The sequence below is a fragment of the Carassius gibelio genome, chromosome A16 (genome assembly GCF_023724105.1).
Source record: "Carassius gibelio isolate Cgi1373 ecotype wild population from Czech Republic chromosome A16, carGib1.2-hapl.c, whole genome shotgun sequence".
Taxonomy (NCBI): Eukaryota; Metazoa; Chordata; class Actinopteri; order Cypriniformes; family Cyprinidae; genus Carassius; species Carassius gibelio.
The window spans coordinates 8,976,357-9,120,535 of record NC_068386.1 but is presented as its reverse complement, the minus strand read 5'-3'; the positions used below and the strand labels follow the sequence as shown (position 1 = coordinate 9,120,535).

The 144,179-nt window shown below is 37.1% G+C and overlaps 6 protein-coding genes across 36 annotated transcripts in view; 2 read left to right on the top strand and 4 right to left on the bottom strand.

Moving 5' to 3' along the window:
- Positions 1-8,759, top strand: part of LOC128030984 (transcription elongation factor A protein 3) — a 10,130-nt gene extending 1,371 nt beyond the window's left edge. Inside the window, exons 3-23 of one of the 23 annotated variants that reach the window (XM_052619102.1) lie at positions 1-42; positions 387-495; positions 691-855; positions 941-1,036; positions 1,859-1,948; positions 2,503-2,586; positions 2,704-2,811; positions 2,899-3,003; positions 3,249-3,338; positions 3,484-3,603; positions 3,714-3,767; positions 4,249-4,308; positions 4,452-4,517; positions 4,603-4,674; positions 4,800-4,859; positions 6,066-6,217; positions 6,315-6,376; positions 6,488-6,637; positions 7,533-7,679; positions 8,010-8,081; positions 8,182-8,759. The exon at positions 1-42 is cut by the window's left edge and continues 64 nt beyond it. In XM_052619102.1, coding sequence (XP_052475062.1) covers positions 1-42; positions 387-495; positions 691-855; positions 941-1,036; positions 1,859-1,948; positions 2,503-2,586; positions 2,704-2,811; positions 2,899-3,003; positions 3,249-3,338; positions 3,484-3,603; positions 3,714-3,767; positions 4,249-4,308; positions 4,452-4,517; positions 4,603-4,674; positions 4,800-4,859; positions 6,066-6,217; positions 6,315-6,376; positions 6,488-6,637; positions 7,533-7,679; positions 8,010-8,081; positions 8,182-8,190 — 1,913 coding nt within the window. In that variant the 3' untranslated portion in view covers positions 8,191-8,759. Of the gene's footprint in view, positions 43-386; positions 496-690; positions 856-940; positions 1,037-1,858; positions 1,949-2,502; positions 2,587-2,703; positions 2,812-2,898; positions 3,004-3,248; positions 3,339-3,483; positions 3,604-3,713; positions 3,768-4,248; positions 4,309-4,451; positions 4,518-4,602; positions 4,675-4,799; positions 4,860-6,065; positions 6,227-6,314; positions 6,377-6,487; positions 6,638-7,532; positions 7,680-8,009; positions 8,082-8,181 lie in introns of all 23 variants that reach the window. The other 22 variants (XM_052619101.1, XM_052619105.1, XM_052619103.1 and 19 more) reach the window with 22 other exon arrangements.
- A 5,715-nt stretch (positions 8,760-14,474) lies between these two features.
- Positions 14,475-20,476, top strand: LOC128030172 (delta-type opioid receptor-like). The gene is made up of 4 exons (XM_052617655.1): positions 14,475-14,743; positions 14,847-15,076; positions 16,855-17,210; positions 17,580-20,476. The coding sequence occupies exons 2-4, from the start codon at positions 14,877-14,879 to the stop codon at positions 18,107-18,109; spliced, it is 1,086 nt and encodes a 361-aa protein (XP_052473615.1). The 5' UTR covers positions 14,475-14,743; positions 14,847-14,876; the 3' UTR covers positions 18,110-20,476.
- A 2,358-nt stretch (positions 20,477-22,834) lies between these two features.
- LOC128031154 (regulator of chromosome condensation) lies at positions 22,835-29,105 on the bottom strand. Of its 2 annotated transcripts, none has more exons than XM_052619391.1 (10): positions 28,940-29,105; positions 28,231-28,336; positions 27,408-27,595; positions 27,107-27,286; positions 26,931-27,027; positions 26,725-26,847; positions 25,973-26,119; positions 25,763-25,882; positions 25,501-25,653; positions 22,835-23,574 (listed from the first exon to the last, which is right to left on the bottom strand). In XM_052619391.1, the coding sequence occupies exons 2-10, from the start codon at positions 28,304-28,306 to the stop codon at positions 23,399-23,401; spliced, it is 1,260 nt and encodes a 419-aa protein (XP_052475351.1). In that variant the 5' UTR covers positions 28,307-28,336; positions 28,940-29,105; the 3' UTR covers positions 22,835-23,398. The 2 variants fall into 2 exon arrangements, with proteins under 2 accessions (XP_052475351.1, XP_052475352.1); XM_052619392.1 differs by having other exon boundaries at positions 28,231-28,330; positions 28,940-29,098.
- A 657-nt stretch (positions 29,106-29,762) lies between these two features.
- On the bottom strand, positions 29,763-67,709 carry LOC128031005 (phosphatase and actin regulator 4B). 5 transcript variants are annotated; one of them, XM_052619175.1, is made up of 16 exons: positions 67,553-67,709; positions 58,568-58,682; positions 58,112-58,156; positions 45,027-45,197; positions 44,517-44,597; positions 41,010-41,459; positions 39,903-40,298; positions 36,517-36,648; positions 34,503-35,013; positions 33,447-33,739; positions 32,972-33,152; positions 32,602-32,657; positions 32,201-32,262; positions 31,504-31,641; positions 31,236-31,312; positions 29,763-31,135 (listed from the first exon to the last, which is right to left on the bottom strand). In XM_052619175.1, the coding sequence occupies exons 3-16, from the start codon at positions 58,122-58,124 to the stop codon at positions 31,120-31,122; spliced, it is 2,577 nt and encodes an 858-aa protein (XP_052475135.1). In that variant the 5' UTR covers positions 58,125-58,156; positions 58,568-58,682; positions 67,553-67,709; the 3' UTR covers positions 29,763-31,119. The 5 variants fall into 5 exon arrangements, with proteins under 5 accessions (XP_052475135.1, XP_052475138.1, XP_052475133.1 ...); XM_052619178.1 differs by lacking the exons at positions 36,517-36,648; positions 67,553-67,709 and adding an exon at positions 66,606-67,290; XM_052619173.1 differs by lacking the exons at positions 58,112-58,156; positions 58,568-58,682; positions 67,553-67,709 and adding an exon at positions 52,450-52,696.
- Positions 67,710-76,287: 8,578 nt separating this feature from the next.
- On the bottom strand, positions 76,288-81,738 carry LOC128031016 (endothelin-2-like). The gene is made up of 5 exons (XM_052619189.1): positions 80,296-81,738; positions 79,396-79,546; positions 78,934-79,047; positions 77,691-77,870; positions 76,288-77,590 (listed from the first exon to the last, which is right to left on the bottom strand). Exons 1-5 carry the CDS (start codon positions 80,351-80,353, stop codon positions 77,521-77,523), a joined length of 573 nt encoding a protein of 190 aa, XP_052475149.1. The 5' UTR covers positions 80,354-81,738; the 3' UTR covers positions 76,288-77,520.
- Positions 81,739-82,185: 447 nt separating this feature from the next.
- Positions 82,186-143,574, bottom strand: LOC128030522 (transcription factor HIVEP3). Of its 4 annotated transcripts, XR_008187924.1 has the most exons (9): positions 143,307-143,546; positions 91,774-96,345; positions 91,494-91,636; positions 88,879-89,054; positions 88,638-88,739; positions 86,553-87,157; positions 84,726-85,463; positions 83,827-83,944; positions 82,186-83,722 (listed from the first exon to the last, which is right to left on the bottom strand). XR_008187924.1 is itself a non-coding variant. In XM_052618224.1 (7 exons), the coding sequence occupies exons 2-7, from the start codon at positions 95,920-95,922 to the stop codon at positions 84,801-84,803; spliced, it is 5,838 nt and encodes a 1,945-aa protein (XP_052474184.1). In that variant the 5' UTR covers positions 95,923-96,345; positions 143,307-143,574; the 3' UTR covers positions 83,807-84,800. The 4 variants fall into 4 exon arrangements, 2 of the variants coding, with proteins under 2 accessions (XP_052474184.1, XP_052474183.1); XR_008187923.1 differs by having other exon boundaries at positions 83,827-85,463; XM_052618224.1 differs by lacking the exon at positions 82,186-83,722 and having other exon boundaries at positions 83,807-85,463; positions 143,307-143,574.
- Between the last annotated feature and the right edge of the window lie 605 nt (positions 143,575-144,179).

The following is a 144,179-nucleotide window of genomic DNA, read 5'->3' as shown; positions in this document are numbered from 1 at the left end:
ACTTGGCAAAGATGCTAATCAAAAACTGGAAGAAGCTTTTGGGTAGGGCTTATGTTGTAAAGAAGTTATATATATATATATATATATATATATATATATATATATATATATATATATATATAGGCTTCTTTTTTCTTTTTTTTTTCTTTTACACAATAAAACAATCTGAACTTGATTAAAACGATTGCCAGTAACAGATCTGACCTAATGTAACACTTAACAATGACAAAAGTCAGTGATATCATATTCTAGGCTTCTTAAAAATTTTTACAGTTTAAAAAGGTTCATAATGCCCTCATTTTTATCATGCCATTCACATATAGTATAATATTGGCTGTCTTAAAAGGTTTTGTTTTTATGCATTTATGCTTTTTTGTCTTTGTCAGAATCAGCTCAAAACCAGAAGTCTGAGAGGTTGAATGAAGTGAAGAATGGCAAACATCCAAGCAAGACATCAGGGTCACCCAGCAGGACCTCACCTGAGAGAGAGTCCAGGTATGTTTGCTGATAACAGGGTAAAATATGGAAGTATTCCAGACACGGCTTATTATACAGTATAATTGAATCCCTTCCTTTAAACATACCAGGGGGTGATCTGTTTTTTTTATACTTAGATTGATTTTTGCAAAAGAGGATGTGAGTAAAGACTTGTTGTTTGCGTAAAGAAGTATAACCTGTTTGTCTCGTCAGTCCACGAAGATCAACAGTGGAAACAAAACCAGACATAAACTCTAACAAGAAACTTGATGAAAAACACAGAAGACAAAAACCTGATGCAGAGTTCAGGATTGAGAAAAGAGAAAGTGAGCAGAAAAAAGAGAAACAAACTATTGACAATAAAAAGGAGCGAGAGAGGTGAGAAGCCCGGTGCTTTATAAAGCCCTCTATCCCTGCAAAACTCTGCCTTTAGATTGAGAAGTTTTATGTGTATTCTGTTTAGGAAAGATGAAATGAACAGTGATCAACTTCCTTCCCCAATGACGCATTCATCTCCACCCCCCAAGTGTTCACCGGCTGGGGAAGTGAAGAGGGAGAGGTTAGGGCTTGTGCATGTGACTGTGGTTAGAGGAAGCACTCATACCACACAACAAAACACGCAGTCATGCCCTTTTTCTGCAACTGTGTGGTTCTTCTGTTGGGGGAATTTAAGAATTGGCTTTTCCATTCATGTCGAGCAGGATGTTGAATTAAATTTCAAATAAACAAGTAGTGGAATTTACAAAAAAAAAATCAACATATAGTCACCCAACAGAGAAATTTAATTGGTAATGCAACAAAACAAAAATAATTGCATCATAATTTTTTTTACCAATCGTTTTTTTTTTGTTTGTTTGTTAGTTTTTTTGAAAATACACGTTTAAGCTGACTGATTAGACATTCACTACAGTTCAGAAATTTGGGCAGCGTAAGATTTTTTTATGTTTTTGAATAAAGTCTGTAATGCTTAGGATTTGATAAATAAAATGTTCAAAAGAACAGTGTTTATTTGAAATATATTTTTGGTAACATTATAAATGTATTTATTGTCACCTGATTAATTAAATTCATGCTTTCTTATAAAAAAAAAAAATAATAATAATTCTTACTGACCCCAAAGTTTGCAAGGTAGTGTATTTTAGTTAATTCTATAGCTAAATACTTGAAACATTACCCTACACATAAATTTCTCCCTTAGATTCAAATTTGAATTGCAGTTCTGCATCATGTTTGCTACATCAATTCAATTTCAGGAATTAACTTAAAAAAAAAGTTGTTTTCAGATCTGAATGGTGCATGATTTCTTTTGCTGCTCTAGTTGTCTGGTGTACAAGTGGAAACAGTAATGTAATTTTTCTTCTTCTTTTTTTTTTTTTTTTAGGAAAGATGCTCCTGTTGATTTTTTCCCTCCTGTTTCAGTCAATTCCCACCCTCCTCTAAGACGCCCATCGATAGATGCAAAGAAAGAGAGGTCAGAGCGTGTTGCATATTAATATATATTTCAGTAACAAACATGTAATTCTATTGGTTTTATTGCATATTACCTACAGTGATAGTTGATTTAGAACAGAAACAGTTCAAAAGTGTGGTTCAGTAATTAAAAATGAATAATTAATGCTTTTATTCAGTAAGGACACATTAAATTGATAAAGAAATTGGAAAAAAAATGACAGTACAAATATTATATTTTATAATCCCGAATAAAAATGATCTCGGATTTTAACATATTAAGCAGCAAATATGTTTTCAACATTTATAGTAATGAAAAACATCTCATGAGCACCAAATCAGCATATTAGACTGATTTCTAAAGGATCATGTGACACTGAAGACCTGAAGAGAGTAATGATGCTGAAAATTCACTTTTGTGATCACAAGATTAAATGTCATTTTTAAATAATAAATAATAAAAAAACGAAATGCAGCCTCAATGAGCATAAGAGAATTCTTTCAAAAAAATCACAGCAAACTTTAGTGTATATCAAGTTAAAATGCTAAATTAGGATGTTTGTATCTCTTGTACAGAAAAGACACTCAGGGTTCTTTAAAGTCTCCTCCTCTTCAGGCTCATCCTCATAAACGTCTCTTCATAGATGGAAAGAAAGAAAGGTTAGACATTGTGCTAGACGTGCATGCACTGTGTGATGTGAAAACTTCAGCTTTTATAGAAGCAAACTTCTTCATGTTGAATCAACCTTTCAATGAGACTTGCTCATTTTCATGCAGGAGAGATGCACCTTATCCTCTTTTTCCTCTTCATCATCACCCTCATCCTCCACTTCCTCCTCCTCCTATTCCTATCCCTAAGTTTACATCAGACATGAAGAAAGAAAGGTCAGAGATTGCCCTAAAGAACGTGTTAAGGATCTGTATTTTTTATAAAAGTCTTTAGCTAACATACAGAGTCATCTATCTTCACAGGAAAGTTCCTTCTGAAACTTTACCACCTCCTCCTCCTCCTCCTCCTCCTCCTCTTCCTTCTTCTCCTCCTCCCAAACGTCTATCAAAAGAAGAGCCCAAAGAAAGGTCTGAGCACCTTTGAGTTCTAGATCGTTGATCTCTTTTGTGATAAAACACAGTATAATAATTTATTATTGCTGTAGTTTCGTTTCGTTTGGCAAAATAGCAGTCATTGCTCTAAATTATTCAGCGCTCAATTGATAGAAAATGATAAATGGACATTTTTAGTTCACTAGATGATCTAGTATCAGAACATGTGCTTCAAGTTTCTCTTTCTAATGCCACATTTAAATTGTATATATGTTGCCTAGGGCAAAAAAAGCACCTGATCCGAACGCCCCTCTTCCTCCTATACCTTTTCATCTACATCCTCCTCAGAAACGTGAAATGAAGAAAGACAGGTCAGGGCTTGGTGTGTTCTCTTTTTGAGTAAAGAAAATACTGCCAATCTTTCAGTCCCTTCGGCATCATTTTAGCGTAACACTGTGTTCTAACCGTGCACAATGTTCCTTATCACATAAATAATCAGTGACTTTCTATGCTTAGAAAAGAAACAGCTGAACCCGGTGCTCCTCTCCATCTCCCTCCTGCTCCTCTCCATCTCCAGCCTCCTACACCTACAAAACGTCCCTCATTAGACACAAAGAAAGACAAAGAGAGAGAAAGGTTAGGGTCAGGCAGACTGAAAAGCATGTTGATATTAAAGTCTGTGCATCTGTGTTTTTTCTTGATTAGTAGCCTCAAAATGAAAAATAACTAAAGCTGTTTCACTTTAGGAAAGACACATCAGACCCAAAGCGACAGGCCTCTGAACACAATGAGAAAGATAGGTCAGAAGCATGAGTACTAACCCTTGGAAAACGCTATTGTTGAGTGAAATTAGACTTGAAGTTGCAGGGCTACATCTAAAATAACTTGTTGATGTTATGAATTTAAAGAGATAGTCCACTCAAAAATAGGGATATTGACATAATTTATTCACCTTCGCGTCATTCTGAACCTGTATGATTGACTTTCTTCTGTGGAAGACAAAAAAAAATTCTTAAACAATGCATTTGTTGCTATTTCTATACAATTGAATGGAGACTGGAGCTTTCATGCTTTAAAAAGCATCTTTAAAGTATAAAAGTATTTCATGCTAGTTGTGCGCTATATTTAAAGAAACTCATACAGGTTTGGAAGTTGGAACTACTGGAGTAAGAGTAAATGTTGACAGAATAATATTTTTTTACTATTTAATTTGAGCTACGTTTTTTTAGTGATAATAATTGGTCACCATTCCATAGCACTGAGACAATTCTTCTTTTTCAGAAAAGACACAAGAGACAGTAAACCCCTCAAAAGGGCATCAATGAAGATCAAGATTGAGAGGTTAAAAAAAAATGTTTTGCAGCAGAAGTGCATGCATTATTCCCATTTAGACTTGGGAGTTTGAGGATGGTGGCGATTTTCTTTGTGTTCATTAAAACAATACACATTGTCACCTTTATTCCCAATTCTACTTTTATTTCTAGAAAAGACTCCACAGAGTCCAAAAAGCTCGATTCTAGAAAGCTCAGCCTGGATGGACGGAGAGACAGGTCTGCTCATGCATCACTCATCATTACAAATGCTGAAAAGATGTGTGACATTTTCAGGCATTTGTGTTTTACTCTTTCACTGCAGTAAGGACTCTACTGATTCCAAGTCAAGCCATCACATTTTGAAACGACAATCAAGTGAACTTAAATTGGAGAGGTAATCTTGGTTGTAATGCTGCTAGTTTTGTAATGCAACAGTAAAGTTTTTTTTTTAACTTTAACTTAAATCTTCATTCATGTTCACTTATGTTTATTGTAAACTCTCATGTTTTATTTCTCCAGGAGAGACTCTACTAGCTCAAGGTCTGGCAGCTCACCTCAGGGCAAGAAATCTAGTGAAAGGCAAGAACTAATATTACAGAAGCATCATTTAGATGTGACCAGCAGCATTCCATATTGCTTTATTATTTTTCAGGGAGTTCTCTGCCAATAGTGGCATTATGTTCTCACTCTTATGCTTTTGGATGCGCTCACGTATACTTCAAATTCTGCCGACTCAATGTCCCAGTTGTAATACACAACAAAATCCATTCAAATGATAAATCAACAAATCAGAAAAATAATGCTGTTCCACAGATAGCAGTAATACATAATACTGTTGTGATGTACGATTTCAGTCTGTTGTTTTAGTCTGTGACTTTCACACTAAATGTTTAAATTTGATTACAGATTTAACCCTCATGTTTTTTACTGCTCATTTGAACCCAGAGAGGATTTTCTTTTTCCCGAAAATACTAGTTAATGTTATCACATTGGACTAAAACTTACTGACTTTGCATACACTGGGAATAACTTCCTCCCCAAAACTGATATTTTGTGTACTTTTTTGGGAGATTTTTTTTTTCCCTAATCTTGTTACACTTGTGTTCCTTGTAAAAAATGACCGTTCTACAAAAAATTACACATTTCATATTATGTTATATTAATACTAAATAAATTATATATATATATATATATATATATATATATATATATATATATATATATATATATATATATTTATTTTAAGAAATCAAGTTGAAAAAGTTTAGATCAAGATCATTTTTGGCCAGGAACACATTTTATTTTCAGCAAATTGCATGTTTTAAAACTGTTATACAATACACAACTTTTAAAATCTGAGCAGATTTGATGACACTAGGCATCATTTAGTTGCAGACAAAAACTTGACATCATACACTAAATGACTGACGATCACATACATTACCAGGTGTTCCAAAGACTTCAAACTTATGCATGAAAATGGGACTTATTGCTAGGAGATGCATGACAAATGAAAAAAGAAAAGTATACTAAAATCGTCTGTGTCCATGATGTGACATGATTTCTGTGATCTGTCAACCCCGACTGATCAAATTTCGCAGTCTTTTGGCATCTAGAGTTCACTGAACCAGACTGATAATCGGGGCATAAATCTACACAAATGTGTAATCTAGCTTTAAGTTTAAAGGAAATAGAATTCTCCTTTCATGCCTTGGTTTAACTGAAGGCCAATTGTCACATGAATATTTAGAGAACTAAAGACTTCTTCCTGTATTCCCCATACAGCAAGAGTAAGCCAGAAACCCCGAGGACGCCCACAACACCCACAAGCCCCCTTTCCCCGTCGTTGAGCTCTGGTCTGGGTCCTTTATCTCCTCACCTGCAAACTGGAGAATCCATCAGGGACAAATGCATTGAAATGCTGGCCGCTGCTCTACGTACAGACGGTACACAAAACAATGACAAACATTTCACAACCACACAGACATGCTGACATGTATTGTTTTAATACTCATAATATGCTTTTCCTCTTAGATGACTACAAAGACTATGGGACAAACTGTGAGGCCATGGCAGCAGAAATTGAGGATCATATCCTTAGGAAACATATGTGTTGACTAAGTCAAACTAAGTGCAGAATCCTCTTGAATATATTGTGTAATGTTTGCAAGGTGATGTCCTTAACTGTCTTCCTCTGGCTACATATCTACCAGGAGATAAAAGCCTTAGACATGAAATACAAGAACAGAGTTCGCAGCCGCATAAGTAATCTCAAAGATCCCAAAAATCCCAATCTGCGTAAAAATGTCTTAGCTGGGGCCATCGAGTTGAGACGCATTGCCACCATGACTGCTGAGGTGAACTGCACATTTTGGACCTCTTAAATAATTTAAATGACCATATTTTCTGGACTATAAGTTGCACTTTTTTTCATAGTTTCGCTGGTCCTGCGACTTATAGTCAGGTGCGACTTATTTATCAAAATTAATTTGACATGAACCAAGAGAAATGAACCAAGAGAAAACATTACCGTCTCCAGCCGCGAGAGGGCGCTCTATGCTCCTCTATGCTTCTGTAGCCTACACTGAGAAGCATATAGCGCCCTCTGGCGGCTGTAGACGGTAATGTTTTCTCTTGGTTCTTGGTTCTAAATAAATGCGACTTATAGTCCAGTGCGACTTATATATGTTTTTTTCCTCATCATGACGTATTTTTGGACTGATGCGACTTATACTCAGGTGCGACTTATAGTCCAAAAAATACGGGTAATTTTAAAAAAATTATGCATTAGTCAGTTAAAAAGAATCAGGAAAATCTAAGTTTGTCTTTGAAGGCATTATTACACAGCAGTTTTTTTTTTTATTGATGTTTGTCTTGTTTTCCAGTAAAAATATCCAGACTTCCTTAAGAAATTGATCAAATATAATAATAATAATTCTAAAATGTACATATATTTTGTAAGAATTGTTTTCAGAGAATATCAATACGTTTTTTTGATGAATTTAATGGATTCTTGAAAGTATTAATTTTACCTACCTACCCTTAAAATTAAGTTCGGTATTTGCCCAAAATGTTATTATACTTAGGCTTAAAACGATAAAAACAGTGTTTTTAGATACTGTGCGATGTCACAGGAGTTAGCCTTTGAAATTGTGTTGTCAAACAGATATTTTCCATTAAGAAAGATGATATATCTGAAGTCAGTGCATACATCTACTGTTTATAAATAATAGTGTGCTCTTGCTGTTGTAGGAGATGGCTAGTGATGAGCTGAAACAGTTGAGGAACGTGTTGACCCAGGAGGCCATCCGAGAACATCAAATGGCAAAGACTGGAGGAACCACCACTGACCTGCTGCAGTGTGGCAAGTGCAGGAAGAAAAACTGCACCTACAACCAGGTACATCAATCAAACTTGTTAGCTTTAGATATTTATAATGCATAAGAACCTAGAAGAATGACTAATCATAGTCTGAGTCGTGCACTCTTTAAAAAGTTGTCACTTTGGAGAACCTTTGAAATTGAGAGTCCTCTTGAGCCTGCTTGAACCAATTAAATGAGCTTGTGGTCATTTAAAGAAAATTCTTATTAAAAATGTCCTTTGTAAAAAGAAAGGAATTTAAATGTGCTTATGAACTAACACCTGCTTCCATTTTTGATTTTGCCTTTCATTGTTACTTTCATTTGTTGTGAAAATAAATATATTGATAAATGTTTTGTACATTCACAGGTGCAAACCCGCAGTGCCGATGAACCAATGACCACCTTTGTGTTGTGCAATGAATGTGGTAATCGCTGGAAGGTCAGAAAATTATGTTTTAGCTTATGTATTTGCTATGTACTGTATTTAGAAACAAATCATTGTACAGTAGTAAGTAACACAAGTGTCTCTTTTTTTCTAGTTCTGCTAACCTGAAGCAAGGACTCCAAGAACAATGACCATGTAGGATTCTTCCTCTTTTTTATTTTTTATTTGGAAGATAAAGTAATATAATATTCTATTCCACCAGCAAATGGCCCTAAATTCATAATATGTAAATTAAATCTTCTTAAAACTTTCACAGAGGATCACAGCATTGCAAAGAATGTGTTCTGTTTATTCATAATTGAAGTGAAAATTCATTACCTAGGAAATGTAAATCTGTTTAAATTGTACGCTTTTATACTGTTTTTGAAATGGCAGAATTCATTTTTTATGTGATTAATCCGTTTATTATACAGAATCTTATCGAAACTAGATATTCAACCGCAAAGACTCAAATTTGAATTTGAAAATTGAACATGTCATTCATAAAGAGAATCCTGATCTATCTCATATGTAGCAGCTATAAATTACAACACAAATATTTCTATATTTTTTAATAATGTTGATAAAGTAAATTAAGATAAAATAAAATATTGTAGCAAAAAAAAAACTTGTTTTACTTCAAATAATAAATGTAATATTGCTTTGAATAAATTGTTATTGATTTCTTTTGAAGTAGTAGTAGTATTTTTGTATGCTTGGTGCGCTTGTCAACCTGCTGGCCCTATGGAAGCAGAAAATCCCACACATGTAGACGGCACACATTCTCTCTCTCTCGCTGTCTCTCTCTCTCACACACACACATACACACACACCTGCACACAAATAATTAAATTGAGATGCAGAACTGCAGTGTTGATTGATTCAACAGCTCCACATTATGCTGTCAAATTCTCAAAAATACAGAGCGAGTAACTAGTAGATTAAATTATCCAACTTTATTATGCTGTAGACGGTTATACTGCCTACATATGTTAAACAACATACATTTATGATGGAATCCATTGTCACAATTGCTCACGTTACTACTAAAACAAGCTATATTTTGAAACCTAAATGATCTAGTGTTTTACAATAGAAATAAATTGCAGTTGTACCCTGTGACTTGCATAAAAGAAGACTAATAGAGTTTGAGTGAGAGCCATTTTTCCTCGTCTATACTAGTGGGAAGTTTATTTCATTATAATGTCAAAGTCTGCCCTGTGTGTCGTTATTCATGGGCATTTCCCACTGAGGCACTTTTAGCTGCGCTAATGATGCCCCGTCACTATATTTTTGGTTTAATAAGTACCCTGGTCTCTGCTATCCTCAATGCACTGTTTGAGATGAGATGAGTAAGTCTGTGTGAAATTATCCCTTTTAGCACTGAATATTCACTCAAGTTTCATTACTCAGTTTACCAGGGTGCCCACTCATTACAAGCAAATAGAATTAAAGGCTGTTAATGGATGTTCCACTTTTGACAGCATTTCCTGTGGTAAAAAAGGAAATGCCACTGAGAGGATTGCATGAAACAGTGGATAACTATGCCAGCGCTGTGCAGTGTTCAGCTTCCCAGAAAGCACAAGTTATTTCTCTCAGGCTTGAGGAGATAATTGGATGCCCTGCAGGTAAGAAAGCTCCTCAGTCATTTTGATGCTAAGATTGAGTAGTTATATGAAGGCTTTGGCAAATGAATACAAAAACAGATCAAGGTGAGACTAAAATATGCTTACTGACACCTCAAGAGTGCACAGAAAAATTGGTGTAGGATCTACTTTAATACAATTTTCTCTTATTGGATTTCACAAATGCTTACAGAGACACAGCTAGTAACATGCTGACTTAAAATTTTGAAGTAGATAAGATTTTGAATTAGAAATAGTTTTCTGAAAACCATCTTTTTGCTTTCGAGAAATAATTTTTGTGACGCAAGACAATTCCTCCTTTTCCCTATACACTTTTATTTTTTCCGTCCAAAGTTCACAACTAAGACTCAGTGATGTCGTGATTATAGCATAATAATAATTTAAAAAAGCATTGTAAATAATACTGTTGTTACTAATATTGTTCTTCACCTTGTTAGGCAGATTGTTTGAATGATAATGAGCTTTAATATAATAGATTAACAGGTAAAAAAAAAAAAAAAAAAAAAAGATTAAAATCAATTTATAATATGCACACACACACATACACAAAAGCTGTGTAAAAAGCAGGACCAACCGTCATTATCCTGTTATTAATTAATCCTGTTGTTTTTACAGAATAAAACTGGGAGCCAGAATAATTTAGAAATTATTAATATGTGATAACTTAACGGAACAACCCATAAAAGTTTCTTTTTTTTTCTTTTCTTTTTTTTTTACCTTTTAGAACTTAAAAAAATGTCAACCAGTAAATCCAACAGCCATTTTCTGGTGAATTGGCAAAGTCATGACACTCTTGATGGTAAAGATACTGACAGCCATCATAAAAACAGGTTGAAAAGAGAAAGACACACCATGAATCAAAGTTCATCACAAGTGGAGTAGCTCCACTAGCTGAGGTAAAAGCTAATATATAGAAAGTACACATCATTATATACACAAATGCAGTAAACATGAAATCTATCAATTTAAGTGTAATAGCTTAAATTCAGAAATGTATGCGGTTGAATGTTGTGGACTTGGAATATTTGTTACAAAGTTGATCATTTTTTGCACCTTTTGCTGCAATGCAATAAACAAACGATAAAACACACACAAGAGCCCAAAACAAAAATCCCCATAGCGCGCGCACACACACACACACACACACACACACAAACACAAACACAAACACAACCAATCCTAGCTGTAGTGCTCTAGTCCCTTTGCTGATGATGAAGTGAGTCCACTGTTTCCATGACAACTACATTTCACTGAGAGAATCCATTAGGACCTCTTGGATTATTTTTGCAGATGAAAATAAAAAACTGAGGCTCATTCTATCAAACATCCAGTGTGTTCCATTAGACTTTAACCATCATGACTTTAGAAGGTGGATGATTGCTGTTAGTGCCCACTCATCTTTACAAAATATTAAAATCTGATTTGCCGAATCCTCCCAATAAAGTTGGTTCCCTAGATGCATCTGAGATCAAAAATAAGTACATCTATTCTACTCAAAATCAGTTAAGGAATTTAATTATTATAAATCATTGGTACAAACTGTGAATGCACAAACTATGACTAGTATGGCAGGAGAGAGATGACGAGATCTCAAGTGTGATGATGAAAGGCAATTAAATACAAACCAGATGTTCTGAATTAATAGTCCTATTTAAGGATCAAAATAATTAAATTGTAAGTTACACCTAGAAGACATTATGATGCTTATAGCCACCACATCTGATGAATGACAAACAAGAACATAACTGACCCACTCTCAGGCCTCTTTTCATCCCTAAAATTTCATGACATGAAAAGCATTACAACAATATCAACATGGCTTTATGGAGGCACTTTAATGAGCTATAGAAGGACACCTGCGATTGTATAACTATAAGACGCTTGTGATAGTATGACTAAACGATGAGTCACGATTGTTTTGCAGACATGTGCAATAGAGACAAACAAAGAGAAGCCCTACACCCCCTCCCCCATTTCTCCCTAAATAGAGTAATACGTCAGCGCTAAGAATGCTTTCTGAAATGCATATTGCTAGATCCATCTAAGATATATAACAGCAGAAAAAATATACTGTTGCTGTTACGCTTAAAGATAATGAAGAATGAATGAAGTTTTGATGCTGTTTTTATCAAGAAGCTATTTTCTCCTTCACCAAATGCTATATTCCTTCCTGACTGTAGTGTTTTAATTTCAAACCATTGCTTCTGGACAAAGTACCGGTAGGAGTCTATCATCTATAATAACACTTTCTCTGCCTGAAAAAGTCTGTCTTCTCATGTAAAAGTCAATCAATGTATATGTTTTCACTTGTAAATGGTGCTTGATCTGTGCAAATTTCTCTCTTGATTCTGATGAGCCTGAATCAATGGTTTGATGTAAAAAATGTCTTGATGATACAAATACACAGCTTCTCACTTTACAACATTTATTCATTACACCTTATGGTGTGAAAGGGTCTTTACATTTGCTATAAATAGAACTTCTTATATAAAAAACAATCAAGCCCTGCTCATATTTAAAAAGATACGCAATAGTAACACAAATGTAACGTAACGCATTATTTTCCATAAAAAGTAACTAAGTAATGTAATGCATTACTTTTAAAAGTAACTTTCCCCAACACTGCGTGTTTTTTGACGTGTTAAACCATAAGAGACAGTGTTATATCGAAAATAAGACTTACATTTTAATTGTTTCTTTTCACAATCATGGTAGCACACAATGGCAGGTTGTGTGACATTTTTTATTGGCAAGGCTTCAGTTTTTATGGCTTAACATCAAAAGCATGTGAACCGTCAGAAATTCAAGAAATATTTGTTATTCTCTCGTCAACAATTTTAAATATTTCTAAACTTTTAAAAGGCTCAAGATTTTATTTTGCCAATATTAAGACTTTTTTTTTATTTTTTTTGAATGGCATATGGTCAGTTCTTTCACAACTAAAGGACGTGCTTTGGCTTATGGTCAGATGGTTTAATGGGTGCATCTGGCTCTTAGACTTGTCAGACTAAAGCAGACTTCAGTCTGTTAGTGGCCAAGCTTAGCATCTGGTCTTTGTCAAACGTGCCATAATCACACATGCAGGTATAATTAGTTAGTTAAATAAAAAAATAAAAAAATGCTTTATATTGTCTTGAAAAACTTGTACTGATAACTTCCAGGAATATATTTTAGAAAAATTGAATGTCTATGTGAGTAAATGATTCAATCTCTCTCATCAAGGCATATTATAACGCCATCTGTAATAACAGATGCTCTCTCAGTTTAGATTTCTACTGGCCAGCTAAAATGGTGACATGAGGCATTAAGCAAAACAGCCAGAGTCCAGATCACAGCTTGTGGTTGCTCTAAAATTCACTGTCTAACAACCATAATACAGTGTCATTCGTTTATAAATGTCACATAAATGTAATTTCAGTCTCATTGAAAGTTGCCAGCTCATATGCCACTCAGAAACAGAATAATTCACTCCAAATGAATCTTTTAGCACATTTTTGTCATCTTAAATCATGGTAGATTTCTGTTAAATTGTTGCAGATTGTTTAATCATAAAACATATTTTAACAGGCTCCAAAAATCATCTTGTTTCCTGAGTGATACAAAGCTTAAACGAAAGGTAACTTTAATATTTATCCTATGAATTTTGGATAAAAAGTACAATGTTACAACAGCAGAGAGCCATTAGAGTCATCAGAGAGGATAGTGTCTGAATTTGATTCTCCTCTGTTATATAATTTCATTTCCGCACAACACCTGTGATTAGAAGCAATGGAATAGTGAAGATTCTTCTTGATTTAACTGATTATGTAATCACCTGCACACGATTTCATTATCAAAATGTGGAATTATTGCAAATTGACCCCTGAGAGTCAGTGTTCTTTTTCTATGTGAGCTCAGTGGGGAAATAACTTATAGATATTGTACAAGCACCTGATAATCATTGGTGTTGTTTACTATATCAGTTGAAGTTTGTACTTATGAGGAATGTGACTTGGTACATTGATGTAGACAGAAAGTATTGAACACAGACCTACTGTAGATAAAGAATGCAAATCTACTACAAGTCGCTTTGGATAAAAGCGTCTGCTAAATGAATAAATGTAAATGTAAATGTACTACAAGTTGAATGAACTCAATAATATGTCTTAAGCAGTACAAAAAACAAAAAACAAAAAAAAATATGCAGCAACAGTTTGCTACTATGACTTAGGTACAAAGCCTCCAGAAGGTTTCCTGTTTTACAGGAAATTAAGCCAAGAGCAAAGCCTGACAAAACCACACTCTTGACAAATCTGTCCGTTCAAAGCAGAGAGGTCAAGAACTTATAACCCTTTTAATGCAAAAGCAGCAAAGATTAGGGTCATTTACATTAATATCATCACTGATTTATGTGTTTTGGTAAGTTCCTCTTTCAGGCTGAAAAGACCTACCGCAGTGTGGTTCTGGAGAAACGAACAAACAGACAGACAGAACGACAAACACATAACACTCAGAGGCTTCATGTAGATTTCCAAACAACTTAATTTTTTTTCCAGTTAAACATATATATATATATATATATATATAATATGTTTGCTTACAAAATTAACCACAAATAAAATGAATAAAACAACCATGGTAACCACAAATTAACTATGGTTTTGCTACACTAACCTTAGTTTAACCATGGTATTTGTTGTAAAACTGTGGTTGTACAAATGTAATCAAGAAGCCAAAAAAATAAATACACTTTTTTTTCTTTTTTCTGTTTTTACGCAATTTGTACACTTTTACTGTAATAAAACCATGGTTAAATTTTCATGGTTAAAGTGTTTACCTGAACTAGGTTATCTAGACATTTAATAGAAAATATAACAAACGCATTAGGTATGGCTTTACACGTGCACAGTGGGCTTTGTGGAGTGACACTTTTGTGCGCGGGCGCAGCAGCTGCCATTCGAAGTACGAGCGCGTGCACAACACGCGCGGTTGGAAGTCGACTGCTCTCCCGAGAAGAGGAGAGGAGAGGAGAAAAGAGGAGAGCTACGTAAAGTGAGCAGTGTTGTTGCCCTTAGAAGCTGCTGTTCTCTATATTTCTCTATATTACGTTTAAGATATAGGCTACGTTTATAATCTTTCCGTTTCACTTATTTAGAAGGCTTTTGGAATTATACAGGGGAAGCGCATGGAGCCTCTAATTCTGCAAAACTTGAGCTTTATGGAGGAACCTGGAGGACCTCTGACCAACTGGAGCGGAGGCAGCGAGCCGAAGGCGGTGAGAGGCAGCGCTGCGGTCGCTATCGCTGTGTGCATCACCGCGCTGTACTCCGTCATCTGCGTGGTGGGACTGTTTGGAAATATTCTGGTTATGTACGGTGTGGTCAGGTAAGAGAAATTGTTTATTCAGTGAATATGTACTTTAAAAGTATCTGAAAGTGGGATGATCATTATACATTTACCACACGTTGACATTAATAAGCACAGAAAACCCACTTTGCCCTAACTTTTCTGGTTTACTTTAATTAGTGCACAAAGTCTAAAGAGAAAAATACGAGAATGCAAATATGCATATTAGGTATAATTAAAAACCTCTGGAATATAACCTGTATTTACAGAGAATGTGGTGGACATGGAGTTTTGTTAGGAATCTGAGCAAGTGCCGGAAGATGAAAGACCGGGTTGAGGACTGAAATTATATCACTCACAGATATACCAGTTTACCTCAGGGGTAGTTTTGGAGGAAGAACCATTTTCACAGCATGTACAATTCAAAGCTCAGTTGTGAAAACTGCTGTTATCATCTGATTTCATGTCCTTTTACTGCACCTTACAGTGTCTAACAGAAATCTGGATTATCTAATCACATAAAAAAACACTTGTAATAAGTTTATATTAGGCTACTTTTTAAAATACTCAAATCAGACCACAGCTACTTTTTTTATTGATTATAGGATTAAATAATATTTTTAAATGTTTTGAATAACAGCATGGATATACAACAAAACATGTTATGCACTCGGTTCAAAAGACTTCATGGAACTTATAATAATGGATTTATTAATCTAACCACATGTATAGCCATTTACAAAGAGAGGAATAAACTGTAGTCACTAATGGATGTGCTGTCTTCTCTCTTCTTCTCTGTGAGACTTCAAATGTCAAGTCCTCAAAAGAGCTCGCAGTGTGTGGGCACCAGACAAATCTCAGAGAGGATAATCAGCAGATTACAATTTGTGCCTTTAGCATTGGGCTTTACTTTAGTAGCTGTGGTTGCATCCTTTCAAAGGATACCCCATATTTTATGCAATCAGAGAGACTCTTGAGACACCTTCATTTAATGAAAGCTTGTTGTTAGCATCTGCTGTTAGATGTTGTAACTACACTTTATCAATATTTCTGCATTGACATCCATTATAGTCAAATCATGTATTATAACCTTAATAATAATATTTCTGTGCATGTAAAATAATTACTGTTAAAAAAGTGGCTCAAAAATCTTTAATAGTAGCCTAAAATAAACACTAAGATTTTTACTAAAAATGAAAATACTATATTGTGAAAATATTGTATTTTCTAAATGTTTTGTGTTTAATGGAAAACTCTGCAAACAGGATAACAAACCAAGTTCTTATAGTTTTATAATGTTTTATCACATCACCAGAAAATAAAAAAGATAATGAATGTACCAATGCATTACATAATTTCCATAGGTTAAAATTTTGGTTCTTGAAATAAAAGTTGTTTACAGTGTGGAAGGGTGTTAAAATAAGAATCCGAATCAGAAAGAGCTTTATTGCCAGGTGATCACACATGAGGAATTAGTTTTGGTTCCAAAAGCTTCCACAGCACAAACAGAATGACAGTGAGAAAACAAAGATAATAAATAGGAAATAACAATATACAAAAAAAATATTTAAAAGAGCAAATATGGTTCTTTTTCCCCCCAATGTTTTGAGCTGATCATCATGTTAATCATATCTGATATGTATAATGAAAAGGGCAAAGCAGAGAAGAACTTTAAATCATGCATAATCAGTGCATCCCATTCATCTGCATCTGTATTATCACTGCGAACCCAGGTGCAGCAGATCGACATTCGAAAATTATGAATTGCTTATTTCGCTGAATCTCTTAGACAGACTTTTACTGTTTGTTTTCTTCAGGTACACAAAAATGAAGACAGCTACCAACATTTACATCTTTAACCTTGCTTTGGCCGATGCATTAGCCACCAGTACTCTACCCTTCCAGTGTGCCAAATACCTCATGAGCACCTGGCCATTCGGGGAGCTCTTGTGTAAATTAGTCATTGCCATTGACTACTACAACATGTTTACCAGTATTTTCACTCTGACAATGATGAGTGTGGACCGTTACATTGCCGTGTGCCATCCAGTGAGAGCCCTAGACTTCCGCACTCCCATCAAAGCAAAGATCATCAACATATGCATATGGATTCTCTCCTCAGCTGTTGGCTTCCCAGTCATGGTTATGGCAGTTACTAGAGTGACAGACACAGGTGAGGACAAAATGAGAGGAAAAAGCACAAGTTTTTGCTATCCAGCTTATATTGTTTCCATTCTGTAAGTATCCGATTCTATTCAGTGAATTTATCGATTTGATTGCACCTAATCATAGCCACAAATTCATGTAATATATTTTTTTTTAGCTCTGTTAACCAGATGCTAATATTGAGTAATATTTAAGATAATAGTTAAAAACAAAACCAGAGAAACACACAGTGTTTATTTCCTGGATGAATCTTTCTTTTTGAACAAATTGGTTAAATGAATAATTTAATGACTCGCTCAAATTAGAACTGATTAGTACAGTAAATTCAATTAAGAAATGAGTCTATACTCACCTTCTTATCTTCTTATCTCCACAGGTAAAACAGTCTGCATGTTGAAGTTCCCAGACCCCGACTGGTACTGGGACACTGTGACCAAGATCTGTGTTTTCATTTTTGCCTTTGTGGTTCCTGTTTTCATCATCACTATCTGTTACGGCCTGATGATCCTTCGCCTCAAGAGTGTGCGCTTGCTGTCCGGCTCCAAAGAGAAAGACAGGAACCTTCGGCGCATCACCCGCATGGTGTTGGTGGTGGTGGCAGCCTTCATCATCTGCTGGACCCCCATCCATATCTTCATCATCATCAAAACCATGGTGGAGATCGACCAGAAGAATCTGCTTGTGGTCGCTTGCTGGCATCTGTGTATTGCTCTGGGCTACATGAACAGCAGCCTCAACCCAGTCCTGTATGCATTTCTGGATGAAAACTTCAAGAGGTGCTTCAGAGAATTCTGCTTGCCCTTTCGCTCCCGCATGGAGCAGATCAGCTTTTCCAGAGCTCGTAATGTCACGAGAGAGCCCATCTCGGTGTGCGCCAGGTCTGAGTCGATGAAACCACCCACATGACTAGACCTGGAACAGATGCCTTCTGATACACAAGCAAGGACACAGAGAGTCACCGTGATCTCCACCACTGAGTTTTAAGCTCCTTTGAGGTAAATACAACTTGACAACAAGCCAATATACTGAAAGTAAAATGCATGTTGTGGGGTTCATTAGTCATATTTTTCTACCTTTCTTAATTTCACTGTGTGGGAAAGCGAAGGATGGCTCTAAAATGATTTGATGAAATGTTTCCTAAGTGTGGAAACGAGATCATTCGGACCATCAAGATCGTAATCATGTTTTGGGAAAGACATCAAATATGTGGTCTTGAATGGTCAACGGGAAATGTACATTCATTAGTGGTATATGAGCCATCAAAGTAGATTCCCATAATCAGATTTTTAAATGAAAGTGAATGCATTTTTCCTGGGAATTTGTAACTGAAATGCAAGTGTCCAAACAATGTACTAAATACACAAATTCATTTTCACAAGATTCAAGACTCTTAGATTCACTCAATCTTGTTTCACTGAACAATAAAACTGTACAGAGGTCTTTTTCCACTCTATAAAACAGGATTTCTTTAAACCTGGGGATAAAGCTATATGGAGAAAGACAGAGATGGACCAAAATTTCATCTGAAGGTTTGCAGGATAGATTTGCGCAGATGACAAGGTTACTTTCCTCAGGAAGGCTGTTAAAACACACTGTTACGTAAACTCTCAACACATTATTCATTTCATGGTGCTTGTTAAGGTGTAATTTTGTAATGTGTGCTGCTAGTGAAGGTGTTTGATGACCTTTGCTTTGACTATACGTATACAGTGTTCATACAATATGTGTAGATGTCCTCTGAGATTATCAAAGATGGGCTTTTCGATATTTGAATCTTAGTACTGAAGTATTTAGTGCAACCAATCTTGTATTTCACTGCCATTTGCTCAGAATGGCTGTTTTTTGATCTTCTTCAAATTCCAAAGTCGAAGTGACATTTAATGAATCATTTTGTGATATTAGTGTTTGATTCTAAATGTCAGCTGTGTTGTAAAAGGAGAGAGAGTTTAGTTTCTTGAGCTGTTTTAGACAAACTTTTTCCAGTCAAGGATCATGTATTAGCAGTGAGTTTTGCTTTGCTGTAGAACCTGTATGTACTTTTGTGCAACTGTTGCATATTTCCTCATGTTTATATTTTTAAGGGATGCATGGCAATTAGACATCACAAAGTACACAACGTGTTTATATTGTGGAAGAATTTTTTTTTTTTAATTGTTCTGTAGATTGCATGTATGTTGGCAAAAAACAACAACTTTATTTTAAAAATGTTCATTACCCATATGATAAAAAAGCTAAACATTCATCATCTCTTGAAGATATACATTCTTCATCTTATATATTGAATGATAAATACGTCTGTCACCTTTAAATGGGTTTAAAGATTTCATTTTTGTTTGGTATAAATATACCACAAAAGCCTTAAAATATAGAAATGAAAAACTACTATGCAAATTTTCTGCAGGTACTTGTAAAGGTTGGAGACTCAAGCGCTGTTACATAATCTATTCAGAAGACAACCTATTATGAAATACACTGGATAAGTGCTTTTTAATCAGGATAAAATAAAAAGGCTGTTGTATATCGACTGTGGTATAAAGACAAAACCTCCTGATACATAGTCTTTTGTGTTTTTGCTAACTTTTGTTTTTCTAATTACATGAAACATGAAAGTCCAGTGTGCTTATCAGAGTAAGTTTTTGTTGAAATTACAAAAATTAGAGACATTCAGTTTAAAAGTTATCATAAAAGTCGGCATTCTACCATTTTATGGAAAAACAATATGGTAAAAAAAAATATTCATCATACCCAGATTCAAACTTAAAGCAACTTTTTTTATGAATATTTTGAATTATCAGCTTCAAAATCACTTTGATAAGACACTAACTTTTAAAAAGATGAATGGCTTCAGTTTTTTCCCCAATGGTTATGAAACTCTGCAAAATATTTCTGCTTTACAAAAGCAACAGATGTACGTACATCTATCCACTGTAATCAAAACCATGTAATCATGCCATATTTATGACAATTTTTTTTATTAATTTGGTCAAATGAAATAATTAGCCTATACTTTTATTTGCATTTTTCACAAACTGGGTATAAAAAAAGGTCCTCAAACTCTAACCACAAGAAGTCGAACTAAGAGTGGAACTATGCTGTTAATAAGTCCAAGCTGGTTTGTTTTCAAAGCGTAATTGAAAAACGGCATCCTGTGTAATTTGCCTCTACATGTGGGAGGAACAGAAGCCATCCACCTGTTATATTTGAAAGCAATGGTGTATGGAGTATACCTTGTGCCATAGTTGGGATAATGGAGTCTGGAAATGGCTATGGAAAGATACAGTCTCAATCAGCCAGCAGAGACAAATACAGAATCTTATATAAGCAAATGGCATTAATAAAGAACATCATCATGTTCAGCAAATGTTGTTGATGTGCTTCTCTGGTTCCTTGTGATTTGCAGCGTCAGTTACATAATGGCATAAACAGTGGATCAGAGAGCCGCTCTGTTTATATCTGGTGGAGGGAAGCATCACGAGGCACAATAATGACAAGAGACACAGCATGTTGGCTGGATTGATCGGGAGCATTACACAAAATTACGCTCAACCCCATTCAGAGTCCTCATGAAACATGTAAACAAGCTCAGAGAGTCAGTGTGGATTTTACACTCAAATCAAATTCTTATTCACCAGGGTTCCTCAAATCTTGTCCTGGAGGTCCAATGCACTGCGGAGTTTAGCTCCAACCTTGATCAAACTCACCTTCCTGTGATTTTCTAATGATCCTGAAGACACTGATTAGCTCAGGTGTGTTTGATTAGGGTTAGAGCTAAACTCTAAACTCGAAAGTGGATCTCGTGGACCAAATTTGAGGATCCCTGTTGTACACAATACATTTGGCAAGTAATGTTAAACATGTCCACAGGGTAAAATGCTAAAATCAAAAACGGGAAAATGTTTAAGAGCCTCCAGTTTGAACATACTTTTTATTATATTCATTTTTATTTGTTAATGGTCGCACACAGGCCAAAACAAAAAACATGTGCATAATTATTAAACATTATATATTTGGTCAGTCATGCTCTAAGCTTAGCAGTTCCCATATAATTTATCTCAGGGGAATATGATGAAAATCATACCCATTTCCAGTAAGACCAGTCTAAGCAAACCTTGCATATCTAGTGTTTGCTCCGTTTAGTTCCATGGTGATGGGGTTGTTCACCCATCAAGATGAGATGCTTATTAATAACGACTGGTCTAACGGTTAAAGGCATGCTGATATTATAAACAATGCAAATTGCATGCCTAAAAGAACAGAAAACATATCTAACTCCAACAACTACAGACGTGCCAGTTTTCAGTAATGAAAACTGAGGTGCCTTCTCATCTCAACAGTTTTATCAGTTATGATGCAATCTGAATCTTTAAATAAAAAATATATATGATGATGAACCGTCATCTTGGTACCAACGTGACATTCAGTTACCCAGTGTTTCAAACAAAAAATAATTGGGCCACCAATTATGCAAATTTTACCAACACTAATGAAGCACCACACACACACCTAAAAATGTAGGGATAAGAAAAGGTCCATGTATTGTCAGTGTGGGACAGCTCTCAACCAGAAGGCAATTAAAGAGTTCTCCCACAAAAGATAATGTTGTCACTACTTTCCTTCAAGCTGTTCCATATCTGTAAGAGTTTCATTCTCCTGTTGAACACAAAAGCTATTATCAAGAAGGCTGTTAACCAAACAGTTGCTGGTGTTCAGCAGCAAGTCGATCAGTATGTCAAATCCAGGTGATCAACTTGAACCAGGTGCAAAATCTGAGGAAATGTTAAATTTCCAGTCTTATAGCTTTCTATTGAAATGACATTGCACCAGAGAAAATTAACTGATCATTTGATCAATTCATTTTGTGAATACAATATGCTCAAGCTGGTAATGTGGTGTCCATAATTGTAAACATGTTTTAAGTGTTTACATCACGTAAATCTTTGTAATGAGGAAAAGGAAATACAAAAATAAAATACTGAGTGCACCTTTAATAAGCTCTAGAAAATCCTTTAACAATTCATGAACTGTCTGGCATGAAACTTTTAATTTTCGTGATGTTTCGATGTGAAACGGAATGATGGAAACAATGAGACAATTATACTGAGAATAAGGACATCCCTCTCAAACAGATTTAATGTAGCTTGCTGCCATTAAAAACAATAACATTTAAAGCCAGTGCCCTGTCCACTTCTCAGTGCAGCTACCTCGCACCAGGCATGAAAAAAAAAATATGATGGCACTAAATGATGTTACATGTTAATGTCACAATTAAATGCTTGCAGGAGAGGCTGTTAGCATTTCAAAGATTTGGCTAGTCAGGCTAATGAAAATAAATAAATATATACCTCCATGCTCCTAAAGCCAAACATTTTGTAAGGTATATACTAAAATATTAGCAATTAAACTGAAGAACTTTACTTTAATCTTGGGAGCACATCGTCGCCATCTAGTGGACAAACTACACAAATACAAAGAAACATTCAGCACTTCTATAAATGAAATATGAAACATTAATTTTTACTTTAAAGTGCAACAACAAAATTCTTGCAGAAACACACACACACACAAAATTAAATGAAATAAGATCTTGCCTAAACTTTTTTTATTTTATTTAAATGAGTAACCATGCATCAGTTTCTGTAAAGACTCGCTTTTATTAATTGTCCACAAGGCCAGCAATGCATGGATACAGGTTTAAATTATGAAATTAGGAAAACAGTTTAACACTGCAACGTACAGCAATACCAAATCTGTTTTTTGAGAGTAATATAGACCTGCTATCGTAACCTTTTATTGCTCAGACCAAAATGTGGAATATAAAAAAATGCTTTCCGGGACTTTAAAAGACATTAAATCACTTTTCGGCTCATACATGCATACAATCACTCATGACAAGTGGTCTCCAGGAAGCATACTAAAGATATCCGTTAAAAAGAATTAAGAATTTAAAGCAAAGGAAACAGTCAATAAAAGAAAAAAGGTATCTTTGATCATCTTCCGGACCATATCCAGTGAATGTTTGGGCTCCCCATAAAGCAGGATAAAAGGTTTAATTAGATGGCACTCATCCTATGCTGACTTCTCAGCACAGGAAGCATTCCCAACCCCCAGACTCTCCCGATCATGATCAAGCTATGGGTTACAGATACCACTGATACAGTAGTTTGGCTCAGCTGTCTTTAGTCAAGGGGTTAAAGATCAGCTCTCCTGCTTTTCTTTGACCAGCAGGACAGTGTGCTGCCCTCCACTGGACACTGATAGCACTACACGGTTCTCCAGCTGCTTGCCTGCCATCTCCACTGGGCTCCATTCATCCTCCTCCTCTCCTGTACCCAGCTGCAGGTTTGTGCCCATGCCCCAGGAAAACACAGAGCCTGGCCAACAGACAGCAATGTTAGAAAACTGAAACGCAGCTTTGATGATCAAAACATGCCAACTGTAAATTCGGTTTTATTTGGTGGTGTCAAAATAAACTGCCCTGCTTTGTGCAATTAATGTAATTGATGGTTGAAGTTAAACCTGTGAACAATGCACATATTGTGTCTTTTGTAGCACTTGCCATTTAAAACTGGGCTATGAACCAGTTCAAGGAACGAAAACCACGAACGAAATTAGGACAGAAACAGAAACGAAATAAAATTTTATAGTTCTGAACAGAATCAAAAATTTGAAGTGGCCATTAACCGGTTAATAACATTATTTTATCGTTCCATCTAATATTTGAAATTTGCTGTCAACCAATCACAAATTCCAGCAGTACAGCATATGACGAAGCACCGCCCTTAGAGTTTCTGAGGACAGTGTGAGATTAATTCAACAGACCACACGCACCTGCAGCGCTTCTATGAATGGAGAAAACAGAAAAACTACAGTTGTACAACGTTGCGTTCAGCGCCTCACTGTGCTGATAAAGCCGATGTGATGGATGATGTTTTGTGTCAAAGTACAACACTACATAATAAATTATATTTTAACATTCTGATACATCGGTAACATGGAAACATTTGGATTTGTGCCGAATGAGAAGTAGGCATCAGCTTAATTTGTTTTTGGATTGACCTTTTTATTATAGCCTAAACTTTAGAGGATTTGTTTCGGAGAGAAACTAATAACTGTTTTTATAATGTTTGTAAACATTTTGCTTTCGACAACAGGCATTTTAGCCTTCATTATTCCCGAAAGTAATAGGGCTAATAAAATACGACTTGAGCCACGACTTTTTTTTTTTTTTTACACTGAAAACGCAATCTTATACAAGTGTTTTTTTTAACAATGCAGCTAATTTTTTTTTTAATATCTTTAAAAATACTTAAACTGTTGCGTGTTTTCAGTTTCAAAACAATGTCTGCATTAACGTTAACCAATAACAGCGGGTTATTGGTTAACGTTAGATCTCAATTTTTTCCTTTTCTTTTTGAGTAAAGAAAATGCTGTACTTTATATTATTATTAGGCAAATTATAGGGAAATAATATTGTTTTTTAAAAAAATAACGTTATTAACCGGTATTTCTTCCACCTGAACCGGTTTCGGAACGGTAATAATATCAGAGGAACGCAGAACAGAAACATAATTTCGATTCTGCTTGGAGTGAACGGATTTAATTTTTTTCGTTTTGAAGCCCTGGGGACAAGCAATGCTAGAACCCAAACCATGATATCAGAAACTTTAAATGCATTGATAAATTTTGCCAGGGCCAGTATAATCTAAATTAGAAAAAATAAAACACTAAAACCAAATAGTTTGCATTTAACTGAATTTCTAAATTTTGAAAAATGTAAAATAAATATTGTAAAAAATATATGTAAATTACCTTTAAGCAAAAAACCCCCCCCCCAAAAAAACAACTACCATTTAAAAGTTCAGGTAAGGTTAAAAAGATAAAACACTCATTTAGTAAGTATGCATTAAATTGATCAAATGACAGTAAAGATTTACAATGTTACAAAAGTCCTCTATATCAAATAAATGATTTTCTATTGCACTTTCTACTAATCAAAAAAATCCTTAAAAGCAAAATATTAACTAGCGCAACTCAATGTTTCTTATGCACCAAATAAATATTTTTAAAACTAACAAAATCTTTTAAAAGGTAGTGTTATTATGGGCACTTTCAGATACTGCTTGATGACTAGTTGCATTTCTACAGAATTTGTGTGCGGTCTGAATCGGCTTACATTTCAAGTTTTGCACAATAACTTGTAGTGGCTAAAACCTTGAGGATTAGACTTAATGAACCCAAAGCCAGAAATGTATTTTTGAGGTTAATTGAAAGTGGTCCGGGACAGGGTGCAGACTCACCTTGTTTGGTGACAGCGTAGCTCACAGAGGCACCACAGGCAACCATCTGAACGTCACTGATCCCAGAAACAAGTGTGGGCTCACTCTTCTCCCCTGGATCCTTCCCCAGGCCCAGACGACCATACTCTGCCCGACCAAGACTGCATACTTGTCCTGTGGATGAAGACATCAGTTGAACATCTTTTAATCCTTTGGTGAAACACATGATTAAAAACACTCATTTTAATGTATGAGTAACACTAATGTGTTGTGGATGAATTACCTTCTGAATTCAGGCACAGTGTGTGATGCTGCCCCCCAGAGAAACCCACCCAGGATGTGGTGGAGTTCTTGAAAGAACTGAGTTTCACAGGAGCAAAGCAGGTATTTGTGCTTTGGGTACCTGTAAAAAGGAGCAAGAAAAAAAATAATCTAAAGATTCTGCAACAGACATTCCCTCGAATCCTCAGGACTGAATGAGCTGGAATTGTACCAAGCTGGTGGTAATTAGAAAGGCCAAATCCATAGACGTGCCCCTCTTTAGACACAGCAAAGGTGAAGTACGCGCCACAGAAGACATCCGTGAAAACGACCTTCCCACGTGGTTTAATGATAACCATCTGCGGCTCCAGCAGCCTCACTGAAGAAAAAAATTATATTAAATTAAAAAAAAAAAGTTTGTGTTAAATTATAAACACTGCAAGATATATATATATATATATATATATATATATATATATACACACAAATTACTTTTCAAAAGTTTTGGGTCAGTGAGACTTTTTTCGTGGAAAGAAAATACTTCTATTCAGTAGATGTATTAAATGTTCAAAAGGTGAAATAACAGTCATTTTTGATGCTATAGAAGAATTCAAATTTAAACCAATTGTTCTATTGAACTTAATTCACAAAATTCTCATGAAAGTATTCGTTTCAACAAAAATATTAAGCAGCACAATGATGTTCAGCTTGATAAATGAATCATGTGACACTGAATAGTGTAGCAATGGCTGAAAATTCAGCTTTGTAAATCACAGGTATGATTTTATATTATGAAACATTAAAATAGAAAATAATTGTAATATTTCTAAATATTCCCGTTTTACTATAATTGATCAAATAAATGTGGTCTACATTAGCAACAGACTTACAGTATTGGAACAATATGATTTTTAGAGAACATTTTCTAACTAACCACCATTTAAATTCCAGTAGTGACAGTTCAATAAAAATGGAGATACATACTCAATCCCTTTCTGCCTCCGCGGTTTGCAAAGTGCTCAGCCACACGGCCCAGCTGTCCTTGTTCTCCACATCCTGAGGTGTACAGCTCACCATTTACCGTCAACATCACCAAGTGGTCGTTACCTTTATATTGAATTCAAAATATTACCATGCAGATCAATAACAAACAATGATGTAAAGCTACAGCTTGACTGACTATAACACACCTGAGACTATTTTAACCACAGGCTTATCTAAAGGAACTTTGACGGGAAATGTGCATTTTTTCATGGGCTCCAGGAGTCCAATGACACCGTTATTGTCCTGCAACAAAAAGGATAGGTCAATCAAAAGAGGTACAGTGCTTCCGCTCTGCTGCAGCATACAAAAAGGCTACACTCACTCTAAAAGAGCCCCAGACATAGACGACCCCCTCCTCTGTGAGGGCAGCTGTGTGACTGTCCCCAGCAGAAACCTGCACCACTTTTTCACCAAGGTCCACCTTAGCTGGCACCATCTCTGAGCCCTCCTCTGATGCGTCACGGCCCAGGGCTCCCTCATCATTACAGCCAAATGTATAAATCTACACATGGATGACAGAAAACAGGCAGGATGTCAGAAAGCCATGATAAAACAACATTGAACGATCTTGTTAGTGGGGTTTTGAGGTCAGCACAACACATACATTTAAATCTTAAACTTACGTTTCCGGTGTCGCTGAGGCAGACTGTGTGCATGCCTCCAGCCACGGCCTGCACAATCCCCTCAGGAAGTGTCACCAGAGCTGGTTTCTTCCTCTCCAGCACATCCTCTCCCAGGCCAAGCTGCCCAACATCACCCTGCCCCAGAACAAGCACTAGGCCCTTCTCCTGCCCATGACTACTGTGCGAGGCTACAAACCACCACAAAAACAGAATGCGCGTGTTTTCAGTTTCAAAACAATGTCTGCATTTTTGTTCTTTTAGGTCAATAAGACTGACTGTGAATTTTAGAACCACATTAAAGCATGGTTATACAACTCAATATTACAGTAACAACGTTCACAATATGTTCAGATGATGTGAAAATGCATTCAGTTAGAAGCAGGTTAACGAGTGATCCATGGAAAGAATTTTCTTTAAAACTATTAGTAAAAGACATGATGAGAAGTGACAGATCGCTTCCCTCGACAGATATTCCTCGGCTGGGATTGTGTAGAGACCTTTGAAGCTGCATTAAAACTGTAATTTGGACCTTTTAAGGTGCTGGTAAATATTTAAGTCCATTAAAGTTATATAGAGAAAAATCCTGGAATATTTTCCTCAAAAACCTTAATTTCTTAGCAACTGCACAAAGAAAGACAAGAACATCTTGGATGACATGGGAGTGAGTAAATAAGGTATTTTTTATTCTGGATGTTAACCAATCCTTAAAGAGAACCTCTCTCCTAAATGGCAAATAAAAAAAAAATCTTTTTGGACAAAAACAGCTACAGTATGGATCAGTTTAACCAAAAAGTATGGCTATATCAAAAAAAGAGAGACTTGCCTTTTGTTTTTTTCACAACCGTTGAGTCCTCAGGTGCTGCAATTGTATGTCTCTTCACAGCTTTTTTTGCAGGCATAGCGACTCCAAATTCGTGACAAATCTACAACTAGAAATAATGTTAACAATAGAGCAACTTCCTATATACATTAAAAAAAAAACAGACTAAACAGAATTTGAGGCTTACACATGAAACAGGCCTTGACTGCTGTCAAGTTAAAAAGTGAAAATGTACGTTTTGCTTTAAATTCCTCAAACTCCTATGAAGCAAAAATACTTCCCAGGATCTGCACTGATGTACAGGATTCATTAAATTGGCTATAAATTGTTTCTGCCTTGGCGTGTTCTTACATCAACAGCTAAAATGTTGTCAAGTTATGTAACGGACTAGGTTTTGAGACTTCACTCTATGATTGACTGCGTTAAATGCTTGATGGCGGTTTATGGGACAAAAATGACAGGGGAAAGAACAGGCTTTTTATGTTTCATACACAATTTAAATGCAGGTTGGTTTAAACATGGCGCAATAAGACATGAGCTCGAGTTCAAGTTCAGGGTCGTAAAGAACAACCCGCTAAAAGTTTAACCAGACCAAGTCTTATGCAGTGACCCTTTGGAGTCAAAGGTTACATGTTTCAGCTCAGTTGCAGTTCAAATCTCTGTTTTTATTACATTTCCTGTGCTTCTGAGAGACTTATATGTATTATCTTACCGTCGGTAGGAAGCGGAGATGAAAACCTACACCTATGAGTGAAAACTGTCCAGGTTCAAAGCTTCTGCTTCTTCGAGGAGGTTTGAGAACACGAGTAACTCCTCGAAAGAACAACGCACGCGTGTCTTACACCGGCACTACTTCATGTATTTCAACGGATTCGCGCTAATAAACAAATGCGAAGGCGCCACCTGTTGGAAAGGCGGGTCGGAACATGTAATGGATGAAGAATTTGTTTGATTTGTAAACGTCATTTAATTGAAACGTTATATACTGTTATGGTATTCATTACTATTTTGAAGTTAATATATTTTCAATAAATTTTATTTTAGGTTTTTGTGACAGTTTTGTGCTCTGCCATTTTTATTGTTAAAAATTGTCTATTTAGCTTTAATTGCATTTCAGTTTTAGTAATTCGCTACTTATAAAAATAAAATTACAATTTAGTACTTTTTAGCTGGAAAAAACAAATAAAAAACACTTACAAGAAAATACTACTTCAGTCTTTCTACTTCAAGGTGCCATTCATTTCTTGGTAATTATTTGTGATATTTCTAGCAATTTCTAAGTGAAAATTGAGAAGTAAACTTTTTTTTTTATATATGTATTTGCCATAGCAAAATTTCTCAATTTCACTTAAGTTTTTCATATAATATTTATTTTATAATAACATATTTTCCAGCTTTATTTCAATTACCCAAAGGCATCAAAGATTATTAAATTGTAAAATGTGAACCATTAATGTTTAAGTTCTGTGCACAAAATGATATAGTCAATATGTCATAAAACATTTGCAAAAAAAAAAAGAGAGCCTCAACAAACCTTACTGGTAAGCATTTTAATTTAGATTTAGAAGTGTTTACATCAAAACAGCAAATTTACTGTCAGTTTCTAAGTTCACATATAATTAAAAAGCAAGAATATACAACGCTACATTACATTGTAGTGTTGAATAATACACTAATAATTTTGTGCTTAAAAAAATAGTAACCTATATGAGTTTCAATATATTTAAAATATTCTCCAAAATAAAAGGAAGACAAGATATACAGAAACAGTCAGCTTCATCTACAGAATGGATCTGTACAGCAGAGCAATTCATATTATCCTACTGGCCAAAAAAAAAAAAAAAGACAAAATAATTTGAAAAAATGAAGAATTCCTGCCGCAATAACCTCAGTGTCAACAACACTTATCAAAAACTTCATTTTTAAACCTGTATCAGTGCGTGTCTGGACTAAATTCATTCTTTTAAATGGGCAATAAATAATCAGGAAATCCTTTTTATTAAGAAATAAAAGATTTTGTAAACATGATTTGGACACTTCTTAAAACTGAAATAGCTGGACCTCATTTTTACGGACGGCGACATGATTAAAAACAAGATAGTAAAAGATAATAGATCACAGTTTTTTTCTGCAAACCAATAGTGAAACATGAAACGCTTACATTCTATCTAAAAAACGGATCCTATCTTCTATTCTTCTCTATGACCTCTCAAACAGTGAGGATCACAAAGTAAGGTGGAATCAGTAACCCTGTCTTGAATAAAGAGGGTCAAAGCCAAAGTTTTGAATAATAGAAAAAAAAAAAAAACTTGTGCCTTAAAGTTTCTAATATTTAGAATGTTCCAAAGAGTCAAACTAAGAGAAAAATTACAGCAGCCTATACAAACATACACAAATACACAATAACATTCAGGCTCAGGCCTTCTCGCAGTACTTCTGTCTGCCCCGCTACGCGCAGTAACTAACACTTACTGTAGTATTACTATATTTATTAGTCACATCATTATTATTACTATTATTTGTAACTTTCAGAGAGTAGAGAGAGGAATATCTGCCATTGGCACAAGTGACATCCTCTAATAAGTCCTTCATCGCCTCTCTGTCTTGGCACATGGGTCCCCTAAAGTCCAGGAGAAATACTGCATCTGTCCCCCAGAGGTCACCCGTCCCACATGATAGTGGATGGACAACTGAGAAACGGTCTGTTTTGTTTATTCTGATTTGTTTCTGAATGCTCCAGGCGTCCCTGTGCATCTGAAGAAGTACATTCAGAGTAAAAGCAGTCTGAAGGGAGCTCTGACACTCTGAGGCTCCCTCCCCCGAAAAAAACAGCCATTTCTTCCCAGTATCCACCAGCCTTCAAGTGCTTCATTTTCCAGTTAAAAGATGCAATTAAGGACGATGGAATCTAGAAATAACATAAAACCACATAAAAATGTAAATATGTAGTTAGATGGTTTGCACAAGAAGTATTTTGTAGTTCTGTGTTTAACAAATGATACACTTACCTCGTGTAAATTCTGCTTTCCTCATGCACTTCCATTTCGGAGCTTTTAAACTCGTTGAGCTCTTTCCGAATAGCAGCCTAAACAAACCGGTTAGAGATGGTTGATTATGTGTAGAGTAGATATAGATCAATCAGAAAGACATTTAAAAAAAATCTGTGTCTTTTGACATTATAATTTCAAGTAATTAAGTCAAATTTTATATAAAGATCTCTAAATATAGACACAAATGTGTGTGTGGCTGTGATTTTTTTTTTTTTTGGAGATGAACCTTGTCTGCGGGAGTGAGTTTGGTCCATGGCTTGTCAGCACGGCGGTCATAGTCCTGAGCGCATGTGACCTCCACGTACTCGTGGAAACGTAATATTTTTCGAGCCTGTAGTTCGGCAACAGTCGGTCGTTCACTCAACTAAAAAAAAGAAAATGGAAAAAAATGTACGTCACAAATACTGACAGACGATTGTTTGCTTGAAATTCCTTGAAGCAATATTAGATTAATTCTCTCTTCTTGCTAAAATCAACACTAAAGTATTAGTTCACTTCCAGCATAAAAGTTTCCTGACAATTTATTCCAAGATGTTCATGTCTTTATTTCTTCAGTCGAAAAGAAATTAAAGTTTTTGAGGAAAACATTCCAGGATTTTTCTCCATATAATGAACTTCAATGGGAAGTCAAAATGACTGATTTCTTCTGTAGATAAAACCCCTATTCCTCGGCTGGGATCATGTAGAGCCGTTTGAAGCTGCATTGAAACTGCAATTTGGATCTTCAACCCGTCAATTGAACCCACCATTGAAGTCCATTATATAGATTAAAATCCTGGACTGTTTTCTTCAAAGACCTTCATTTCTTTTCGACTGAAGAATGAACAACTTGGATGACATGGAGGTGAGTGAATTCTGGAAGTGAACTAATCCTTTCATATTGTATTCCAGGTGAAATGTAATGCAGGCAAACCAAACCGCACCTTTCTGGTGAGTCTGCGCTTGATCTCCCGGACCTCCGCTTGTCTGTCTGCTTCATTTTTGGCTGGAGAGAAATGAGAGATACCATCAACACCAATCAGGCTGATTCAAATCCAATTTTATAGGACAATTATGTGGAGTATAATAAACTATAAGCGCACTGAAGGAGAAAAATAAATGAGAACAGCAAAGTATTTTGGATCTAATTTCACTTCCTATAGACAAAAATATCACAAAATATAACCCATAGTGTGTCAGTGTCAATCCTTCAGTGAATACTAAGGGAATAAATGAACAGGAATAAATAAGTAACTAATGATACGAGGAAAAAGGGACAGAAGATAACGGAAGCACAAAGATAAATCACAATACAATAACTGGAGTCAGTATAGAGGCAATTTACGCTGGAGAATGTTTCTCTGTTTCAACTCCTCAGCAGAAGGTCTCTGGCTCAATCGCCTACAGACAAAAAACAAACCAAAAACACCCCTATTATTCATATATTCTTTAATTACATTTAAATAAATAATACTTAAATATATACATTTAAATAAAAAAATATGTAACTAATTATTTATATACAGCCAGAAAATATATGTACACACACAGCATACATACATATATATACATGTATAAAAAAATATGTATGTATCCAGATGTCTTGTTTCTAGTTGGTTCTTCTTGCACTGACTATAAACCGATGGCTGATTCATAGCGGTGTTCTTATTCAGTAAATCAGTTATGGGGGTGTGTGTAGCTGAGAGGGCTATTACCGTGTGAGTGCGGTACCAATCTGTGTGCGGATGGCCTCCCACTGCTCCTTGCTCTGCCACGACAGACCCATGTGCTCTACTTTGGCCTGCCTCTCAGGAGCCTGCCTGTCTGGGGCAGAGGGCCGACTGCTCAACTTCAACGCCAATGTGTCCTTCCTCTTCACCCTGCTGGCCAGAGCACCTGCAGCGAGCAAACACACATGCGCACATGCAGTCAGTCAGAAGTTTTGGCTCTCTTTTATATAGACAGATGTCTGAGTATACGATCTTGCTAAAAAATGAACTGTAAAAAATTAACAGACAGCAGAAGGCGCTTTCAGTTTGCCAACACTGGAATAAATGTAACAAATATATTCAAATACAACTTTTCACAGTATTAATGTTGCTACTGTTTTTCTGATCAAATAAATGCAGCCTTTGTGAACAAAAGAGACTTATATGCAATATAAAGTAAAAAAAAAAGCTGTTAACATACTTGGTGGGCTGTCGTCGTCATCATCCTCATCTGATTCGTCATCTTTGTATAGCACAGGCCCATCCGAGTCGCTCTCCTCCGGCCGTAGATCTTCCTCGTCTTCCTCCTCCTCGCTGCTGTTGTTTCCTTCAGGGATGACGCTGACGCTCAGATCCCCCACCAGGCATCTGCGGCTTCGAGGCTCGAGATCTGGCTGGGACTGAGGGGATGGGAGGTGAACAGGTAGAGGTTCTTCGTCATCGTCTTCGTCGTCCTCTTCCTCCTCATCGTCATCAGAATAGTCATCTTCATCCCTGCACAAATAAAAATCTATTTCACACAGGATATATATACATTTAAATGTACTGTTTTTAATGGAGGGTTCAAGCAGCAGTAAGATTATAAAAAGGAAGCGCAGAAAATTTAAGACAATATTTATAGAAGTTAATAAAAAATAAATAAAAGTTAATAAAACGGTTGTTATAAAACTGATGTGATGTGATGTTTTGTCAGAAAAATTTCTGGGGACCATATGGAAAAATATATATGTAGTATATTATTTTCTTTGAGAGGTTTCAAATAATGGAAAGTGTGTCCCAACATAGGTTTAGTAATATAAGCTGGCTTTGTAATTTTTAATTTTAATTTTTTATAAATAATTGTAACTGTTGCTTAGTAAAGATATTGTTCACATTTAATGTACAGGCTCAATTTATTTTGTCATATTTATATGTATATTCTGCTCCTTACACACACACACACACACACACACACACACAATAAAACTACACCTAACAGAGAATTTGGCTTCAGCAGTAAAGTTTGTTGGAATGTAACGTATATAAATTATATTTAATATACATAGATGATCCGTTCACAATAAGAACTATAATATGTATCAACAAACTACAGTGAATTTTCATCTCATACAAACTTTAACACCATTACTAAGTTTTTAAGTGTTTCTTTATTTTCTAAAAGAATGCTCAGCATCAAAACAATATTTGAAATCATTTATTTTAACTTTTGATTGGCAGCTCTATTAATAAGTATAGAAAGTGCCCAGATTTCACTCACAGTTTGAGAGGCTGGATGGTGACTGGCAGTGGGCGGCTGCCCTGGTACTCCGGTGGTGTCTCAAACAGCAGTGAGTGGGCACGCTGGGAGCCATCTGGGTGTGGGAGAGTGGGTCCCGGGCTACTGAGCGCCCTCTGGATCATAATGTGTAAGGGAATGGGGGCTTGACGGGCTGGCGGTTCCTCCGGCGGGCTGGGGGGGTCAAAGTGGACAGGGAGTGGCTGGGGCAGGGGGTAGGGGTAGGAGTGTTGGTGGAGGAGATGATGGGTGTGGGCCCGTGGAGGGGAAGGGGGAGTGTGTGTGGGGAGAGGTGGGGATGGTGGAAGAGAGGGCAACTGATAGCCCCCGGGGATGTTGGCCCTCATGTCCTCGGACAGAATGGAGGGAAGGGAGGAAATGGTCAGAGGGGAGTCCTCTGCATTGCGTTTGGTGACAGGCGTGGTTCTTTTTGGGGGCATGGGGGGCGAGGGCTTGGCCGGTACTAGGTTGGTGCCTCCTTGTGCGAGTTCAGCTGTGGTATATAAAAAAAAAACAATTAAAAAAATTGTAAATGTAAGGAACAGTTTCAAACACACTGCGTTGAAAATTTACTGTAAAATTACTCAACAGAATTAGAGGAACAGTTCACCTAAAAACTATAATTCTGCCATCATTTACTCATCCTCATTCCATTCCAAAACTGTATGCCTTTCTTCCATGAAAGTCGAAAGGAGGACAAATGAATCCAGTCAAACCAGTCAAAATAATTTGTTCTCAAGTTCAACTCCCTGACTCATTAATTCAGCTCCCTGGAGCAGTATTGTTATTTTTAGGTGAAACTAAACTATTAAAAATCATTTTCCTTACAAAGCTGAAATAAAACAAATATAAATATTAAATGAAAAGTTTAAACTTAAATGCAATTTTAAAATGTTGCCTTGGGAACTAACAGTATCAGTTATAAATTAAAGCTAAAAAATATAAAAAAATGACGACAAGCACATCATTACTATAGAATTTTAACTTAAATATAAAAATAAATGATCATTCAAAATAATAATAAACATTATAATATAAAATCATACTGAAAAAATACTGCACAAAAGAACATCAGTCAAAATGGCTTTCCATCTGTTCCATCTTAAAGTTAATGTTTGCTTTTAAAATTAAATTGGACTACATTTATTAAGTGTTCTTGTATCCTTTTTGAAGTCTGAAAACTCAACGTAACTGTATGGTTAAAATCATTCAGCACAGGTTTGGAATGAGACGAAGGAGTGAGTAAATGTCAGAAATTTCATTTTTGAGGAACACTGCGTTTAAAAGTTTTCATATTTCAGATAAGTGATATATTAGTCGAATCAAATGGCTCCCATCCGGACTTTCCAACAACGTCACCAAAGACCAACTTATTCTTATAGAACAATCTAAGCAAGCAAGTTCACTGACAAAAAGCCATGTGTCTGTTAAATCAATGCATTCAGAAGCCCATGTCTCATGACAAAAGACATGGTGCAAGTAATAATGAAGCACAGCAGCCAAACATTCTTTTTGTGAGAAAGCATAAACTAAACATGCTAACTGCACGTTTAAGCATGTTAGGGTTAGCCTAGATTCCTCTCTACAAATCAAATGCATGAATTTCAGCTCTAAATCGAAGCAACCCACAGGCTTTCAGCATGTGATGAGGTGGATGGATTCAGTCCTTGTTCTCGAATCTCACAGCTGCTTGTGGAGCAACTGTCGCCTGGAGTATCTTACATGAACAACATATGCTAGCATCTGCTCCAGCAGTGATGGCTAAGATCGCCGCAATTCCACAGGGGGCCTTCTAGCCATTTAAACACCTGTTAATAATGTGCCCACGTGCTTCTTGAAACTCTAATGCCCAAAACATGCAGTTTTGCAATTGAGAATGTGAGTGAGAGTGAAGGAGAAGAGAAGCAGCAGCAAAGGGGGCATGTTAGAGGCTATAGCACACACAGCAGCAGATGAAGGACGCAGCTTTGCCGACAGCCCCGGCATCGACGTTTACCTGTGTGCATGCCTCCTGCCCGCCGGCAGAGGTAGACAGGCAGGGACAGGTAGACGTCACGGTCACCCTCACGCTTCCAACAGGACCAGTAGAGAGGGAAATCACTGCCGTCACCTCCATGCAAGGTGGAGGCTGGCGGGGGACAAAAACACACAGTCCCCGGGTCTCAGACAACACATATCTTTACAAAGCAGGGACGACTTATTCCTCTAAATGACTGTAAACATCACACCAGTGTGCATGACGTTGACACTATACACACAAGGTTTTTAAGGTCAACGTGAAGTCAAAATTGACCCCATTTGTTTTCCTAATGACATTCCTGGTATTACTGTGAATCATTCATCAGTGCTGGTTACTTTACAGAAAAAATTGTTCCTAATATCTAATCAAAATATTAAATGGAACAACTTTCCTTTTCTGGTGATGTCACTTCGGCCACGTGTGTATCCACTTGTTAAGTCTTACTTCACGCTTCTCATAAAAGGCTGTTGAGATCATACTCTAGTAGAAAAAGAGGTTTGGACCCGGAAGCAGTATTCGTCATCATTACTTTAAAAGTGGATTGGATAACATTAACCAACAGCCAAACAGATAACTACTGGTTTTAGGTATTCACCAACCTTTTAGGCATTTCACACAATTTGTCAAGTTTTAAAATCGATTGTGTTATTTATAAATTTTTTCCTCATTTTAATTTTTAATTGGATATTTTAATTTTACTTGGAAATGTCTCACATTATGAAAGTTAAATAGGTGGCAAATGGAAATTCACGTTGACTTTAAATGCATATGTGAGATAAACAACCAGCTAAAGCGATAGATATGAATACCTAGATTATCCTAAAACCTCAACAGCATCTTTAACACGTTATGTTGAACTAGCTACCAACTCTCATTAAAGCAACAAAAATGCCACAGCACTATGCAACCAACCATGTTATACACTCACCTAAAGGATTATTAACACCTGTTCAATTCCTCATTAATGCAATTATCAAATCAACCAATCACATGGCAGTTGCTTCAATGCATTTAGGGGTGTGGTCCTGGTCAAGACAATCTCCTGAACTCCAAACTGAACGTCAGCATGGGAAAGAAAAGTGATTTAAGCAATTTTGAGCGTGGCATGGTTGTTGGTGCCAGACGGGCCAGTCCGAGTATTTCACAATCTGCTCAGTTACTGGGATTTTCACACACAACCATTTCTAGGGTTTTCTAGGTACAAGGAATGGCGTGAAAAGGAAAAAACATCCAGTTTGCGGCAGTCTTGTGGGTGAAAATGCCTTGTTGATGCTAGAGGTCAGAGGAGAATGGGCCGACTGATTCAAGCTGATAGAAGAGCAACTTTGACTGAATTAACCACTCGTTACAACCGAGGTATGCAGCAGAGCATTTGTGAAGCAACAACACGCACGACCTTGAGGCGGATGGGCTACAACAGCAGAAGACCCCACCAGGTACCACTCATCTCCACTGCAAATACGAAAAAGAGGCTACAATTTGCACAAGCTCACAAAAATTGGACAGTTGAAGACTGGAAAAATGTTGCCTGGTCTGATGAGTCTCGATTTCTGTTGAGACATTCTGATGGTAGAGTCAGAATTTGGGGTAAACAGAATGAGAACATGAATCCATCATGCCTTGTTACCACTGTGCAGGCTGCTGGTGGTGGTGTAATGGTGTGGGGGATGTTTTCTTGGCACACTTTAGGCCCATTAGTGCCAATTGGGCATCGTTTAAATGCCACGGCCTACCTGAGTATTGTTTCTGACCATGTCCATCTCTTTATGACCACCATGTACCCATCCTCTGATGGCTACTTCCAGCAGGGTAATGCACCATGTCACAAAGCTCGAATCATTTCAAATTGGTTTCTTGAACATGACAATGAGTACTGTACTAAAGAAACGGTACTAAAATGGCCTCCACAGTCACCAGATCTCAACCCAATAGAACATCTTTGGGATGTGGTGGAACGGGAGCTTCGTGCCCTGGATGTGCATCCCACAAATCTCCATCAACTGCAAGATGCTATCCTATCAATATGGGCCAACATTTCTAAAAGAATTCTTTCAGCACCTTGTTGAATCAATGCCATGTAGAATTAAGGAAGTTCTGAAGGCGAAAGGGGGTCAAACACAGTATTAGTATGGTGCTCATAATAATCCTTTAGGTGAGTGTATATACTAACACAAATGGTGTCAAGCAAGACCTATGTACAATATCTGCTCTTATAATGCAGCAGAGCTACAGTCTGGTGGCTGCATTTTAACATAAAGATCTGGATCGTTCCAGTGTACCGAGACTCAGCACATGGTTTCTAAGCAGTAAAACAACACACAAATGAGATGTACGGTTGTGAAGTGAACTTCTCATATGACTTAAACACGTTTAATGGACAAATTCTCCCAAATGAGAAAGAGTTCCCATGAAATTGGAACAAGCATGCCTTTTGTTTTTCCGCAATACCTTGGGACAAACGACAAATCCAAGATAATCCAAGCATAAAAGAAAACATTGTTTTTAGTAATAACTCAGTTTCTCGCAATCAAAGACTATTATCAAGTTGATCAGCTTAATGGTCAGGGCCCCAAAAGAAAAAAAACTGGCTCGGCAAGAAGAGAACAGCAGAAGTGCATTACATACATGGATAAGATCTTCAGATGTATGCCATGGCACACATGTACACGGTTTTAATGAAGCACTACATGTCACAATGTCTAAATGCTTAAAAACTATATTAAAAGTAATAATGGTCATAGAATTCTTGTTAAAAATGCTCTAACAAACATATAAGCAGCAGTGTGGTCTGTACGAGACGCTGTAGTGTGTGCCAGTAGGTTTGTTTTGAATATTAGCTAGAATATTAAAAAATCTTTCAAACTACGCTAATACACAGTTACAAACCCAGACAGAAATTTTTAATACTGCAATCTTTATTTAATAAAGGATAGGTTGTCACAGTATCTAACAACTGTGAAATTGAAAGTATCTGAAGAATACTGAAATTCCCATTTTAATTCTAAGCTGTTTTGACTTCCCTCACTGAGCATTTTATTAATTTCCTCATTTGCATCATTTGTTTGCCTAAAACACAAGTGCTTCCACTGCTGGTCAGTTGTTCCTGACTTTTTACAAAAAATATTTAATACTTAAAGATGAGTCATCAGTGGTGATTTGCAGCACAGTATTTTTGTACAGACGTGTCCTTACTATCCATTCCCAAATCTACACCCATGTCTGTGCGTTTAATAGGGAGAATTAATTATGAGAATGTGATCAGTGAGCTCGCATGAGGAAGCGAATGAATTGTGGCAAGTAATTTCACTGTCTTTTATAAGGGGTCATATTATTTATGTTATGACATATTTGAGACCACTCACCCAACATTGCGGGGTGGTTGCTGCGGTTGATTGGCTTGGGTGGAGGGATAGGGGGGTGTTTGGTGGGCTGGGCTGGGACGTTGCCCATAGAGGATGGTGCTGAAGAGGTGGTAAGGGGGGCGCTGCTGGAGGCCTGTGTGTTGGCGCCAGCCGAGGACACGTTTCGTAGCGGTTTTCCAGCTGTGCTGACAGCTGAGGAGGAGGAGTTGGAGGAGGAAGAGGAGAAAGCAGATGCAGGGTTGTTGGCAGGAGTGCGGGGCAAGCTGTCAGCACCAGGTTCTGCTGTGGAAGTCATCAGCCATTTTGGTGGCATGACGGACTGCTTGGGGGGCAGAGGTTCCCGCAGTGTGTCCCTCAAACCCTCGGAGTTCGGAATGTATTGACTGCTGTCAGACTCTGTAAGAGAATTCATAATATTCAGAAAAACTAATTAAAATGCTTATTCGGTGTTATGTGCCTCATAATAACTCAAGCTGATCAGAAATTAGTGCTGTTTAATACTTTTAAGATAAATTTCACATCAAAAACTCTGATTCAGCGATTCAAGTCTTGCTACTGTAAACTAAAACTAACTAATAACCATATAGTTGTAGTTTATTGAAATAAAGATAGAAAATCAATTATAAATATTAAAAACATTTAAAAAACTGGTCTCATAGCAAGCCGCTTAAATGGTTAAGTTTTTTCTTTTTTTTAAGTGACAATTTAATTTCAGTATGTCAAAAAGAATATTAAGCTAAATACATTTCTTATAAAAACTACATTGCTTTAAACATGAAGCAACATTTGATTAGTGACTGAATAATTTAAATGAAAAATGTATCATCAGTCCTAGTGGAGGGTCAAATCTGTCTCAGAATGTTCACTTTGATGAGGATTGAGGTGACTGTGGTTTATTAATTAGGAAAGAACAGGAGAATTTAGCTTAGCTGAGCTCAGTTCCTAAATAAGAACCTTAGCTGGAGCAGAACCCATGGGAACACAGACACTTGTCTCTCTCTAGTTGGCCCAACAGGAGGTGAGGAAGTGATGGTGGAAGTGTGGAGAACAAAGAACAGGAAGGTGGAAAGGGAACTAGAGAAAAAGATTAGAATTGATGCTACAAACCTCGTCTTGCCCTTGCCTCTTCGACAGACGAGTGGCGAGGAAGCGTTGGCTTCCAGTCCGATTCGGGGCGAGTCCTGCGTCCATCCTCAGAGGGGGCTTTCATTAGCCCAGGCCTCTTGTCCACTTCAGCATGCAGTCTTCCTCCATGTCGGATATCATCCCCTTGCCAGGCCAGATTAGATTTCCAGTCCTCTGTCCCAACAGACCAACCACTTCTCCTGCCATCATCCTGATTGGAGGCCCGGGGACCCAATGCTCCACGATGATCCCCGTCAGAAGGGGCACGACCTCTGCGGTCATCCGGCTGCGGCAGCCAGACAGGGTTGACTCTAAATTCAGACTCAGAGGGTGAGTGTATCTGCTCTAGCCCAAGACCTCCACCACCTCCCACAGGCAGAGTGTGACCGTTCTTCACATAAGGCGTCTTGTGGCCGTGGGCCTCACCTGATTCTGAAAACAAAGAGGGAACCAAGAAAAAAAAAATACAAAAAGCACCATTAAAGAAGCACATATGACTTTTGTGCTAAATTCTGTAATGTTTTCTGAAAACACAACAATATATTTGCGTCAGAAAAAAAAAAAAAAAAGGAAAAAGGAAAATACAATTTTTATTTTCTCCTCTGTTGTGTGTCTGAAATCTCATTCATATCATGGTGCATCAAGATGTATCACACCAGGTATGACATCAATAATGCTAAATAACATTGGACTGTATGTCTTAGGACCAATTTCATTGTGCCAAATGTCAAAATGTTAACATTCATGGGACTTAAGAGCCAAAGGTAAAGTTTCCAATGCAAAAGTAATTTATGACTTCACAACAATTGGAATATACTGCAAAATCCACATGAACCTCTGTTATGATGCTTTTTGGAGTTTCACAGCCACGGGTCACTATTCACTTTAATTGTAAAGAAAAAAAAAAAAGAGCTCCTTTTGTGTTATATGGTGGAATAATGTCTTAAAAGTTTTGAGTTTTCATTACCTTACTGAAAATATATATAATTAATATTTTTTATTATGTAGTAAAAGTTTTCCACAGGCATAAAAGGCATTTGAAATGCACTGTGAATATTAACAAAAGAACACAGGAAGTGCACGTACAGAAACGACACGCTTCACCTTTTAAATACTGTTTTCAGTGAACAAATATTTATGTTTCTCTGAAAGCAACAGCCTTGCCAAAATTCTAAAGGATTTGCATTTTTATTTCTAACAGAGATCGGGTTTGCAAAATCCTTTCAAATCGGGTTAGAGTCTAACGTAGTTTGCTTCTGAATCTCAATGAGCCTGTAGCTCCGATTAGCTCTGAAGTAAAGGTGGGGTCTCCTCACACATCTCTCAGAGGTTACTCAAATAAATGGGCCTCTAAAGCAGCCAGTTCACAGCGCATGACTTTTTTTAAAAGCTTTTAGCTGCAAGGCACAATTTGCTCCACTTTCTTGTCTTAAGAAAAACTGCATGTCATTTCCTTCCCAAAATATGAAGAGTCAAAAATAGGTATCAAATTGAAAACTGCCTCAAAAACTGCAGATTTCATCTCCGCTCCCCTGACTGCTATCGCATTAACATGGCTGAGAAGATATACAACCTCACTGAGCTGTCTGTCTGTCTCTACCATGAAGAGAGATGATGCACTAAAATTAATGTATAGCACATGTATCAAAAGAGCTGAACTGTGATTCAGCAGTAATGTATGCTGCACATCAGTAAGCAAGGGAGATATTCCTAATTTTTATATTTTCCTTTGAGGCCCCGAGTTTGCTTCTGTTGGTATGTCTAGTATCCACAAAGACCACAAATCACAAGAATGTAAGAAATACAGTGAGACCACTCAAACCCTGACACACTCATGTTCTATGGACTTTTAGAAAATGACTCTCTTAAAACACTGTTTACCGTATTTTTTGGACTATAAGTCGCACCTGAGTATAAGTCGCATCAGTCCAAAAATACGTCATGATGAGGAAAAAAACATATATAAGTCGCACTGGACTAGAAGTCGCATTTATTTAGAACCAAGAGAAAACATTACCGTCTACAGCCGCGAGAGGGCGCTCTATGCTGCTCAGTGTAGACTACAGGAGTACAGAGCATCATAGAGCGCCCTCTTGTGGCTGTAGACAGTAATGTTTTCTCTTGGTTCATTTCTCTCGGTTCATGTCAAATTAAATTTGATAATTAAGTCGCACCTGACTATAAGTCGCAGGACCAGCCAAACTATGAAAAAAAGTGTGACTTATAGTCCAGAAAATACGGTATTTACTATCACTAATTTACTGTAATATCTAACAGTGTCCAACTATTAGTCTTAGGGGTGCTCCGATCACGATCGGCCGATCGTTATGCGCATCTTGTCAGTAAAGCCGGTTTTCTAATCAGCGGTTAATTCCATCAGGTGCGTGATTTCACATAGAGCAGCTGTTACTAAACAGAGCCGTTGTTAATAGAGAATATGCGCAAATCCACTTCATTTTCAGCGTTTTTTGGCGCATCTTCTCAGTTAACAACGGCTCTGTGTAGTAACAGCTGCTCTATGTGAAATCACACACCTGATGGAATTAAACGCTGATTAGAAAACCGGCTTTACTGACGAGATGCGCATTAAGGATCGGCCGATCGTGATCGGAGCACCCCTAATTAGTCAGTTACATTTTAGTTTCAACAGGTACATTTCTCACAGGATAATATTTTCATTTTATAATTTTTCCTGAATCTACAAATTTATTTTCCATCTTTTACAAATTATGGATTCTATTTGTCAAGATATCATGATGTAACCATCATTTAAGGAACAAAATTGCAAACTCCGAAATTCTTACAGTAGCCAGCATTTTATGCATCCAAAGCCGACATAATTAATTACATAATAATACAAATATTTTATATAATATGTAATTGTATGGTTTGATAAAAAATTACAGTTTTAATGTAAATAAAAGACAAAAATATTATGGGCAACATTATTGTTTTTTTTTTTAAACAACATAACAACTGATGGACAGGCATGTGTAAAAATGTACATAATTCAATTAATATTCAATTGGTTTATTATTATTTCACTCTTTTTTTTTAGATAATAATAGGTTCTGGGTGTGGAGAAAAACAAACAAACAAACATCTACACATAAAAAGCAAATTTGTTAGTTCGTAAAGTTCATTAAAACTTATTAATAAAGTGTCCAAAGTTAAATCCATAGTTGTTGTTTAAATGTACGCACACACAAAAACAGTTTTTATTTAAAGCTAGTTATAAATTCTGTAACCCAACCCTAACCCTAATAGAAAACTTTCTGCATTTTGTATAATATAAAAAAAACAACAACACTATTTACTTTGTTGTCTAGAAATGGTATAAAAAACAAAGACATCACCAAACAGAGGTTGTGCCAGGTTTTGCTTCAGGGAACAAACTTCTTGGTACAAAATATGGTTAAGAAATCCTGAGGTGCACGCGCGCACACACACACACACACACACACACACACACACACTTCTCTCTCCTACCATTGTCAGGAAGCTCCTTGAGCACCCCCTGCTCGATCAGTTCCTGTCTTGGCCTCCTCATCGACATCTTTCTTTCCAAAACTGTAGGGAGAACAAAAAACACTATATAAAAGAGAAACTCACAGTGGCACATTTTTATCTACACCTTCATTGTTATTAAAGCCATAATGAAAACATTCAGTGTTCATGGAGTTAACAGACATTAAAAGACATCAATAATAAACCAATATAAGGACAACTGTGTTTATTTTTGTATGTTAAACATTTTAAGGACTGCGTTGAGTTGGTATTTGATTTCAGAGATCAAGTCTTCAAGTAAAACCAGTTATGACTACTGGGTAAAGTGATTTTTAAATCATCTCATTATTGTTTAAAACATCTGAGAAAACATTAATATCAGCAAAGGAAAAACAACATTAACAAACATTAGGGTGTGATTTTAAGGGGAAAAAAAAGTCAAGGAAAGGAAAGTTATTTGCCAAAACAAACATGGAGAAAAGAACAAAGGACCTTCTGAAGTTTCCTTAAACTTCTCGCTGCTTTTCTTCTTCCTCCACTTCCAGGGTCTGAAGATCTTACCCAGGGTAGAGAACTTGCCCTTGCGTTTGGGAGGAGGGGTGCTGTCCCCTGCCGTGCCCCCCTCGCTCCCTGTGCTGCTGTGCTGCTGGTCACCTTCATCATCTGGAGAAGAGACAGAAAAGTAGGCCTTGGGTCAGATGGTTTACGTAACTCAAACTTAGTGTTTACGTAAGCATGTTTTATATAGCGTGCCACATCAGGATGAATTATAATATTGTGTAAGATCAAACACGCATGACAAACATACTGTCCCCCTTATATGCTGCGGTGTCCTTAGCACTGTCTTGGATCCAAACACGCCCTCATGCACAAAATACTTGATACCACAACCCTTCTCCAACCTCAATATCAAAACATACTAAACTGCTGAGCCTCCTTACAGGCACTATTGTTTTAGACCCCAACGCAGAGTGTTTTCTGGCGACTCTCGTGAGAAGACGAGCGGATCCCCATTGCAGACCGCAATCACATCTCAGCATGGTGAGCTGCTTCCCCACACATACAGCACTGTTAACCCTCTGGAGTCTAAGGTTTTTTTTGGGGCCTAGAGAAGTTTTGTCATGTCCTGACATTTGTCCTTTTTTCAGTTTCTTATACACATCTAAATGGCTAAAGTCTAACCTCACTGTAATCAGCACATACTGGGCTATAATAATATGTGAGCAGCATGTGTGTACATTATTATTTTTGAGAAAAAAAAAAATTCTGCGTGGTTAGTGAAAAAATAAAAATGTTAAAACACTTTGAATAAGGCCATCAAACACAGACTTACTTTTTTTTTTTTGTTAATCCTACTTCAGCCGCTACGGGTGATCACACCAATAACTTGTGATTTTTACAAGAATATCAGAATCATGCAATGAGCAAGTCTGCGTTTATAGGACACTTAATAATATCACATCAGTTTGTGCTTTTAGAATCGCCGAATCTGCTAAGGTGGTTCCATCACATCTGCAGCGGAGACCTGAACCAGGAAGTTGGTCACCAGATAACACGGTAACCAGTTAAACCGTAACACCGGAGAGCACCAGACAGTAGGTTTTCCACGGAGGTGCTCGTGTATCACAGTTGTGCTGCCGTGGTACACCATAAACGTTTTTGCAAAAGGAACAAAGGACTATTTTATTTGGCCTTTGTTTAAAGTATTCCCATACTTTTGATAACCGCGGCCTCTGTTTTTGTGATAGAATGCAACTTTCTCCATTCCCAGGAGCAGAAGCCGCCATTACGCGAGATGTAAACAATGTGACGCATCGACACGTCGTTCAATTTTAATGTTCTTGAATGATATCCACCGTTTAGGCACCAGTACTCTTTTAAAAGTATCGATATGGCACCGGTATCGTAAAAAAAGCAAATTGATACCCAACCCTACTAATGCGGTGTTCCCCATTACTACATTTTAGTGTGTGAATGCATCAGCCTACCTGGACTCCAGCTGCCATGGCAACTTGTTTGAAAGCAGCAAGCCATACAAGTGTCTACTTCCTTTCCTGTTTGGCGTCTCCAAATCAAGAGGTGAAAATGCTGAAATAGGAGTATGAATGGAAAAGCGATAGTCCTGTAGCACAATAAGATCTAAAACATACCATATATCCAACAGTTCAGATGGAAGACCGAGTCAGGGAGTGTCACAACTCCAAAAGTTTCTTGAGTACACAAGTGTAAAAGCCAGAATGTCTCACAAAGGGAAACACCTGAAAAGAGTTGCTCCTGTAGACAGCTGCGAAACACCAGCAGTCTACCACAAATCCATGATCAGATCCTAAAAGCACAGTCGACGAGGGGTCCCAGCCTTTGGAAAGACAATCAGTGAATGACGCACATCCACTGAGTTTGGTGAGAAAACAGACAAATGTGTTACGCAGATACCATCCAGCTGCATTAAAATTGAGCGTGAGCAGCCTGAGTCTAAATATCAGCCCTTAATGGATCAGACATCACTAACAGCGGTGAGACTAGTAGGAAACAAATCTGGATGACAGGGCTCCAAATGATATGCCGTAGCGCTAAAGATGTCACTTAGAGTACCGAGAGTGAGGTGTTTAAAGAACGAAAGGCTGTGCATTTATGGCAGGGAGATATTCAGATTGCCTTGGAAAACAGAGGGGGGCGAGGCCTGGGAAACAGAGGGAGGAAATGGCACTCCACCCTGATCCTGACTCAAGGGGTGAGGGGGGTGGCGGCATGGGGTGGAAGAGAACTGAAAATGACCCCCTCCCATAGTCCACCGCAGCGTGAAATGGAAAGACCTACAATGGCAGATAAAACAAACTCAATAAACATCAATAAACATATGTCGAGTCCAGGCTAAACAGATGTGCTTTTATTTCTGATTTGATAACTTTATTTTATCAGACAATGGATACTAACAGACTGCCGAGATGATCATATTACGGTATTGCATTGGTACTTCATGGCACTGCAAAATTTAGGGGATGTTAATTCTAAAAAAATAATAAAAATTGACAATCTTACGCACACGAAGGCTGCATTTTTTTTATTTTGGGCAAAAATGCAGTAAAAACAGTTATATTGTGAAATTTTAGTGCAATTTCAAAATAACTGTTTTCCCTTTTAATACATTTTAAAATTTGTGCTGTTAAATGATTAATCGCATCACATAATTGTGTGTGTTACAGTATATATATATATATATATATATATATATATATATATATATATACACACACACACATACACACACACACACACCCACGCATGTATACTGTATATTTAAGAACAAATTTATATATACATTATTCATACTCTTTTATACACTCACCGGCCACTTTATTATGAACACCTGTTCAATTCCTTCAAATCACTGGGTCAATAAAGGGGAAGCTGAACTCGTTGTAGTGGAAAAAGCAGTCAATGCCACATCCTTTGAGAAACAGTTAAATATCTTTTGAAAGTACTGGCATCTTTCTGTGGGAAGAACTGGTTTTGTCCAGCTCTAGCTTTATTTGGAGTGTTATGGGCTGGGTATCGGCAGCTACCTCATGAAATGATACATATACCACACATTTCTCTCCATAAAGTTTATCTAAAGGTTTTTAGAAAATACTTTTTTTTTTTCAGAAATTAATAATTGTCTCTATTTTGTGTTGTCTTTTTTTCGGTGTTGGGCCTACTTTATGAAATGATTCCTGAAAAAAAAAAAAATTATTATTGTTTCCACAATATATTAAGCAGCACAACATTGATGCTCAAGAAATATTTCTTATCTAATCAGCATATTAAATGATTTCTAAAAGATCATGTGACACGGAAGATTAAAAACAAAGGCTTCTGAAAATTCAGCTTTGCCATCGCAGGAATAAATGATATTTTAAATAGTGCTGTCAAACGATAAATTGTTTGATTGATATAAGTTTTTGTTTACATCATATGAGTGTCTAGTGTACTGTGTATATTTAATATATTGTGGAAACAATAATAATTTTTTTTTTTTTCAGGAATCATTTCATAAAGTAGGCCCAACACCGAAAAAAAGACAACACAAAATAGAGACAATTATTAATTTCTGAAAAAAAAAAAGTATTTTCTAAAAACCTTTAGATAAACTTTATGGAGAGAAATGTGTGGTATATGTATCATTTCATGAGGTAGCTGCCGATACCCAGCCCATAACACTCCAAATAAAGCTAGAGCTGGACAAAACCAGTTCTTCCCACAGAAAGATGCCAGTACTTTCAAAAGATATTTAACTGTTTCTCAAAGGATGTGGCATTGACTGCTTTTTCCACTACAACGAGTTCAGCTTCCCCTTTATTGACCCAGTGATTTGAAGGACCTCTCAACTACATTACCTAACCAGACTGAAATAATCAAGCACTTAAGCAGAACAGCAAGAACTCAAAGCCATTTTATACAGCCTGATACATCACATACACTAAAACACAATCCAATTGTCTTCCAAAGAGTGTCTCGCACTGTTTTTGCAAAGTCCCCTGCATTCTGTTGCCCACCACGAAGCATTTTTTAACACATCTTATGTTAAACTGGTCATTATGACTGATTAGTTGACTTGTTGGTAAGGTAACCCTGCAAATAGTAAAACATTGTACATTTGTACATTCAACTCCAGAGCCAGAGGCTTGAGGTGTACATGCTTAGCAGATGAGAGGAGTGTGTAGGCAGTTGTGTTGTCGGAAATAAGGCCGGCATTCAGCCTGGAGCAGCTCGTTTCATTATGTAACAGTCTGTCTCCGCAGGGAGAAACCAAGAAGAGTCAATCACTGCCCTGCAACTACACACCACCCCCTTATGCATTGCTATATATGCACAAATAACTACAGTCTCTCATTCTAGATAGTCTTGTTGAACTATTTAACGTATAGCTCTTAAAACGGAGTTAAAAAAAAAAAAATACTTATGAAAAATTCATCAAATCAATTGGTCAATGAGCTGCCTGAACAACTTTGACTTATCAGCTATAAGAGAATCAGATGTTTCTCTTAAGGGGCTTTTACATAAGATGTATTCTTGCAGTCACATGCAGAGCAAACTAATTCAAAAACACAAACACAGCTCAACAAATTAACAGATTGAGAGAACTTGAAAAAGCATATATGAAAAAAACTTAAAACTTGGACGAAATGCTCAAAATACCACTTAAGACAATACAATGGCAAGAAGAAAACTAAATGTATATGACTGTGGTGTAGTGTATGGTAGTACATTATGGGCATAAATAGATATGCCCTGAATTTTTCAAGGTTTTACTGTGCAAACAGCTAATCTGTCGATTTTACTGTTCGACAGCTAATAAATAAAACATAAATAAATAAATAAATAATTGTAAATTTATTCATGTGTTATTTATATATTTATATATATATATATATATATATATATATATATGTGTGTGTGTGTGTGCGTGTGTGTGTGTGTACACATTTAAATATTATACTGTTAAAATAAAATATAAATTAATTGTAATTAAACACCTAAGATATACATTTTCAAAAAGTTTTTACTGTGCAAACTGTCAGTTATAAATATAAATTATAATATTTGTTATGTTATGAATATTTATTCATGTTTTTAGTTTTTATGTTTAGTTTTTATATTTATGTTGTTAGTTTTCCAGTGGCTCAAGTGGTAGAGCATTGCATTGGCAGTGCAAGGTTGTGGGATCGATTCCCCGGTAACACGGTAGGTAAAAAAATATTAGCCTGAATGCACTAAGTCGCTTTGGATAAAATGCATAAATGTAATATTTAATTTCAATTTAATTATATAATTGGAATATTGCAAATATTACTTAATCATTAGATAAACATTTAACATCGGATATAATAAATAATAATAATAATCATCATCAAAAATTGTAATTTAAATGTATTAATTAAAACTATATTGTATGGTTGTAGGGCATTATTGTTCCCCATTTGTTTCTGAGGTTAAGCTCTAATTGAGCATGTTGTAGGGATAAAAAGTTTCAGATGCTTCCAGCAAACTGACATTTTGCCACAGAGAGAAACCACTGGAAACAAGTACAATGTCGGCAGAGGCAACAGTGAGCGGAGTCCACTGAGAAAACAAAGATGCCTGTATTGTGACATGAAACCTAGCCGTGCTGTTTGGCTGAAGAACAGTAAAGACTTGATAGCTTCCTCTGTGCAGTAACTGAATGTCAGCTGCGCTTTGTCTCCTTGCTTGTCGTCACTATCGGTGGTGTCTCACACCCTGCACTGGGGGAAACATTACAAAGACCATCAGGATTCAGACTTCAGGCTGTTCTCCACGAACAGAGAAAGTGTCAACCTGAAGAACCAATGTAAATAAAGATACATGGCATTTTGAGACTAGCTCAACTTCTATATAAACTAGTGACCAGAAACAAAAACAGAGGAAAAGTTTGGGTTTCAACCATGTTTTCAAAGTCAGTGTTGATATTCTGTGTAATAAGGATGCTTTGCCTCATAAATTACATACAGTAAACACTTCAAAAGCAAATTTCATATAAAAAAAAAGAACAATATAGGATTTCTATCTTTTGACTTGTGTTTATCTACTACACAGAGAAGAACAAAGAATTACCACCAGATGACAGTCAGCTCAGTTAATAATCACAGCCGCCAAAAAGATACAGTTCCTGTGACTTCACACGCAATGTGAAGTCATGCGAGTTCAGGAAAGACAGAATGCTGAAGAATGTCTGCACAGATACACAAAGACCGCCGCCGCTCTCCCGCTCGTCGTTTCCTTCCACTCACAGCTGAGACCCACTGCTGAATCATAACCAGTTCCTGCTGTGCTGAAGTCAAGCTGAGGTAATGCTTGCTGAAATTAACACTTCTAAAACCTAGTGAGCCGCCTCACTGCTTACTGCCTACACTGGCATCTGCTTTCAGAGAGAGTTTCTTAACTGCCTTGGAACCTCAGAACTTCAAGTTTGCCATTAGCATGTTGTTAAGTTAATGAGCGTAAAAGACTTCAAAAATACAAAGGAGCACTGAGCCTAAACTTTGAACAGTACTATATATATATATATATATATATATATATATTATATAAATCAACAGTTTTGTAAACTGAATATAAATTCGTAAACAAATTAATAAATTGGATGTCACATTTTGTCATTTGGAAGCTTTACAGCCTTAATTCTCATTTCACTTTCATTACATTTAACAGAGTGGCTAGAATATTTAGGAATATTTATTGACTTTTCCATCAACAACATATTTTCACTGTCATGATTTTACCTTTTTAATCTTATATCTACTTCACAAACCTCAAAGAACACATTATACTGGTGTTTACCATTAGCATGTTGTTAAGATAAGTGTAAGATTTTAATGAGCATAAATATCCACCTTATTTTAACCAAGAGAGAGTACAGCACTTCTGGTGTCAGTCACATTCATTTAATTTAGTTTCACAAAAGCACTCTGTTATGCTGCCTCATATTACTACCACTTTACTGGCCATCATATTATTTTAAATATACTTTTGTGATCATTATCACATTAGTTTGTAGTGAAAATAGTTTAACCGTTTACTGCACTTTGTTATACTTCTAGATTTTTACCCATACAAGCTAATAAATTGGAATAAATTAGGGTAGTAGTACAAACAACACATAAATAATACCATTAATACCCTAAAATATAATAAATAAAATTATACAAATTTAAATACTAATTTTAAAAATAAAATAAATTTCTCAGTGCTTTGAAAGTCACCTTGGATTTTTTTTTTCATCTTGGAGTTCATTGCAGTGCATTTTGGGATTGCATTGTCCAAAAAGGACAGCCTATATGGAACATTGCAGCATGATTAGTCTTTTGGAACTACCTTAAAGTTAAAATACTATGTCCATAGGCTTTTTTTGACTCACCCAAGTGTGTGCAGGAGTTTTGAGGTGCAGTCTCTAAAGGGAACGTCTGTCCCATGCTCCGGCCCCAAAGGGCCTCTGTTTGCAGCTTCTGCTCAGGTGCACCCCAGTGGTGGCAATTCAGTTTCCCCAAAATCGTCTGCTTTTCCTTTCAGCTTCAAAGAATCTCTTTTCTGTCACCAAGCGTTGATCTCATGCTTCTTTCCTCCTTCCAAGCCAATGTTCCCAAACTCCTCTCTTCCTCTTCTTTGAGTGGTTCTCATACCAACTGCACTTCTTTTTTCCTCCACTCCTCCTTCTGCAACTGTCTCCACCCCCCTCTCCCTCTCTCACATGGGACCCTCCCTCCATACCACTTTCTCTCCCTCCACTTTATAAATGAGCCTGCAAAGCAGACCAACATAGACACCGACGGATGCCTATCATTCCTTAAAGCAGAGGTCAAAGTGGAAAGTGAGTGTGAGTGCGCGCATGCACATGACTTTTAATGAAAAGCAAAGAAAAAAGAAAATGGTTCAAGGGAAGCTCTGCCAACGAAGGGAGAGATGGTATCAGCCAGGCAGACATTTGACTTTGTGGTTATAAACCAAGAGGGACTGATCACCAAAAAAAATCCAAAAACAGGTCATAATGTTCTCTGACATTACGAAGAACATTGATAACCTTCGAATATAATGTGCTCTTTGAGGTTTGTGAAGATGACAGAAGATAAAACAGACAAATATAGCTGATGGTTTTTAACCTAAAAGAAGTTAACCTTCAAAATTAAATTCTATCATTTTTTCCTTACAGTCACAAAATCATGTCACCTTTATTTATATAGCGCTTTAAACAAAATACATTGCGTCAAAGCAACTGAACAACATTCATTTGGAAAACAAGTGGCTCAATAATGCAAAATGATAGTTAAAGGCAGTTCATCATCTCTTTCATCTCTTCGTTCAGTTTAAATAGTGTCTGTGCATTCATCTGCAATCAAGTCAATGATAACATGTCAACTTAAATCTTCTATGCAACACATATGGGGAATATCATGGCCACTCCTTTTAATATAATGAAAGTGAATCGAGATTTAAGGCAAAAAAAAGCAATGTCCAATTCGTGAACAAATTGTTCACTGGAGTTATTTTGATGAATTCACTGATCCAGTTGACAAAACTGTGGATTTGTACTGATCTGGTTTTAAAGTTCAGCTCAACTCAGTGGTCTGAAAACAACAATTAACAGCCCACTAGAAGAGAAGATTATTAGTCAAATATGATATACACTACAATTCAAAAGTTTGGGGTCAGTTAGAACTAATGATTTAAAAGTCTCTTTTCCTCACCAAGGCTGCATTTTTTGATCGTAATTATGGTATTGTGATATAAAATAAAATAACTGCTTTATATTTATATACATTTTAAAATGTAACATTTTAGCAGGCATTATTCCAGTTTTCAGTGTCCTGGGATCCTTCAGAAATCATTCCATGCTAATTTGGTGCTCAAGAAACATTTCTTATTATCATTAATGTTAAAAATAGTTGTGATGCTTAATATTTTTGTGGAAAGAGTGATAAAAACTTTTCTCTTCAAAATTATTTTAGGAACCAAGTTTTTCTAACACAGTAAAAGTCTTGTGGACTGTATTTTAAAATGAAAGCTCCAGCCCCAATTCATTGAAATTGAATAAGAAAGGAGCAAGTCTTTAAACTTTCTCTTTTAGTGCTTCCAGAGGAAAGGTTTGGAGTGATATGAGGGTGAGTAAACAATAACAGTTTATTTTGGGGTAAAATGTCCTTTTTAGGGTTAATACTGAATAAAGGTGTTTGCCCAAAACAAAACCTCTGTATTACTCAAACGTTCAATCTGTTAGTATACACTCAGTGATCAGCGGATCTGGACTCTTGCCCTCTCACTTTACAAAATCTTCATCCACAGGAATTCCAAGAACGCAATTAGCAGAGAACGGGAATGTGGAAGTGTGTAGCCATGTAACTTGACAACAGCAGATCGCACTCCTAATCCTGTTTCCTACAGCCAGATACAACTTCTCATTCAGCAGCGTATAACAAAGCTACATAATGTGTAGTTAAAGCTTCTTTTTAGATGGGAAACATCATTCCTGGGCCAGATGAGAACCCTGTGATCAACAATGATCCAGATCTTTGGTCACCATCCATGAACACGTGATCATACAGCCTAAGGAAGTGTTCACACAGGACGTGTTCTTGTGTTTAAGGTTGGGCCAAGAGACCATCATCCATCGTCGATGGCTGACATCACAATGATGAGCCGGCATCTTGCAAATTTAAATTGGCATGTTTCAAAATATTACCGATTTTTCCTGTATTTTTTTTTTTTAATCAAATGTAGCCTTGGTGAGCATTACAGACTTCTTCCAAAAAATCTTGCCTACCTCAGATGTTTGACTGGTAGTGTAAAAGAAGTGCAACTTCATGTGATCCGTGACTTAGCTGACAAACCCGATGCATTGTGAAGCAGCAGAAGCAGTTAATGCAAGCCCTAGTTTATAGATGGGAAAATTATGTAAAACAGGGCATTAGAACAAAATTGGCTTATGCTGTAATAATCTTAGGCTCCTTAGGCCGAACACATCTTTTAAATTATTTGAACAAAAAAATAAATGTTTGAGGCTTCAATGAAGTAACAGAGAGCCAAGAACAAACAATGCTTTTTTCTTTCTGTGGTGCATGAGCTATAAAATCTCTAAACCATGCAATAATAATAGTGAACTGGGGGAAAAAGATACAGAAGAAGCTAAAGGGAAATACTGCAATGATATAACAACGCGAACGAGAAACTAAAGCAATAAGGCAAGCAAAGGAAGAGGGACGAGCAAAAATAGCTTTGTGCTACAGGGTTTTGCCATATTACATACAATTTGTACATCTAAGCTGGATAGATCACAATCACAAAAGGAACTGACCTCGTAACTCAAGGCATTCCAAAATCTTTGATATCTTTGCAACTGTTTCAAGATCAGTACCACATTAAGAACACACATGCATCTACATCGAAACAATTGACTGAAGCCCTGCTTCTCTCTGTCCCAGTTACAGCACCTACAAAGTGAAAGTGACCAGACGTACAGCCAAGTATGGTGACCCATACTCAGAATTCGTGCTCTACATTTAACCCATCCAAAGTGCGCACACACACACACACAAACACCGTGAACACACACCCAGAGCATAGGGCAGCCATTTATGCTGCGGTGCCCGGGGAGCAGTTGGGGGTTCAGTGCCTTGCTTAAGGGCACCTAAGTCGTGGTATTGCTGGCCCAACACTTGAACCCACAACCTTAGAGTTAGGAGTCATACTCTCTAACCACTAGGTCCCCAGCTTGTTACACTGGCTACACTTGGCACCTTTCCAACGAGAGAGAACGAGAGAACAGAGAGATGGGAATCAGCTTGTTGGTTCTGCCTAGACCCAGAACCCAATATGACCTGGAAAACAAGCTCAATGGATTTGCTCAAGGAACTGCCTTTATGCTTTTCCTCAAGCGATGACACAGAGCTCTTTACCAGTTTTTTGTTGGTGAACAGGAAGCCTCAAACAATTACTTCTGCAAGAATCCCATTTTAATCTAATATAGTTCTTCCTCATTACACAGTGCCCACAGATGAACAGTGATGTAACTTTATTACAGTACTTAAGTATTTTTTGGGAGTATCTGTACTTTACTTTAGTTTTTATATTTCAGCCAACTTTTACTCCTCTACATTTCTTAATTAAAATGTAGACTTTTACTCCGATACATTTCCCCTAAGTATATTCGTTACTTACTATAAAATAGTCAGAAGAACACAGACTGCAGGAAAACAGGTTTGACGAATCAGTGGTCTGGCGTTTGCAAGTTAGACTCCTAAAAACAATTGGTAACACTTTACAATAAGGTTCCATTAGTTAATGTTAGTTAACTACGTTCGTTAACATGAACTAAGCAAGAACAATCCTTCTACAGCATTTATAAGTCTTAGTTCATGTTAATTTCAACATTTACTAATGCATTATTTAAATCAAAAGTTGTGCTTGTTAACATTAGTTAATGCACATGTGAATTACAATGAACTAACAATGAATAACTGTATTTTCATTAACTAACATGAACGAAGATGAATAAATACAGTAATAAATGTATTATTCATTGTTTGTTCATGTTAATTAATACATTAACTAACATTAACTAATGGAACCTTATTCTAAAGTGTTACCAAACAATTTTTGCTCATATGCAAACAAGTGCGCGGCATGAACAACCGCAGATGATTTCATTTTCCACTCAATTTGAGTCTGGGGTATACAGCATCGTCTGGGATAATATATTATGTTGTTGTTGTAAAGATGTGCAATCTGACGTTATCAAGAAGGCTATCTCACCAAATCACAGAGTGCACGCACATTGATTCATTAGTCTATTAAAGCTCAATATTCCAGGCATTCTAAAAATTATTCTGTTTGTTTTTAATATTTATATAATTTAATGTAGGCCTAGTTAACGTAATCTATATCACACAAAGAGTAACGTTTTTCTGCAGATGCATGAACAAATTTAATAATAATTTTATACAAGTTCAGTAAAGCAATAAGTGACTTACATTTTAGACATACTATTGCTTGTTTTAGCGCAATTTTGCCAATGAAAATAGTTCAAAACAAAGATCATAATGTTTGGCATCTCTGATCAATGGACGATGTTTACTTATTAAATGAATAAGGTTTTCGAATGAATCGGTTGAATAAATGATTAAGTAATTCACTCTTTAACACAGTCAAATCCTTTGTTCTGAATGAATCAGCCGTTTGAATGAATCATTGAATCTCAATGACTCACTTATTAACATTCACTTGCTATCACCTACTGGTGGTTTCAATATCACGTTTCGACAATGTTTTTTCATGTTTTAAATGATTTCAAATATCAGTATTCAAATTTTTATGTAAAAAAAAACATTAAGGCTATTTATGCATCTGTAACTGCAGGTTAAATGCGTCCATGTCCCCTCTGAGATATATTAAACGGTGTATGCGATTTCAGATGCAGATTCCAGAAATGTTTTCTTATGTTGGAATGAAAGACACTTAGTACCAGATGAAGTGCTTCCTATACTTACCCAAAAATACAAAATGGAAGAACTTGTTAAAACTGAAAACAATCTTGCTACTCAAGCTGTGTATGAAAATTTTTACATACATATTTATTTGCTTCTTTTACATGTTGCATTTACTTGTACTTTTACTTTCAATACTTAAGTACGTTTAAGATTTAAAAAATACTTTTTGTACTTAAGTACAATAAATATCACATGCTTTAAGACTTTTACTCAAGTAATATTCCAAAAGGTGACTTCAACTTCTACCAAAGTAATTTTCTAGTAAGATTTCTGCACTTTTATTCGAGTATGACTTTCAGGTATTTTATACACCACTGCAAAAGAATAACAAATGTTTTTCTACAATGGCTGCATCCCAGAGTCTAGACTGTGTAGTAATTGTGGTTTTGACAAAACAACTGTACCAAGACATGCCATGTTAAATTAAAAATCACACCTTGGTTTCTGGAGCTTAATCAATGTTAATCAAAATGGAACATTTCTTCTCAATTATTCAGCATCATTAGTATCAAGACCAGGCAAAGTACGGCAATAAATACTCACCTCTATTTTCCATTACAGAATCTGAGACACAACAATAAATGGATCCTGTAATTAAAGCAAAACAAAGATAATTAAATAGGCAGCCCATTCATTTACAGCAACACTCATTACTAATTATTACAGACAGACGACATGGCATTCAAATGATTTAATAAAGCAATAAGACACAAGAGGCTTTAAATGGTGTCCTTACGGGAAAATGTGATTCACACTCCCTTACCCCTTGGCAGAATTCAGTGTCAGAAATAAACATTTTATTTAAGTGAAGATGAATAAAACTTAATTGATCAAAATAATAAAAACAAAACATAAATAAATGAAATCAATTATAATAGTAATAATAATAAAAATAGGGATATTCAGCCTTCTTGGGTCGATAAAAAAACACGCATTTCTCATGAATCACCACTAGGAGCTTCAAAACAGAATCTACTCCGAATGAATGGGTAAACATACAATGGTGAAGGTCATTGGTGTTGTACGGGGGTGGTCGTCTGTGGTGCCTCTGTTCGTCTATATATAATGGTTCAAAGCAGCAGACGGGGTGCATTTGCTCATCTCCAGGGGATTCCTGTAATACAGAAAGAAAACGCAAAACTCACTTATATTATATTCACTAGTTGTGATCACAGGTTCTTGAGAGCGATCAGTATAGTGTGTTATCCTCAAGTACATCCTCAAAAGCTTCACTCCAAGACTCCTTCGTAAGCTTGAATGATGCTTGTTATTTCACTTTAAGTGTAATCTTTGCAAATCCTGAAGAACTTGGGAGATTCGGTGGGTCCTACACTGATTAGTCACATGTCTCACACCATTAAGGTGGCAAGAAATTCATCCGACAGATTTAAAAGTATGTGTCACACCTCCAGGTTGCACAACTGATGGGACAAAAACCATAGTGGTTTGATTAAAAATAGCACCAGAAATGAAAAGGGAAATGATGAGAAGAGAGTAAGAAACGACCGCAAATAGAAGGCAATTATCTAAAAGACGTTGATTGAAAGGATAGATAACACACGCAAATAAAATGAGAGCGTGTCTAGCAGAGGGACACACAAAACAGACAGGGCACATCAGACTGTAATGGACTGTCAGTTGAAGTGGAGGATGGATAAATGTAGGAGTGAGAGAACGAGAAAGAAAAATGCTGAAGAATATCTCCAGGGGCATTGATCGATTAAAAAGAACGTAGACAGACAGCAGTCTCACCGCACTTCGACTTCTGCTTCGTCGCAATGAGAGAGAGAAATAGCAGAGGTCTGCACAACATTCACCTGAGCTCAGCTAATGTCATTTCTGCGATAGATCTACAGTTACACAAAATACAGTTAATGCCACTGCCAATCAAATGCAAGCTAGAATTAAATTAAATCTTTATGTACAGAGACAGAGTAAGGAAAGGGTCCTTGGAGTGGCAGCTGCATTAATATGATCAAAAATAGTGTCTTCAGTGTCACATGATCCTTCTGAAATCTGGTGCACAAGATATATTTATTATTAAACATTTGTGTTGCTTAAAAAAAAAAAAAAAAATATTCAGGATACCTTGAGTATAAAAACAACAACATTTATAATGAAAATTTTGTAACAATGTAAAATTCGTTACGGTCACATTTGATCAATTTATTGCATCTTAGTGGAAGTATTAATAAAAGGTCTACAGAGTTTGCATATGTATGTTAAGCAGGCAGGGAAGCATAAGCATGCGACAGGCAGCGTAGGAGTTAAGCAACCGATTTCAGCTACGATCATTATCTCCAGCAGCCTCAAATTTTTGAGGTTTCAGACACCAAAATTATCCTAAACTGCGGTCATATGTCTTTGCAACTTCCTCGAGAACTATGATCAAACCTAAAGCACACACGACTAGACTCAAACTACAAAAGTACAGAAAGCAAGTGCAAATTAAAGGACATGCAAAAGAGATGCTTTTCTTCTGGGAATTTAGGTTTTATGAAGAAGTGGAAATGTATATGTACAATTGTGGTTCGTTTTAAAAGGCAAAACAAGCTCTTACATCTACCCCTGCTGGTAGTCTGACCATAACTCTAGCGTTCTCTTATCACGCTGTTCTTTTCTGATGGGAAAAACAACACAAATATTGACTTTCAAAAGAAAGGTGTATTGCTATTATTGTTGCAGACGTGGATACACTATAAAAAGCTTGTCTGCAGGGAGCCCACACTGGCTCTTATGCGAATCTCAGTGAGAACAACAGTGTACACCGCTGTGAAGAAGCAGTGACCAAGCAGCTGGAATACTAAATACGGTGTAACATGCTCTTAGACTTAATCAAATGTGAAAATCAAGCAGCGTTTTCACAATGTCGAAACTGATCTTTGTAAACCTAGTATTTTCATAGCTGTTGCTTTCATTTGTGCTTTTGAAGCATGTCACAATAAGGATTTGAAAGCAGAATTATTTAGGCTTTTACGGGAATTCTTGGTGGGGTTTTTTTGTTGGTTGGTCTCTGAAACCTTGCATTCTTGTTTTGGGCCAAGTGGTTTGCGTGCTGTGACTCTGGTATCGAAACCACAGAGTAATATTGACCAAAGCTATGCATAAATCAAATAATCAATCCTTCCATGTGGTCATAGTCTAGCTCTTCAACAAGCTAGTTCCGGTATTTTAGTTCTCCAAGCCTACTTATCTACATTAACTGTGTCTAGTCAACAGTTTGAATTATTATCTCAAAACCAAAAACAAGAACAGGACGTTCTGCTCAAGCCATGTTATACCACTTTTATACCACAAGAATACAGAAGAACCTGTGGTTAGTTTGGAACAGTATACTTCCTTATTATATTTTTCAGTATGTAGTGCAGTATATATACACTAGTATGCTATATTATTGTACAGAAGGAACATCAACTGTACCTAATCATTTTACCTTAATCATTTTCAAGCAAATTTAGGCATGACAAGATTCTAATATATACATTTAAGACAGCAGTGTTATTAAATTGTTTTATTTCTTAATGGGTTCATTATTTGATCAAACTGCCAGAACTGAAAACAGTATTACACGCGACGGAATAAAGAAAAATAATTACTAACCAATATTACAATGGCAGCAGATATGTTGATGATTGTTTTCATGTTATTGCTGATAAATAATAAACTGCCAAATAAATTTGCATATACTTTTGTTTAAATTAATAATAAATTAATAATAGAACACAAAAAAAAGTAGATTATTGTAAATGCCTCAAGCGCATTAGGCATTACGACATATTGCATTTATGGATTTTTGACAAGAGTTATTAAATAGTTTTTAAAGATTAACTTGACAAAGCTTATCCCAATGGAAAAATTTGCATGCACAATTAAATATTCAATATCAACTGAGATATATATATAATCTCCAATAATAATATATGCAAAAATAAAACCAAATAATCATTACTTTCTGAAATTGATGATAAATGTAAGCCATTCACAGCATTTAACATTTATTTTAATGAGGTGTGTTCCATAATACGGTTTAAAATATTTCTCATTGCAAACAGTGCACTATTCCACATACTACTCGCATCTGATTTGGAGAAATGAATGTTGCTGTTGCTTCATGCTGATGGGAATGGCTTAGGAATTTGTGCTGGATGGGCAAAAGAGCTGAGAGAATGAACTGGAGACCCTTCAGTGCCGTAGCAAATGTGTGTGTCTCAGATAAATCTGTTCCCACACCCCTGGACCAGAAGCATCAATGCAGTGAGTCACACTGTAAACTGGAAAAATGTGGAGGGTACTTCCATAAAAGGTGATAATGTATGCATGCATGCAGCATTCATGTGTGTAGTGTTTATGAGATGAATATGACTTGAATGTGTGCATCAATGGTACTATTAAAACGCAGGATAGAAAGTGAGCATGTAGTCATATTTCCAAATGCAAAGAGAGTGTCACCTCAAGAACCTGACACTCAGTGATACCTAACACATGCTAATCTCCAACACACACACACACACACACACACACACAGTCTTAAGACATGAAGTGTGAAGAAAAGGATGCAACTGGCCTATTTCTTCTTTGGGTGCTTAACTCCTCAGCCTCTGTCGTGCACCATTTAGGATGTGCACTCGGGGAAATAAAATCCTTCGTACTGTAAATTACACATGGCAAAATTAGTGTGGTACCAAACTGTTCAGGTGCTGACCCATAAATGATATAAAAGCTAAAACATTTATAAAAATATATTTAAAAAAAGAGATTTAGATGGAAACAGAATTAAAACGATCTTCTAAGACAAATGTCATTTGACCTTGCATTGTACTTCATTTCGCACGTCACTAAACAGTAAACATTTCTTACTGGAAAATTCTGGAAGAGAAATATAACCGATGTGCATTCTGTTATTGCATCTACTGTGTGTCTCTGACGTCTCGCTCTCCTTCAGAACCCCTACATGTGAACACCAAAGCTAGTTCACACTCTGAACAAAAATACTCTTGAGCCAGAAACAAAAACAAGCAAAAAAGCTCTTCATTTGTTCCAAAGTAGGACAGTACAAAGCTACAAAATCGACTAGTCAATGGTTTGCTTAATCAAGTAGACCTGAGCTTTCAAACTGGGGTCAGGCCACAAGACAAGTAAGGTGAGGTACAGTGAGTTACGTTAAGGTAAAGTAAACACTTGTCATATATCATGAGATTAATCACTAGTGGTTCAACAGATAACAAAAGTCATTATTCGGACCATATTACTATTTTTGAGTTTTCACTTTGCTTTCCATTTATTATTTAATGTGGAGTCCTTCTTACTGATAAAATAGCAAAAACTACTAACCTAGTGAAACAATTTTTTACATATTTTTTTTTACAAAAAATAAAGACAAATGAACAGCCAGTTTGGCCGATAATTAATGCGCATCTAGTCAGTAAAGCCGGTTATCAGCGTGGATTTGCGCAGCTTGTCAGTTAACAACGGCTCTGTGTAGTTACAGCTGCTCTATGTGAAATCACGCACCTGATGGAATTTACCGCTGGTTAGAGAACCGGCTTTAGTGACGAGAAACAAATGACAAAACACAAATTACAAGCATAGATAAATACAACAGAACAAAGTTACAAATAAAATAAGGCCCAATAGTAATATTCTGATACAGAAATGTATTAAGTGTAAAATAAAACTGCATAGAGTTCACAGCATAAATTAAATATAGTTTAATATTTGTCCAAGATGTTTTGTTGTTTAATGAGCATTAATGGAATGAGCAGGTATTTATAAGCTGCTGTCCCTTTAAGACTTGATGCACAGGTCCAATATAATGATACACATCCGATTTCTTTCTCAGCATTTGTCAAGGAGATGCGAAAGAGGATTCAGTTCGGTGTTCATGCTCTGTCTGAAACACACCTCTCTGCACATGCTTCATGTGTGTACAGCTGTGTAAATAGAAAACAGTGTGTGAGAAATGAATCAAGTTCTCTTTCGCTGCTTCTTGCGCTGGAATGATCTAAAATCACTTGTGTAACCATGTTCAAATGATACATTTTCACTCTATTATGGTTACATTATGCAATTAATCCATGGATCACATGCGCAATGAACCATGGGGCCTGGTTCATAAAGATCATGGATCAACTATGAACTGGTCAACCCCTGTTCATCATAAATTATATTATTCTGTAACATTGCAACAATGGAGAAGACACTCAATAAAATAATAAAAATAAATAAAAGAGCCTTAAACAACAACCATGGTAGGATGCTCCAAAAATAGGCATGAGATGTGATACAAAATACAGTCACCAAAGACTTTTATCTGAATGTGGATGACTGTAGAAGAGATGCTTTAAAGTCGGCTTTTCTGAAGAATTTTGCCATTAAAAACATCCAAAAATACACCTACATAAATATATTTTTTTAAAAAATGTAGATAAATTAAACATCAAAGAACGAATAGTCAGTTGTTGGACCAATCCAAAAAGCTCTGATGTCACTTAATGACTGAAATGATGAAACAATGACAGAAATTGTATCAGAGCAGATGGCATGCTCAAACGCATCCCCAAAGCTCGCTGTTAAAAGAGTGACTCTACGGCACAACCCTCAGATGTATAAAACTAGGCCTACTATTTGACTGCCTAAGAATAGCTTAACACATATAAAAATGGGTTTAGTGTCCTACATCAAGCTGCCTGAGTAACACACGGTTGATTCTCCAAACACACAAGGAAAAAAAAAGTGACAGAAAAGAAGAAAGGATGACAGAAAGTAGAGTCCTCTTCTGTGAACAGAACTTTCAAATCTACGGACTAGTTCTTTAACTGGATGCACTGATTCAATTACGTAGCACGGAAATGGGAGCAGCTGATACGCTTGTGTGATCTTTAAATAGCGTCCCAGCTCTGCGCGTCGAGGCTTGCAAATGTGCTTAGGTTTGGGCAGAGACAGCTGGCGATGGTTGAGAGAAAAATTGTTACATGCACTGGAGGTCAGCAGAGAGTTTCAATTTCACTAACTTTTGCCAGTTGCGAGGGAAGAAAGTATCTACGGTGAACTTCCAACCTACCGATGCAAATCAAATGCAATCTTACTGTAATTTCAAAAATCGCTCTAAAAGTTGGCCTACCTCTCAAGCTGAGACCTCAACCAGAACAGAAGATCTATAGTAAGGGAACTATGAAGCGAGACCTGTATTTCCTACCTCCAGACCGCATATCACACCCCCAGCTCCCTTCAGAATGACTGGACGGTGCTGTACGTATCCATTCCGCACTGCCTGTACGTCATTGCCATGCCTGCCCCAGAAAAGCTTCACTCACCCCAGGGACCTATGGCCCACTTTCCAAGGAGCCCAAAATGCTGGTCCAAACCAAACTTCAGACTTCCTCTCACTCTGTCTTTTACAACGCCTGGGAAACTAATGGAACACCCAAACCTTGTCCAAGTCATGCTCCTTGGAAAGAATGTCAAATCAATCCTTGTTTCCTAATGAAATTCTGTTTTATAGAGTTGGAGAAAAAGCACTGTCCATTTCCCGCCACTGAAGGAAGATTGTGACTGAATCCTGATAACAGGCAAACTGCATTTAATGAGATGATATCTCCTGACATAAACTAACTGGATCAGTATTGGATGATGTTTAGGTGGTAGAGCAGCTCAGTGCAACACAATCTCATGGTAATTCATAACTTATTAAGTTTTGGCAAATTGGTGGCTAATTTATATACATTTTGTATGATTGGATATGTACGTTTTGGCACAATCTTCATATGGCACACTGACTGTTAGATTTAGGGGTGGACTTGCAGGATTACAATTTTTTTTTTTTTCAAACAAATTGTACATTTCTGTTAGAATCACTTACAAATTCATACAGAATCACCATAAAATAGTTAAGATTTTGAAATAGTCAAGATCAGGCCCATATTAACCAAAATTTGGCATGCTACTATGGCTTTTGCTGGCTGAAGAGAGATTTTTGCGAGGTATGATATGCTTAAATAAGAAGAACATACAGTAAAATTCACTAATATTATTTATCAACACAACCTTTTAAAAAAATAGCTTAATAATATGAAATTAATTTCAACTACGGAATTAAACTACTCACACAGTTACTCACTTATTGATTACATGTGACTGAGGTCAGAAAATATAAGTTTTGGGTTCCATTCTATGAAGACTTGGATGTAAATGTGATCCACCTCCTCACATGAATTAGATTTCACAAAGATCAAGCTGGTCATAAATATCAAAGCCTACCCCAGATAACCATTTTAAATTGTATGGTCATTATTAAAAGAAACATTTAATGCAGTAACCCCGAAATCACTTTATTATCTGTATTAAACCAAAGTTTCTTTATGCAGCGGATTCACCATCAGTGTGAGAGTACAAAGCGAACCTGCAGTTATCACTATCAAGCACTACTTGTCCATGCAGCGTGAAACAGAATGTCCTAACAGAAGTAAAATAATAATAATAATTTTTCATGCACAGACAATACAAATAACATAATTTGGAATTTAAAGGAATATTAGACCAGTAAACAACCTTACCAACTAAAACCACCTCATGTCTTCAACATCTACACATCTCTCTGAAGTAACTATTTAGATTTACTATGGAAAGCACTTATTCGTTTTTAAACAGATAACTTGACACGATAATTGTATAGGCAAAGTAGTATAGCCAAAACACTATCTATAATGAAGACAAAATATAGTGATGTCAAACCAGGAGTCTCGTGTCATGGATACAGTTTTCACTAGGCTACATACATTTCCAACTGTCTAACTAAATATGTTAATTATTTTATGATGCAAGTTGATTTTCTTAAAAGTTATTATTAATAAAACACAATTACTTGAGGTTTCGGTGTCTATAAAAATTGAAAACCTGATATTTACACTAAAAAAACACGTTATTGTCAGCGTTAGTGTCCTCATTCAGATAGAATGCCAAAGCGAGTAAAATAACGGTCTGCTTTAACCACAGAGAGTAGTGAGGATATTTCTTAAAATTAAATAGTCTTCCACCCTACCTTGCAACCGCCAATCCATCTCAATCTTTCCCTCGGGCACACCAGAGAAATCAGAGCTTCACTGGAGCAATCAATGAGTGATGAATGATGGAGCTCCGAGCTGATCAAGTCCTCAAAACGGCGCGTGCACAAAGAGCAAATTAGATGCTCTCAGGATGAAATCTTCCTCTATGTTACGCAAGCTGACGAGATCAGTCTTTGCATGTGATAAGGATCAAACACCGGCTCTGGTAGAGGTTCCGTTAGATTTGAAGTAACAATGGAGGGGATGGAAATATCAGGCGGTAGATGCGAAATGCTCACTGCGAGTGGACGCGCGTGCTCCTCGTCGCTCGGATTTCAAATTAACTACCTGATGAAAATAAGCGGTGATAAATTCGGAAAGCATGGGGCATTTTCTGACAAATTAAAATGAGTTGCTTCGGTCATATATTTTTCCGTTGGGAAAATCCCGTATTAAAAAAAAAACGTAGAAGCGCAGCTCTCGTGCTTTGCTGAGAAATCAGCTGATCATCCTAACAGCAAACATTGACACATGTATTCTAGGTTCGCTTATCTTCTCAGTAGGCTACTTCATGCCAGACTAAAGTGTAAATGCACCGTTCATAGTGGTTATTACAAACACTGAATGCATGCAACTGGGGAAAAACGAATCGCAAGCGTGCAGAGATGATGATGATGAGGAGGAGCATCGCGATGAGCGCAGCGCCGTTAGAGCTTTGATCACGAGCAGGATATTGATGCAATGTTTATTTTCCTCAAAATAATACAATATACACGTTTGGCTGTGCTTGTCGAGAGAAAAAATTTGACTAAAATAAATTGTATGTGCACGAGCACCTTTGTGCATAACACTTAAAAAATCTGAGATTTACATTGCAACAACTTTCTTTCCAATGCGGTTTACCTGCGCGTGGATCATATGGTTAGTAAGTAACATCTCTTACCTTCCCCTATTACGTCTAAGGCACTGGCCCTCCTCTTCCTCCGTCTAGTACACTTCATGTACACGACAACACGGATACTTTTTCTTTAATCTCTTTTTCCGACCCCCATTGAAACTTTTCCCAAATATACCGGAAATCGTAGAACAGGAAGTATGGTCATTGAAGTTTTCAGTTTAAAGGACCTCTTCCCACTTCCATTGTCTGCCTCAGCATCATTGACTACATTACCCGTGAGGCGCTAGAGGGGAAACGAACCTCATTCTACCTTTATAGTTGTTAAATTGTATGCATGTGAATATTTACTCTGTTTATGTATTTATTATCTGAATTGTTAATTTTCTATACAACTTGATATATTTTAAAATAAAAAGCTTAGCAACAACAAGAAATTGGACTTTGCATACTCACAAAAATACTCACATTTAGCAATACACACAAAATTGTTTTTACAGAACCAAGTGAATTATCAATTTTTCATGTTGATGTGTGACATCATTTTGTCTTGCAATAAACCATTAAGTAAATATTAAACTTTGTGGAGTTTTCTATCACAGTGGGGAAAAATATATGTGAAAATGTATAGGCTAGTGTGCATAAAAGCACACAAATATATAGGCCTATTTAAAAATAAACAAATCAGGCATTTTTGGGCCAAAAAATATAGGGTTTGGTTAAAGAAAATATTCATTTCCATCTGCATGTGACTAAAATAGGTCATTATAATCATGCTCCTGGCTAAATTAGCAACAGTGACAGGATTTGTGAACTTTCTGACATGGGTGAGTCAGTGAATACTGTATAGTGAGATAACCTTGGCACGTAACGTGAGGCTGAAGCCCCATGACTGCATCAGTAGTTCATGCAATGTAATCATGTAGGCATAAGAATGTCACTTACATGTAAGCTACTGTATGTCCAGAAATGCCATTTTTGGGTGCTTGCATTTACTTTTGTAAATCGTTTAAATGACAGATGTAGTTTGCTAAGTGCCATTGTAGTTGTATAACAATAAAAACAATGTAGTTGAAAACATTCAATATCAGCACTGTAATGTCTGTGATTTTCAGATTTTAAAAGCAACAACCAATTAGGATTGAATATCTGCTGACATCCCAATGTTTTATTTAACACAGCATGGAGCTCACATTTAACTACACCAAAAAGAAAAAGAAAAAAAAGACAGATTTGTCATGTCTTTGTCAAGTGTTTAAAAGTAATTCCTGTTGGGAATGTATAGTAACACAATATTGCCACCCAGTGGAACTCTAGAGAAGTGCTAATGGAGGGGTTTTTGCATTTAATTTACATTTTCTCTTCTTTTTCTGCTTTTGAACACCTCTAAGTAAGAAGGATGTGTTTATGACAATAGATACAGTACAATAATTCTGAGAACAATTGTGAAATGTTAGAATCCGTTATAATATACAGGTGCATCTCAATAAATTAGAATACAGTGGAAAAGTTAATTATTTCAGTAATTCAACTCAAATTGTGAAACTTGTGTATTAAATAAATTTTCTGTAAAGTAGTACTGAAGTAGTTTAAATCTTTGGTTCTTTTAATTGTGATGATTTTGGCTCACATTTAACAAAAACCCAACCGAATTCACTATCATAATTTACCTTACCAAGGGGGCTGCACATAATGTGTTGTGAAAATTTGAACTGGTAGTTAAAAAAAAAGCTAAACAAATAAATAAAATATTGATAAATTAAACAATTTTGTGTTTTTGTTCATCCCAGATGTGAAATTTAGAAATATATTGTTTGCAACCATTTAAACGTATGATGTATCTGATTGCCAAACAGTGTCATGGACTACATATGGATACTTGCTGAGGATCAGTAATAAGAGCATAGGGAGCAAGCATTATGTTCTGTAATGTGTGTTTAGTGACTCCGTCTACCACACAGCATGTATGGTTACTGTAGAGTAAGAGCAACACATACATCCCTGATGCAGGACAATTACTTAATGTAAAGTAGCCTATGAATGTACGTCTCTAAATTTTTGAAAAGGTACTGCTCCATTAACAGCATACCTTTTTTTTACTTAGAATTTAATGTTCATTTTTAGACACAATTCTGTTATATAATAAATATTCCTGTTTTGCTCAAGCCATCGAAAATTGTTTTAAACAATGCCACAACAGAACTGAATCAACATGTTCGAACGAATCAAGTGAGTCAATGATTCAGTTACCCATTTTTCTCCTCAGAGATGTCCATTATATAGGTCTGTGAATAATGTGATCTCTAGGTCAATTTCAGGATTAAAACGATTATTAACCCAAAAATTCCTCACCATGAAATATCTCAAATCTATTCCAGATGCTGTATCCCCCTTGCACCTGCTTCTCCCTGTACTCCATGCCCCTGAGTCCGTTCTCGAAAGACCACAAAACACCACACAGATGACATTTTAATACATGGGAAGGGGAATTATTTACATTCTAACATTTTTTATTTAGAGATCTGAAGAAGTTGTGTTCTACAACGCTTCTGTCACTGCAATAAATGACTGACTGAATTGAACGTTATTTAAAATATTTCAAAAAGAGAAAATGAGATGTTAAACAAGCAATAGAAGCTAAACATATGTGTCATTTATATTATACTCTAGGGGGCGCTGGTTTATAATCTGCGTAATTTATTAAAGACATTACTGATCTGAACTGTCTAATAATGGGGCATCTGAACCATGTCTAATTTCCCTAGGGGCTATGTGTGTCTAAAAATGATTGAATAAGTACAATACTTAGTAGTGTAGTAGTACAATACTTTTAAACAATTGATTGGTTGATTTTGTGTGTGTGTGTGTGTCTGTGTGTGTGTGTGTGTGTGTGTGTGTGTGTGTATATATATATATATATATATATATATATATATATATATATATATATATATATATACACACACACACACACACACACACAATCATATTTTTTTACTGGACTGCACAAGCCTCAGTGCCTCAGTGAAAATATCTCTGTACCCCAATAAAATATTACTCATAAATTTCTATGGGCTTGTATACCAACATGAGAATAATTTTGTCTTATAATATTGAAGTAATCAAGTCATGTGCATTTTCAATCAGCTGTTTATCTAGCGATGCCAGATTCTTGACTGAATCGCTCATTTGAACTAATCGGTCAAACAGCTTGGCAACAAGGTCTGAAATTATTTGCAGTTCAGTTTGATTCATTTGACAGTTCACTCACACACTGAATCATCACATTGAAAGAGTAACGGGATATTTTAATTGAGCACTGGGTGATGTGATGGAAATGGTTACAAAAATCGAATAGCTAATATGAACTAATATGTAACCATAGGTAGTTATCGACATAGGTAGTTAAGGGAAGTCTTTGGCTAGGAAGAAAGGTTTGTTTATTTGTGTGGGTCGTGAAGGAAACAGCTACTTCCTTTTGTAGACACATTTACAAGTGAGCAAGAAAAGTGAAAGGGGTTGACTGAGGCCAGAGGCGTACATAAACACTGACTTTGACATATGTCTCAAATGCTTTGGAATGATAAATTGGTTCTTGCTTCCCAACAGGGACTGTCAAAGAAAAATCTGATTAAGTGTTGCTCACACAATGTACTGTAGTGACTGTAGGGAATAGTATAAAATTAACCTTTTTTTTCCTCATCTGCCACAATGACAACTTGAAAATGAGAATTTAATTTATTTTTACATTCAGAGTTCTGAATGGTCATAGAAATTCTGATACAATCTGAATGCTCGTGGCAATTTATTTTACAATCTATGCTTTTTATATCCGTATTTTAAAAGGTCTTTAACAATAATGATGTATTTTTGGTTAGAAATATATGACAAATTGTATACGCTCTAATAATTCATACTTATTTAGTAAGGAAGGACACATTCAATTTATTAAAAGTGAGAGTAAAGATATTTATAATTTCACAAAAGATTTCTCTTTGAAATAAATGCTGTTCTTTTTAAGGGGGGGGGGGGGGGGTGAAATGCTTGTTTTCACTCAATATCCTGATAATCTTGAGTACCTATAGAGTAGTACTGCATCCTTCATAACTCCAAAAAGTCTTTAGTTTTATTATATTCATAAGAGAAAGATAGTCTGTACCGATTTTTCCCAGAAAAACACGACAGGCTGCGTGACGTGTGGGCGGAGCTAAAGAATCACGAGCGCCAGTAGGCTTTTGCGTTGAGAGCATCTGGAAGCTGTGACACAGATCCAGAGGCTGAAATTTTACAAGAGCAGCATCAGCAAACGATGTATCTATGTGCTATGTACTAAAACTGTATATATTTGTATATCTGTATATACTTTTTTTTTTAAGCTGTACATGTGGAAAGTGCAGTTTGATGACAACATCGCATATTGTTTACTTGACGTGCTTATGCGCCGATAGCTAAGTTAACAACACAGAGATATTTGAAGCAGTTTTACTCACCGCCTGCGGTTCCAACACACGATCGTGACCCTTTTTCGTTGGGACTACATTATCCTTAAGAACTAAACGATGTGAAATCCGGCGTCAAACTGGGCCATGTTTGTAAAACAAGCATCTTCGAAATGCAGGGAACAAACACAAACACTTGCACAACTCCGTTGATGCTCTGTAAAAATAAACTCCATCCACTGGTCCCTTAATGCTGTTTTTTCTTTGGTAATCTGTGCAGGGTTGTCTTGCCCTGGCAACCAAAAACACACTTCTGTGACATTTCGCGACGCTCTCGCTCTGATCAGTGATTGTCTGTGCTCAGCCTCTCAGTGCTCTGTCTGCTATATGGGAGCGCGCGCTCTTCCGGCAGAAGTGCACTTAGGACCCATATAAGGAAATTCCGCTCCATCTAACGTCACACAGAGCCATACTCGAAAAAAACTTTCCGAAACTTGTGACAAACCGGAAGGAGTATTTTCGGAACAAAATTCATTAAATTCATTAAAAAATTCATTCTATTCATTAAATGCTAAATCACAGGATCCATAAAAATCCACATTAATTGTTTTCAATATTAATAAAATGGAGCCTTGGTAACCGTATGTGGCTGCTTTTGAACAGTATGTGCATTGACAGTATGTAAGACAGAACTGCTCGTGGTCTCAGCCAACCCAGCACTTCATCACAACTTCTCTATTGAAATATAAAAAAATATTATGTATATATATATATATATATATATATATATATATATATATATATATATATATATATATATATATATATATATATATATATATTACAGAAGTATTATTTTCTTTTTAATTTTGCAATATAACGTTACCTAACTATATGTTCACAGCATCAAAGATAATGCTATTTTCCTCTACTCTCGTTTTAGTTTATTCTTTCTGCTTATTTAACAATCTGGCACACATACAGCAGTCAGAGTATGTAACTAGCCATTGATCCCTCTTAAGGGTAATTATAATCACATATACTGTAGCCTATAAGAAATTGCTGGTATACTCTACTACGTTAACATCTCTCATGATTAGTTATCTCCCATTTGATGTCAGTTCTCTCAGAAGACATGGACATCCAAAGTTAACCCCAGATTACCCAGGCCATAACCAGAAGCTTCTCTGTGATGCAAAGAAGTATTTAAAACAGTCAATTAAGAACGCACCAGTTATATTTTCAAGAGGGGAAAACATGCTTTTTCCATTATCGACCGCTCTCTACTTCATATCGCTTCCTCTGATTTACTTGATGTGCCTTTCCTGACATTCTCCTCACTCTGAATGCGATGGCAATTGAGATGGATGGAATGTGTAAAGGCATCCTGTTTTTCGAGCGGGACAAAGATGGCTGTTGGCGGCGCAGCAGACATTGAGCTCAAGGGAGAGATGGACGCTGCCATTGTTTCAAACATGAACATAAACATCGTAAACACGTCACATTTAGTACTTGTGTGTTCAAAATGATTGTATCTTTGGTAAAATGAAGCTCTTAAAGTAATATTTCACACACAAAAAGAAAATTCTGTAATCATTCACTCACTCTAGCTGCAGTTAAGCGACATGAAATTATAATTAAAGTGGCCCATAGTTTGTGCTGTGCGAAAATACTTTTGATGGCATTTGACCATTTAGTCCTTTTGATCATGTGATTAACAGAACAAAATTAAACTTGTTATTCGCTGATCATTTGTCCATTCAGTAATAGGGCTTGGGCGCCGAGTTGCATTCTGGGGCATGGCGGCCCTGTTGCTAGCCTCGCGAATGTAAACATACAGCAAGTTGAACGAGAAGAGATGAGTAGAGAGAAAGAAAAAAAGTTGTTAAAATTGCGAAAATGTTGTGGGATTTATAGGGATACGCTATACGCTATGTGGACAAAATCGGCACTATTAACGGTTTGGATCCATATGAAATTCCCAACAAATAGTGGAGTACCGACGGAGACTTGCTGCAGCACTTTTGCATTACAGATATCTTCGGCTACCTTGTTTGTTTTGTGAGCGCCTACACTTCAGAATAGTTCCGAAGCTACAAGTCATTGAAGTCTCATGTACAGTTCACAAATGGATGGGTTTTTTCCTGTAAAATATCCCGTCAGCTCTTCAGTCGGACCTGTCAAGTCTCTGTGTTGTTGTCCTGTTGCTACTCCTTGCCCTTCCAGCGAAACAGCTGTTTTCAAAGCATCGTTTTGCTTACTTGAAAGAAACCTTAGCGTGGTGTTGGGCTTTTTATGATAGCGTGGTTGTTGTGAGAGCACGATTTCATGGCAATCTGTAACTAAAGTCACGTGAGACCTAGCTTCACAAATCGCTTAACGTTAGTTAATGCAGCAGTTTTGTAGTTCGAATTTTTTATGTCAGCAGAGGGATAGCAACAAAAAGATGAATGTTGAAATTTCCCGTATTTTGGATGAGTAACCCAAGAAATTTCCCTTATTTTCAATGTTGACTTAAGCTATATAAATTAATATACAGATGTTATGGTCTCCGTAGTCGCGCCTCCAAGCAGGAAAGCTGTGTAAAGTTAATCCATTCTCATTTTATTTTCCCCATGGCGATTATATGTTGCGCTATTACACCCCACAATACAGCAACGGTTTACCATGGTTGAAATAGATTTTTAATTAATCAAATTAAGACACACGGATGAGAGGAAGTATGTCTAAACACTGCGCAGTAGCCCGAGTAGCAGTAAAGGAGGCTACCAACGTGGCGGCCACGCCAAGTAATGACGTCACGACGCCCAAGCCCTATTCGAGAACTAAATCAGTCCGGTTTATGAATGAATCATTCAGGCTGGTTTTGGGAACGAATCAAAGGATTCATTGAAAATATTCGACTCAAACGAATCGTTTGCGAGTTGGATCAGCTTACAGTACAGTGAATAAGAACTTTTAGTCTGTTTGTCACATACAATACATTAAAGTGCACAAGACATAATATATATTGTAATTTGGTGATTGACTAGGTCAGTCAAAATTATTTTGAAAAGAGTAGCCAGGAGAAACATCATGAAGGTATGTAAATGATAAGAGATTTATTGTTATTATTATTTTTGGGTTCCTGTTGTTTTTTTTTTATTCATTTATTTATTTTATTGTATTTTATTAGTTTATGTATTTATATTTTTTGTTGCAAAATCCCAGAATCCATCAAATTCTTAGTTTTTACCTGTATTGTTCAATATTTGATAATTGGGTCCAGATTTACACTGAATAACAACTTTGGAATATAGTGTACAAGTCACAATATTTGGTGCTTGACTGTCCCATTCTTTATTATTGTGAAAAGACTGGCCAATGACTAAATGATGAAATGTTCCTTACTCTCAAAATCTCTCAAGTTCTTTTACCTGTGTTGCGCAGTATTTGATAATTAAAAGCAGTTTTATAAGGCTTTTCATTTCAGTACAGTGATGTAATGTTGACGTATATGTTTTTCCTCAGTACGGTGCTCATTGAAATTGCAGTTATCTCACCACCGGTTAATGCGGTTCATTCATGTGGCTGCATTTCTCACACTTACTAAACACGTTTAAATGAGCAGACATGGTGAGAAACCTTGAGGCAATAAAGGTTATGAATTTTCTTAAGGAATGTTGGGATTGGTATGAAACACATACAGTAAACATGCAATGTATGACATATTAAATAACAGAACAATGAAGTAATGCCCATGTTTTTAGTCTCAGTTTAAATGTGCAATAGTATTAGACTAAAAAGATGAACACGTCAAATAATTAGGATAAGGAAAAGGTCTTGGAGTTTGGAAACTAGCCTTATGTGCACTGTTGGCCTATATAATCAGTCATGACAGGAAGATGGAAACCATCAAGACTGTTGTTGTTCTGGCATTGTTTTTTTTTTCCCATGCGGCTGCAAGCTTCCTGCTCAATTCACCTGCTCTACAAGACTCTTATCTTTCACATCACAACAACATGTCAATGTGTTCAAACTAATTACTTTTCAACCATGTACACACCCTTCAAAAGTCTTCATGCCAAGGTGCTTTGTCAACCAAGGAATAGGCACTGATCCAGGGCAATTATACAAACCTATGTATGCAAGAGATTATGCCAAGGATGTTTTAACATGAAGTGTTATTGAGGGCTATTGCTTTATTTTGAACATAATCTGGCAATTTTCAGTTTCTGTCGGTGACAGACAAGACTACAGCAGGGTGACATTTAAATGTACTTGAGAAGGACACAAAATTAGGGTCAGCAATAATACATAATTTAAGATGAATTTATTAGGATTCTTTGTTAATAACAAATCAAATTCAGAGTATGTGAAAATAAATATGGAATACAAATTGAATCATAATAATATCAATTTTATAACAAAACCATATTGTTTATATACAATACAGGAATCTTTCTCTACAAAATTCCTAACGATTAAACAAATATATATGTATATATATTAGTATAACAGCCAAAAGTAATCTTAAAGTGCATACTTATTCTGTACACTACACTTTTAGCACTCCAAGATGTTCCAGTGCTAATAAATAGGAAAGTTCTTCAGCTACAGATTGCAACAACACAACTGTCTGCATCACTTGAATACTTAATGCTGTAAAGCTGGATTGATATGAAAAACAAGAGCAAAGTCCATACAAAGTGGTCATCCTTATCCTATATTCACTGAAACATTCCATAACTATTGTATTACTATCATTACTATCTAAGCCAACTTTAAAGGTCAGGTAATACTTGGTTTAAAGTACAGAGACTTGCTACTGCCAGTACATCCACAAAAATGCTGCTGTGAGCATATAAGAAATACTGCTGCTGCACATATAACACATATGAAATAACCCTCATATATAATATACATGAAATCACCCCCCCAGCAGATCTATACAGGTGGAGCTGGGGAAGGTGGAGGGTTTCTGATATGTGCTGCAATTGCTACAGCAAGCTCATTGGCTGCTAATATTAAAATAACCATAACATCAGCTGCACCATGAGGATAATGTTGTCATTATGTCAGATTGTGTTAGAACATATAGGACTGTTTTGTTAAACAGAAAAATAAAACTAAAAGATGAAGGTCTGCTTCAGTGGTGCCAATAAATAGAAGTATTGCAGTTTCTTCCTATTTGTGCTCTTCCAACCAACTTTTCATTAGCACTTGTCTATTTTACCTCAAACTGTTCAAACGTGGTGTTTTTGACTAGTTATGATGCTGTCAGGTATCTCTAGCATAGCCACTTAGCTAATGTCCTGTTTGCACTACAGGACTGTTGCTAACACCTAAACCTCATCTGTGCTTTCCCAATGTACAGGTCTGATTTGTCCATAACTCACAAGTATCTCCTTTACGTCGCACACAACTTCATCTCTGCCATTCTGTCTTAAACCTGCAACAGAGGCTCAGTTTCCACAGGACTGTCCTTGAGGAATACCACTTCCAGATCGCAGCCTATGCATGTTCTGCTGCCCCTGGTTTCACAAGGGTCAACTTTTGTTCAAGTGCTCACACTTCCATCTCTCCCATGTAAGGACTTCATCTGTAGCCAGGTTGACTGGCCTTGGATGCCTTTCCCATTGCTTTGGCTCTAGCCCTAACCAGCTTCCTGAAAAGTTAGATGGATTTGTAGTAAGTAATGGTACTGACGCATTTGAAGAATAAGGTGTGTAAACATGAATTTCATGGTTTGTGTAATTTGGCCTTACCTGAGGAAGGTTATGACATTTGACTGAGCTCCAAGGGAGGAAGACTTCCCTAAAACCAGAACTGCTGGACTGGCATTTTCGGAGTTAATTAGGGCAGTCACATGATCTGATTTGGGTTGTTCCTGTTTTTCAGGCACAGGTTCAGATGGGTGCACCAGCGTGATGGCATGGTTTTCAGAGCTTAGAGAAATATGTGCATTAGTTAAATTAGTCCCAATAACTCTGCATTGTCTTAGATGACTGCTATAATGGCTAATCAAATATTTAAAAAGTCAATAAGTGTAGGGGAAGCACCTTCAAAAAAAATGATATGTCACTCATATGTCACTTTAATTTCATAATGAAGGATTTGGTGATGCTCCACCACTACTCATTACAGGTACAGCTAAGCTACCCTTTAGGAAAGTAGTAGTTGCACTACACTACAAACAAATCATTGCTAACTATATCATGTTTGGTTGCGCTACAATGCTACTTTTTGGGAAAAAAAATAACTTTTTAAATGTAAAAAAAAAAAGGTTATTTTGAAAAGCTGAAAATGCTATTAAAAATACATTAGCATTAGCAGCATTGTACTTGAAGCTAGTTAATGCCCTTTCACACCAATGAACAATATAGATGGAATCAATTTCAGTGAGCCCTTTTCCAGCTGATGAATGATTAAAAACACTGACACTAAACCAGCTATCCAGGCTGAGAGACCAGCTGAGACCAGTTAAAAGCAGGTTTTAGCTGTTTTTCTCAGCAATTAATAGGAAAGCAGTTCAGTTTTTGTGGAAAAATCTAATATATCATCTATCTGGTTCTCATAACAACAAATTACAACAACACAACTGCATCGTTTATGCATACATAACAGTGATTAAAAGCTGATAATAGATAAGACTGCCTTAATGACTTAGCAGCCTGTCATAATGACAAATGTTCTTTTCTTTTTTCTTGTGGGATCAAATAGCGGTTATAGCCTGAAAGCTATTAGCTAAACTCTGACTCATTAGATGAAACTCTCTCCATCTTAGTGATTCAAATTCAAAAACACTCTCCTTTCATATCGTCTGGATTCTCCAACTGTGTTTGTCTGGTATCACCTCACGCCCTCATGCTATCTCTACACACCCCAATCGTGCACACCCTTACATTAAATGAGCCTTCTGAAGAAGAATACCAATGACTGCCACTTCCCACAAATTTGCATATAGCTGTCACTTGATAGGCATCATGTGAGATGAGAGATGAGGCTCACCTGTAGTGACAGAATACATTGCATGTCCGATCTGCAGGATTGGCACAGAAGCAGCGGCCTGTAGACCTGCGCCGGCGAGTTAGCGGACTGCCCAATCCATACACAGTAGTCTTACTGTGGAGGAGAGGAGACACCCAGACAGCATGCAGTCAATGATTAATTCATCAGAAAAGGCATCACAGGAATTAACCACAATGGGACTTTGTACTTCTTAACTTTAAGAATGAGAATTACAACCGGTGTCAAAAGTATTCTAGATAAACAGCAATAAAATGCACAATAACTCAAATCAATCTTTTGGAATTCTAAAAACACTATAAATGAAGTCACAAATGTGCAATGATTTACTTAAATGGAAACAGATTTACTGAATATGTCCTTAATGTTTCCTTTCACCCTCCATTGGCTGAACCTTCACTTTGTGGTTAACGCAGGTTAGCCCATGCATGGGTGAACACTCACCCTGGTGTGTTCACCCAGATGATGTCCAGATGGCAGAAATAGTGGCATTCCGAATCCAGCTGGTTGTTGCAGGAGCAGCGTTTGCTCCTGACCCTATGGGTTGCAGATGGGTCACTTGGGTCAGTCTGGGGCACTAGAGGCAACCCCCAGCCTGCAGACAAGAGATATATTGCGGTCCATAAAACTCATCTGTAATCATTTTGGGTCAAAAAGCTCAGAAAGAGACTGAGACTGAGTCTCAGAGAAATGATGAGCCTCATAAACCACATGTTATTATTATACTTTTACGATTTTGATTTATCACCTCATTCTAGTCCCACTTCTATCCGCTATCTTATGTAATGACGAACAAGGTCTCAGATGATCTTAATGAGTAGCGGGCAGCTGTAGTTTATAGCTTTATTACACACATCTGTGCTGAATTATCAATTTTAGCTTTAATTGTCGACACTGAGGCGACAGATTTGAACAAAATGAAAATGAAAGTCCCTGACTGTGTCTACATATTGTTAGACATATGTTTAAAATGTATTTAAAAAGCTAAGTTTAAAGTGAATTTAAATTAATCAAAATAAAATGACAAATGGTTTATCTCAAGCTTGAGAATGAAGGCAGAGTTAACATATTTAAAATCTCAAGTTTACAGGTTTAAAATCAAGTAAAACTTAAATCGTAATTCCAAAATAGTTATCATATATATATATATATATATATATATATATATATATATATATATATATATATATATATATATATATATATATATATATATATATATATACATACACACTTATAAATTAAATATTGTTACATTTAGAAAATAATTAAAAAAAACACATGAAATAAAAATAAAAAAATCTAATGAACACACACACACACACACAAATACAAATATTTTACCTTCAAGAAGAATTGTGCACATGGTAAAAATGAAGATCAGAGTAGTTCTAGATTCCATGTTGCATGTATGTTTCGATAGAAAAAAGTGCAGATGTTCACCTAAGCAATCCCAATATCTCTCAGCCGCAGGTGCTTGTCTAATGTTGAACCGTCCTGTTTGGCCACACTTATAGCTCGTGATATGCACCACTCCCCACTAGGCTGACTGTTATGGGTGGTAGTTACACAACTCCAGCTTGTCTTCGTAACCTGTAACATTCCAAACATCTCTGCTGCCCCCTCGGCAAACAGGGCCACTGGATTGTTTGTGAGGAAGAGACCCAAGCTCACAAACAATTATGATCAAAACAAAAAATAACTTAATCTTTCTTGCCTGGAATTTAACAATGTGAATCTAAATCAGTTAAATGGGACTTGGGGTGAGAAGCTGTGTAGGGCCAGCAGGAAAAGAGGAGTCGCAAGAGGATATCAGCAGATTTGCTGCTTTGCATGATTTTCGTTGCATGGACTTTGCAGGGAAAGACAATGTCCCGTGGAAAGAAGGAAGATTCTGGAGCGTAGCTCCTGTCTATGAGTTGTGGGAGGACAGTGGGCAAAGAAGCTTCCTGTGTCCTCTGGCCACTATTTGTTTCTGATAATACAAATTAGTCACAGATATGAAATCATAATTCAAAATTGATTTGATTATTTTGTGTTGATGCACAAAGGTCCAGCATAAAGCAGTTCATTTCCTTTTGATATTATTAAAGAGCTGTTGGGGTACTTTTGATCAAATATGTAACATTTACACATACAGTAGTCTTGTATTAAATTGTATAATAAATCACTCACTTAATGTCACCACTTATGCTTAAAAAGAATAATTAAAAAGCAAGTCATTAAAAGCAAAAACTAATAAAAAATACAAAGATTTTAACAAAAAAATGTTTAAACTTAAATTAAATTGAAATGTGAAATATAAAAATACAATCCCTACATAAAAATGACGATATAAATAAAACTTAATAAAACTCTATTAAACTATCACTATTAAAGGTACATTCCATTGTAAGGGTGACCATAAATATGGAGTGCCTCTGCACTGCCAAAGAAATCAACCTTACAGGAACTGAAGAGGAGCAATGTTCATCAGTACATGAGCAACGTTGGGTTTCCGTGAAAGTTTGCCAATTCCCCTGCAAAGATAAGAAACATGGGCACAGCCTCGCAGGTATCGGGCTGAGTTTGCAAATGCAGCCCCCTAGTGTGGGATGTGCACAGTGTCCATTCACAGACATCCAGCACAAGAGTCAGCAGCAGCTTCTGTGGGGTGAACAGAATCATCTCACCTCATACTTTCATTAGCATGTTTTATCAGCTGCATCCTAAAACACAGATGAAAGTTTGCTAAAGTATTTCTCTCATTGCAGCTGAGAAAAGTCCCTCATGCTGATATGAATATTAATATGGAAATCTTATTGAATTACTAATCAGTGCTTTTTATAGAGATTGCATACATCATTCCACACTTAGATGGAAAGATGTTATGCACTGCAAATATTTGGAATTGTGAAGTAAAACTTTTTTCCCTATATATATATATATATATATATATATATATATATATATATATATATATATATATATATATATATATATATATATCTTGTGAGCAAAAGATGAGCTTAAGCAGACATTTGGCAGAGAGTTTCTTCTCAGAGCTGCCAAATCCCATCTTCTGCAGATGGATGAAAGAATGTGTGACACTGTGGAGGAAGTCACTGCAGAATGATAGAACACATTCCACAGACAGAGGAAATGTGCTCATCCCTCCAAAATCCTATCATGTTCTTTCCGGTCTCTTCCTTCAGAGCATGTAGATCATAGAGCTGCTATTTCATATGATGACTGTTTTTTTTTTATTGCTCATTAAGGCTGAATTTATTCTATCAGAAATACAGTAAAAACAATACTGTGAACTATTATTTTTAATTAAAAGAATGGTTTCCATTTTAATATATCTTAAAATGTAATTTATTCCTTTGATTCCAGTCCAGCCATGACTCCAGTCTTCAGTGTCACATGATCCTTCAGAAATAATAATAATGAATTATAATTATTATTCTAATATGCTCATTTGATGTTCAAGAAACCTTCCTCATTATTAGGCCTATCACAATTGTAAAAGGCTGGTCTGTTAAATAGTTCTACGGATAATGTGATTAGATCCACTGCGCTCAACTAATACAGTATCTAACCATTAGTCTCAAACAGTGATACTTGTACAGTTAAAATGCTTTAAGCCTTGTTATTTTCAAAGTACAAAGATAAACAGACACTTAAAGCATAGCAGGACATATAATGATTAATGATTAAATGTTGTGTTTCCCCGGAACTTCTTTTCATAAATGTGACCTTTAAATTTTGGAGTGCCATATTTTACATCTTATCTATTGATACAACTTCACATGAAACAAAATAAAAACATTTATTGATTGAAATAATAATAATAATTTTCTTACAATATTTTAATTATTTCAGTAAAAGTGAATAATCCTGCAAAAACTGTAGATTTTCTATATAGGGATTTTCTTTTAACTAATTAGCTTTTTTGCTTTCTTTAAAAAATTATGGGGAAAAACTGAAGTGTGTAATATACACAAGTGCACAGCCTTGAGTCTGTATCTTCCAGTGTTGTATAAAGACAATCCCAAATGCCAGACTGTTTCGAAAACGGAAACAGAAAATAAAATGCATTGTTGTGGAGTGTATCGCTCAATGAGAACGGTTAATATTTACACCAGACTGTATTCAAGAGAAAGTGATAAGGATAAGGCAAATAAAGATCTGGGCATGGCACTAACTGCGCCTAGCATGAACCACATTCAAATTTGAATCACTTGACCCATTTAACCTGTAGATTTCGATTTATTAATTATTGTATTACTTACATTTCTGGCTCATGGCATGAGAATGATAATTACACAAAGCCGTCCTGGTGGGATCATATAACTGAATATAACTCAATATCATTGCATTTCATATTGAAGGAATCCAGACTGACAGAACATGGTCTGTTCTTATTCACACAGAGCCTAAGTGCACTTATTTAGTAGTATTAAAAGTAGTGATCTAATATAAGCATGAAATTTGCCATAAATGATTACATATCTCACATGAAGTTTTTTGTCCTACTGTGTGCTTATGCCGATAGCATTTCAGAGGAAATGAGAGTGTGGCTTCAAGGTCTGTGCAGCATTCTCCACGGCCAACACATCCATCACATGCAGCTGTTAAACTCTACATGGATAAAACAAAAACAATTACATTACAAGAAGAATGAACTAAAATAAAAAAAAAGAGACTGAAAAAGCCTTGGACAAACTGCCTTTAGGAAGTGAACAGATGATCTGCCATGTCTCAGACTGTCCCTGTGGGAGTGGGAGCGCTAGAAAATGAGAATGAAAGAGGCATGAATGAACAGACTGCTCCATCTGCTGGATGCAAAACACTGGACACCATCATACTCAGGTTCAGTAATTCCTGGTGCACCTTTATTGGTTCAGAAATGCAAAATGTCTGTGACAAATTTGGAGAGCATTTGATCCATCCAGAACCTCACCTATTGACCAACTTCACTGAAAGCCTGTCCAGTTTCTTCATTTCAAGTCTTGAGGTCATAACAAAAAAAAAAAGAACTATTAACAAAAAGTGTAAAGAATAATAAAAAATGACGATAGAAATCCCTTTGAAAAGCAAAGTAAACAAAACATAGGCATTTTCTTATTTTCAAATGGCAATAAATAAGGACCATAGACTTTCTATCTGTACAGAGACAATTGATCTAATCATTGAATCACTTATTATAAAAATGACTTCAGTGCAATTTCCCTGCAAGGCTCTCTGCCAAACCTGTTTCTTGTTTATTCAACAGCAATGCCTGTCTCATTTAACCTAATGTATAAAGAAAAAAATAATCTATATTCATGAAAAGAATTCACAGCTTTTCTTCTTTGACACTTCAAGCAGTAAATCTGGACAGAAAAAGGCACACATCACTAGAATTTGTGCAATACTGGACAAGAGACGAAATATTGGAATTACTCTTGATTTAAGTTTATCTTGGTCGCTTAGAAATGTATTCATACCCATTCTTAATGTGTTACAAGTACATATACATATTCAAATAGATATATTAGGATGGCAATGTCAATAAAGATAGGAGGGACAGACGTAATCAATTTAAGGAAATATTTTTTCCAAGAAAAAAAAAAAATGCATCATATTACAATCTTGAATATTGCAGAACAAACAATTATCAAATTACGAATAGTATTGAAAATTTTGGATATAAAAAAATGAGCGCATTACAAAACAAAACAATAGTAGTATAAGCAGTAGAAAGCAGTTCACAATTGTGCACAGAGGCTTTTAAGTGCTATCTGGATCACCTTCCTGGCTCTGAGGTGCACTGTCAGATCCTGAACATCCTTCTGAAAAAGAGCCACGTCCCCTGAGTGCCGGCGCTACAGGCTTTTCAGTCTCACGCAGCTGTCTGTTTCACCTGAAGAACTCGCTCCTTCCTGTGAGATTCTCTCAGCTCCTGCATCGCTGTCTGTCACTGCTTTCCTAAAGGTTTCGGGACTGAAGGTGCGAGTCTTTGTGGCAGAGCTCGAGTCGCCATATTGCTTTCCGACCTTTGCAGTCTTTTGCTCCCCTACATCTTGTTGTAAAGGGGGGAGTTTGGATAACATTAAACTTGTACTGGGACAAGACCGATCAGACCGGCTGGCTCCCTCATCTTGGCTTTTTGTCCTTTTGTCTGCCAGAGTTCTTTGTGGACTGGTTTCCGGAAGCGAGATCCATGGATAATCCCTCCTGGTGAGGGAAAAAGGGGAGTCCTCTTTGGGAGAGGTGGGCGAAGGGGTGGAGGATGACTGTCGTTCCAGTTTGGGGCGTGATCGGGGTCTGAGCTGCACCATTTGGATGCCCCCAATGGGAATCATGTGATATGGCATGCGGGCTTGATCTTGGGAGTGTAAAGGAAGGTGGCTAAACATGCGGTCTGTGGTCCATGGTGACACAGGAGCGGGAGGGAAAGACTCACTTGGAGAGAAGCGTAGGGATGGGGAAAGCAGGCAGGGATCCGGGGGTATACGCTCCTGTAGAGTTGGAGTGGCAGGCTTGTCCTGTAGAGGGAGATGTGACATTGCAATCAAACTTTTTTTTTTTTTACTCTGAAATGGCTTCTAATTTTAGTCAACGAAAATAATTTAGCCGACATTATAACTGACAAAAATTTGCAAAATGTTAACATTGTAAAAAGGGTCATTGTGAAAATCTGACACATTAGTAAACTAGTGTAAAAGAGTAATACAATGTTTCCTTGTTGAAATAATTTTCCATGTTTTAACATGTTGAATGCATTTGCAACATAACTCACATTTTGACTGGGATACATTGGATTCATGGATTATTCTCCTTTAAAAACACTTTTTGTGCATTGTAAATATCTTTCAGTGTTTTTGTTAATAATTTTTCCTCAACAGTATATATTCTTAATTGAACTTTTTTTAATTTTTAAATTTTTATTTTTTAAGTTTAAATACATAAATATTTTTCTAATTATCAAATTTTTTTTTCTCACAAAATCCAGAAAAATCTGTCAAACACATTGCTTGCTGACAGTGGCATTTTGAAGCTAAATAAAATACAAAATAAAAATCCAGCATAAGTGCAATATTATCTTAAGCATGCCTTTGCTGTAATACATACCAAGTTGACAAATTCACGTTCATGTTTCTGAGAAAACGGTGCTTTTAACTAAAGTTTGCCTTTGTTAGTTAGGATTAAGTAGTGTAGGTAGTACATTCATTTTAAATGTAACAAAGCACTTTTCATTTCTGAACTCACACCTTATGTACAGCAAACAACGTATAAAAAAAGTTGCCACAATCGCTTTAATCTGTTTCTGAGAAAACTGCACTTATCTCATGTTTGTCTTTTCTGGCAGCTGCTGTAAGCATGTTATTTTCAAACTTGACACAGCATTGACCTTTCTTTTCTGAGCTGCCGCAATCCGTACAACCACCAACATGATAAAATAATGCCACATCTCTTTTTTTTGTACTAGCACACTCACTGGACATTTCACTTTAAAAGTTCTACAAAACATGCAAGAAGAAATGTAATATATTTTTGCTGAACTGTCACCACAGACACAGTTTTCCAATAAGCCTGGACTGAAAATATTATTTAAATTGTGTTGTGTTACCCACCTTTGGACCTTCAGTAGCTGGTGGGCTAGGTTCCCAGTGGAGCCCTGCGGGTGAGCTGTGTGGCCGATGCTGGGGCTTTAGGGGCATATGAGAGGAGAGAGCTCTGGGACTCCTGTACCGCGCCGGGGATACAGGCCTCAGAGGCCTGAGAGGGGAGAGGGCTCTGATGGGTGATGGGCCCCTCTCTGGGGAAGGAGAGAGATGACGGCTAGGTGAGGACAATTCAAGCCTAGGAGACAGGCTTCTAAGGGGAGAGCCTTCACTGCTAGGGGAGAAGGTCCTTGGGGAAACCTCCCAGCCCTTGCGGGAGAACGATGCCCTCTTGCTGCCTGGAGACACGGCTCGTATGCCAGGCCATGGTCTGTGGGGAGCAGAGTATTCCTCTTTTGCTGTAGGGTCAGAGGGCTCAGTCTGTGAGCCTTGGGCACTTTCAGAGAGGTCACCCGTGGACTGTCGAGTATCAGTGGAACAGACTGAAGATGGTTCATCATGGGATGAGAAGTCCTCTTCCTCATCCTCATCATCTTCTGTTTCAGAATCTTCAGCATCAGAGAACTGGTGACCCTCCTGTTCTTCTGACCCACACACTCGCTCCTCACTGTCCCCTGTTGGACAGAAACAGATGGGGTCATAAATATAACAAATAGACACAACTTAAAAATGAACCAATGGGGAGGCCGGGATCAGGGTCACACTTTTTAATCCAGTTAAGATTTAGAAGTCATTTTGGTACTACTGTTCAAAAGTCTAAGGTTGATAAGTCACGGTTGCTCACAAAGGCGTTATTTATTTAATCAAAAATAAGAGTAAAAAGTAATATTGTGAAATATTTTGCTGAAATTATTGTTTTATTAATATTTTGAATTCATTTTTATTTTTATATTTTTCGGTTTTAATTTTAGTTAAATTTTAGTGATTTTTTATTTATTTTTTGTAGTTTTTGTTAATATACACTTACTGGCCACTTTATTAGGTAGACCTTGCTAGTACCAGGTTGGACTCCCTTTTGCCTTGGGAAATGCCTTAATTCTTTGTGGCACAGATTCAACAATGTTTTGGAAACATTCGTCAGAGATTATGGTCCATATTGACATGATAGCATCAAGCAGTTGCTGCAGATTTGTCGGCTGCACATCCATGATGCAAATCTCCCGTTCCATCACATCCCAAAGCTGCTCTATTGGATTGAGATCTGGTGATTGTGGAGGCCATTTGAGTAAAGTGAACTCATTGTCATGTTCAAGAAGCCAGTCTGAGATGATTTGAGCTTGATGTGGTACTCAAGAAACATTTATTATTACTATAAATGTTAAAATCAGTTGTGCTGTTTAATATTTCTGTGTAAACTCTCTATTTTTTTCAGGATTTGATGAACAGAAAATATAAATTTTTTATAACATAAATATCTTGACCATTACTTTTGATCAATTCGATACATCCTTAAAAAAAATTACTGACCAGAAACTTTTGAATGGTAGTAAAAAATGTTTGAAAGGCAAGTGGCAACTCAACTTGATATTTATGAAAATTTCCCTTGTCCTAAAAATCATATAAACTCTCACTAATCCTCAAAATAAAGCTATATATAACATTCTAATGCAAAAAAAAAAGAAGTGTTTTTGAGTTGTGCTTCATTCATCAGCTACATTTAAAATCTAGTGAATGGAGGGGGGCTGAATGAAATGTCCTTGTAGCTTTTAGATACACTGAGATTGAGAAATGTCAACTGTAGACTAAGTAAGAGAGAGAGATTTTCATTGGCCTCTTTCAACTTTCAAGTCTGAAAGCACACTGCAAGGTTGACATCACTTTAGCACCAATGTAGCAAACAAGTTAAAAAATATCTAAATATAGTAGAATATGATTCTGAATTAGTCTATCGCCCAAAGGGTGAGCAATATGCATGTACTCTGTATGCATGTACCTGTAAGAAAATAAACCATGCCTGAATGTGTATAATAATTCCTCACTTATGTAATGCAATGAATCATTACTGAGAAACGTTGAAGATGGTTTATATTATCAAGCTGCATTTACATATTACAGTTTCCATCAAAGCACAACAACTCTTTTTGGCAATCCTACCTGCTTCCTCAGTTTCCAGCTCATCCACAGATGACTCTGACACTCCCATCTCCAGGCATTTCTTACCGTGGGCCTTGGACTTCATGTGTTTGGTAAGGTTCCCTTTGAGGAAAAGATATTCTCAATGACAAAGGATATAACAAAATACAAAAATTAAACCATTTTGTGCTAAGAGAGACAAACATAGAGGAACTGTGATGTAACAGGATGCGATGAGTTTGAAAAAGAGGTATAGGTCTACCTTTGGTTTTAAAGGCGAAGTTGCAGTGCTTACAGACGTAAGGGCGAACATCTGTATGAGTGCGAATGTGCTTTTTTAGCATGCTGGGCTTCTTGCAGCGAATCCCACATTCCCCACAAACATATTTTCCTCTTCCCCTACCCCGAACATACACATAGTCCTCATTTGACCTATACCTGCTCAAGTGAGACAGAAGAGAGAAAGAGAGAGAGAGATACAGACAGACAGACAGACAGAAAGGTTAATAAAAATAATAGACTCATTAAGATGAATAATATACTACACTTTGACAGGATCCTGATATGAATTTTCCAAAACATTGAATCCCTCATTAAAAGAGATCTGGACTGCCACTATATTTTCAGCACTTGTCAGTCCACTGATGGTCTCAAGAAACCACGCTTTGGCTGAAAACTAGGTGTTTTTTTGCTGGCAACACAATCCCAGTTCAGAACAGATAGATAAAACTGGCCTTACATAAAAACCTATTAACTCCATATCATGTGTCTACTGAAGCTCTCTTACATAATACAAGTTTACCCAATAAATAATGTGTTGCACAAGGGATTTAGTTGTGTTTAATGACAAACCTATATGTTCTAAAATGAATTTATAAAACATTGCTCTTCAAAGGAAATTTGGCTACAACCAATAAGAGAGAGTTGGATGAGACAAAAAGAAAGAAAGAAAGAAAGAAAGAAAGAAAGAAAGAAAGAAAGAAAGAAAGAAAGAAAGAAAGAAAGAAAGAAGGACATGTTACACTGAGGCTAAATATGCTAGATTGTTAGTCCATAGAGAAAGTAATTTGTGTTGAAGATTAACAACATAATTTATACATATAAATTAATTTTGTAATATTGTTCTAGTGTTTGTTGTGCAGATTTTTGTCACAGTGGACTATTCTTCTTAGCAGAGACATTAACCTAATCTAAGATAAAAAGATAACAACCAAAATCCTCATTTCATACCCATATATATGTATTTATTTGGGATGAGCAGCCATGCAATAAGTGTAAAATTGCAGAGTCTGTCAGTCAGCATTGCAAACTAAACCCATTTAGGGTGAAATAAGACAATCAAAATGGTCTTAATCAGCCTCTTGGGGTTAACAAACATACCTTGTTTATGTAGACAGCATATGCATTTTGAAAGCTGTCTGTTGGCTTTCATTAAAAATGTAAAAATGGATGGGGTGGAGAGACAAAGACTCACTAAACATCTGTTTTTAGGTAAAAAATAAAAAAAATCTAGAACACTCCATTTTGTAGGACCCAGCTTTCATTCAGGACACTGCAAATGCAATCAGAGGGATGACATTAAAGTATTTTAATATACAAATACACCTGTCAACTATTTTTAGAAAGGTGCCATTGAAAGGGGCCGGTGACTACAGAAAAACTGGTACCTTTGATTGTCCTTCAGTAAGATTGTGTTCTACTCGTGAGGAAGAAAGCAAACAACAATAACAGCTATGAGAGGTGCAAAGACAAAAGAGTGCTGATGGATGTGAGAAGTTTTGGAGACAAAATGGAGTGTGTGTGCGAGACAGAGAGCGCAAAGACTGATGTGATTAGGCAGTGCGTGGGTGTGCAAGGTGGAAGAGCCGTATGAGAGAAATAAAGGCAGTGAGAGAGACAAAGGAAGCAGGGATAAAAATGCAGGCTGTGGTGAGCTGTTGCCGCAGTTTAAGCCCTTAACCACACTGAGAGCCCCGCAAAAGCAGATGACTACAAGAGACCCAGCTAATGAATCCAAAGCTTTTGATGTTTACAGGTCAGCTTTCCTATTTCTGCTTTTTATTATCCATTAATAAAACATTCTGCTGTGCTTTAATTTTTATATTAAAAATGATATTATTCGAATCATCTACAACAAACCCGGGCTGAAAAATTATTAAAATCTTAACTGTTTCCCTTTATAATGCACTCACGGCTATTAATGTTGTGTGGTATTTTGATAATCTCATCTAAACAAGTAATAGTTCCTAAAAAATAACAACAAATTATTATCTCAGTATTTACTCTATTCATTCAAGGTTATTTTTACTCTTGATGTTAGCTGTGCTATGCAGATATAGTTGGCATAACATTAATGAGCAGCAGACTTCAAAAATAAAGCTGCAGAGCTACTGTCTAAGTAATCAGCACCTGCTCAACATGCCATCCAAATTCATACCTTTGAGCAAGGCGTGAATTTTGCAGACAACTGAAAAAGGTAGGATAAATGAAGTCCCTAATGTTTCATAGTCTCAACTGTACCACCATGTCTTTGTCACTCACACAGCAAATAAACAGAAAACCTCAAGCTGAGCGGCAACTGTGCAGTAATTGGCACTTACAAAAATGCACCTTCATGGTGGGAAGATAATAAACATCTCTTAACATGACTTTAGACTGTATATGCTATATATATATAGCTCAACTATTTTTAAATAATACATTTCCAGTAACAAGCTACTTGTTCTAATAAGCAGCAGTGTTGCATTACAACACTAAATTGCTATTTTTACAAAACTGTATTTTTAGTAGCTTGTAGTTTAACTATTTAAGCTAGACTGCATCTTAGCTTGACAAGCTAGTTTAAAAAATAACTTTTACTTAAATAAATTTACTCACCCGCCTTCAAAAATGCAAATACGTGCTGCCTCACTTTGCGTCGAGGTAGTGGGCACGTCATCAGCACTCTTCTCTTTTTCACCTCTTTCATATGGTGGTTCCTCTTTTACTTTGATGGGTGTGCTGGGCGGGGAGGCATGTACCTACACTCCAGACAGACAGGTTACTTAACCAACACTGTAGTAAATTTATACACAACAACAACAGCAGGCAGTTTATAAAATTTCTTATTTAACAATCTCGGCAATGTGTTGAAATGAAAAATTACAGTGATGTTTACCTCTGACGCACTGGTCGCCTTGTTGTCAGTTGGAACCAGCTTGTCAGTGGTTGGAGGTGGAGTTGTAGCCATAGTGTATGTCTCAGCACAATGTTTCTGTTTGGAGCGCAGCAGGGACAGTAATATTTTGGTGGACAAGCCAGGTATATTGGGGTTATGCATGCTAACACTCCATGAGGAATAGACGGAAGCTGAATCTCTATGTGTAGAGGGGTTGGGCTTTGTGTAATTCAGGTAGCACCAGCTGACAGATGTAGTGGTATGCAAACTGGGGAATGAGGGTTCCACAGATTTCTCTGGACTTGTTACTCTTGGAGAATACTGATGTCCTGCCTCTTTCCTTGCCTTCTCATTCAAGGTTTCTGATTTGTGTTTGGTTATGTCCTGCTTGCTTAACTTTTCAGCTTCAATAACTTCTCTTGGATCTTTGGCCCTCCTTACAATCTCCACTGTTAGCCTCTCTTTAATTTTTCCCTGACTCACCCCCTGAGATTTACTGTTACATTTGTTATCATCATCTTCCTTGTCAACCTCTTCTTTCTCCTCCTCCTCTTTCACCCGTTTTTGGTGACGCTGTGCCTCTAAACTGAGTTCTAGACTACCTGCAGGTGACAGCATTCGTTTGCTTCCTCCAGCACTGAGCTGCCCACAGCTGTCATCAGATGAAGCACCTGCTCCATGCTCGATAGGCAGCGGCAAGGGAATATAGCTCTTGGGGTTAGGTGAAGGAAGCCTAAGGTAAGATCTCTGAAGCTTGTCTTCCTCCAGCTTACCCATGATTACCATAGCTGTGCAGCAGACTGGATGTTGCGCTGTGGCTAAAATTTGTGAGATGGTTGTATACATGGCACTAGCATAGGTAGGAATGTGGGTCTGTAAGCGCACAGGCACCACAAGAGACATCTCTGGCATAAGCTGTTGAAGACAAGGAGCAATCACTGGATAGGGGTTGTGGCGGACAACTAACTGCTGTTGTGAATGACTGGGTGTACTCAAGGAGGAAGGTGATGACCTAGACTCACTGAAGAGCGGCCCTGAGGGGACCTGAATAGTCAATCCACCTGGCAAACAAACAGCCTGAGCATTGTGATTTGATTGTAGAGGGAATAAAGTGGTGAGTGGCTGAATTGGTAATCCAAGGCGTTCTACATATTCTATGGGTCTCGGATGTGACAGAGGTGGCTCACTGTGAAGGAAGTCTTGCTGAAACATCGGAGTAGAAACAACTGCTGTAGTTACAGGAAGGAATCTATTGAAATGACTTGGGGGACAAAAATCAGGGTTTGCTTGTTGAAGGGGGAAAACTTCTGGTGGGAGGGAAAGAGAGGACTGGAAAAGCTGCAAGGTCTTTTCTATATGCCTAGAGGTCCTGCCTCCCATTCTATGGTCTGTGATTGTAAATGGAGGATGACCTGTGTAGGACTGGCAAACGGCTGAGATGACAGGTTTACATGACTCCTCCTGTTCAGTTTCACCAAGGGTTCCGTGCTTCACCAAGAGACATTTTCTCTTCTCCTTCCAAGTAGCAGAAGTGTGCCCTTGAGAGAGGGACCCATAGTCAAATGACTTACTTCTTGTTTCCTCTACTTGTGAAGGGTGTGGAGGACTTGCAGATACCTGTTCAGAGGTTGAGCGGCGCATCTCTCTGTGAGAATGATGGGGTTGATGGAGACTTGATGGAACAGTCAGCATGTGGGACACTTGGGAGCTCCAGGGACCACTTTGCATTTCAGAGTCTGGCCTTCCTGATTCCTCAAAGGATGCAGATCGACTGGAGGCATGGGAAACATTGCTCTCTTGGCTTGGGCTGTGTGGCAGGGATACTGACTCAAAGCTAGATTCTCCTGAGGATTGGGCTGCCTCAGCCAAACGGAGACGCTTCTTCTTTGGCGGTAGCTTCTCTGCAGGGAGCTGAGCCAGACTTAGGCTTCTCTGAGGCCACTGGAATTCCTCCACCTTTTCTGACTCTTTAGAGGTGTATGTGTTTGCTGGATGGGAGACCATTTTGGTATCTGGCTCCTCTGTAACCAGAATTTCTGGCACTTGAATGTTGGATTGACGGATTAACCGGGATATGGAGGCTGGTTTTGGCTCCTGGGATTGCTCTTGTTCTGGCTGTGCTTCTTGACTTGCCATAGAGATGCTTTCCTGTTTTTCAAAGGATCTGGTATGCTGGATAACAGAAATTTCTTTCCAGGGACACCTCCTTTCTATCTCACTTTGTGAAAGGTCACAAGGTGGGCCCTGATTATCAATACTGACTAGCATGGATGGAGGCTGGGTGCTGAAAGACACTGCTGTTGGACCTGGACTGGGAGGGTCTTCCTCAAGACTTTCTTCTTTTTTTTTTCTCTTGCGCAGAGCCATAGCCATTTCTTTGAACTTGTAGCTCATAGTTTGTGGCTGATTCTCAGTAAAATAGCTGTCTTCCTCACTTTGTGGACAATGTGGAAATTTACTCATACACACTAGTCTGTGTGATGTGTAAGAGTCCTGCTTGTTCAAGTGATTCCCACAAATGTCACACTCATGAAGGTGTAATTCCCTGTCTGGCTTCTTTCCTAATTCTATTTCTTTCAAATTAGAAGAAGGACCTGCATCCTCAATACTAAGGTCCACTCCAACCGGCACCTCAATAGCAGGTTGACGTCGTAACATTCGTTGATGTGGCCCAGTCCTCATTTCAGCTGCTATGGCCTGCTGATCATCAAAAGAATGACTTAGACGAAAGCCATGTGAAGCTGTATCTGGAGTATTACAAGAAGATGGCACTGATTGACTCCTAAAGAGAAGAGCACTGGACCTCTGACCAGCCAATGTTTCTGTTTCAGCCAGGTATGAGCCAGGTAATTCACTTGCAAAACCACCAGGAACAAGTTGAACAGCAGAGACGCAAGAGCCTGGTGCATCCACTTTTGGTTCAAAAACACAGGGTTCTTTGGGTGAAGAGAACTTTACAGACTCAATGCTACTTCTTCTAGAGAGTGAGGAACGTCTTGGTTTGACACTATCAATTTCACTTGTATCCACCACTGCTTCATTTATAGTAATTAGCTTAGTTATATGCTCAATTACTTGTGTCTTAGGTACAGTGAAAGAGACAGATTTTTCCTGTTGACCTGAAGATGATGATAATTGCAGTTGTTGATGTGAAATTCTTTGTTGTTGTCCTATGCGTCCGTACTTTCCTAGAATTATTTCAGCATATGTCTTAGCACTGGCATTTGGTGGGCTCACTTGGGAGTGCTCAGCACTCCCAGAACTGGAAAAATAGCCAGATTCTGTGCTCCCCTTACTGCCAGGACCCAGTGAGGATCGGGTTTCATCTGAAGATGCTCTGGGAGCTCGCTTCCTCTCACTTAGCCTCATTGCTAACCTTTGCCTGACTGCCTGTGAGTCCTCAGTTTGGGGACCCTCCTCTACAAATGACAATTCCACTTTACTACTTTTTTTCAGAGTTGGCCTGCCCTGTGAGGTAGATGGTTGGTGTTGCCCTGTCTCATCCTCAGAACCTGTACTCTCTCCTTCCGTACCTTCTACTTGTTCATCTCCCAAAGCTCCACCTTCCGGCCCAATAAAACTGGTCTCTTCACGACTTGAAGCCATCCCTGCTTTTATTCGATGCGCATGGGATTTGCGGTGTTTGTACAAGTTGCTTTTGGTCTTGAAGGAGAAGCCACATGGGACACATGGATATGGTCTCTCTCCAGTGTGGGATCGGATATGTTTTTGGAGGACGCTAGGCTTTGCACAAGGACGGCCGCAGTATGTGCACACATATTTCCCTGGTTTTTGGGGCTTACGTTCGCGTCTACATGGTGTGCCTTCCTGTGCTTCTACACTGGGCAGAGATTGAGTTTGCTTAACATTATGAATTCGGGGAGATGGATCTGAACAGCTGCCTCTTGAAGGACCGGGTACTTCTGTAAGCTGCCAAGATGACTCACCCACCTGTGACTGTTGCTGCTGCTTCTGCCTTTGGAGCATTTTAAAGTGTTTAGGCTGCCTGTGGCCATGTGATCCTTGGACAGATTGCGAGGTAGATTGTTGCTGTAACTGAGGCAGCTTTGCTGCTAAAAAAGACTCTGATGGCTGCTGCTGTCCACCAGACTGCTTCCCATCAGCTGACTGCTTTTCCTCCGCCTCCATAAGATGTTGGGAGGAGGCCTTAAGTATGCATTGAGAATGATTCTTTGAATACCAATCCGATAAACATCATTGAATCAATCCTCTTCTGACAGGAAAAAGTCTTTACACTCACTTTAGGGGGCTAATTGTCTTATGGCATAATTAATGTAAGATACTGGATGGTGTCTTAACCAACAAAGGCATAATTAAACAGTGTCAGTATGCAGCCGCCATAAATTTGAGTACTGGTTGTGTGCCAAATGTTGCCTCTCCTGTTCACATATAGCCTTGAAATTCATCTTTGTGTGTCTTTTGGGCTGATGCCTGGCAATGGGGCTTGACAAAGATTGTCTCAAGATGCTTTTGAGGCACTTTCTCTGCTGACATTGAATAATTCTATAATAATTATTTGTCTCCCATCTTCAGCTTGTCACTTTACTGGCCCTGTAGAGACACAGAAACATAAAAGAAGAGTTTAGTGTTGGGTAAGGCCCCGATATAATTTAAAAGAAGTCGAAGAACAAACTGATATGATGTCATTTCGAACAAAATCGGGCAGAAACAAACTTCCTTTTTTGAGTTTGTTTCAGCAAGTAGAAGCAGCTCACCAAAACAAACTTTCTGGGGGCATTCGTTTTGGCTCCTAAACACCTTTGAGCTTCCATTGGTCTGTGGCAGTTACACAATTGGTGGGTGTGGTCTGGAACTCCACTTTCTTTGACGTGCAAATTTTTTTCCCGGCTCATTTCTCATTCAACGGAGGTCAGGTGGAAGGAGAACAACAGATCCTAGTCACTAGCGACATGAATACACTATGTCACATTGCTGAGCTGCCACAGGTATATCTGCACCTGTACGATCACTCGCGGATAGATTTTAAAGATTCAGAGATAGCATTTAATTCCTAGAAATAAATTGCAACGAAGCTTGGTGTCAACCATCCGGAGTTATGCAAAAAGTGACGTAGAGAAACCTCAGATGCAAGTTTTCCAAAGCCATGAAAAGAATCAGAGGAAAGAGTAAAGATAAAAGTTAAAAGTACCAAATACATGTGTTTCAAATAAAGATTACACCATACTGCTGCTGCTGCTGTTGTTCTTTCAGTAAGCAAATTTAAAAGGTATACAATAAATGAAATGCCACAGGAACGCACAATTATATACCTTTGTTTTTATCAAATCATGACACCAAATAAAATATAAAAAGGTTTAATAATTCATCCAGTTTAATAAAATAAATAAACACTAATAAAATAAAGTAAGAAACTGACTTTTTGTTTGAAGTATATCGGGGCCTTTAGTCTATTGCCATTGTGTTTGCTTCTGTGACAGTGATGAGTGCTTATGAGGATCAACTAATCGCTGGATTTTCAAAATTATGTGAAATTTACAGCTTGCGGCATAGAATCTTTAATATATGTCCAAGAGTTTTACAGACCGGTCTGTTATTGTGGGGACATTTCCATATCCCTAAACATGACACACACAAAACAAAACATTATTGGTTGCTTTATCTGTCAGTCATATGACCTTTTGGATGGTCCTTGGCCATTGAAAGTGGCTAAGGTTCCCAGACCTTCTGCTGTCAGTTTGAAGGTCTTGCTACGGGTAGTCTCAGCCTTAGACGTCACGTCCACGGTCCGTTGACTAAACGTCTGATGCATATGGGACACAAAAGTGGAAACACTTTAGTAGTGTCGAAGCTGTCATCGGATTGGTTGAGTTATACAGGATGTGCAGGCCTTGGCCAATGAAAGCTGCCATAGATTCCAGGCCTTCAGCCGTCAGTCTGAAGGTCTGGCTATGTGAGACTAGTCCATGGGAGACTAGGTAAACTATTCAAAAATACAGCAAGCTAATCTACCAACTACTGCTTTGCTAATTTTAAATTATTCAAATAGCGCTGTGGGTTCTATTCCCAGGGAATACACATACTGGTAAAAAATTTATACCCTGAATGCACTGTAAGTCACTTTGGATAAAAGCATCTGGTAAAATACATAAATCTAAATTTATATTAGGTAGAATTTAACTGGAAATCAACAAAAATGTTGGATTTGTGCAATTATTTGCTGTTTCAGTGAAGTGCCTTACACATTGTCCATACGTTCACATAAACTACAGTATCTTCGGTTTCCTTACTTCCTGTTCACTGAAGAAAAAGCAGTGAGCAGAAAAACTGCTTTCCTCTTGAAATAACTTGACAGATTCTGAGTTTGCTCTCTCAAACAGCTGCTGCTGGCTGAGTGATGCGCAACAATTTAATGAGCATTCTCAGCGCAGAGGTAGGTTTTGGTTACACAGTGTTTTTATCAACAGCAAGCAATTGTTGAAGATATGACAATACTAAGACCTTCATCATTATTCATGAAATAGGTGTACATTTGACTTGAAAATTATCTGAACAACAAATTTATAACAAACGCACCTGATTTGCACAGGGTTATTACTGCGAATGGTGCATACAGTTTATTATAGAAATACATTGTTTGATGGTTGGAGTTTCTGTCTGGATTTATACAAACGGATTTAAACTAAAAGGGCAGAGAGAAAGACAAATGTAGACAAGAGACTTATCACTCTGTAATGTATGTCTGTTCATCCGTCATATATAAGTGAAAGAAAACTTAATGGCCTCTGACACGGTATTGATGTGGCTCTTAAACAGACCAATTAAGAGGCTTTCGGATGGAAAGAACATTATGTGAATTATTTATAGGTGTCTATTTGCAATACACTGGATTGGGAGACCCTCTATTACGACATTTTCATGCAGACAGAGAATACTGAAAGTAAGTTTGCACATAAGATCTCCAATCTCCATCTTAGTGATCACAAAGCAGCAAACAAAAATGATCATTACTCATATCATCTTTATAGAAAACTAGAATTGCAAGCATATGGTCAAATCTTCACAATGGCAATAATCGCCATTAAGAAGAGACCTTAGTCAACAAGTTCTATTGATTTCTGGCTCTGTTTCATATCTATCAAGAAATAAGTATTCATTTAATATTTGCTTGATTATGTTTAAATCTCACTTAAATTATAATGATGATACTAAAATTGCCAGAGAGAGAGAGAGAGAGAAAAAAAACAAGGCTTTGACATAAGAAAAAGAGAAGTGGAAGAGAAGGGTTTGGACTATGCGTAGGCAGCAGAAAAAAAAAAATGATGCTGGACCATGAATACAGGAGCCCTAAATAAAAAGACTCTATTTTGACACTTTTTGTCAGCCTTTCTGTAACAGACTCATGAAACATCAACAATAGCGAGAAAACAAAGCCAGGCAGAGGTCAATTGAAGGAGTAACTGAGGACACAAGGAGAATGGGATAAAAGATGGTGCAATATACTCTTTCCTTATTCTCTTGCTCCCTCTCTCAAACATATGGAGGAAGAGGGAAACTTCTCAAACTTCACAACACCATCCTACTTCCTATTTTGTTTCCTATTTACGTGCATGCTAAATGTAAAAAACAAAACAAAAACAAATGAAATGTTTAAATAATTACTTTAAGCAATGATATGTACTATTTTCACCTAGTGTAAAATAATACTTGTATCCCAAAGCACTATCAACATTTCCTTAAACTCTAGTTAGTATTAATATTGCACAAATGTTTAAACGCACAGAAAAGTCACTAAAATCCAACTGTATTTTAGGTTTGGTTTCACTTTCAAGATATGCTGGCATGGTAATCTGACCTGGATCATAGACTGTGGATGAAATATATAGCAAACTTGCCTTTGTATGTAGAAAGTCTTACATATTGGGAAGAAAATGTAAAATAAGTATGCTTGAGTATATGAAATAATAAAATCGTCATGCCATTTCCTAGAATAGCCCACAGACGCAAGACAGGAATGGAAAAACACGTTTTAAAGCTCTCCCTTCTTGCTTTTTCTCTGCCTCCCACTCTCCTAGTGACAACTCGCCAGATTTGATAACAGAAATGTCACCTTGTTCGTCGTATGCTAATTGCACCACCAAGAATGATATAAATATCTCTCAACTGGATGTGGTTGGCTTGTTTCTAGTGGTTTCGGTGAGCTGACCCAGCTGATCTATAACATGGGCTTTTTTAAGGAGTTGAGAGTAAATTCAAGAACCCCAGAGGCCGCGTGGCGGCTTGTCAGGACTGTAGTAAATAAGTAGACCGTCTTGATTAAAGGAGCTCATTTTGTCTAATGCTTGTATAATTAAAAAACAATACTTACAAAACTGATGGCAGCGTGCTGGCTTTTAAGTGATCATAATAATCCGATCACGCTCTATTTGAAGACAATAACTCATTGTTGTCATCATGTCAGATCCATTAAAATTGTGTTTTTTATTGTTAGTTGAGCAGAATGACGAATCAAGAGTTAGTGCTTCACTTTCCAGCTCTTACTCTTGGCAACCTGGCCCCGGTTCCCATGGATACAGGCCTACAGCTAGCCACGGCAGATGGAGGGTGAGCTGGAGGTCTAAATTTGTCCCCCAGCATCCTATCTGAGTGTAGTGGCATGCAGGCAAGAGGAAGCAGATAAACAGGCTGACCTCCGCACACCAGTGGCAGAATCTCATGACCTCACACGTGTCCCCTTGCTGAGACCTCAACATGTTCATCAAAGACAAAACGGAGGAGGCAGTGCCACTGGCCCACGCCGCCAGAAGGCCCCTCCTGAATGTCACGCTGCAGGAGTCAGAGGCACATCTCTCCACCCCACCTGTACTGGCACAAACATCAACATTCACTAGAAAGCATGGGGGGAAAGACATCACGACCCCTCTGAACCGTGCTGGTTATCGTCTCTGTTCAAAACACAGGAAACATCCTTTCCTTGTGAAGGAATAATCACTTGTGACTTGTTCAGCTACATGCCAGAAAGATACGCTTCATAGTTATGTTTATAGAGCAATGGGCAGCCAATAAGAATATCATTTGCTTATGCAAATCAGTCAGTTTCCGCAATCTGTAGTCGACCGTACAAGCATAGAATTACACCTTGTGACTGTTTTCAAGACCTCACGTGGAAGTCCACACGCCACACCCTATTGCAGGCATGCAGTCTGTTGGCTCAGTGAAGTTTGTGCTTGTGTGCAAACTGTGATTAAATTACCACCAAAAAAATTAGTTTTTTGTTCTATCTGAACAAAAACATGAGCTTTCCAACTTTGTGTGAATACTCAGTCCAAAAGCAAAGCTGAACTTGGACAAAGGAGTAGAAAAAATTAATAGGCTTTGGCATTTAGGATAACCAAAAAAAGAGCTAAATGCATCAAACAGTTGTGTAACACAAAGGAAAATAATAGTAAACCGATCGAATCAAAACAAGATAATAGAACATACAACATCATTCAAACGTTCAGGTTCAGTACAATGTTTTTCTTTTAATCGATCAAATCAAAGAAAGAAATTTACAGTGTAACAAAAGATTACGATTTCAAATAAATGTTGTTCTTTTGAACGTCAAAGAATCCTGGGTGGGAAAAAACAACAACAACAACAACAAAAAAAAAAATATTAAGAAGCACAACTGTTTCAACATTGATAAGAAAATATGCTTCTTTAGAACCAAAACAGCAGATTGATTTCTAAAGGATCATGTGACACTGAAGTAGTGGCTGCTGAAAATACAGCTTTGCCATCACAGGAATAAATTACATTAAAAAAAAAAAAATATATATAATATAATATAAATATATTATATATAAATGTTTAATTTAAAACACAATAATATTTCCTAATATTACCGTTTTATTATAATTTTTGATCAAATAAATGTGAAAATAAGACTTCTCGAAAATAAAAAACTTTTGAATGTTTGATAAAAATAAACACACTGAACAGAATTGAGTGAAAAGGAAAATATCAATGTTAATATTGCAACAGAGCAAAACAGGCCTTATAAACGTACTTAAATGAGCCTAATATCACCATGCATCGCAAGAAAGACCACTTGTAAAGCACCACACATGCCGAATAACTCACAGACTTTCAGATGCTGGCAGACAGACTTGTTTCAAGAGGCTTTACTTTGATTAAGAAGCAACAAGGGTGAATCAGGTCAGCAGGTCTTCAGTTTCACCAGCCCATGGTGCTTGTTTCTAAGCAGGTATGCATATCAGCAAAAAAACAAAAACAACCAAGCCATCGATCAGTTTATTTGTTCAGCTTCACCTTATTTAAAACGGAAACTAATGTTTTTAAATTAATAGTTCACCAAAACCAAATAATGTTGTGAATATTTCTCATATCCCAAACTCTAAACTTCAGAATCTGAGGTTTTCCTGATACTTTTAAGCTTCAAAAAGCACCATAAAAGTATCATGTGGTCTGCGACTTGTGCAATACTTTCTAGGTTTTCTGAAGTTCAACTATAGCTTTCTGTGATGATCAGCCCAAAATCTATGCAGTTATTAACTAAAAGTATTTTTCATTCATCCTAAGAGATTCTAAAGAGATCATGACAGAAGTAGTTATGTTTATGAACAAATCATTCTTTTAAAACCAGTTCACAAAACCAGTTTGAATGACTTATTCGCAAATCAAACTGATATGATTCAGTGAGCTAATAATCGAGTCCCAATTTATGGAAAATATAGATTTGAGTGCTTTCCTCACACAAAACTACCGCTTAGCTTGAGAAGATTTGAAGTACTGTACACAAGTCATATAAATACTTTTTATATACCTATGGTGCTTTTCATTTTTTTTAAAGCTATAGGGCCCTATTTTAACGATCTAAACACAAAGTGTAAAGCGCACAGTGCAGGTGCACTTAGGCCGTGTCCAAATCCACTTTCGCTATTTTAATGACGGAAAAATGGTTGGCGCGCCTGGGCGCAAGGTCTAAACGGGTTGTCCCAATTCTCTTAATGAGTAATGGGTGTTTTTTGGGCGTAATGTGCAATACACTAATCAGAGTCTCATCTTCCATTCCCTTTAAGAGCCAGTTGCGCTCGTGCCATGATGGATTTGCTATTTACACGGCGGAATTTGGCAAGCACAAAGACAGAACATGTCTCCGAGATGAAACGGAGCCGTTCGTGTGCAAGGAAATAGATAACCAAATTCTGATACAGGCGATGACTATCCATTATGACCTGTAGGCATTTTTATATTTGATTAGCCTATAAAAAATTATTATTCACTGCAATCCTTTAATTTTTTATATTTGGCATGTTTGTGTGCTGCTGTGCATCCCTGTGTTCAATAAGCAGCGTGTACGCTCTTTAAGTAACAAAGAAAAAACATTGCACCAGCCTTTAGACTATGTTTGAGCTTGTCTATAGCGCAGTCTATTTTCAGCTCCTTAAAATAGCAATGCGTCAGCAATGCCTCTGAACACAGCTCTTTTTTAGACCAGCACGCCCATGGGTGCAAAAATGGGCGCAAATGCACTAGCGAATAAAACGACATGGCGCTGGACGGGAAAATGCGAACGGCGCCAGACTGAAACTAGCAAATACACTTGCGCTGCGCCTTGTGCCGGTTGTAACGTAGGACCAATAGTGTACATTCCTTGTAACCACACGGAAAACTGTCTTCAAAAATTATTTTTGTATTCAACACTACGGTGTGAAAGAAAGTCACAATAGTTTGGAACACCTGTGTACATAATGACAGTTTTCATTTTTAGATGAACTATTTCTTTAAAAAAACTTTAGACTACAAAAATACGGGGCGACACATGCTTACTAAACACAGGCACTCAGGGCTTCCATAGTAACACGAAACAAAGAATGAGAATGATGAGCTTTGTGAGTTTCATTCATTTACATTTACAGAGGAACAAGTGGAATGGTTCAGTCTTCCATGCCACCCACATCATCATGCTCATGGGCCCGGCAATCACCTTAACCCTTCGGCTTTCAGAGCACAGGGCTGATAGGAAAATTCCACCCACATCAGGAAATGAATCAAGCAGTGCTTCTAACAGGGAGCGATGGTGAATCAGGTGGCCTCCAGAACTCTAACAAGCGCACGGCCAGCCCACACAGCCGCCGCTGAGCATTCTGACATGATTAGTCATACTCCGGCTGCATTTCTGAGCTTCTTTATTCCCTCGTTAGTGCCACCTCTCAGGTCTCTCTTGGCTTTAACCTTCTAAAAACAAAGCAGCGTTAATGAGGAAGCCTCACAGGGCTTTTCAAGCGTGCACTTTACCTGTACTCCGGCATCTTTCTCCAGATGGAGAGATTCGCTAACTAAGACATGGAATATAAAGGTATCGGACACTGCAAAGGGTTCAAGCTCAAATTCAACACCTAGCACACCCAGTTAAAAACACATGGTAAAGATCCGACAATAACACAGCATAACAGGTTTCCTTGAAACACTCTGCACAGCCCTACAGAGGGGCAGGAGGACGAGTGGCATTACGAGCACAATCGTGATTCAGGTGTGTGTGGGAGGAGGGTGGATGTGGTTGGCGGGGGCAGCTAGATCGAGGGCACTTTAGTATTGCCGATTAAAGGGGCAGGGGCTAGAGCTTCCCTTCCCTGAATGCGCAAAACATGTGAAAACACTGCAAAAAATTATTTAATGTTCTTAGTATTTTGAGGTAAAATAGAAGCCTCCACATAACATGCGAGGGCAAACAAAAAAATAGATATAAATATCGTGGCCATGATTTAAGAATTCGCTCCCACAATCTAGGTTCAGTTAAATCAGGGCTACGTTGAAATGAGGAAATTAATTAGTGCAACGTGGCCACAAACTTAGTCGTGGGAATGAATTGTTCATTTGTGGTCATGATAGCTATATTTCTTCTGCATGAATTTATAATTTTGTGAATTTACTATTTATATAGTAAAATACATACAATATACAGTACATATAAATACATGTGGTTAAAACGAAAACACTATTTTTTATTTATACAAAACAAGAATTAGAAAAATGATTTGACATCTAATTTCAATGAATTATATAAAATGACAATAAACAAACACTTTCATTACTTTCATTAATGACGTTCCAAAGCTGTTTTTTGGAGTGAGCGATATTTAACAGATTGTCCAAGCTACTCTTTTCCACACAATTAAAGTGGAAGCAAAAAACAAGGTCAAAAGGGTTTGGAATAAAATAAGCAGATTATATAAGACTATATAATGACAGGAATTTCATTTTAAAGGAACTATGTAATTTCAAGGTACATAATAATGCCTTAAATTGACTTAAGCAGCAAAACTACATAACATCCAATCTTACTTTAGATTTTTGATGATAAGATATCTTTACTGGAAAAGGAGACCAAAAGAATTAACAAACAAACAAAACAAGATTAAGAAAATGTTTCAGTGAACACACACATTCAGTCTGGTGTAACTTAACTCAGATGCCACATATTAAAAAAAATGTGATGATGTTAAACCTAAATGCACCATTAACAAAAACAGTGAAATACTCACTCGGAAAGCTGATCCCCTCATATCTAATAATTCCAATTAGCATTCATTCTTCAAAGTGAACAGATCGCACGGTTGGATAGATGGCAGTGCCGTCCATTACCTGAGGAGTTCTGCCACCTCACACTGCTAAAGCATGAATGAAAGCCACCAAACGACACAGCGGATATGAATGTTTGTGTTTGAGTGGGTGTACTTCTGTGAAGTGAGCGAGGGGGGGGAGGGTGAAGAGGGGAGAAAGACAGAAAGAGACGCGAGGGCGAGAGTAAAAGTGAGAAAGACAAGGAGTAAGAAAGCGAGAGGGTGTGAGAGAGACATGGAGACACATGGCGGGAATGAGGTAGAGGAAAAGGGTGTGTGAATGAACATGGTTACAGTGAGTGAATAACAAGCTTCTCCTCCATGCACAAGGACAACCAGGAGTGTTATTGCTGTGATAACCAATTATGTATTCTGGCTTTGTCAGTTGGTCAAGTAGGGCCATGATCATCATAGACAATGAGAGAGACATTTACACTTTGACATGAATGAGAAATTGTCATTACAATGTTAACTTAATTATGCCATTTCATTTTCTCTCCATTTTTTCTAATCGATGAAAATTAAATAATGATGAAAATTAATATTTCTAAATAATTATAATTATACAGTATATAAATAAATAGATATACATAATATTAAAATATATTTAATATATTTTAACTATATATTAAATTGTTTTTAAATATATTAAATATATATGATAAATTTTCCTATTCGAAAGTTCTCAATCTTCTAAATCTTACTGACTCTAAACCTATACTATTATCTATTATTTACAATAAAATACTTTAGATAAACGATACATTGTAGATAGTAATCAGTGACAGTGAGTAGATCATATTATCTCATTACAAATATAAGAATTTGAAGACTTACTGTAAGTGCATTACTGCCAGGTCAACTCAGTCTGGCCTAACTAACTTCCACTCTTCAAATAAAAAGCGCAGGTCCATATTTGGATGATAACATCATGATGAACTGACCACTGACTGGGTGCACAAGTAAGAATTTATATAAAGAAATGTAAACTGATTTTGAGCCAATTTTTTTTTTTTTTTTTTGAGCTTTGTGAGAAGTTCCTAGATATTGAGATCAATTAGGATTCTGGGAAAATCTGAGTTTGCTATACTGTACAAAAGATTCAAAGTAAGATACATATAACTACAGATAGCTTCCGCCCAGCTCTCAAATATTTATTCTTTCAAACTTATAGTTGTCCACACAAATTAATACACACACATCCACACGTGCACATGCCCAGATTTATCACAAAAGCTCCTGAGCATGAAAAGAGGTCATAGTTATAGGAAATTGCTCCAGGTCTGCGGCTCACAAATGTTGCTGCTGCACAAACAGAGAGTTGTGATTGAGAGTTGCATTATGGGCTATTGAATCAACTCACTCCAAATGGGGGTTTCCCAGTGAACCAATGACACAAGCACTAAGAATCCTGAACCAGCAGTACTTATGACGCCAACTGCACTAAAATAAACCTCTCTATATAGGTGTTTTTAAATCAACAGGTTTTCCTGATTCTGGATTTCTAATTCATGCCATGACATTCTACTACAAATGACCAACTAAAATGCAAGTAACTTGCAGAGGTGAAACAAAATCTAATGAGAAAGCATGAAAAAGAGAAGCTTTGACTGATTTCACCCAGAAAGTGACACATTTCGAGCAGGGGACTATCAACCTAACTAAAAATAACGAAAATTGCAAAGATATTTAAAATGCAGGGACAAAGCTTGTTGAATGTGTTGCTAATATTCAATAAAATAAAATAAAAAATAGATCTCTAAAAATATCAAACATGGAGATTTTTTTCATGGAAATATTCATTTCTTTCCACGTGTTTTAACGGTTTGGTTTTTCTTCTTCATTTTGTACAACATTAATTTTGTGACCTTTAACGTCATCTTGAGCAGGGCAGTATACCGGCCCTGGGGCCGAGCAAGTATTGGCTCCATCACAATGTGATCTGGTCAGCCTATTTAAAGGAGGGGGGGCCTGTGGCCAGGCATTGCCCATACTGTATCCCCCTGGGAGGGGAACTCACATTTCCATCATCTCTTTCTCTTCTGTTTTTCCAAGAAAAGATGGGACAACCGAGGCTATGTAGATCTGATCATCAGACCGAGTGCTGTACAACAATGGCATGATGGATTGTCTTGTTAGAGCGATATCCTTTGCCACAGCATATGAAAAGAGCTAGGCCAGTGTCCTTAGACCTGGTTAGACAATATAAAATAAACTGCACTGAATTAGAAAATAATCTACTGTAGACTGCCATTTCCACACAAAAACAAAAATAACTATTGGTATACCTTGATATCACAAAAGCAACAGCGATTACATAAATAAAATGGGTTTAGAGCCAGTGTTGTTTCTACAAACTGGAACATAAATGGTTTAAGCCTGAGGCTCTTCATTGCTGAGGCATCTGTTCAAACATGACAGGGTGCTTAAGGACCATTATCTTACCAGATGTGTTTGCTTCACACCACATTGTACGTCAAGAATTCAAGGAAATGGCATTGTGACACAACAAAGATTTCGCTTTTCGTTTCTTCATAGAAGTTTCTACAAGTTTTGTCAGCCCTCACGCTAGAGTCTTGACAGTGGTTGCCAGTGTGTTGCTATGTGGCTGTTATGTGCATTAACAGTGTTGCTAGGGGGTTTCTTACTATCCAAAGTCAAAAGAGCCAAACCCAATTCCCAGACTATTGTGACAGAAAGCTCAAGTTCAACTTTTTAGACTTTCTCAGAGGAGACCCACTTTGTCATTTTACACCTGGTCATCCTACCCTAACCCAAAGCATGAGCAATAGTAATTACTTAGCAAGCACTACTACTAAGAAGGAGCTTTGTGTGGTTGCTGAAAGTCAGTATTGCATTTCCTCCAGGTGGAATGACATGCATAAAGAAGCTTGCCATTAGTCCATACCTCCAGGGTGCCATCTCCACATGAATCCTGTTCGTTATTTTCCTTGAGACTCTTAAGCAACTAATGCATCTTCTCCGGAAATTCAGCTGCAGGCGCTAAAGCAACAGTTTAAACAGGTGTGGTCCTGAACATTTTGGAAAGTCATTTATAGAATGTGGACATCATTCTCAGTTTTAACTAAACTGTGCATTTACAGAAATGTATTTAGCACTCTAAAACAGCACTGACAACTGAGTTTTGCTGTCAAGTAAACATGGTCATCATGTCACCCATTCGAAAGCTGAAGTCACTCTTTAAAAATAATTGAATCCATCTTTTATCAATGTCTTTAGAAGCAAATAGATTTAGAGGGGTTTAAAAATGGATTCTTGGACAAAAATGCTGGCACTACAGCAAATTTTCCCAGCATCCTAAAGCTAAACCATCACTTCTGTTAGTGTTCTCCTGAAGTGGGAGCGATGAGGGTTTGTTTTAGAGCGAGAGCAATATAGGAGGCCTTTGTCTCCTCACCTGTCACCACCCAGCCTCTATGGTTAAAGGTGGGGGATTGAAAGTCAAAAATAGCACGATCCCCAACAATAAAACACCCACACATGAAAAAATGAATAACTCACAGCCAATGACACTCCCTTACACCACTGATGGCAAACAGAGATAGTAGTTTGGTTTGGAACAAGCATACCACAGTGCCCCTCATTTTGACCATTATGTGCCCCCTTGGGTAATTCCACACTATTTTCTCTCATAACCTGTCAGGTTTATCTGTCATTAAGGTTGCATGGGTAATCTTGTAACTTCGACTTGAGTTATACTTGCTAGATGGGCAATGTGATGCAACGTGTATGTATCAAGCTTTATGAGGCACATTTATGTCATTTTGGCCCAATCCTGGACTGTAATTTAAATCAAATTAGCGGTCTTGGATTTGTAGACAGATATAAAGTATTTTTGCAATGCTGCCCACAAAACGAGGACCTATAAAAAGGTATAAATGGATCTGCTTGTGAAAATATTTGCTCAGAGATTTCAAATGTTGGACTAAATAGACAACAGGGTTTGAGTTAAAAAAAAGAACAAATCAACCATTCTGTAATCCTCAATAGTGGTCGACCGATATATCGCCAAGGCCGATATATTTGGCATTTTTCAAATATAGTTGTCGACCACTAATCCTCAATTTATAGTGTGTGTGGGGGTGGTGACTGACACTTGGTAAATGCTTTGTAGGCAAGACTTGGATATCTTGAAGTCCAGGTCATCAATTACCCCCACCTAAAACTGAGCTTGCGACTTTAGTAGCTCCACTGGCTAGAACTAGAAAATAATTTCCCAGTAACATTTGGATTGAATATTTGGAGTCATAAAAGCATCTGCTAAATGCATTCATGTAAACAGACATTCAGTTTCTACAATAATATTATGCAACAATAACAGTTTTTAAAATTAATAAAAAAATAACCATTATTAATAATGGAGCAGCAATAATAATATCTGAATGATTTCTGAAGGATCATGTGACACTGAAAACTGCAGTAATGGCTGCTAAAAATCAGTTTTGGATCACAGGAATAAATCACATTTAAAAAATATATTAAAATATAAACCAGTAATTATTGTTAACCAGTAAGTAATTGTAATTATACTTAACAAAACTTTTGTTTTTATTATATTTTAAAGTAAAAAATACAGCATTTGTGATACTTCTTTTCTTTTAAAACACATAAAAAAAAAAAAAAAATTATTCCAAAAATCAGGTCGACAAGCATACATACATACATATGTATATTCATACTGTATATACTACACACACACACACACAGACAGGTGCACATGGACATCCTCCCAACCTCTTGGCCTAATGTGAATGAGATCCTGACTGACTGCTGCATGCAAGTCCTTTTTGTTTTATGAACGATCAATAAGGCTGCTCTTTGGCTTTTATATGTGATCTGATTATATCTGAACAGAGTAATCCTGATTCTGTGTGCAGTCTGCATTACACTAGAGCACCAATATCCCTCACAATTCTCTTAACCAAGCCGCAGTATACAGAAAAAACTCTTGGGCTCAATGCCAAATTCAAAGTACACACAAATCTAGTCTGTTCAAACTCAGGTGGCACAGCGCAATACTGCAGCTTGAAGCTTTCAGCAGAAGCATGAGTAGGAGTGAAGCTCTTCGGTGGTATGTGTTGTGTAATACAGCACTGGTGCATCCTCCCCAATCATTTGCATTACCGTACACTTATGCCTTTGGCGACACTTCATCAGTAGGTGTGTTCCCTGGGAATTGGACACTATGTTCTACCAGTTCAGCTACAGGAACTACTGTTGGCATCTGTGTGTTACATTATAGAGGTTTTAGTTGTATTGTCATTATGAGAGAAAAGAAACAGCTAAAATACTGGAGAAGATGGGAGAAAACTATGTTCAGAAAGCAACCATATAAAAAAAAAACAAAAAAAAAAAAACTGGGACATCTGTGAAAGTAAAGGGACACATTCTGACAGAAACTTCCAGCTGTCATGGCAACAATCAGAATCTCAAGTTACTTAGCAGAAGAAAAATTAAAGGGTTCAACAAAGGCGAGAGAGAGAGAGAGAGAGAGAGAGAAATAAGCATGACATGTCATGGGAAGAGAACACAAGTGATAAAAATAGAAGGAGGAAGTCACACTTTTAGAAGCCGCCTACTCATTTCGAAGCCGACAAGTTTCACTTGTCACTGCGTGGGTGACAAGACTCAAAAGCACAGGGAAACCACAACACACACTGTTCTATACACTCCCCAGCAACAATTAAACTTGCTGAGACATGATCGACAAGACCAGGAAGTGGTACTGATGCAGGAAGTGACATTAAATTAAAGAGGGGGCACGAAGTCAGAAAGAACAAAACTGGTTTCACTTGCATTAGGTTAAAAATGAGGCGATCTGAAGAGGCCAGCTTTAACTAACTACTGATTTTTTTTAAATTCTGAACTTTACTGGTCATTATTTTATAGATTAGTTCCTTTCAAATTTATCAGATATTTTTCAAAGACATCAACCTGACCATGACCCAAGAGGGAATTCATCAGTGTAAAAACAACGGAAGCGTCAAAAAATAAGCAAGTCTGATTCCCAACTTGGCACATGAACAGAGCTTCTCCAACTGTGTGTGAAGAAAAAGCAAACACAGCCAAGGTCACGAAGACTAACTCATTTTTTTTTTTTTTTTTACTCATTTGCATGCATTGCCTCTCAACTGCACTAGACTGAGTCCAGCACTATGTGTGAGTATATCACAAAAACATACAATTATAAACAGGCAAGACATTGATCCAAAACCTACGGCCAGAACAGCAGTATCCTTGTCGGTCCTGAAAAAAAAGACACCCTTGTCTCTGTGCCTTGTCTACCCATAAAGTGTGCATACTAGTTTCCTTAAAAGTAGTAATATGCACCCTTTATGATTAGAAAACAGGTACAAAAGTATACTTTTAATGGTATTGTCCCATTGAGGAGCTAAAAAGGACTGACAGACCACCAACCATTCAACTTTTAGGGTTAGTGCTCAGCTTAGAGCTGAGGTTAGGGATTAAATAATACTCTTATTAATTGACATAAGTTTATATCTATAACTATATCTATAGTTGTTAATCGCTATAGTAACAGCTGATTTAATATCTATAAAGCATTGGGCCAATTCAAACACATATAATAACTATATTTAGCAATGACTGCCCGTAAAGCTGTTTATTTTAAATAAATGTTTTTTGGAGCTTTCTATTCATCAAAGAATCCTTAAAATGTATGACAGTTTAAACAAAATTAAGGAACACAGCTGTTTCCAAGAATAATAATAAGAAGAAACATTTACTGAGTACCAAAACGGCATATTAAAATTATTTCTAAACAAAAATTTTGCAAATTCAATAAATGTTTTTCACACAAAATTCCACCCCCCATAATACAATTTGAATACATAAAATGCTCATTTACCATTAAGGCTGTAAGTAGTAAATCACAATGTGGTCACATCAGTGGTCACTGACCAATACCAATAACCTCAAAATGACATTATTATGCACGGTTGTAAATTTTATATTGGGCTAATAATACAATAAATCCCCTGTAATTCCCCTGCTGACAAATAATGATGTCACATACGAGTGTTAGCACTGGGTTTTACAGTATCACTGATGACCACAGACATTTAATGAAACGGGAATTGAATTCAATCAAATACTTTTGTCTTTATTTCGCCTATTCCGTGCTGAAAGGCTTTCTGTTTATCTTTGTAGATTTATGTCCAAAGGGTAAATCTGGTTTACTACCTAAGTGTTTTTCAGCCAATCAGGCTGCAAGGCCAGACCTCAATTGTAAAAAGCAAATTTAACGACTTCCTGGACAAATTATTCCTCTGTAATTCATATATACAGCATCATGCTTGCTTATTGTCGCCTATTTGCACAGCTCAAATCATGCACAGCATATTCCCCATAAGGCTCTCATTCCTAGAGGGCCATCTCCGTGTTTGCATTTATCAAACACACGTTAACATAGTTTGCAAGAAAGCAGATATCATCTCATCAAGCGCTCCTAATCAGCAGACATAAGCTGTGCACCATCTGCTCTCCATCTCTCGTTGAGCGCTGAGCTAAAGACACTGTAAATCACGCATGGCAATAATATTAGGGATAGTTCAGCCAGTCGCACATTAAATTACAGTTGGCAGCCATCAGTGCAGTGCGCCTCCAGTGCAAAAATCGCTGCAGTTTGGTCCCAAACAACTCTCCTCGCAAATAAACTGCACATTCACAAAAAAAAGGAAGAACCACAGACATAAACAAGTTAAATGGAGGAAAAAAATTACTCTCATCTGCCCATTGGAAACGCTTAATTAGCTTTCAATAAGGGCACAATGGTTGGGAGTCAGTGACTTGTTGGTAGTTTTTCTTATACAAACGGCCTGAACAAAATGAGGCCTAATTCACAGTTAGCTGTCGTTCAGAGACACATTATGCCAGGGTAGGTTACTTTACATTGTGTGGTTTATGTTCCTGGATGAGAGCCGTCTCGAGGACTCTCCCCAGACACCGGCGTCTATTTCCATCCTCTCTCGCTCTGGTCTCCTGGCTCACTAAAGCTAGCAGAGAAACTGGGGATTGACTGTGCACGATATCCACTGCAAGCCTCCATGGGGAGCATATGGATGGCGTATGAACACACACATGCAGACAAATATCATTTAAAAGGGTATTTCTCAAGTAGGGGTCTGAAAAGTAACCCAGGGTTAATGGCAAGAAAACTCATTCACCACCAGAACCTATTACTCCATTTTGGAGGGAAAAAATGATGAACAGACCATTTAAAACTTCTCCTCCTGTAGACAAATCAATCAATCATTGTGGTGAAAATGAGCTAATGTTTCATGGTTCAGAGTAACTCTAGGTCATTATTCTAAAAGGGTGACAGAGATTTGCAGCAACAAAGTCCCAAACAACGGGGAAGTCGTGGCCTAATGGTTAGAGAGTCGGACTCGCAATCGAAGGGTTGTGAGTTCGAGTCTCGCGCCGGCAGGAATTGTAGGTGGGGCGAGTGAATGGTCAGCACTCTCTCCACCCTCAATACCATGACTGAGGTGCCCTTGGGCAAGGCACCGAACCTCCAACTGCTCCCCAGGTGCCGAAGCATAAATGGCTGCCCACTGCTCCGGGTGTGTGTTCACTGCTGTGTGTGTGCACTTTGGATGGGTTAAAAGGAGAGAATTAATTCCTAGAATGGGTCACCATACTTGGCTGATTTTTGCTTAAGCAAAATATATCTATGGCATATATTTTCAAATATACTTTTTTTTTTTCTAAAGTCAAAAATGTATTTTTAATTGTGCATACTTATTTACACTCATCTTTTTACATTAATACTACCATTCAAAATGTTGGGGTTTTGTAATTAAAAAAAAAAAATCTGAAAGAAGATTTTATACATTTATTCATTTACTGTTTTACCGATCCAAAATGGAGTAAAAAAGATAATATTGTCAAATATTATTACAAAAAAATAATATTATTCAATTTATTCATGTGATGGCAAAGCTAAATTTCAGCAAACATTACTCTAATAAGCTGAATTGGTTCTTAAGATTTCTTATTATTATTGATAAACAGTTATATTGTGTTTGTGGAAACTGTGATACATTTTTTTCAGGATTCTTTGATAAATGGTAAACTCAAATGAACAACATTTTTATAAAATAAATTTTTTTGCAAAGGCGCAAAACAATAAAAAATAATAATAACAATAATGTGGTGGCTATCGGTCACACTGAACATAAAGATGAATTAAAAAGAAGCTGGCATGATGTGATATGGCAGTATCAATTCTCTCTGGCATTAGTGAAAGATTCTTCTCAATTACAGACCTAACTGGCCCAGTTTTCCACAATCAACAAGGCAGAAGTGTGTCAGAGGAGCGAGAAAGGCTCGCCGGTGTCAGGAATCAGGTTAGAATGGACTCCAGGGATGTGGTCACACACACCCAACAAGAAGCAACATTATTCACCGTAATCACACTGGCAGAGAGGAAGAGGAGTAGTTGGGGATCCCTTTCACGGGCTGAAGCAGTATCCCATATCTACTGCACAAGCAATGCATTTCAGATGACTGCTGACAGAGCAACTTTAGCCTACATTTCCATACTATGCCACATGTGTCATTGAGCAGTTGAGGGTTGGCTCAAGTAATTGAGGCAGGGGTCACATGACTCTTGTCAGGGGGATTGGCACCACACTCCAGCAGCTGTCATCAACTCATAAAAATCTGTTGAGGGGAAACCTGACCTCGCTTCCACCATGGCCCGTCGCTCCCAGCAGCTCTCAAACAAAACCCCTAGGTTCTCATCTTCCCTCTCACTTTGGGAGGGGGGCACATATAAGTGTCTCTGGTTGATGGCTCAGAGCTTCTGCTGTGTATCGATTTTGTTTTGTCTCTCTCGCTCTGTTTTTTTTGTGTGTGTGTATGAGTCAATGTGTCAACCAATACCAACAAAAGTGGGAAAAGGAGACTACTTCTTGAACACTGAGAACAAATGGGCGTAGAGAAGGAATACTTCAAATGAATCACTTGAAATGTTCAGTTGGAACCAAATGAAAAAAATGAAAAAAATTGAAAAACCCACACCATCTACTGTATAGTTGAGTAACTTTACTTTTACTAACATCATACTTCTTTTTAGCCCCATTATTTAATTTTTTTTTATGGATTCACAGTATTTATGTACTGTACCATATCAGTTATTGGCCGATATTAGATTTTTTATATCTGTTTTATAATCTGTCAACACAATGTATATAAGCCAATATTGGATGGTGTATCATTTTCTCTATTTTTACATTTAAATTATCTTTGCAGTCACCTTACACTCACATAAAGTTTAAAAACCATAATTGTTAATAACACTGTTTAATGTAATCTTTAGCAAATGTCTAAATGAATATCCATTTTTCATACTGTACTCTATTATGCTGGGATGCCTAAGTTCACTAAAGCCTTTAAATTCGTTTTTAATGTTTTACTTGAATTTATTTGAATGAAAATAGTGTAGAATTTGAATACAGGTTATGACTCATACTTGGAAATATCAGCTTATCTGTATTGGCCAGAATTTAATAATGTGCATCCCCAGTTCAAATAAAGAGGACCCTTGAATTAGACCAACATAATACAATGTTAATCTGTTAAGGTGTGGTGGTCACATGCACTGTTGTTAATACATTTTTTGTGGGTGAAATCCAGTTATTTTAATAGGAATTCATGCATTAAGGAATTTTGCATGGAGGCAAAAGATTTCCCCACACATATTTCACAACAAATCAAGTTATTCATGTGGATTCTCCTCATTGACCACCAGGAAAGTGCTTGGTTTGAAAGCGTTTCTGTGAAGTGAAGTTGTGCTGAGATGTGCACACATCACTTCACTATTGGCAATCGGCAATGGGCATTTTAGCCTAAATTTTGACCTTAAGTCTGGGTAGACCGATGAAAAAAAAAAAAAGGTTAAAAAAGTTAAAATGTCAAACAAAGGTAAAAGCAGTGCAATGTCCTACCAATAAACTCTAAAGTGATAAATGACATCTCCTGACTTAGCCACCATGTTTTGACGGATGCTTGGTTTCTATTTTTAACGCATCACGCTGAATTATCCCACACACGGTGATGCGTCATACCTAGTTAGAAGGAAGACCTGTAACAATTTGAGAGGTAACATCTCCACATATAACTTTGAGAGAATGCGGATCTGTATTCAGCAAGGCATACTTATTTTTCATTCTTCAGAGCAAGGACAAAGGATAACAGCTGTAGGAGGATGTCAATGTTACAGCACCCCAGAGAGATTGTTCCTGCCAGCCCAAAATTAGTTTCGTTCAAATGCATTGGGTGCAAAAAATAAATAAATTCAAAATCAAATGCATTGGGTGCAAACATTTATTAGATCCTACAACATTCACGTATGATAAACCACCTGAGGTTTATGATGCAGTCTTTATAGGTCCTTGGGTTGTTGATTTTGGCCTCATGCTGTCAAACTGATTTAATACGGTCAAGCACTGGGCTCCAATAAAGATGCTTTCCAATTTAAAACACTGCCTATTCTGTCTCTGATCTACCCGCTGCTTGAAGAGCATTGTGTGTCTGTGTGTGTGTGTGTAGAGGAAATAGATGAGGAAGGGCTCTGATCCACTGAGCTCACAGCCTGTCTTTTTGTTATACTCTAAATGTGCTGTACAACGACATCCTGCTGTTACGGAGTCAAGAGTGACATAGTCAAAGTATTCTGTCTTAACGCTGACATAATGCTTCATTAATCTTTCCTGATGATCCCGAGGCACATCTGAATGATTATGATGGTGTATAAATGGTACATGTGCACAAATATCAGTCATTTTAAAGGGATAGTTAACACAAACATTTCCAAATCTGTATCCTTCTTTCTTTCTTTGGACAATTTTGATTTTTTTTTTTGATATGTGTTCCGTTTGACAGGGCTCCTACGCAGTTTTTGCTGCTCCCTACTTAAATTTCAGTTCACTTGAAAAAAATGCTTTCATTCACAAAACCTGTCAGTGTCATCACACACAGATGAAACTTGATTCGCACACATTATAGAAGTTTTCTGTAAATAAAAGTAATATAAATTATTGTGGTTTCAATTAATATACATTTGTTTATAACTTACACATTCATTTATATAAATACAACATTATAATAAAATATAAACTGTAATTGTTTAAGTGCTAATATGTTTAATATGAAACGTAATTTTGTTATATGGGTATTTCATGTTATTTAACTATAATTATGGTGGTTGCACCTGTATTGGTTGCATCTCACACACATTATACCCACAAACAGCCGTGTACAAAACATACCTGGTCATTAATAATTCTGAAAGGGATTGTTCACCCAAAATGGAAATTTCTGACATCATTTACTCCCCATGTCAATCCAAACCTGTATGACTTTCTTTCTTTTGTTGAACACAATAGAAGATATATGGACAAAAAATAAATAAATACAATGGAAGTCAATGAGAACCAAAACGGTTGGGTTGTCAACATTCTTCAAAAGCATCTTTTGTGTTTAGGTTTCATAATGTTTAGAATGACACGACTGTGAGTAAAAGATGTCTGAATTAATTTTTTTTGATTGAAATATCCCTTGAAGTGATAAGCAATGACCAGTCAGTATGTACGTTTCCCTTTCCACTTCCTGTGAAGTGATGTCCCCTATGCGGTTCATTTTGCCCTTCAAACTAAACATGTGCATTCCATTCTGATTGGGAACTCACATAACATGGCAGAATACCCTGTGAAGTCAAATGGAACGCACCTGTTGTTTTATTTTGGTTTTGTGTTGTTTTGACGGCACTGACTTTCAAAATCTCTTCATTCTGCAGAAGGAAGAAACTCATACAGTTTTGGAATGACATGAAAGGTGAATAAATGATGATGCAATTTACATTTTTGGGTGAACTATCCCTGAGGACGTGTGTATAGCAAAAACAAGCGTGAACTTAGATTGGTGCTTTTACCATTTATATTCCTGGAAAACATCATATGCAACTTCAAAAATGCTGCAAACTAATGCTGCTAATGATTGTGATCCATTTTTACCAACATAAGATTTTTTTAACATAATATAATTTTTTTCCTGTAAAAGTGAGGGAACCAATATAAGGATTCTAAACCACAATATCTGATATCCCAGGGCCTCTATCTCTGGATCCTACCCAATGACCTCAGCAGCTCCAAGCAAGAAATGAGGAGACAAAGAAAAGACATTCTCTCTCTCTTTACTCCCGAACTCTTCTACTCATGAATTGCCACAGAATGGGAATGGGCCAAGGCCTTCAACTCCAGCACTCCACTCAGAAATCAATATACAGTATGTATTGAGTTTGGAGAACACACAGAGGAAGCAGAGATCAAGCAGAGATGTTTTATCGAGCACACCAATCCTGGGTTCCTGCCAGAAACTTTTTATTTCAAGGAACTGATCAACTTCTTTGACTTAAAACCAAACTGCTGTATAATGAGACCAGGGAGGAAGAAAGAAGAACAAAAAGGTCTTCTGAGAATGAAAGCTAAATGCGAGTGAATATTTGAATATAACATCTGGCCTGCGTTTAAAGGTCCCATGACATGGATTATTTCATTTTCTTTAAATGCTTTTTAATGTTTCCTTAGGTGTATTTATATTGTTAGTATGATTTTTACATTTAAAATTTAGAAATAAAAAGCATTTTTATATCCTGACATTAGCCCTCTGGCTTGAATGTTCTGTTTGAAGGGGCGTGTCTGCTGTGAGACTCCGAGGAAACCACAGCTGTTGTGATTGGCTGACATCTTTGCATTCGAAATGCATATTACATGTGAAACCCCGCTCAAATATTTATACATTTTACTTTTACAGCTGTTGAGATTAACGAATCGTGGACGTGTTGATTATATAATTATTTTTTCGATCTTTTCCCCATCACATGAAAGGCTGCAGTGATGAGCATTGAGTAGACAGAGTCTGTTTATCGCGTGGATGCAGTGATCTCGTCATTATTGCAACACGTTTTCTCTCACAAAATGCTTTCACCACAGCTAACAGCAAACACATGAATACAGTAAGAGCTCTGTTGTCCAGCATAAGAGCGTCATTCATTGTAACGGCAGTTTGGGCAAGTGTGCAGATATACTCGCGATGTGTAACAGCTCCGGAAAAAAACGAGCGTTCTTTGATCGCTCTCTGTAGTTAAATCACAATTTAAATAACAGATTTGTTTCATGCTACTAAGAGAAACAACATGAAGTTGATCGTTTAGTCACTGGCTTGATTCACTGATGCATCAGTATTAAACGATTTAGAAAGAAAGTCTGTGTGAACTTGAATGATTAGCTACACATCAGAAATCAATGATCACAGATCAGACATTAATGAACACTGTTACTCACTTTTTGTGCCAGTGCTGTCGAATCCATATCATAAAAGTCTGTTTGTAACGCCTGTGCTGAATTATATGTAAATATTTGGGCGTGCAAAGCACAGAAAGGGGAGGTAACAATTCTCGTTACAACGTCACAACGAGGAGATTCAAGATCAGCCCGTTTGAGCTTCCATTTTCTCAAAGGCAGAGAAAGATAGAGAAATTTCAATTTACACCGATTCAAATTTCTAGAAACTTGGGGAGCATATACAGGCTAGGGGAACTCATATTTATTTTTAAAAACCTCAGAAAGTGAAATTTTCATGTCATAGGACCTTTAAGGTCCTTTGATTGAAATGCCAAACCTTTTTTTCCAGTAACAAAAAGGATTTGATCACAATAATGAAATGTCCACTTTGATTTTAAGATTTCAATATTAACAGCTCTATTATGCTGCGGGCCATATTTGCTGATCTGAAAACCACCATGTCACTGTGTCCTACAGGTGTTAAAAAAAAGTGTTCATAATCTCTCAGTAATACATTATTCAACGTTACTGTTCTAGGGTGAAGGTGGGGATTCCATTTTTGGGCATTTTTGATTCCATGAAGAACCTTTAAAATCAAATGGAAACTTTTCCTTGCACAAAATCTTTTTTTTTTTTTTTATGTTGGAAAAAAAGTTCTTCAGAACATTGAAATGTTATTTAAAAAAAAGAAATGGTTCTGGCCAAAAAAGTATTTAAGAACTGTTCGCTGAAAGGGTTTTTTGACAAGAATATAAACACTGAACCTCTGTGACGATTTCAAATCACTGTTCTGATTTGTTGATTCTGACATGCCAACCAATGACTCGAGTTAGATCAGGGCTACCTGACCGAGGGTGTATATGAAACCCTGTTCCTTGAAGTTCCTTGAAACCCTGAAATTTATATACAATATTTCAAATCAGACTTTTGCATCCTTGCATAAACATATTTCTGTTACACTGAAATGGTGGTTGAACTCAACTAATGCTGCGTGAACTCAACCAGTCAGGATGTTTAGCGCCCAAGTCCTTTGAAAAAGTACCACCTCGCCAGCAGGGTCTTTCTGAGAACTTTTACCCGGAGCTTTATTTAGTTCCTGGTTCCTGCAGTGGAAACACACCGAGTACCAGGCCAAAGTCTCTTAGTCCCTGAGTAAAGTTCCTGCGGTGGAAACATGGCTTAACTGAACCACGCTCTTGCACATTTGCTACTGCTAAATGGAACGATCACACTACTAAAACAAACCAGGCTTTGGCGGTCAAACGCGCTCTGGCACGGTTAAGATTGCCTAGTGTGAGCACACCCTAATTATTCTCCTCCACACACCAGTCTCTACCCGCTCCTCAAGTGTTGTCCCGCGCCGCACTCTGCTGCGATGGATCTCGCGATCGTGCAGGTCTCTTAAAGGAAGGTGCCTGTTATAATGTTATGATCGAGGCTCTTTACTCATAAATTGTTTTTCTATAACTATAAAATATTTGCTATAAAATAGTTAATGTCCTGGCAGTGACAAATAGCTTGTTTTATATATAATTACATTAATGTTATAAGTTAAGATTTACAAGAAATATTTAAACTGCTACTATGTAAAAGGAATACCGCTGTAAAAAAAGCACCTTATTTCTATACACACACACACACACATCTATCTCTCTACATATATAACTAAAACAAATAAGTTGGAGTTTAAGTGCTTTAAAATTACCAAAACTAATAAATTAATTGAGAAATACATTTTAAAAAAAGCATTAAAGCAATAGAAAAATATATATATATATTACATAAACGCATAACAAAATTACTAAAACGAATACTATTACATAATCAAATGTATATACAGTATTGTTCAAAATAATAGCAGTACAATGTGACTAACCAGAATAATCAAGGTTTTTCGTATATTTTTTTATTGCTACGTGGCAAACAAGTTACCAGTAGGTTCAGTAGATTCTCAGAAAACAAATGAGACCCAGCATTCATGATATGCACGCTCTTAAGGCTGTGCAATTGGGCAATTAGTTGAATTAGTTGAAAGGGGTGTGTTCAAAAAAATAGCAGTGTGGCATTCAATCACTGAGGTCATCAATTTTGTGAAGAAACAGGTGTAAATCAGGTGGCCCCTATTTAAGGATGAAGCCAACACTTGTTGAACATGCATTTGAAAGCTGAGGAAATGGGTCGTTCAAGACATTGTTCAGAAGAACAGCGTACTTTGATTAAAAAGTTGATTAGAGAGGGGAAAACCTATAAAGAGGTGCAAAAAATGATAGGCTGTTCAGCTAAAATGATCTCCAATGCCTTAAAATGGAGAGCAAAACCAGAGAGACGTGGAAGAAAACGGAAGACAACCATCAAAATGGATAGAAGAATAACCAGAATGGCAAAGGCTCAGCCAATGATCACCTCCAGGATGATCAAAGACAGTCTGGAGTTACCTGTAAGTACTGTGACAGTTAGAAGACGTCTGTGTGAAGCTAATCTATTTTCAAGAATCCCCCGCAAAGTCCCTCTGTTAAAAAAAAGGCATGTGCAGAAGAGGTTACAATTTGCCAAAGAACACATCAACTGGCCTAAAGAGAAATGGAGGAACATTTTGTGGACTGATGAGAGTAAAATTGTTCTTTTTGGGTCCAAGGGCCACAGGCAGTTTGTGAGACGACCCCCAAACTCTGAATTCAAGCCACAGTACACAGTGAAGACAGTGAAGCATGGAGGTGCAAGCATCATGATATGGGCATGTTTCTCCTACTATGGTGTTGGGCCTATTTATCGCATACCAGGGATCATGGATCAGTTTGCATATGTTAAAATACTTGAAGAGGTCATGTTGCCCTATGCTGAAGAGGACATGCCCTTGAAATGGTTGTTTCAACAAGACAATGACCCAAAACACACTAGTAAACGGGCAAAGTCTTGGTTCCAAACCAACAAAATTAATGTTATGGAGTGGCCAGCCCAATCTCCAGACCTTAATCCAATTGAGAACTTGTGGGGTGATATCAAAAATGCTGTTTCTGAAGCAAAACCAAGAAATGTGAATTAATTGTGGAATGTTGTTAAAGAATCATGGAGTGGAATAACAGCTGAGAGGTGCCACAAGTTGGTTGACTCCATGCCACACAGATGTCAAGCAGTTTTAAAAAACTGTGGTCGTACAACTAAATATTAGTTTAGTGATTCACAGGATTGCTAAATCCCAGAAAAAAAAAAATGTTTGTACAAAATAGTTTTGAGTTTGTACAGTCAAAGGTAGACACTGCTATTTTTTTGAACACACCCCTTTCAACTAATTGCCCAATTGCACAGCCTTAAGAGCGTGCATATCATGAATGCTGGGTCTTGTTTGTTTTCTGACAATCTACTGAACCTACTGGTAACTTGTTTGCCACGTAGCAATAAAAAATATACTAAAAACCTTGATTATTCTGGTTAGTCACATTGTACTGCTATTATTTTGAACAAAACTGTATATGTATATATAAAAAAAAATTAAGCATTTTCAGAGTGTCAATAAATACTACTACAGCACATAAAAAATACTGGAACAGATAACCACAAGACAAAGAGAGCACAAAACCTTTTTTAAATTATGTAATACAATATTCCACAAACTGAAACACATGGGAGGGCTCAGTGGTAATTGGGAGGGGCACGAGAGTGTGAGTAGAAAGTGTGGCGCTCCCTACTGAGTGTGAGACACAGGCAGACTGTTGCAGAACAGGGCTGCCTCCTGTCCTCTGGCCCTCATCCAGTTACACATACACAGCCATCCCCCCTAACACTCCAGCACACATACACATATCATCCTTAATCTTATTTACTGGTGAGCTGACATGTCCATTTTCTGGGTGCTAGCATGGCTGTAAGGGGTTGAGGTGGGGAGGTCTCCTCCAGGCGGACTGAAGGGCTGAGTCAGCTCTAACAGACACAAGGCCAAGAGCATGATGGATAGATCTGGTCACGCCCAGCACATCAGGAGACAGAGGGGCCCCTGGGTCAGTCACATCCAGTCCACATACTGTACAGGGCCTCCGTTGAGCTGCTTTTGGACTAAACGTCAGTGTTTCCCCACACATAGACTTTCTTGAGCGGGCCATCTAGTTACATTAATGGCTGTCCAAGTTTATTTGGAGAAACATTTTTGCAATTATTATTTTTATCCTTTATCCTTTAGCAGTGGTCGACCGATATTGGTTTTTGTTGACAGTCGATGCCAATGCCAATATCTTGGAAAGCAGGGGTGGGGGCGATAGTTGATATAATCTTTTACTTTATTTGAATTAATATTTAAGAAATATGAAATAATTTGACAATGGATTAAAAAATAAATGTGTAAAATATACATTAGATGACAAATTATTTTTCACAAACAAATAAATATTTAATAAAAATATAACTAAAAATGAAGTGAACACTGTAACCAACAGGGCATTCAGTACTCTGGGAAGTTTGTGTGCATTGTGAATCATATTTTTCGAATAAAGCCAGGTTAACACTTATTTTTCATACAGCAGAGCACACAGATAAAATTACATGAATATGGCAGTGGGCAAATGCATTAAGCGCAGCAAAATTTGAAACCACAAGTTTAAAGTTTAAAGCATTCAATTAACACAGACCGACCACCACACAAAGGACATGTGATCATGCTGGATAAAAATGCACACTTCAAACTGCTGCAACTGATGCTTCCTAGACAAATCATTCTCCCAAAAAAAAAAAAGAAAAAAAAAAGTGAAAATGACCAACAAACGGAAGACCTATTAAAAACACATAACTTGAAAATTGCTTTTTCTTTTTGTGAACTGGATCAACAGATTCATTGAATAATAATAATAATAAAATAAATTTTAAAAACTGGAAAATCACAAGTCTCTTTTGTGAGCCCCAGCAAAAACAGAGTACATTGCTTTTTAAGTGCATAAATAGCTGGAATGAGTTTTCGGGGAGGAAAACCTCTACAGCGGCTAAGCACAGACGTTCCGGTATAGTCTTCCATAGACTACTGACACAACCCAGCTGCTCCAAGTTGAGAAAACGGATTGGAGTGAAAAAAATAAATAATGGATGTACACATCCACTCCGCTCCCTCCTGTTGGCGGCTGAGAGGAGCTGTCACAGCCTGGCATGGCTGAGGAACTTCAGACGAAAGGAATCTGCATGATGTGTTTGCAGCATGTAAGTCTGTACATCCCAATGCAAACACCCAGACAAAGAAAAGGCAGAGACACTGAGATTATTGTGCTACACCGCACAATTTTCTGAAAATCAAAGCATTCAGATAAGCAAAGTTCCTCCAAATTTAATACTGAGCCTATTTTAGATCATGGAAGGAAAATAGTAACAGCCGTTTCTCTGGTGAACAACGCTGCATGCAGCAAGAATTACTGCATCCTGTGATCTCCGCCGGGTCAGTTGTGGGGTGGGAGGATGAGGCGTATACATGAGCCAATCCATCTTTGTGTGCAGAGGGAATTCCTCGCAAAAACACAATGCTATTACAAATGGCCTTCTAGGTTGACCATTCAGGACATGAGTGAGTATAAACCGCCTTTTATGTTCCTAAAGAGCTGCAAAAAGCTGATCCACAAAGAGTGTAAATCAGCGTACTAATCAGGTGCAAAGCAAAAGTGGTAATTAAAATTAGGCTAATTGCTTTGTGTGTAGTGTTGTGGGTAATCTTATTAAGAGTAATTATTTATTTCAATTCTTAAAATAGATTTGAATAAGTTATTCGAATATTCTTTCAGAGTGTTGGCATTCGATTTTCAAATTTGAGATTCGAATAATAATTTTTTCATCTTTGGAGGAAACATTTGCACTTATTGATATAATACACAGAATAAAACGGGTTTGGCCCGATAGTGGAAAAGTGGCTTATGAATCGCCTAAGAGTGATCGTCAGGATTCAGAAGAGAAGACGAAAATGCTGAAGACCTCAGCTGTGCTAGCACTTTAAATTGAAAAACTTTAAAAGACAAAGGCAGTGTGCAAAATATGCGGTCTTAACCGTCCTGCTACAGCAGTACATCAAGTCTGAAAAAGTTCTGTAAGTAGTAGCCTATGCCTACGTATATTGTTGGCATTAAAAAACGAGCCGCTTTTGTCCGTCGTGTTAATCAGTAATCTTACACATGATAAAATGTGCAATTAATTTACTTGGAAAATACTTGCGAATATGGCACACACACACACACACACACAAATATATATAATGTAAAAAAACGGCAGTAGCCCAGCCTTATAATAATTTGTCTATATTAAAACCGATCTAAACAGACCTGTGTGTTTTGTATCAGTAGTGCAGTGTCCGTTCTCTAAGGATACAATCCCTGCCCATGTGTGGCGCATCGCTACCGACTCGCGCTGTTCTGTAGTTTATTAAAAGTGTTGCACCAAAATGGAAAACTTCACTCCCTTGGGTCCGCAGCAACACACCCGCCACACGTGAAGTCGACTGGATGAATGGTTCTCGACATAATAGAAATGCAAACAGACAGACAGACACGCAGAGATTTCTGCCTTTTTTAGAGAGAAGAATATGTTCAGCCCCTCCTTCCGGAGCTTCGAATATTCATTGTTGATTACTACCGAAGCTTCGGAGCTCAAAAAATGGTATTCGGACCAGCCCTAGACTGCACAATAAGGATTGCCCTAATTTCGCTGTACTTTGTATAGTGACAAAGAATCTTGAATCAAATTCACAGTATTTTTGTCTCATTTTTCATTAAAATGAGAATGTGACACTGCTACTCTCTAAGAAATCATAGATAAAAAGAAATATTCAAAAATTAAGGAGTATGTTTTGCTGAGGAGAAGCAATTTATGGATAGGACAGGACAATTTTTTTTTTTTAAATATAAAATAACAATAAGGTTTTTCACCAACGAGGTGATTGATTTTTTGCAGTGTGCCATGAAACTGTATTTAAACTGAATCAAACAAACCAAAACCAAACCAAAAAAAAAATAAAAAAAATAACACACGTTCAGATTGTTTCCCTGCCTTTGGCCCAAAACACTACATAGGACATGCGTTTTAGAGAACAAATGGGAAAACTTCAACAATAGTTGCTTCAAGGAGACTGACCCTGTTTTGAGTTCACGAAAGACCATAAACCAAAATAAGTGTGATCACAGAATCTCAAAACTGGCCAACACATCAGGGTGAAATTCATTTCTGAGAAATGAGTCAATGACTGGACTGAGCCAGACATGCTTTCTTTACACCTCACATACTGACCCGGCATACACACATGACTAGTCATAAGTCTGTTGAGCTGTAAAGTTATTAACAAGACTCGGTCAATGCAGGGATGGTGCTTTGGGTCAGTGTGTCAGTGCTCAGCCTATTCAAAGTCAGTTGATCGCTGACAAAACATTCTGCTTGGTACTTCACTGACCTTCCAAAACAGTCTATTTTTCACGAGTGGGAACAGTTGGGACCTGAGCCTGAATTAGAGTTATCTGAGACTTCCAGTGTGTTCCCATGGTTACTGGTTTAGCAAGTGTGTCTGGGTTTTCATTACATTTTAGGTTGCTAAGTTTAATATCAGCTCAGTAAAGATAGAGCCTAGATGAAGCCTGAAACTGGTGTGACATTTGTTTAACACTTTTTTTGGTTTTAATTCCATGAATGCAATTTTTGTGTGATTAATCGCAGCCAAAAATGAGCACATGGGTAAGACAGTCCTCTATTTGTCATCTTAAACCAGATTGAAGTGCTTTGCAGGTCATAACCCACAAAGACCCACTGCAGAAAAACTGCCACAAAGCGATTAAATACCTATTTCGACATAATATCACCTAAAACTACATAATAACAACAGTTCATAATTTTAAACGATTCAGATGAGTTTAGCATGACATCTTCCAGCCTGCAAAAATCACTGCTTACTGACACCCCCAGGTAACTGTTTTGGATATAGTATTAAATATAATTTATAGTATCTATGCTATTCTTTCCCAACAATGTTAAGGTGATTTAAACGGTGTACTTAACATATATAATATAAAAATATAGTACATAAATGTAAAAATGACATTTTCAGAGCAGGAAACCAGCTTAGGTTGGTTCAAGCTGGCTTTTATATGCTAGCAACTTCAGCCCAGTGGAACTCTCTTTCCCACCTCACTATTCTAATCAAATACTCTCAGTTATTAATAAAAATTAAAATGAAATCAACCAATTTGAAAAAATAAAAACAAAAAGTGTAGGCCTATGTCTTATTTCCTCTTTGATCCTTTGACAATACGTTCTTCAAACACTGAGCCTTTTTGTCAAACAAAAGAGAGACCATAAACCACAGATCTAGTCTACTAAAGGACAAAATCGCTATTTACAGGAATATTCCTCATATTCAGAGATGGAGCCTGAACATTCATAAAACCTGGCCTATACAAATGTTACAGGGTGACAAACAGGCTTTTTTCAAATTTAGAGGCTTACTATAAACACACTGTCAATGCCACATGGTCTAGCATTAATCTACTGTTTATTTTCTCTATATATTTTGCATCAGCGGGAAGAACGAGGGGAACCCAAGCCTCCCTATGGGTCCGGGGGGATTTCCTGAGTTGCCCTGTAACGCCACAGCATGAAGGCCCTTCAGCAATGTACAGTAGACACAGCATGAGGCCTAAATGGCCCTTCAGTAGCTCAATTTGGGCTATAAAAACATAAACCTGGAGAAGTGCTGAACCCTTAGTGTGCATGCAGAGCTATGACGCATTGAGACACACGTTATAAAACAATTCAAGCACTTATTAATAAATCTGGCTGCATTTAAGAAAGCATTAACAATACTTGGCGGTGATATGCAGCACTTCAGCTCGCTATCAAATGGGGTCACATTCTGAGGAAATAGGAATGAATTTGACACTAATGGCGGGCAGTTTACAAGCTAAAATCCGTTCCATTGGCTCATGCCATACAATGTTATATTTCAAAAATGCTGAAAATAGATGCTGTTATGGAAAGATGAACTGGCAGAGAAGCAGAGCAGAGACACGAGAAGGCGTTCGTTTGTCAGAAAATTTCTGTTCACTGAAATACCACACGGGTGTTGCGTAATGCAGCGCGGGCCATTATTGGATCTTGGGGTGAATCCAAGGAAATGAGCTAGCGCATTCAAGATTCTGTTTTACAGGTAAAGTGGTTCATGCAGAGCAGAAGAAAAAAAACAATTGGTTCTCAAATCTTCAAAGAATCAACATTAGCATTTTCTTTCTATTTTAAGCTTTTGCCACTTTTATTAAAAAAGAAAAGAGAGAGAGAAAGGAACTGGGACATCTTACAGGGTCGTTTCTAGGGATGCATCGATCTGATACTCAGGATCGGTATCGGTTCCTTAATGGCATTTTTATGCGGACTGGGTCAGACGAGACCAATCCAAATCCGATACTGTGCAAGTACTATTCTGTGTTATTGTTGAGACCCATGAAAGGCACAAAAACAAAGCATCAAAATGTTTTTTGCGCACTATATTTCAAGTCTTCTGAAACTGTTCCATAGTTCAGTGTGAAGTACAGATTAATATTTAAGTCAATAAATTCAAGTTGTCATCCTCCATTCAGAAATCAAACTGTGTCACATTCGGTTACAGTCATAACGATGAAACTCTCATTCTGCACACGGGATGCGCATAAGTGCTCTGTTCCGCTCTATATTGGCGCCTTTAGTATAATAATACTTTTCTGTGAAATCAAAGATTATTAATAGCCTTTCTTATTCTGTCGTATCTATCACATGTTGCTGCCTATTACTGTGCTATACAAACTTATTATATGAATGTAAACTTTTTCATTCATGTATTTTACAACAATACGAAGTGCAATGTGCTTGTTATTAATTTGCAACAGAAAAGCTACATTCTAATGTGATACAGTCAAAAAAAAAAATAATATACAGTTTCATGCCCGGTAAACATTTGCAATTCACCTGCCACTGATGATTTTAGCATGCTAATGACACAACATCTATTTAAAAATAAAGACAAAAGGACCCTATAGATAGATTGGTGATAGATGGTTAAGATATCTGTTGTCATTTAGCTTTGTATGGCCATCGTGTAGATCCAAATCAGGTTATTCTTGTAGTCTGGCACATGTCTGAGTTGGCACAGACGAGTCTGAATATGTGCCCTCTATCTCTGATAACAGCTGTGTCTAGAGGCAGGTAGTTCTCAGTTGAGGAAGCTCAGTGGCCTAACACTGCAGTCTAACTTCACACATTACTTAAGTAGTTGTGTTTACAGAGGGTTGGGGCACAATGGCAAAACCAACATAACATAGACAAACTGATACCTGATCTTTAAACACTCAAGTGCACACTAGTTTAAATACTTAGACAAGCACGAGTCATGAGTTTGTTGCTCCTGTAACCAGGCAATGTGATGGACAAAGCAAACAAAAGTACATTATGCTAATCCATGCATTCTACATTACAAAAGAGTTCAGCTTGAGCGCAAACCACAAAATACTGCCATTTGCATTTAGCCAGTATTTGCATTTTTATTTACTTTGTATCTTTTGCTACCAGGTGCTTCCAGAAATGAAAAGTTATCATTTTGCTCCAAATCTTTCTTCTGTGGAACATGAAAGGGGAAAATGTGAAAAATGTAATTAGTCGGTTTTTTTATGCAATTCCAGGGGCGACAGCAGCTTTCAAGTTGAAAAATTATGCAAAAGCATGATGAAAGTACCATAAAAATTATCCATGTGACTTGTGCACTATTTTCCAAGTCTTCCAAAGTCATTTGATAGCTTTGTGTGAGAAATAAAACAGTCTGATTCTAATGCAAAAACCATTGCTTGAATTCAGAAGACCAGTAATATAGCATACAAACTTGTATACAACAATTCTAATATGTTTTTGAAACTTTGAAGCTTCAGCCCACATTGCTTGTAATTGAATGGAAAAGAGCAATCCACCACAGAAGGAAAAAAAAAGTCCAACACTGGTTTGGAATGACATGAGGCAGGGTAAATAATGACTAATTAATTAAATCATCCATTGACACACCAAATAAGTGTTTCTGGGCCGATCATTCATTACAACAAGGCATGAGACTGTGACAGACTGGACTGTCAAATGAAGGTGTAAAGTCGGCTTCGGTGCTATAGGCAGCTTCTGTTGGACTGCGAGGATGTTTGGCAGCTCTCTGACTGCTGGCAGCTGGGCAGACAGCTGCAGCAATGAGCGACTCGTAGGATGTGTGGTTATGTAACCATCAACATAGATTTAGACACGCAGTGTAACATCAGCGTCTGTACAACCAGCACCACTGACTGACATCTGATACAAATATGCACAGGTGGCCGAGATGCACTAACAACCTGTGCAGTATATACAGCAAATAATGAAAGAAAAAAAAAACATAATTTTCCATGCTTGTGCACACAGCCAAACTCAAGACCACTGAAGACATAAAAGGCAAGGCAGAATTCAGATTCACAGGTGCGGCATATCACAACTAGATCACGCTGAGAGGCCGATCAGAGATTTAGGGAATTGAAGCGGACCCATGCTAATGACAGAGCTGATGCCAGAGATGCTTTGCTGGAGCACAGCCTGGTGCTGTTGATCCCCTCTGTGCCTGGGGATTTACCAGCCAAAGTCCCCTAAAGCCCTCCTTCCATCTGAGCGAAGAGAAAAGAAGCAGCTCCAGTCACACGGCCGATAACCAGGCCCGCACCCAATCAGTGCGTTGATTTCCACTGAACTAAAACACATTCATTATTCATCAGCCACATTCTACATATTCGCCACCTCCTACATGCTCATTTATTAACTATTTTGGCTAATCTGATTATGTTTCTAGCCACCAATAATGTCTCTGATATACTGTTCAAGTTTTTCCATTCTACGCTTCTCTTAAAAAGAAGTTCAAAATAACCTTTGTTAGCGAACATTTCAATGCCACCCTGCTGGTTCATGCTGCTGGTTTAAATTAATTTTTACATATGTGCTGAATAATATTTAATAATGCGCTTTGCTCTCAATATCAAAATAAACACATAGAAAATATCAGCAAAAACAACAGTTAAGAAAGCATCCGATCATAGTGATGCGGATATGTTTGCACTAGCTCTGCAATTTTACATTCTCAAATCATGTCAAGTACAATTAGTCAAATTTCTTGGAGGCCACAATTATTTAATCGTTCAAAGTGGCAATTAATCATTCAAAGTCCACTTATGTTATTCTGCATGCTTAAGATGTGTTTTTTATTTCTAAATGTTATCTTAAAGGGGGGGTGAAATGCTATTTCATGCATACTGAGTTTTTTACACTGTTAAAGAGTTGGATTCCCATGCTAAACATGGACAAAGTTTCAAAAATTAAGTTGTACGTTTGAAGGAGTATTTCTGTTCCAAAAATACTCCTTCCGGTTTGTCACAAGTTTCGGAAAGTTTTTTTCGTGTATGGCTCTGTGTGACGTTAAATGGAGAGGAATTTCCTTATATGGGTCCTAAGGGCACGTCTGCCGGAAGAGCGCGCGCAACGGACATTCACTGATCAGAGCGAGAGCGTCGCGAAATGTCACAAAAGGAGTGTGTTTTTGGTTGCCAGGGCAAGACAACCCTGCACAGATTACCAAAAGAAAAACAGCTTTAAGGGACCAGTGGATGGAGTTTATTTTTACAGAGCATCAACGGAGTTGTGCAAGTGTTTGTGTTTGTTCCCCTGCATTTCGAAGATGCTTGTTTTACAAACAAAGCCCAGTTTGACGCCGGATTTGCACATTGTTTATTTCTTAAGGATAATGCAGTCCCAACGAAAAAGGGTCACGATCGTATGTTGGAACCGCATGCGGTGAGTAAAACTGCTTCAAATATCTCTGTGTTGTTAACTTAGCTATCGGAGCGTAAGCACATCAAGTAAACAACATGCGATGTTGTCATCAAACTGAACTTTCCACATGTACAGCTTAAAAAAAAAAAAAAAAAGTGGAACTTAGTCATTTTTCCAAAACCGCTAAGCAAATATATACAGTTTCAGTACATACCACATAGAGACGCCGTTGCTGATGCTGCTCTTGTTAAATTTCAGCCTCTGGATCTGATTCTGGATCATAAATAAACGGCTGAATCTGACTGTTAGCCATGGTTTGTTTTGGTGATTCTTTAGCTCCGCCCACACGTCACGCCTCCAGCCGGTCGTGTTTTTCCGTAAAAAATCGGTACAGACTATCTTTCTCTTATGAATATAATAAAACTAAAGACTTTTTGGAGTTATGAAGGATGCATTACTACTCTAAAGGTACTCAAGATTAACAGGATATTGAGTGAAAACGAGCATTTCACCAACCCCCCCCCCCCCCCCCCCCCCCCCAAGAGTTTTTCCCATTGTTTACATTTTAGATTTATCATAACATTACAATACCATTCATATTTTTACTTTTTTGTAATTTTAAGAAGAAACCAATCCAATGTATAGTTGACATTTGAGTATTAATACAATAGAAAAATTCTAAAAGTTTTTCAGTTAGAAAGTTTTCAGCTTGTCATTCAATGTAAACTGTGATAATCTTAATTAATAAATCGCAATTACACTTTCAAGGGAATAATCGACAATTATGATTTTTGTAATGATTTTATAATCGTGCAGCCCTAATTCAAGTTTATTTTTATAGTATTATATAAATGCTTTAGTTGGACAAATATTTTATAAATCTGTCTGTCTTTTGCAAAGTCGGACTAAGGTCCAAGCGAAGTTTTGATGCAAACTCATGAAAATGTGTACAGCTAAATGCATAACATTCCAAGTATACTTTGGCCTTAATGCAATTTTTGGAAAATAATGTAACTGTAGCTCATCTTAGTCACATAATATGTATTTAATCATTTTTATTTGGTCAAGTATACTTGAACAGACCAATGAAACCTGTAGCTCAATGACACAAATACCAGCTGTAGTTTGATTATAACTGTACATGTATTTTGTACTTGTCGATTTTAAAAAAAATATGTAGTTTACTGCATCACTAGTAAGACCATAATAGAAATAGGGAGGAGCAATGTGTGCGAGAGTGAAACAGACAGTGAGTGTCTGTCTCTGACTGCTGAGCACAGCCGTGGTCAAGTGTCTCGCTCTCTTTTACACACACAGACAGATCTCTCCAATGTTCAAGGAAGAAGTAAGGCCAGGTCAAGCGTGAAGACACATGCAGATACACACGTTTTTCAGTGAGAAAAGGACAAGAGGCGGAGAAGTCTTAGGCAGAGAGTAGAGATTGCCCTTCCTTGGGGTAGAGAATCTTATTTCTGTATGATGTTGAAGTCAAGAGACGTTCATTCATGGTTGTCAGCACTCAGATTATGGGAAACCGTATACATCTGACCCTAAGAGCAACAAGATAAGACAGTTTAAAATATCAACAGCGTACACCAGGAAGTGCCGAGTGTTCTCCTCCCGTTTAATATGATCCATTTCAGACCAATCAATAATTATGCAAGTAAACCGCAAACAATAGGAATAATGCCCATCAGACAAATGTCTCTGCACTACAGCGAATATCACAGCTGTGGCCAATCTAAATAACCAAAATGTTACTTTTGGGTAACGTTGTACATACAGGGCTCCAAGCTGTAACTAAAACATTACATGTGAAGTTTATGCTGAGGTCATCACTGACACGTTATAACTTAAAACTGAGTAATCAGTGACAGTAATACAGAGTGCCGTCTAAGGGCCCGAAGAACATGGGCATCCAGTATGGTTTTTCCCCAACCTTGACCCTTACGCACAGAGATTGTTCCAGATTTTCTGAATCTGTGGATGGTATTATCCACTGTAGATGATGATAATCAAACTCTTTGCAATTTTTCTCTGAGAAAATCCTTTCTGATATTGCTCCACTATTTTTTGCCACAGCATTGGGGGAATTGGTGATCCTCTGCCCATCTTGACTTCTGAGAAATACTGCCACTCTGAGAGGCTCTTTTTATATGTTGCCAATTGACCTAATAAGTTGCACATTGGTCCTCCAGCTGTTCCTTATATGTAAATTTAACTTTTCTGGCTTTTTATTGCTACCTGTCCCAACTTTTTTGGAATGTGTAGCTCTCAAGAAATCCAAAATGAGCCAATATTTGGCATGACGTTTCAAAATGTCTCACTTTCAACATTTGATATGTTATCTATATTCTATTGTGAATAAAATACAAGTTTATGAGACTTGTAAATAATTCCATTCCTTTTTTACTCACAATTTGTACAGTGTCCCAACTTTTTTGGAATCGAGTTTGTAAAGATGTATGACCTAGAAGAGCCTCTGACAAATGGGAGCCATTTGTTGTCTTGAAACGGTTTAGGACAAAATATGAACCATTAAAAGAGCACAAACAAACACACACACACACATACACACACACACACAAAAATCAGTATTAAAAAGAACACGGGACCTAAGGGAAGAGTGAGGAATTATTGCTCCTACTTTATTAACTCCCAAGCCATAATTCTTGATCTATGTCTACCTGTTTTATTAATAATAATGCAACACAAAATATAGACTGCATGTGTTATTGTTTATGCTGTCATTAGTATTGGCCATGCACATAGTTATTTGCATAATGGGAGTTTACCATCCTTGCCTGTACCAGACAAGGTAATGCAATCCTCATGAGCAGTTGCAGCCAACAGTTCCCTGGGATCATACCAGACGATGTTCAACACAACTGCACAGCACAAACACTAATATGCATATAGAATGATGCAATTTAAAGACATGAGGCATTTTCAAGGCATAAGCAAAACCACCCTGAATGCGCAAATGTTTTCTGTTTTTCATTTCCATAAAGTTAAACTTTTCAAAACTTTTCCACATTGGTGAGCACACCCACATTGCATCAGCGATGGTTGTCCATGTCACCGGAATTCGATTACGTTCACTAAAAATGAATGATTTCCATTTGCTTTGTCAGACCAACATTTAAACAACAGTCATGCTGGTACTTTTAAGATTACAATCATTTGAAAATTTACAGCAGTGTCAGCCTAAATGCTAATAATAAAACACAGATTAAAATGGAAGCTCAACAAAGGCATTAGTATAGTATTAAGGCTGAACCAGAAAGACAAAATATTCAAGCACATTGCAAAAATTATGAACAGAAATTATGTTTCTAAACACTCTAAAACCCTTAAGGATCAACACAAGATCTCATTGGAATGTTATGCATCATGAAGCTAAAGAAGTTGACCTGTGAAAATACAATGCAGAGAGTGTGGTTAAAATGTGGGTAGTAAAGTATGTGACGGCACCCAAGCTGGTATGTGGAACTGCTGTGGAAGGACTAATTATTAACCCATTGCAGCTGTGGTCACAGTGCTTATTCACAGCAAAGCGTGCAGTAGTAATTGTGCTTAAATGGCATCTTTTAAGATGATGCACCAGAGACAGCACAGAGTGAGCATTCAAGTATCAATTTTGTTTTTATTATAAGTTTTACTGACTGCTGCAGTACAAAACAATGCAAAATATGCAACAGCTAGTTGCCAGTGCAACATTTATCATTTTCATTTGGTTTAACTTTAAGTTCTAAAATAACTAAAACTAATAAAAACTGTACATACATACATACAGGTGCATCACAATAAATTAGAATGTCGTGGAAAAGTTCATTTAAGTAATTCAACTCAAATTGTGAAACTTGTGTATTGAATAAATTTAATGCACACAGACTAAGTAGTTTAAGTGTTTGGTTCTTTTATTTGTGATGATTTTGGCTCACATTTAACAAAAACACTCCAATTCACCATCTCATCTGCATTTTTTTGGTCTCTTGTTTCTCATTCTCCTCTTGACAATACCACATAGATTCTCTCTGGGGTTCAGATCTGGTGAGTTTGCTGGGCAGTCAAGCACACCAACACCATGGTCATTTAACCAGCCTTTGGTGCTTTTGGCAGTGTGGGCAGGTGCCAAATCCTGCTGGAAAATTAAATCAGCATCTTCAAAAAGCTGGTCAGCAGAAGAAAGCATGAAGTGCTCCAAAATGTCTTGGTAAACGGGTGCAGTAATTTTGGTTTTCAAAAAACACAATGGACCAACACTAGCAGATGACATTGCACCCCAGATCATCACAGACTGTGGAAACTTAACACTGGACTTCAAGCAACTTGGGCTATGAGCTTCTCCACCCATCCTCCAGACTCTAGGACCTTGGTTTCCAAATGAAATACAAAATTTGCTCACATCAGAAAAGAGGACTTTGGACCGCTGGGCAACAGTCCAGTTCTTCTTCTCCTTAGCCCAGGTAAGACTCCTCTGACGTTGTCTATGGTTCCTGTGTGTGGTGGCCTCAGTCCATTCCTTGTGAAGTTCACTCAAATTCTTGAATCGATTTAGCTTGACAATCCTGCGGTCCTCTTGGTTGGTTTTGCATCTTTTTTTTTTTTTTTTTACACACTTTTTCCTTCCACTCAACTTTCTGTTAACATTCTTGGATACAGCACTCTGTGATCAGCCTGCTTCTTTGGCAATGAATGTCTGTGGCTTACCCTCCTTGTGAATTGTGTCAATGATTGTCTTCTGGACAACTGTCAGATCAGCAGTGTTCCCATGATTGTGTAGCCTAGTGATCCAAACTGAGAGACCATTTTGAAGGCTCAGGAAACCTTTGCAGGTGTTTTAATATGATTAGCTGATTGACATGTCACCTTATTCTAATTTGTTAGTGAATTGATGGATTTTTGTTAAATGTGAGCCAAAATCATTACAATTAAAAGAACCAAAGACTTAAATAACTTAAATTACTACAGTCTGTGTGCATTGAATTTATTTAATACACGAGTTTCACAATTCGAGTTGAATTACTGAAATAAATTTACTTTTCTACGGCATTTTAATTTATTGAGATGCACCTGTATTTAAAAAAAAATGGCAAAGCACAACTAATTTACTAAATCTTTAACTAAAATTAAAATGAAACCAGACAATAAAAACAGAATCAAATTCAAAGTATTAACCAAAGCTATGGTAACACTGCATTTGTATGGTTCAGTTCTCACTATTAAATAGTTGCTTTGTACTAGGATATTGGCTGTTTATTAGTACTTATAAAGCAAGTATTAATGAATAATTCTGCATGATCATACATCCCTTAATCCTAAACCATACCTAAAAACAACTACATTACTGAACTATTAATAAGCAGTAAATTAGGAGTTTATTGAGGCAAAAGTTGTAGGTAATAATGAATGCGTGCTCCTCATACTAAAGTTTTACAAAAACTATAACAGTATATCATACTAAAATAACACTGATGTTGCCTTAATAAAAAAATTAAAAGTAAAAAAAAAAAACAACAACACTGGACTTAAGCATTACAAAATAAGCCATAATATTTAATGAAAGAATATGCAAGTTCTCAATGATATGAAAAAAAAGCGATGAATGATGAATGATTGACCTGTTAATAATTAAATAATCTGTGTCCAAATCAGAAGATATTTTTTTTGTCTGGCCAGTCAAGTTATTTCAAGGATTTTTGTCTGCATTCAAGCAACATTTTAAATATGTCAAGCAGGGGTGTTGCTAGATCTAAAACTCTGCTGGGGCCCAGGTCCCCATGACTTTTTCTATCACTTTTTTTCTTGAAAGCCTGCTGTGTGCAAGTGTGCGCAACACAATGCACAATGCACTGTAAAAACTTCCGTTGCTTTAACCACTATTCTTACAGTGCAACAATACTGAGGAAGGTAAACATGTATCTATTTACAAATATTTAAGTATTTTTTTATGTAATTAATATGAACAATTACATTGTTTATAGGCATAAATGGCATAGACTGTATGGAAATAACAAAAGAGAGAATTTTTCTTGCATTCTTCTACATTACACAATGATAACAATGAATAATGACATCTTTTCAAGAAATTACAATTACAATATTTCTAGAAACCAGCCATTTTATGGCTGGACTAATAAAGAGAATATTTAATCTAGAAAACAAACAAACAAACGAACAAAGGTATTCTCCGGTTTCCCAGCCAAGTCCAAACAAGGTTGGTTCATTTTTTAAAGCATTAAACTCTACTGCCTAGCACGTAGTTATCTCAATCATAATTATTTAACTTTTTATGTATTTATATCCTAAACTAAAGCTAGTAAATTAAATATTAATTTTATATTTGAAAGTACAGAACACATAAATGTTTTTTTTTTCTTCTAATGTATGAGACCTGTCTGGCTGGGGATGTACAGTAGTTTGTTTATTAATTCTTACCTTCTTCAAACTCATCATCTCTCTTTCACACAAAAAAAATCTGATCTTCATCTAAAGGAGATAATAATGATAGTCAAATAAGATGATTGATTACTTTTATTTCGTCATGTTTTCACAGCTTACCTCTGTAAAAAAAATGTTGTGCAGTTGTTGCAAGGAAACACAGATGCACTTAAAGATGCAATAAAAAAATAAAAAAAACTTGCTACAGGAGTGTGGGCAGGGGGAGAAACGTTGAACTAAACCCTAACCCTAACCCTATGTCCACAAACATTTATGGTGGTGAATATGTTTGAGAATGAGTAAAAGAGGAGAAAAAAGATGCAGTGAGGGCTAATAAGGACAGGGCACTAGGCACATCGGCCTACTGTGATAATAATGGCCATTGAGTTCTTCCTCAGATCTACAACACTTCATGCCATCCACCACTGATGGTGCCCGCGCGGCATGCTGGCATAAAACAAAGGACATTAACATCAGTAGAAAACGTTTTTATTTTTCTTCACAGAGTGAATTTCAATGCCATTGTTTTACTGAGACTTATCTTTCATGTCCTCCATTTTGCATGTGAAAGAAATGTAAATGGAGTAGTTAAAGCCAGGGAAAACTTCAAGACAAAATTCAGCCAACAGCTCATTAGTCTGACGGTTAGAACACACCATAGGTGCTGCAGTGTCCTGCCTAACGAGGAAAGCAATGGTCATTAAAGATTCTCTCACACTTACTGGAGACACACGGCCGTTAACCTCTGCAACCTCCGTGGATTTCAAGAGAGTCTGACTACGAAAGTTACAAATGTTTTTTTGACCTTGCCATGCTCTTTTCTAATGAAACCATTAGAAGGAAGATACGAAATTAAAATTCTGTTTCTTTAGAAATAAAATTTCCTTCAACATAATAGGTCCATCTTTGAGAGTTATAGGGATAGTTCACCCAAAATGTATTAGGGCTGACACTTTTGTGTAAAATTTTTCTTGATTTTTAAGACATAAGTGTTCACTGAATCGATTATAAAATCGATTTTCAAATGTCAAAAAAAAAATAACGTTTCCTTTTTCAACGTCAAATGACGGACGAATGCAAAGAGAGCGCTGGAAATGCACAAGTAACCAATATTTCTTATTTACTGGCATGAAGTTTTATGCAGAACAGCAACAGGAGTGCAACATTCTCGAAAATAACAAAAGAAAAACATCACTGCAGGCTTCAACCCGGCTGCATTTATGATTTAGGCAATTCAAAAATCTCCAAGATTATTTTAAATAGGCTAATGATTCAATCCATTTCAAACAACTTTTCAAAAACAATAAACTTTAAATGGACTTGAGAACAGGCCATGTGTGTTTTTTTTATTGAACGTAACCGACACTTATAGGCAGCACTAGGCAGGCATAAGGAAATGCACCAAAAGGCTAGGACCATTACAAATTTATTGGACAGGAAAACAAGTCGATCAACATTTCGGGGTCCAGAGCAGAGCGTTTTTTTATTCACTGTATGTCCAGCTGTTGAGAAGACGTGCTCCGACCGCCCTGATGTCCCAGGGACACTCAGGTACAGCTGCGCAAGGTGGGGGTATTACCGGTCGCTGTCAGCTTGCAATGGTCCTTTTCATAACTCAGAATCTCCTGTAACTAGATTCGCGAATGAGGCGAATTCACGTCTATCGCGCCGTGAGAACTCAAGACGCGCATAAACTCATCTTTACATTGACTTAACACTGAAATCATTTGCGCCAGACACTATATTCGTGTTTGTTGTGAATGCAGAGAGGTCGCTTTCGACGTCACTGGGTCTTTTAGGTGCGTAAAATTGCTGGTATTTTATATCTAGCTTTCGCAACGCATACTGCACTTTCGGAATCTGCTTGCCCTGAGTTTTGTTACATCTATATTTTTTAATTGTTTAATTCTTTTAAAATTAATAGTGTACATATTTGGTTAAAATCGATTCCCTATTTCATTTTCGAAACTTTTTTTGGTTGGTCCGATCGATTGTGCAATCGATTTTCGAACTAAAAGTGACAGCCCTAAAATGTATTAATTAGTAATTACTCATGCTTATGTCATTCCAAAATTGTATAATTTTGTTTTCTACAAGGAAAAAAAAGGAATGGAAGGAGAACACAATCCAGGTATTTATTCTGTTTTTTAGTATTCAAATATACTGCCCACACACTCTTAAAAATAAATGTGCTTCACGATGCCATAGAAGAACATTTTTGTCTAAATTGTTCCATAAAGAACCTTCAACAACTGAAGAACCTTTCTGTTTCAGAACTAAAAATGGTTCTTCTATGGCACCTTCATGTTTTTGCACCACAGAGAGCATACTTTCTAGCATCCATAGTAGGGAAGTAGGCATATTCAAATGCAGGAAGTTAGTTTTGAATGAGTTCTTTTCAACAGAGCCAGTACCATAAATCAGACTATCCAATCACTGTTGCCAAAAAGTCACTTACAAATATTGCAAATTGCAAAAAAAGTATTCGTAATTAAAATTTAAAGTGGTTTAACTTAACACAATGCATATAGACAATGAGTAATTTAGTCTCTAGTCCATTTAAGGAAGATTAAAGCTTTAAAAATGAATTCTTTAATGCAGACTGCAGAGTAACTCCAAATTAGCAGGCTAAAAGCAAACATTTTTTCCTGAGTTTTAGAAAAACAAACTATCCTTCTTTACAAAAGTGTTGCTTATGATATATTTAAACAATTGTGACATTATGGTAAATTAAACAAAGGAAAGAGGCCAACACCATTCCTCCCTTTAGATTCTGCTCAAGCACCGTTGCAACCTAATTCAAGCAATAACATGTCTCAATCACGGAGTTCCTCGCTTTGTGCTGATACACTCGAAAATAATATCATTAAGCTCTCCCTCCACACCACCACAAACTGCATTAAAGGAAACTAGCTCTAGCCAACTGTGTCGGGGGCGAACGAAGCCAAGTTCTTTATGTTACTTGATATAATGGAAACTGTTTGCATCACATTAGAGGGTTGACTCCAAACAAAACCAGCCTGTATCAAACATATAGTCCCTGACATCAAGAACAGTGCGTGATTATATTATCACAATATGAAAGATGATCATACTCAGTTAATGATGATACATTTTCTAAGCAAACCTCCCAGACTATAACATCACTTTTTAAACCAGTGTCAATGTTAAAGTCACAATGAACGGAAGTAGAGACTGTTTTCTCTTATTGTGACATACATCTGAGTGAAACTGATTTTCGCAAAAGAAAAATATAGGGCAGGGACATCTGTGGTGCATTGGTTGTGGATTTTGAGATGTGGGCGTTAAATTCAAAAGTGGAGGCAGATGACCGTCAGCTCGAAGGGGCAGGATTTAAATGGACAAAATGATTGGATAAGTCCTGAAAAGTCCGTCTTTTTCATCGAAAGGTCCAATTGTGACATTCATTAAACATTACGAGGTCGATATATATATACACATATACACATATACATATATATATATATATATATATATATATATATATATATATTTAAATGAAGCATGCACAGATTAATTTGTTCTATACATTTAAAGATCTATAAATGCATTTAGGAAATAAAGTGTACATTTTCATGCCAACTTTACTACACTTCAAAAATCATTAAAAATATATGTAGGCTATGACTGAACTGGATTAGTGACTGTATTGTTCCAGATTTTTTCTCATATGGTTTATAATCGTTCACAAAACATGTTCGACTAACTTTTGGTTTGGAAAAACATGAAGTTGAATATTTACATAATTTACAGTTTTTGAGTGAACTACCCCTTTTACCATATTTTTTCTATTAGCAGACGTCCAGTGCTCCATATGTATACTCCACAGACAAGGGACACCGTCTAGTCGTTTCCAAGAATTAGGAAAAAGCGTCAGATTCCTGCGGTCTGTGGTTTGCAATGTTACTCTAATGTAGCAAAACGTTATTCCTGGTTGACCGCCGGGACAAAACCATGGGCTAGCGCTACATTTTTCAACTTGTTTTTGAACAACCCAGCTGATTTGACTCATTGCCGCATTGTTTACAGGAAGTCAATCTTCATATTTAACGTATGAAAAGTGTAATAGCTTCTACGATTTTCACTTGAAGCAGCAAAACTGTTTTTCATGCAAAACGCCACGTCTAAGTTTTACTGAAAAACTCAAAAATGTTATTCCTGCCTAATCAAGACATAAAAGGAAAATACTTAACGTTACTAAATCTGCTTACTAATTCTCGTCCATCGACTAAGACGTATATAAAGAAAGACAAAACATTTACACTTTAGACCATACCTGACACAGATGCTGTAACCATTTACTCTCCAGGGCAACGTGCCGTGGTCCGCATCCCATCGCTTGTCAAACGGAATCGCCGCTGACGCCTCTCTCGGAGTTATTTGGCCGCTCGCGAGCCAACAGGGCTTCCCCTCCTGCTTGTCAAACTCGAAGCACGTATCGTGCGTTTAGCTGATCAGCGCAACAACAGCCAGTGTCGCGCAACGCAAACAGTCCACACCGCACCACCCTGCACGCGACTCACGCCCCGGGGGTCCCGCCCCCTCCCGTTCGCTCGCAGTTATAAGGGTGATTAATAATCATGAGGTAGTATACTTCTTTGACGCCCATTGGCCGAAGAAAGTACCTTAATTTTTAGCTCCCTCCTCGCTGTCGTCCGCTGCGAAGTGACGTCATGGAACATTCCAAAAATTCCTTGTCCCGGTATTCTTCATTTCATCTGTAGATATTAGTAGCGAGTACCCAAAATGAAAATTCTGTCATGAATTCACCCTCATTTTGTTCGACACCTGTGATTTTCTATTTTCTTTCTGCAGGTATTCTATTTAAAATATTATTATTATTAATAAAAGCTCTTAAAATGGTTTTGGAAAAGTGGATTTCTACATTAAACAGTTTGTGGGCATGTAACAAAACGAGGATGGGTAATGATAAGTGTAGATAATATTCACAATCAATACTCAAAAAAGGTGTATTATTATTTTATGTACTTTATTAAATAAAATCACACACACACGTATATATATATATATATATATATATATATATATATATATATATATATATATATATATATATATATATATATATATATGTGATGTGTGTGTGTGTGTGTTTCGATGAGTACCTTTGGGGGGGGGGCAGGGTCAA

Bases quoted from the DNA above. Each gene is read 5' to 3' on its own strand.
- LOC128031154 (XM_052619391.1), bottom strand. From the start codon at position 28,306: ATGCCTGCAAAAAAAGCTGTGAAGAGACATACAATTGCAGCACCTGAG. The intron at 27,596-28,230 runs GCAAGTCTCTCT...GGTGGTTTGTAG, and splicing joins GGTTGTGAAAAAAACAAAAG to CCTCGCACAGTAGTCATGGG. The intron at 26,120-26,724 runs GTATGTATCTCC...TTTTTTCTTCAG, and splicing joins CGGAGGCAGAAAGGGATTGA to TGAGGCTGCTGGAGCCGCAG.
- LOC128031005 (XM_052619173.1), bottom strand. From the start codon at position 52,504: ATGGGACAGACGTTCCCTTTAGAGACTGCACCTCAAAACTCCTGCACA. The intron at 40,299-41,009 runs GTTTGTAGCATC...ATTCTCTTACAG, and splicing joins AGAGGCAAGGGCAAGACGAG to AGTCTGACAGCAGTCAATAC. The intron at 32,263-32,601 runs GTAAATTGCCTC...ATTTCTCTCCAG, and splicing joins ACAGAGAAACATTCTCCAGC to CCAAAAATGAAGCAGACAGA.
- LOC128031016 (XM_052619189.1), bottom strand. From the start codon at position 80,353: ATGGAATCTAGAACTACTCTGATCTTCATTTTTACCATGTGCACAATT. The intron at 77,871-78,933 runs GTGAGCCTCATC...TATTTCTCTAAG, and splicing joins AATGTATTCTGTCACTACAG to CTCTGAAAACCATGCCATCA. The intron at 77,591-77,690 runs GTAAGGCCAAAT...CTAACTTTTCAG, and splicing joins AATGTCATAACCTTCCTCAG to GAAGCTGGTTAGGGCTAGAG.
- LOC128030172 (XM_052617655.1), top strand. From the start codon at position 14,877: ATGGAGCCTCTAATTCTGCAAAACTTGAGCTTTATGGAGGAACCTGGA. The intron at 15,077-16,854 runs GTAAGAGAAATT...TGTTTTCTTCAG, and splicing joins GTTATGTACGGTGTGGTCAG to GTACACAAAAATGAAGACAG. The intron at 17,211-17,579 runs GTGAGGACAAAA...TTATCTCCACAG, and splicing joins TACTAGAGTGACAGACACAG to GTAAAACAGTCTGCATGTTG.
- LOC128030522 (XM_052618224.1), bottom strand. From the start codon at position 95,922: ATGGAGGCGGAGGAAAAGCAGTCAGCTGATGGGAAGCAGTCTGGTGGA. The intron at 89,055-91,493 runs GTGAGTAAATTT...TCACTTGAGCAG, and splicing joins ATTTGCATTTTTGAAGGCGG to GTATAGGTCAAATGAGGACT. The intron at 88,740-88,878 runs GTAGACCTATAC...TTTTCCTCAAAG, and splicing joins CTTCGCCTTTAAAACCAAAG to GGAACCTTACCAAACACATG.